We start from the raw sequence: 130,505 nt of genomic DNA, 5'->3' as shown, positions 1-130,505 counted from the left end.
GAAATAAAATTAGATAGAAAGGAGACATAAAGAAAATATCATTTTAACATTTTCCAGGCCTGCCATTCCCCAAATCATTCACTTTCTCAGGACTGTCACTCTCAGATATCTGGGAAATCTGAAACTCTATCTCATGTACTGTTAAAGAGACATACAGGCATATTTAAAAAAAAAAAAAACTGCAATTTAGGGGACTTTCAAATATTATTTACTGGATTGGATCATGGAGACCCCATTTAAAACTAAGGCTCCTCAGAATGTGCAGAAGACCAGAAAATGTCTTAAGATCACTAGACTAATGTCATCCTCTTATACCTTCCCATATTACCCCTTGTGGAGTGTCCTTTAAAAGAAGAGTCAGGAAGACAAAAACGTGCCTCTCAAATCTCCAGATGTCCCACATTCTCCTTTGAATGTCTATTCTTTGCTTTAAACCAACAAACAAACAAAAACAAAAGTCTTCTGTCTCTGCCAACATGTGCTGAAATTTTTTTCTGTTGTATGTCAAGGACCCTGCTTGTCCTGAGTCGAGTTTTCCACTCTTGAGGAACTCCCTTGGGACTCTCTTCCAGTGATATTTTTTTCTCTAGTGACAGAACTATTGCCATGAGCAGTGTTGCAGATTATTTCCGAATCTCTTTATTTATGCTCCTTTTCCATTTGTACCTCCTGAATATATGCACTTGTGTCCTATCTTGTTTCTGGGATGTGAGGACTGGCATGTACACCTATTCCATTTAAAGTAGATGCCACAAAGTTTGTGAGGTTAGGACAGTGAACCCTCCCGTAGTGACTGGTTCTTACTGGACCTTACTGACATTACACTTTGCTAGTGACTTTAAGGATCTGATTACACTTTCAGGGATGGTCACGTGCATTTTCTGATACATGGAGAATGAATTGCTTGGTTTTTGAAGACAGAACTGATTTGGGGATTGTAAACTCTGCAATAAAAAACAACATTATGTTAAGTGAAATAAACCAGACACACAAAAACTAGTACCATGTTCCCTCTCATAGGTGGAATTAAAAAAAATAAATAAATCAACTTGAATGTAGAGTAATAACTAGTGGGTTGAGAATGAGGTAGATGAAGGAACCTGGATTTGATCAACTCATGCTGTATTTGTATTGAAATATCACGCTGAATACCATTCATATGTACAATGAATACATGCTAGTTAAATTTTTTTTAATTAAAAAAAGGAAGAAACTGTAACATTTATTGCAGGTTCTCAGTTGCCCTGAAGCTGGATAGCATGGTTTGCCAATGAGAAAGGGGAAGAGAGAAATTCAAATGAAATTTCTTTTACAGAGGCTCCAGGTGGGCAACTTTAGTTTTGCTTTGTAACACACTTGAGAAAAGTTGATTTATGCTGAAACTTCCTGGATTCAATCACTCCATCTTCCATTCTATTTTTCAATATTAAAATTTTCTCCTGAAATGTAGATCATGTAATATTTAAGGGCTACAGAATTCAAAACAAGTCATAAGTGACGTTAGCAAGGTCCAGCTTACAATCAATATTCATCCAGTTTCCTGTGTATATTCCTCCCACTCCCCAAACTAACTATCCAGACTTGGTGCTTATCATTCCTGTGTATGTGTGTGAGTGTGTGTGTGTGTGCACATGTGCATGCATGCTCCTTAAGCAGTAGAATATCCTATTGTATGAATATGTCCCAATTTATATGTCCATCTCCTTTGGACAGTTTGTTCCAGATTTATATTTTGCTTTACAGGTGTGCGGCTGTGACAGTTCTTGTGTCTGTATTTGAGTGCAATTGCAGGATCAGCGTGAGGTAGGATAAAAGAAATGTTGTAAGAAAGGAGACAAAAGGAAGCTGTAACTTTCATCTGTGAATCCTGTGTTAAAATTTCTCATTCCAGCCCCCTTCACTGCCAGATCACTTTTTATCCCAGACTTGTTACTCCCAAATGTCTGAAAAATCTACAAATCTTAAAGATACTTAATTCCACTCATTAATAAAAATTGCCCTGTGCACTGTTAATCAGCCCATGTAATGTACTAGCACATGTTTTTAAAATAGATCAAGTTAAGTTTTCACCAGGACAAAGGTCTTAATACTCACACCCTGAGTCTGAGAGGTGGACCTCAAACCCAGGGTGTGAGTATCCCTGACATCATCGCAAGAACATCAGAGGAACTTCAGGACAGGTCAAAGTGAGGCACAGATTAAATATATTGCGGGAAAGAAAGGCATGCACACTCTGAGAGACAGGATAGAGTGTGGACATCAGAGAGGAACAGGCCAGTTCCATCTCAGCTGAGCATATTTATACACATAAGATCAATATTAAGGGACAAGAGCTAAGAGTGTGCTTCTCGTTCTCCTTTGTGTTGGTATCTGGGTGTATTGACAATTACCAGGACAGAAGGGGTCATTTCCTGACATGATGTTATCAGGATGGGGGTCATTTACTGATATGTTGATTATTAGTAGGAGGGGGGTCATTTTCTTCTTTGTTTTCTACATGTTCTGCTTTGTGAAAACAGTGCTACATTAGTGTACCTGTGGAAAAGTCCAATGATTGATTTAATTGTGCTGTTTGTGATCAAGATATGTAAAAGTAACTGTCAGATCTGGAGTTTAAATAGTGGTTACTCCTGTATTGACCCTCATGTCTCCTTTCTACCTATTTTTATGTCTTCTATCCTACCTCAAAAAAAAGATACAGGAAGGAGAGGGTCATCATTATACAAAATACGTGTATGAAGATGTGGAAAAAAAAAAGAGATACAGTATTTTAAGAAATCTATAATACAGGGTACATTCCAAATATTACCTACCTGTTGACCTGGTAGAGGAGACATTGACTTAAATATCCTGAGAGTCACCAGACTACCATAAACCATCTTATGATCACCAGAAGGGTGTCATCTCCAAGTACGTTCCCATGCTTACCCTTCACAAGGTTTCCTTTAAAAAGAGGAGCCCATGCCTGGTGTGGTCATGCATGCCTGTAACCCCAGAAGCTTCGGAGGCGGAGGCAGGAGGATAGCAAGTTCAAAGTCAGCCTCAGCAACTTAGTGAGGCCCTAAGCAACTCAGTGAGACCCTGTCTAAAATAAAAAAATAAAAAAGGGCTAGGGATATGACTCAGTGGTTAAGTGCCCCTGGGTTCAACAACAACAACAACAACAAAAAACCTTAGACCCTAAAAATGCATGTCACTCTCAAGGTCACTCACAATCCCTTGAATGTGTACTCCTTGCTTTCCTGAATAAATCACTGCTTGTGCCTCTACACATCTTGAAAAGTCTTGTCTGCAATATATGTCAAGGACCCATCTGCGGTGCCCACTCTGGGACCTTCTCAGACTCCCTCTCATGACAATTGAACAGAGGCATCTTCAACTACGTTAACAAATTCCTATTTTTTTCCACAGTCGTATTCTTTAGAGAAGAAGAGTTTCATTTCTTCATATTCTTGACAATATTTGGTAGTGTCCCCATAGTAAATATTGCAAGTTTTGCCAGTCTGGTGGTATAAAACCTATCTTGTGATTTTTTTTCCACTTCCTAATTACTAGGAAAGAGGAACATCTTTGCTTATGTTATCAACCATTCATATTATATCCTCCATGTGAAATCCCTTTTATGTTTCTCCCTTAACCCACTTTTCTGCATGCCTTCATGTCACCTATCTGCAGGGAACCCATTCAATTCTACCTCTAAAATCTCATGTGTTTGCCTTCACAGGGAGGCACATATGTCTCACTGTATTCTCCCAGCAACACCCCTTATCTCCACTTTGATCATTGTAAGATCTCCATCAAGCTTTGTCAGACCTGAAAGAGATGTTTGACAGGCATTGATATTTTATCCTGGTGCCCCCAACTCCACTTACCTCATTCTTTCCCATTTTGGCAGTCTGAATATTCTTAGCCAGTCCTTTAAAAGCTCCATTCACTAGGTGGGTAACTGACATTTTCTATGGATTTATGTGTTTATAATTCAAATCAACTCCCTCTAGAGATTCATTCTCTCCTTTTAAGAGCTAGCAAAAGCAGGTCATCTGTGTGTGTTGGAGGTGTTGAGGGATTCTGATTGGCTGACTTTTACGTTCAAACATATTTAATCCTCAGTCCAGTACATGATGCATATTCAGAAGATATTTTTAGTAAATATTTCATATAAAATTACATTTTACCTGATGCATAGTGCCTTTTATTTGTTCTGACTAAACATCTGATGATTTTTCATTGGGTATAATTTGCAACTACAGTTTCCTAGTAAGCACGTAGTAGAACTTTGTTCACAAGCACTGATCAAATGGCCCAAAATCCAACGTTTGGGGCCCCACCAAAGTCCTTCCATTTTTATATGTCCTGTCTCTGAAATTGGGTAAACATAGCAGCAATTTCATGGTAGACTTTTATTATTGGAATGAAATGAACTTCCAGAGATAGAAGACGCAGTGGGAGATGCAAGGATGGTGCTAAGAGCAGCTGGTTTTCTGCAGGCCTGAGCCTAACCCCACCCTCCCACACATCCACTGACTCCTCAGAGCTGAGTACAGTTCCCACTGTGTGCCAGATGATGTGCTAAGTGCTGGAAACAGCTGGAGAAGAGCTCTCTTGGAGCTGCAAATCATTCCTTTGTCTAGTCATGAAGAAAGTTTGAAAAGATGATTTTAGACGGATGAGAACCATGTAAGATATCAGATAGGAGCAAAGACAAGCAGCCACCAAGTAGGTATCTGGGGGAAGAGCTCTCCCCATAGAAGGAACAAGCCAGTACTACATCGATAAAGGAGGAAAAAGAGTTTGGGAATTTCCAAATAAGAGAGAACTGAACCAGTATGACCAGCTTACAGCAAATGGGTGGTGGGGGACCAAAAATGTAGTCATGGATATAGACAGATGCTAGATAATACAGAGGCGGGTAGCCAACATAAAAAAAAAAAAAACTGGGGTTTTATTCTAAGTAAAATTAAAAGCTATTAGGAGATTTAAAGCAGAAAAAGATTAATCTTCTGTATATTTTTAAATGTTATTGTTACCACTAGACCCCACCAAAATGGCTAAAATTAGAAAGATTGAGGACCCCAAGTGTTGGTGAGGATGTGGAACAACTCACTGTCCACCACTGGCTGAGCATGAATGGGCACAACCACTTAGGAAAACCATGTGGTAAACTCGGCTGCAGCTAACTTGGCAAATCCACTTGGGGGGCTACCCCAAATGAGAACCCCTACAGATGGTCACCAAAAGAGGTAGTTGCCAGCATGTTCTTAGCCTCAGTATTTAAGAGAGTCAGAAACAAGTACTCAAATGTCCATGGATAATAGAAGGGATAAAACAGATGTGTAGAGTCACACAATGGGATAGTATCCAGGCATGAGGAACGTGCTAACACAGACAACAATAAATGAATCTCACAAATATAATAGCTAGCAAAAGGAAATAGAGAAAAGGGAGATCATCGTACCTAATTCCATAAGTAAAATATTAATCTCATACAGTCAGCTCACAGAGGAGTTACCACACCAAGTTCCTGACAGACTTCCTCTCCTGCATCTTTTACTGCCTCTGAACTCACAACAGTTCCCAGTGAACTTGCTTCTCTGTGCCTGACATTCTCCTAACCAATAGCCTCCAATAGTGCCCACACACCTACTCCAAAGGATATGTCCAAAATACTTTGGTCAGGGATTTAAGATCTTTTATAATAACAACTTTCTCTTCACCCTTTGGTTTGGCACATGGTTAGCACTAATAAAGGGATTAAATGTAAGCTTGAGAGCAAACATGTTTCCCCCTTGGAATTTGGGGAAGGTCATGGGGTCGGTTTTAAGAAACACAAGAATTCAGAAACAAGTAAGTAGAATGAGGGATATCATTTAACAATGAAAAGTGCTGACAAAACAAAGAAACAAGCAAAAATGATGGCCTCCATCCATAGCCTTAAGGCAAATGAGAAGCCAGGGCTGGCTCAAAATAATAGGATAACCAAACAAGATGGCTGAGGAGAGAAAGTGGAGCTGTGGGCAGGCAGAATGAACCACACAGGCAAATGAGAAGTGGATTCCCACATGAGCTGGGAAACATGAAATGCCCTCTCACTAACAAAGTCTGAGGAATCTATGCCCAGGACGGTTAAATTAAGAAAAAAACAGTGAACACCATGGGAATGGTTATCAGTGAAGCCCTTCCCAGACCCGGAAGCAAAACCCACTTAGGCTCACTTCCAAGTCAAATGTTCTAAGACAAGGCAGGTGTGGTAGTGCACTCCTGTAATCCCAGAGGCTCAGGAGACTGAGGCAGGAGGATATAGCAAGCTCAAAGCCAGCCTCGGCAAGGAGAGGCACTAAGCAATTCAGTGAAACCTTGTCTCTAAATAAAATACAAATAGAGCTGGGGATGTGGCTCAGTGGTTGAGTGCCCCTGAGTTCAATCCCACCCACCCCCCCCCCCCGCAAAAAAAAAAAAAAGTTCTAAAAAAGTTCTAAGATGGATAAACTTCATAGACTTTCCCTTTGTGATTAAATTAACTTCCCAATTGGTTAAGCACAGCACCAGAGAAGTCAACAGGATCACAAGAGCCCAGATTCAGGAGATACCGGTTCAACTGGTCTAACGGCTGCAAATTTTAGAGACTGCTGAGTTAGAGACTGGGGTTCAGATTTAAAGTAAACATACAGGATTTATGTACCTGAATCAGCCAACTCAACTCAGGAGAACCCCGAGCAACACGTATTAAGATGAGCAAGTTTTGGCTTTACTCATAACCACCTATTTTCTGTAATTCTTACTCTCCATAATGTTCACACACACACACACACACACACACACACACACACACACAGGCACTGGCTTTCATACTTTGTTTATAAAATAAATGTTATTACATCCCATACAATTCCCTTTCATGTGTTTCCCCCAGGTACATTTTTAAGTGCACTCTTTTTTTATTTTATGAATTCTTGCTATTGTAGTGGTGCATTTGTTTTATTTTATTTTAGTAAAAGAAGAACTTTTCATTTTATCTCTACTCATCCAATGGTAAAATTAAGGAAATATATTTTGGGATTCTATCCCAGGTACTGGATGGAGATTTTCTACATAGTAACACCTTATAAAACAGGAAGTACACTTTTACAGATGAAAAAAAACTGGATTCAAAGCAATTGAGGGAATGAGGTGGGAAGGTAGACCTCCTATAGGATGACAGGAGAAGGGTCTCAGGATGGGAGGAGGGGAAGAGAACATCATGCCATTTTGCAAGGAGACATCAGGTCCGGAGGACATCCTCTTACTTGCTGCCCCTGACAGCTCCAACTGCAAAGGCTCCTTAACACCTGCTACTGTTCCTGGCAGCTTCAACCATGATATCTCTTTCTTAGGGATTCCTACCCCTAGCAAAAGCTAACCAACAAATCTACCCTTTTCTGTAGCACTCTCTCTTCTCCAAAAGATGTCCCAAAACACAAGATTGGACCCATCCTCTTAATTGTGTAAATAAAGTATTAAGATTATGCACTTCTGATTGGCTTATTGAACCCAGAGCCTAAAGAGCTTGATAGGTCCAAGCTGGCATTCCTCATTAAAATAGTTCCCACCAATCACCTGTGCTCAGCCATCAGGTATGCCTTTAAAACTCCCTAGACAACAGACACTCCTTGGTGTCCTCCTCTTGGGACCCCTCCCTCTCCAGGAGCTCTGCTGTCTTCCTTCCTTCCTTCCTTCCTTCCTTCCTTCCTTCCTTCCTTCCTTCCTTCCTTCCTTTCTTTCTTTCTTTTTAATCTATTACTCTGATAAATCCTTTTACTTTGCTCTCACCCTTGTGTCCCTGGATTTCGTTCTTTCAAATTCGTGAGACAAAGAACCCTAACCTGACATCCACACTCCGTGTTACACAATTAGGTGCTTTGCCCTAGTTTCAAAATTGAGACAGTTCAGGAATTTATAATTCATGTCTCTTTCATCAGATGGGATTCCTTTCAAGAAATAATTCAGAAAGAGAATAAAATTATAGCTTTTGCAGGTAAATGGAGAGAGTTGGAGAATATCCTGCTAAGTGGAGTAAGCCAATCCCCAAACCCCAAAGGCCGAATGTTCTCTCTGATAAGTGGATGCTGATCCATAATGGGGGAGGGGTGTGGGAAGAATGGAGGAACTTTGGATTGTGGAAATGGAGGGGAAGTGGGGAGGGGGCATAGGGGTAGGTAATGGTGGAATGAGATGGACATCATTACCCTGGGTACATGTATGATTGCACAAATGGTGTGATTCTTCTACATCATGTACAACCAGAGAAATGAAGAGCTGTGCTCCATTTGTGTACAATGAAACGAAATGCATTCTGCTGTCATGTATAACTGATTAGAAAAAAAATTTTAATATAAAAAATACATCTGGAAAGGTGAACACCATAGAATTAGCAATGGATGTGTCAGTGCACGGGGTTATGGACCTTTTCACTATTGTTATTATTTTATAATTTATCTATAATGATTATGCACTGTGCTCATACCATAAAATAATTTAATATTAAAGTAATAATTTTTTTAAAAAAGAATGAATGAATTCTGGAAGATTTCCCCTAGTGCCTCACCGCCCCCCCCACCAAAAGCTATTTTCCATTTACTCACAAAAAAATTATCTGATAAAGAAAGGGGAAAATATGACTCTTTAAATGATTGTTAGTTTTTTCCTAAAAGTTTGCTAAAAAACATCAACTGGTTAAAGAACAAAAAATGATGGAAAGCTCTCTGAATTATATTGGTGAGAAATTCAGGATAGGCAAACTTACCAGATATCTGCTTCCTCAATTTTTATAAGTTTCTGCATTGTTGATTTTTATTGAGGGATTTATTGAAACATCACTCAGAAGTATGTTAAATCTGTTTTTATTTAGACCACTAAATATCCTTTCACATTTGGGGCTGTGGTCTGGGCAGGGCTCCAGATCTCAGCGTTGCAAAATAATTCAATGTGTCCTTTGTCCTTATTTTTAGTACCTCTTAGGGTCCATTGCCACATCTTGTTTATAAATCCTTTCTATCCATCCTGTTGGCAGATTCTAATAGGATTAAAGAGAACCAAGTTAATTCATAGAATAGCTACTAAAAAAGCCACCATTTCCTAAGGTCCTACTTTATGCTAGGCACTGTGCCTCTTGTAATCCACTTAATCTTTCAATCCTTATGCAACTCTATGAATTAGGAATTATAACCATTTTATAGGCAAAGAAACAGGGTTCATATAGTTTATCTAAGGCTTCACACCAGGTAGATGGAGGTAGCTTTCCAGTGGAGTCCGAGACTCTAGGTCCACCTGGCACCTTCCATTTCCCCCAGGTACTGACAGAACCACCTGCTCATTGGAAGTGCAGGGAAGTTTAAGAACAGGGAGGTGCTGACCACCAGATGTGAATGAGCTCTAATCATCAGAGTTTATAAGCTTCAGCAAGCACATGCATTTTGGACACCTAGCTAGGCAATTTTTTCCAACTCCTGTGTCAAAGAATATAAATAGAGACCTTGTGTAAAATGTTAAAACGTTCATGCAAATGTTGCCATTATCAATTTTTGGATAAGCAAAAGTTTAATAATAAGACTCATATTTTAATCTACTTTAGAAGTAAGCAAACTGAGTACAAATGAGGCTACACAATGCAGCAGAGGTCAGGGCTCAATGTATGGCCAGTGACATCTGAACTCCATTCCCCTTCTCGTGGCCCACCACCCCCAGAAGGTCTTTCTGAAGAAGGCGTGCTCACTCTACATCAGGCCTGGGAGTGTGCAGGTACGCTGTGGAAAGGGCAGGCAGAGAAACAGATTTTCAATAATATTCAGTACAAAGTTTAACAATTTTATTGGAAAACAAGTACAGTCTATTGATCAATGATGCACACTGTACACAAACTTGATGTTTTAAGATATAAAAATACTTGGCATCTGCTGCAGAATTATACAAACAATTTACAAAAAAAAAACCCTTCATTAACCAGCACAAACATAATTTATCAAAAATGTCATTAAAAATGGCTCAATACCTTGGCTTTCATTGCAAGTAAAATTAAAAAGAAAGGGGAGGGAAAATATGGATTCTGCTAAATCAGTTTTAACCTCTGGTAATTAAATATTTTGTTGCATTTACAAACTTTTCTTCAGCACTCAGACTGACTTAAAAGCATACCATTGAAAAGTGCAGTAACATTTAACTAATGGGGGAAGCATGAAAAGAAGATCTTTAAAAAGTGTTTGATGGAGAAGACAACAATCCAAGGGCAGGTCACAGGGATCAGGAATGTGGCTAAAGTCTAAGTACTAAGCTACTTGTAATTCTTGGCTGTCTCCCCCCTTACCCCCTGCTTTATGGCCAATTCTACGTTTCAGAACTGGCTTGCTTTCTTGGCACGATATATGCTAGATGATAGATAAAAATCATCAGCAGAACTTCTAAAGTATCTAGCAGACCTTGGGAGTCATGACACCTCTCTACCTCATGAGACATCCTGCTCTCTGTGTGCAGCCAAAGAAGCAGAGCCCAATTCTTTTAAAACATCAGTTCCCAAGCAGTACTATTATTCAGTGCTATGGATCAGACCCAGGAGAATACAGGTAGAAAAGGAAGAGTCAAAATATTAAACTCTGGTTTTGTCTAGCTCTGACTGCTTCAGGGGAAAAATATCCTTCCAAATAAGTGTTTGTCTTCACCCAAAATAATTAGGTAGTCAAAGAATATGAAAAAAAGAAGACCTGCCCTTGTTCATTCAACTTTGAAAACCATGTGTGTGTCAGGTGAACTTGGCTTTGTGATTTTCCAGAGTTGCTCTAATTATCATAAGAACTGTGAGCAAATTTTGAAACATTTTTTCTGTGCAAAAAAAAAAACCAAACCATTCTTTGCTTTCATTTTTACTTGGCTGAGAAATGCTGACCTTTAAGGAAAGAACATATGGAAATAAAAATATTGTGCATACAACCTAAACATAATTTTTATAAATTCCAACACTGAAAATCATCAAATTTGTTTGTGATGTAAAAACACTCCTGGACTCAGTAGTCTCCTATAAAGCAATCCGTGATGGGTGAACAGTTAATGACTTGAAATCAAGCATTCGAACATTGGACTGGAAGCCAGGAAAATACAGGTTCAAGTTCCAGATCCAATAGAATTAAGAGAGTAATTTTAAAAAGAGTCATTTTCTCTCTACATAAAATTAGAATAATTGCAAAAATTAGGTACAATTACCCAAAAACATTTTTTTAAAAAAATAAAGCACTATACAAATGTATTTCCCATGTGCAAATTGCTTATGGAAGGTAGCAAGGGACAGAGAGAGACATATGGTCTCTCCTCAGCACAGATTCCGGCGAGGGGAGCCACTTTGTAAGGGGACCAGCAGCAGGCAGCACTAGCTAACTGACTGGAGGGACAGACGGAGTTGTAAGGGTGGCAGTGTCTTAGGGGAAGGCTCCCAGGAACCAGAGTGCTGAAGTCAACTCTGACTTTGGAGAGCTGGTCAGCTGGAGAAAACGCAAGAAGGACTTCCAGTGAGGGGAGGAGAAAATTCAGCAAACATGGAGGCGCCGGAGCCGGTGCAGAGGCCCAGGAGGCTAACCTGGGACTCACATCACAGGGCGGTGAGGGGACGGCTTTGAAAACAGGCTGGGAGACTCCGTGGGGTGCCCAGCACAGCTGTCTTTCCAAAGGAGCAATGAGCCAAGTAAAGTGAAGAGGAATGTGGAAGTTCAGGTCAGTCATTCCAGGGAGGAAAGTGTCAAGAGTGGTGGAAGAGGTGGGTCAATTCCTGCTTCTGTTGCTTTTATGAGTCTTTGTCTTCTAAAGAAAGCTAAGGGGATTTCACAGCCTTGGAATCCTGGAGAACCCCCTTTTTCATTTTAACGATACCTCTCTCAAGGTCCATAAAATGCAGTCTGGTCTTTGGAAAGTGACAACTCATTGTGGATGTGCATGGAAAATGCAAGCCGTGTAAAGTTCTCCAAGAAGACATCTACCTTCCTCTGTGCGGTGTCAGGCACACGTCATCTGCAGTGCTGCCCAGAAGAGACTCTCCGGGGCCAGTGATCCTGCAGCGTCCCCAGAGATGGCCAAAGCCCCACCAGCAGTCTGTGGATAACTTAACAAAATTGTCTCTAGATGGTGAACATTCCTTTCATGTTTTTTTTTCTTTTTTCTTCTTCCAACTCACTGTCTCAGTGCCTTTTTCTCAGAAGTTCAACATTCAGAGAGGGCCTGTATAAAGGCTTTCCCAAGCCCTCTAATCTGAGTTGCCCTGGCCTGCCATTGTCACCAAGTCCTGCTCCCTTAACTGTGTGATTCCAGGTGACTTCGGAGATTAGGTCAGCAGGAGGCTCAACACCCTAAGACTGCATGCACCCAAAAACTTCTTGGCCAAGCTTCTCCATGCTACCCGAGAGGCAGGTGAACCTCCCTTTGATGCTTCTCCTTAGAGTCTGACTCTTGGGCCGTGGACAATAACCGGTGTTTGGATGAAGGAGATCGCCGCTGGGCTGGCATATGGTACCGGACCTGTTTCCAGAACCTGGTCTTTAGAGACTGAGGTCCCTCTCTGAAGTCCCCTGACCAGCAGATAGCCCCATGTTTCTGCTTAATGAATTTAATGGATTCTGGCATTTTCTCATAGTCTTGGATTTTTTCCAGCTCAAGCAGGACAATTTTAATCCCCTCCTGGATGAGAGCATTATATATCACTATTTGCTCTTCAGATGAATGGCCCAGCCAGCTGAAGTCTGACATGTCTGTCACCAAAATGATGATCAGTCTTCTGCTTTTCTTGATGTTTGCATTAGTGACCTCAATAGCATCTAAAAAACATGAAGCACAGTACAGACAGTCAAATTACTATTTATAATCATTTTCTCTGGAAGCAAAACCGTACAAGTTTCTTCCCACTCCGTCCCTATAGCTCCTAAAGTTTTTTTTTCTTGCCTTACTTAAGATTAGAAGTCTTTCCCATTTTATATACTCACTTATAAACTGGCCTACAAAACTTGAATATTCACTGAGAACTCAGAAAACTTTAAGTCAAAATTTTAAAAGTTTCTGGTTAAATCATTTGATCTACACCACTCCTGTATTATTATATCCGTTGTAAAATTAACTACGAGGTCTAATTAATCAATGTGTTTTCTAAAACAATAAAAATCAATTAATTATTGATCTAATAAACTCTGGGAGAAGTGAATACATTTAATAAATGTGAAAAATCACCATCATACATGTCTGAAGAGATTCTTAAAATTGTAATATAGGTTCTCCTGTGTTGAGACCTCTAGAAAGATGGATCCCAGATTTAGCAACTAGTTTCACAACAGTCAACCTTTTATTCTTTTGCATTATATACATACCTTCTCCAACATAATCATCCCTTCCATAAATAAACAGTTTATATCCCAACTGTTTTTCCAAGACCTCAGGCAACACTTTAAACACAAAAATATCTGAGTTCGAGGTGGACCCTTCCCCAAAGGTCTTTGGATAGAGGATATATGCATCGTAGATCTTTCCATCTGAGGCTAAAGGAAAAATGAAGAAATGCAGTGCATTTAGAACCAATACTTTTTTAAGTATTCATCTCTTAGGAGTTTCCGATTCATTGTGCTTTACTACAAAACTGTTCTTATATTGCATTTATTGGCCAATTTTTGTACATTTGGTATAGAAATATTCACAGCTCCTTGTTTTTATATTCTTTCCCAAATGTCTCATCCCAGAATTCTATCTATTCTTAATTTTATATATTATATATATTATTATAGTATTTTATATGTTATATATATTATTGTAGTATTTTTTGCAAGTCTCTCTGATTTGTGAAAATCTAGTCATTTCTTTCTTTTCGAAGTGAATTTTGAAGTGAGGTACGTCCTACACAGCATAAAGCACGTCACTGACTGAATTTATTGACAGATGCTCTCGATACCTACTTATCCCATCATATAAATACTAAAGGAATAACTAAAGTGATAAGGCATTCAGCCTAGTCAAGAATTATCCATAAGAATAACTACTATTCTTGTACATGCTACCACATATCATTTTGAACCTTCAGTGAAATTCCTATTAGTCATCTTCTACCTCTCCTAACTATGTCCTCTTCAATGAGAAAATACTTCAAAGAATGCAAAAAATTATACCTTTGGGGGGAAGAAAATCAGAGCAGGAATCCCTGTACCAAAGCACAATATCAACCTTGAAGATTTTATAGATGAAAACAGAGCATGTAATTATAATTGTTAATGTAACAAATATTCCAATCAAGAGCTTCTGGAAATCAGGCACTACAGTAGAAAAGAGGAGGGGGAAAAGTATTAGAACCAAAAAGAATTAAACATTTGGGCATAACAAATCAAACATTTTCATTGTAGCAAAAGCATATTTGGGATTGTCTTTGTATTGGGGTAGTATTAACTCATTCATTGTTATCACTAAAAATGAATACTATGCAAAGAAATGTGACATGGAAACTACCTAACACTAAGGTTCATTCTATTAAGTTTCCAGGTAAATAGCATAATATACAATGACAGAAGAAAAATAGAACAGAGTACTTTATAGCTTTATAAAGAGAATCACTCAAACAGCCTATAAAAGGTCCCTGAAATACAAAGTCAGCTTTGGAAAAGCCAAAAGCTGGGAGGAAAAAAAAAGGAGGTTTATGGAGTCTTTTCACATTTCTACATTCTCCTGGCCTTGTTCTAATTACTCATCCAATGATTACAGAAGAGGAGTGAGAGATGGGGAGAACACTGAAGAATCAAAATTTAAAAACTAAAAGAAGAAAGTGCCTTCATTGTGGGAACCCAGAAAAGAGATCTTAAAGTTATAAGAAAATCCTCTAAAAGAGTATCTAAAAGTTATATTATTTTACTTTTCCAAGTTAGATCTTTGATCCATCTGGAATTGATTTTGGTACAAAGTAGAAATCAAGATATAGCATTTTCCAGGTTAAGGTCCCAATTGACCCAGTGGATAGTTCACATTTCTAGTCCTCCTTAATGTAACTTCATACAAGATCATGATGTCTGTTGTCCAGATTTGTCATCTGTATTTAAGACCATCTTTATTATTCTTTATTTTTAAATAATTAAATCTAAAACATAACTCTGCATATAGCAATTTTTTTTATTTGTGGATGGACACAATACCTTTATTTTATTTATTTATTTTATGTGGTGCTGATGATTGAACTCAGTGCCTCACACATGCTAAGGCAAGTGCTCTATCACTGAGCCACAACCCCAGCCCCCATCTTTATTATTCTTGGTCATTTACACTTTCATATGACTTTTAGACTAAATCCATCTGTCACCATAACACAAACACTAACTTAACTTATGCAAATACTGCTGAAATTTTGATTGGAATGATTTTTAATCTATAAGTTCATTTTGGGAGAAACAATATCATTATAGCATTGAGTCTTTCAATCTATGAACATTGTATATCCTTACATCTATCTGATCCCTGATAAATCTCAATGATATGTTTTAAAATTGTTTCACAGAGGACTTGAATAGTTTTTGCTATGTTTATTCTTAAGTATTTGATTATTTTTTTTTGAAACTACTATAAAGGTTATCTTTTAAATTTGGTTTAACTTTGCATGTTGTTTGTATTTAGACATACACTGAAATCATACTAAACTCATCTGCTTCGGCAGAGAACTGGATTAAGGGCAGGAGTCAGACCAGAAAACCTTCCTATAAGAACAGATAGCTCAGCTGAGAAATAAAGAGGAAGAAGTTGCTCAGCTGAAGAGAAGATGAAGATAGTTCCAGGCAGGGGAAAACAGCATTGGAAACTCAAGGTCTTAGATTTTTATGAGAACAGAAGCAACAAAAGATCGCATTTCAAATAAATAAGTTTGTTGTTTACCTGGAAGGGTTAATTGTATGTATGCTGAGTATATATTAGATTTACTGTTGACCAAACAGGTAAATGGATATAGATAAAATTGACTTTTGACTTTTGAAATATTAAGCGTTATAATGTGTATAGTTTTTCTATTGGCTGAAGGACTGTTCACCCTGTTCAAGAGAGAGGATAAATAAAATTGTGTAAATAAATTGTACCAACTACACATAAGGATGCATGTCTGGTTTATTTCTTTATTTGTCACATAAACTGCAGCTGAAATAATTACCAACCACTGACTCAGCAGACTGCTGGCCATACCCGTGTGAGACTCAGTAACAAAACAAAGACATCAAGTTAAAATTACCTGCTTCCAAAAGGAAAAATATAAGCTAAGCATTTTGGTATCCATGGGGCACAGGGAAGCATAAAACAAGAATAGTCTGTTCATTAAACAACACTCATCTGGGGCAGGTGATAAAGTGCTTCGAAGACAACGATCATGGAAGGGATGATGGGAAGCCAATAGAGACTTGGAAGTAGAGTATCTGCTTCTTGACTCCACTTAATTAGTCTTTTCTAAACTACTTAAAACAATAGGAACAGTAACTCAGGATACTTGCTTCTTTGGAATGTTGCAACATGTATAACTGAACTTAAGAGAAAGGCTTCTATGTCGTGCAGAGTTTACAACATAATGACATGTATTTTTTTTACCTTAAATGTACAAATCGTACAAATCTGTTTAGCTTACTTCGCGAAACTCAAAATGGGCAGCAAAGGATTAAGAACCATCAACTTCCAACTAATCTTCAATATTAGATTAAACTGTCAAGGTTATATATAAAAATACGACACAGACTTTAACATAACATCGATTGACACACTCACAATTCAAAGTCTTCCACCAGGATTGGATCATCAGGTGAAATCAGTGACCCATTCCACTTCCAGTAGACAAGGTCAGTGAAGTGGCCAGTGACATTACAGACCAATTGGACGTGGGATCCTGCAAAGCAATATATTATTAATCATCAGATGAAGTGGGTTTTGATCTATTTTAGCAAATGGCTATGGAACAAAAATTTTAAATGCTAGAAAAGCACAGAGGAAAATTGCCTTAAACTTACCACCCAGAGATACCCACGATTAATAACTCTGTGTGTCTCATTCCTTATCTTCTCTGTGCACATAAGTAATTTTTAAAAATGAGACTTTATTGTCCACTATTTTGTAATTATTGTGGACTGGGAATTTCAGGCTCCATGATTAGTCCTCCAAAATAGACTGTTTTGTGGCTGCTTAGGATTTAATACTATAAATAGCCTCTAACAATTTCCTATTGCTCAACACAATTTGTTTCTAACTTTTCATTAATATGATTATTATTCCAGAGAATATCCTTGTTTATATATCAGTGTTTGTACATATCCTGAAATATTACCCTGAATAAAAATAAGGAAGTAGAATTGAATTAAAGGGCCAGACTTCTTCTCTCCAGGGAGTCTGCACCCATTTGCTTGCTCTCCCCAAACTCCCGGATAACATGTGGTCTTGCTTAGTCATTACCAACGGAGAGAAGGAGGAAAATAAATGCACTTAAGTTAAATTTTCATTTGCATTTGGGTTTTCTTTCCTTCCCACACCCCCGCCTTTCTTCTCTTTGTGGTGCTGAGGATCAAACCCAAGACATGTTAAACAAGTACTCTACCACTGAGCAACATACACCCCCAGCCCACCTGCATTTCTTGAACTCATGGTGAATTAACATTTTTCATAAGCTTAGTATTTCGTGGATTCTTTTAAGAACTGTTCCTTCTGCATACCAACCATTTTTAAATTATTACTATTTTTACTGGTATATTAAAATTTTATGTAATTGGGAGATTCATTATACTGTATCTGTATGTGCACATAATTTGATCCATCTCATTCCCTATGAAGACCCCATCCCCATTATAAATTCCTTCCCTTCCTCTCCGCATGGTCCACTTGTACTACCAACCATTGTTTAATCTCATGTTCACATTACGGATGTGCAGGTTCTCTGTATTCACTGAGGATTTTTAACTTTTTAAAATGCACACAAAATGTTTTAAGTAGTTTTCTAAGTTGGTTGCTTCCACATTATTATTGCTTATGGGAATTCTTTGATGTAGATCTCTTTATTTTTCATTTGGTCAAAATAGTTTAAAAAAAATTTTTATCTGGTTTCACTATAGTTTTTCTAAAAGTCCTCTCTAGCCAGGCTTCAGGGCACACACCTGTAATCTAGCAACTGGGGAAGCTAAGACAGGAGGATCACAAATTTGAGGCCAGACTGGGTAACTTAGCAAGACCCCATCTCAAAATAAAAAATAAAAAGGACTGTGGATGTAGCTCAGTGGTAGAGCACTTCTGGGTTTAATCTCCAGTGCTTGAATAAATAAATATTTTTAAATAAGAAGGTGCTTTCTACCAACAAATCAGGAAAATATCCATGTACATTTTTTTAGGTATATAAGATTTCCTTGTTATTGTTTTATTTTTATTCTTTGATCTATCTTGAATACAATTTCCTATAGCTTGAGGGAGAGTTTTTCACTTAATGTTTTTATCCAAATACTGTTCATCATTCCAGAAAGACCCATGAATGATAACAATTTTCCTCCTCACTATTTCACAAGGCTGCCTTTATCATAAAATAAATACTCATTTAGTTTGAACTTTCTCAATTAATCTGAATGGGTGCCATCATGCCAACATTACCACATTCTTTTAATTAATGAAGTTTTAAAGCAAAGGCTAATATCATTTTTTAGTATTTGCTTCTTACCAATATTATCTTAATACCCTAGTGAATTTTAGAATATATGAAAATTTTTAAGTCCACTCACATTTTTTAATATTTCTCCATTAAATCTATAATGAATCTCTCCATTAAATCTGAATGAATTTTCATTTACAATTTCTAGTTTCTCATATAGGAAAAACAGACTTGTCTATATTACAATTTTCCTCAATCAGTGTTTCTTAATATGGTTTTCATTTTGCCCATATATATATATATATATATATATATGTAATTTGTTTCCTTCTTTGTAAATTTTTAAGTCCCTCTACATCTCTCTCCTTCCCACTCTCCCTCCCCCTGCAGTGGGGGATGCTGACTGGGATCAAATCCAGAGCCTCCTGAATGCTAGGCAAGCGCTCTACTACTAAGTTACAGCCCCAGGCATCCCTTCTAGAATTCTAATAGATATACAGTCTATCTGTTGATGGAGATTTTTTCACTCCTAAGAGTCAATTTCCCCCTCTGAAGACCCCACCCCCATCATAAATTCTCAGTTTTTCTGAGCTTTATATTTTGAGGTTTTTATTCCTCCCTTATAAACATCACACATTTTGAAAACATTTTAAAATATATTTTTACAGACATTTGGTATTAAAATGGAATCTCTTTTCCCATTACATTTTCTAGCTGGTTATTGCTAAATAAGTCTAATATTTTAAATTGGTGAGTTTATCATGTCTAATGAATAAAATATTAATTATAATTAAATTTTCCCAGTCATTCTCTTGGGATTTGCAGATAGATGATTATGTGATCTCAAATTAATAATTTAAAAAATCTTTTTTTTTTCCCCTTATAGTAAGCATCTCTTGGTTTCTTCTTCAATCACATATTTGGTACTTTAGAACTATGTTAAATCATGCTGATTAGGCAGGCATCTTTGTCTTTCTGTTGGCTTCAGTAAAAATGTCTACAGTGCTTTGCATTAAGAATGTTGGGAACCGCTGGGCACAGTGGTGCAGGCCTATAATCCCAGCATCTGGGGAGGCTGAGCAGGAGGCTCTTGAGTTCAAAGCCAGCCTCAGCAAAAGCGAGGCACTAAGCAACTCAATGAGACCCTGTCTCTAAATAAAATATAAAATAGGGCTGGGATGGGGTTCAGTGGCCAAGTATCCTGAGTTCAATCCTCGGTACCAAAAAAAAAAAAAAAAAAAAATGTTGGTAACCACTGATTCACGTTGATTATATTTATTAAGTTAAGGAAATATTCCCCAAATCTTATTTTTAAAGTCATTTTATTAGGAATTGGTATGAATCTTATCAATGGCTGTTTTATATCTGTCAGAATATTCCTATGACTGGGTAAAATGTGCCTCTGATACAACATGATATATTAAAATAAGTATCTCCTAAAATGAAGCTACTTTTGGATCAGTGCAATCTAGACTTCAGAGCTCTCCATTTTACAGGTCTAGGGCATACTTTCTCAGCATGACTATGGCCAACAGAGCCAAAGGAGTTCTTGGAGAGGGGAGCAAGAAAATCTGAGGTGTATGTTCTGTCACCCTACAAGGGCCATAGCACACCAACAGACAAGCAAAGCCGCCTAAACAGAGAAAGGGATGGGGGCGGGGTGGTTAGGCCCTGAAGGAGAATAATTTAAAGGAAATTTGAAGGATGGGAAAAACCACACAAATTCTATTTGCCTATATTTAGAGTACTGTCATCTCTGCATCTTTGTTGATATCTAAGAATGTCTTTCTATTACTTTCCACTAAGAATTTTGACAAACTTGGCAAAGCACAAAATTCACAGGTTCCAAACTCCTAATTTGTGAACAACTGTTCATGGCCTTCCTGCAGTTTCCCTAGGAAGAGAACTGATCCTCTGAGACAAGAACCTGTTTTTGTGTCTGGACTACAACAACAGAAGTCCCTGATTATTATTAATGCCTTGAAATAAGGCAAATGTGGCAGGGGAACTAGTTTTTAATGTAACTGAATTAAGTAATTGGCTTAATTCTATACGTACACAGCCACATGTAGCTTTATTCTTGATATTAAAAAAAAAAGGTCCATTAACTTGCAAAAGTATTTTTTTCTTGAATAACGATCATCTTTTTGACCTGGAGTCTTACCCTTCTGCCTAAAACTTAGCTCTGGTGATAAATCCTGTGCCAGGTGGATGGATGATGACAGTTCTTGTTCCTAATTTGAACTTCGCCTCTGCCTGGGTTTCATGAGAAAGGAGAGCTGTGCCAACCAGACGTGGCTAGGTTTTTTGCCATAAGAATCAAAAAACAAACAAAAATAGAAGGACACCTTGGGATATAACTCGTGCCACTTTTCATCTGAGTTCGCAGGAATGATTCTGGCACATCCGACCAGGGCCTACTCACCCAGCTCCACTTCCAGGGTCCCGTTTGCTGGACTTTCAATCACAGGACTGTCGGGTTTGATTTCCTCTGAAAGAAAAAATACCCACAGGGCTTCTCAGTCTCTTATACATGAGAATCACAAGTAATGACAACACTTGGCTAAACATACTAAACAGATACCAGGCCAGACGGTGAATAGACAGCAGGAGACAGGAGGTGACCGGGGAGGCAGGGAGCCCACAGAGGCTGCGGCTACCTGAGCATCCTCACCAAACTGGACCCTGCCAACCCATACACTCAAGACAACGCTCTCTTAGAGCAAATCAGGAAAGGCGAGGAGAGTGCCAGGCCTACTTGTATTTAGTAACACTGCTAACACTGACAGTGCTGTGCTTATGGGTGCATATGGTTATTGACAGATGCCAAGCACTTTGGTGCAATTTATTAAAACAGGCAGAAAGTTGTCAAGAGCCTCAGAAATTGATCTAAGCCTTCTTTACAGTCAGATCGATTGGCTTTCAGAGTTGATCTGTGGCCGAGAGAAAAATGATCAGAAATGATGAACTCGAATTTCCAGTAATCCACTGCAGGACAGAATAATGTCTATTGCTTGTTGGTTGGCTTCCTAATCTATTCTTTTTTTTTTTTTTTTTTTTTTTTTTTTAAAGAGAGAGTGAGAAAGGAGAGAGAGAGAGAGAGAGAGAGAGAGAGAGAGAGAGAGAGAAAGAGAATTTTTAATATTTATTTTTTAGTTCTCGGCGGACACAACATCTTTGTTGGTATGTGGTGCTGAGGATCGAACCCGGGCCGCACGCATGCCAGGCGAGCGCGCTACCGCTGAGCCACATCTCCAGCCCCCTAATCTATTCTTAAAACAGTTCCTGGCACACAACGCATATTCAAAAAATATGTTTTATGAATGAAAAACATTCAGCCTCATTGGGTTGCGTCTGGAGGAAAAATAAAATATTTACTCATCGGGGTAAAGTATATTATTTCTACAAATGGGATCAGACAAGGAGACAGAAGAGTATTTAAGACACACTGGATCTATTTTTAAAAATTCCTAGTGCCCGTTCTCCCCGGTTTGGTTGCTGTGTAAGGAGACCAGAGCTACACAAGAATCAGGAAGGCTGTTGAAAACCCAGAAATGTGGTTGTGATACAAAGACCACTGAAAATTAGGATTTCGGTGATGCTTGTGGGAATTAATTGTTATTCAATATCATTAATCTTTGAAAAATTAATTATCATAGAAAAATGTTGCTGTGTGTTGAGTGATCAGACAGTCTCAACTTACACCTGTTATTCCAATATAATAGACACCCTTTAACTTGCAAAACTTCCAGTTAGATTAACTGTTCTATTCTTCAAGCCAACATTTACAGAAAGCCTGAGTGTCCTGCCCATTTTTAGGTAATCTATAGAAGTACATTTTGCTTCATTTTGTTGTCAAATAACTTACTGTGAAACACGGTCAATACAGAACTGAAAGCCCAAAGAAAATTAAGAACAATCACAATTAGCTGCACACCTGTTTTGCCCTTCACAACCGCTTGGCCTCAGACACATGAACACAAGCTGCACATCCTCAAATCCAAGCTTCCCAATGACCTTGGGAGGTGGCATCATGTTACAAAAGAGGAAACAGCCTTAGAGAGGGCAAATGACTGGGCTGACACAGAACGCACAGGAGGAGGTCCTGGGAGTATGACTTATCCCAAGGCTCATCTGTGGCCATTATTCTTGTTGAGAGACACTCAGAGACTCCTCAAGGGCAGGCTCTCAGCCAGGGGAGCCCCAGAGCTCTCCCAAGAACATCTTTAGCCATGTCAAGCAATAAGGCTCCTAGGTGAGTTGGAAAGTTTAGCATATAACATCTCTGTTTAATTATCACTGCATCTAAAATGAAAATGAAAAATGTTTCCATTACATATTCAGGAACAAAAAGCTAAACTAAAGCCAGGGGACCTTTGTGGAATCATCTTAGATTCTCTTAGATTTAGTTCCTCTACAGACAACGAAAGTAATGTTCAAGTCATGGTGTCTGGGCTGGAGTTATGACTCACCTAGAGTAATAAAGTCTATTGCCCGGGTAATATGATATGGCTTTCCCAAGTACATGTAGGATGCATGACAAGTGTACTTCCCTCTATGGCCCTCTGTGACATTCATCACAAGAAGCGTATTTGTGACTCCAACGAAGTATACGTTGTCAAGAATCAGGGGTTTGCAATCCTAGACAAGAGGGAGAAAAGAAGCATTGAAAATTAACTAGTTACTTTGCCCAATATACCTAAAAAATTTTTCTTTTTGCAAAAATCATTAAATTTTTTATGTCGGAGCCTTGTGCTACAAACACAAGTGAAGGGCAAATTAATTAAGCAAGAAAAACGTGTTTGAGGAAAGAATGTGAACACTGTAATTTCTTATCAATGCTGTGCTCTCTTTCTTCACTGATACTATTTTGCTTTTCCTAACCTCTAAAAGATGATTTCCCATTAAGTTCTACCAGATGAGGTAGGTTAAAAGTGCCAAAATATGATATGAAATGCTAGTCAAGCCACTTTTCTAACAGTTACAGAAACTATCAAGTTATTTAAGGACCACTTAGTTTTAAATAAAACATGGAGTAATCTATAATAGATAGTTATCTTTTAAACACCTCACTTTATAATCAGTCTTGTCCTTAAACAGGTTTCATTTATCCTGTTACTTTTTTCAACTATATCTTATTAAATAAATACAATGATAAGTAAGATTTTAGTTAAGCTTCAAATTAAATGAACGCAATCTTATGATTCTTTTTAGATTCCCTATTAACCTTCACAACGACAGAACACAATCTAGAAATGGAAAAAGTACGTTGCAGATTCATTTTGTGTCCAACACATAAAAATATTTCATCTCCTAAATAAGTAAAATGCCATATTTAAAATAAGATTACCTTATACCATTTTACTGTGGGAAACTCATTATTTTCATCCTTAAAAAAATCCAAATGAGGGCACACAAGTCTTCCATCTCCGGCAATGCGTAATTTCTGTGTGAATATAGCTTCTGCATTGTAACACAAGTTAGGTTCGTTTTCCACAAACTTGGCAGTTATTTTAATTTTAAGGCAGAAAGTTGAATTTCTAAAATAAAGTGAAATAGGGAAATTAAAAATTATTTAGAGATTTTTCTGTCCTCAACTATTGTAGGTACTTGGAACACGTTTGTAACAGAGGACTCTCTTACCTTACTGAACAGTAGTAATGTCCTGAATCCTCTACCTTAGCGGGGACAAGCCAGAGTTTATCCTTGTCTTGATGAATCCTGGAGTCTTGCTCCTTTGATACAGGTGTCTTGCTGTCATTTTTATACCAAATCACCGAGCCTATGTTTTCATTTGGGTTAAGTGGACAGGCACGAACATCAATTTCATTTGCAGATGAAACTAAAATGACTGATTCTTCACGTATCTTACATTCATCTTTGAAAGGGAGAAAGGGGAAGCAACTTCCATTAGAAATTTTTCCAATGTTTCTTAATGTGATAGACACACATAAACACAACAATCATCGAATACACTGATTCATACTACATATAAAAGTTTTCCAATCTTATGCTGAAGAGCATCATCTTGGGAGCCTGGAAGACTTACATTCAGTTCTATCTGTGTCTCTTATTACCTGCGTACTGTACCCTTGGGCACATTACCTAACCTCTCTTACTCCTTCTTTGTTCATATAAGAAACAGGAATAATGTAGGAGAGGAGACAGCCACTTCAGAATAACATGAAACAACGAGGACTGGATTCACCTTCCCAACTGAACAACTAAAAAATGAACAAAGTTTATAAAACGCACTGTTCAAGGCCCCGAGAAGGAAGGAATAAAGCACAGAGATCTCAGGAAAATTGAAATAAAGGAAGGGAGCAATTATCCAAAGTTAACTGTCCAAATTACTGCCTGGCTATGACACTGCAAAGAGGAAACACAGGCAAAGTCCAGTGTCTCTCTGAGTGGAAGAGATGGGGTTGGGAATCTGTGTAACTTCAGAGTTTGCAGCTCAAAGTGCCCACGTGGTTATGGTGGCACACATAGAGAGTGTTTGCAGATCCCCAGATAGTCCCCTGGAGTTTTTAGCTAAGTATAAATCAGTATAAAAATCAGTTTTTTTTTTTTTTTAAAGAGCCAGATCTAGAGTCAAAATGCCAAAAGAATAAGAAGGAGCACACTTACAGCCCTCAGGGGAAACCTCATTCATCATGGGGCAGCAAGTAGAATGCCCAGAAGCTTCTGACTCACTAGTTGGGGAAAATTAGGATTCAAATATATACTCTTCTGATTCTCATGAAGCTTAAAGCAAGACCTGAAAGTATAAAACCACTTCCAAATAACCGTCCTGCGGCAGAACAAAGATCATGAACATTTTTATAAACAGAAAAACAGATATAACATGGTAAAATCTACAATGTCTGGAAAGGTTGTGGAGAAAAAAGAACACTTTTACATCGTTGGTGGAACTACACATTAGTGCAACTGCTCTGGAAATCAGTATGGAGTCTCCTCAAAAGACAAGGCACGGAACCACCATATGACCCAGGTATACCCCTCCTTGGTATTTATCTTAAAGAATTAAAGTCATTTTGCATAGTGATCCATGCATACCCAGGTTCATAGCAGCACAATTCACAACTGACAAACTATGGAATCAGCCTAGGTATCCATTGATGGATGAATGGATAAAGAAAAATGTGGTGTATAGACAGAATGAAATTTTATTTAGCCATAAAGAAAATAAAATTATGTCATTTGCAGGAAAACAGATAGTACTAAAGATAACCATGTTAAGTGAAATAAGTCAAACTCAGAAGGATAAAAGTCTTATGCTTTCTCTCATGCAGAAACTAGAAAGGAATAAAGGAAAACAAAGGTGGGGGATGGATCTCATGAAAATCAAAGGGAGTTCAGTAGAGGAAAAGGACCAAGAGGGGAAAAATGCTAGGGAGTGATACTGCCCAAATTATATTGTTATATTATGTGCATATAGGAATACGTAACAACAAATCCCAACAATATGTTTTAAAAAACTGTTAGGCATGCAATGAAGTGATAACATGCAATCACGGGGAAGGGAAAAAAATCAACCAACCAAAACTGACCCAGAAATAACAGAGATGATAGACTTAATATTGACAGGATCTGAAATAGGTATTTCTCCTGAACTCCATGTGTCCGAGATGGTAGAGGAAAGACAAACCATACCGAGTAAAGACGCAGAAGAGGTTAAAAACACTTTTACAGATGGAAAAATATAATATTGAGTTAAAAAATTCACTGGCTGGGTGTATAGTAGCTTTGACATTGTAGAAAAAAAGATTAATAAGTAATGCTATGTCTTGTAATACTGAAAGACACAGCATTACAAACTATCCAAAGTTAATCACAGATGGAAAAATAATAGAACAAAACAGATGTGGCATTAGTTAGCTTAGGACGACATCAATATGTGTAATATGAATTGCTGAAGAAAAGAAGTAGGCAAAACAAAAATATTTGAAGATGAATTTTTTTCAAGATATTAATGAAAATAATGAACTCACAGCCCCCCAAATCATAATAAATCTCATACAATGGAAACATGAAGAAAACTACAGCAAACACCTAACAACCACATTGCTAAAAACCAGCAACAAAGAGAAAATCTTTCAAGTATCCAGAAAAAGGGGATGTGATTATTACAGGTGAACAAAGAAATACACTGCAGCTTTCTTTCCAGAAACAATTCAAGTCAGAGATAGAAGAACAATATCCTTCCAGCGATGAAAGACAAGTAGACTTCTGAACCCATTGAAAATGTCTTTCAAAATTAAGGAAAAATATTTTTTTTTCAGATTTTTTAAAGCTGTAAGAAGTAATTACCAGTAGACCTATACTATAAGATATACCTTCAGAAAGAAAAGAAATATTATCATAAAAACCAATCTTCACAAAGGAATAAATAGCATCAGAAATGTTAACTATATTATAAAATAATTAACTTCATTATAAAACAATTTCCCTATTATTCTAATCTCTTTAAAGAGAACTGAATCCTTAAATTAAAAAATAATGTCCTAGGAGGTCTACACCATATAGAGGAATAAGATATATGGAAATAAGAGGGCAAAATACAAGCAAGGATGTATAGCATTAAGGATCTTATATTTCACAAATTGTACAGAATCACTTGAAAGTTAACAGTAATAATTTAAAAGATGGATACCTAAGGCTTAGAGCAGTTATTTAAAAACCATATAACAAAGAGTTGTGATTAATTAACCAACACAGATCAAATAAGGTAAAAGGCAGCAGAAAGAGGAATAACACAATTGATGGGAGAAATGAGAAAATAGAAAAATCCTAAAATTAAACCCAAGTATACTAATAATCACAGTAGTCTGAAGACTCCAGTTGAAAGGTAGAGATGGCCAAGCTGAAAAAAGAAATAGAAAACTATATGGTGTATAACACACACACACACACACACATTCTCATACACCATTTTACTACAAGGACAAAAGTAGGTTAAAAATAAAAAATATATGCCACATTGACACTAATCAATAGCAAGCTTGATTTAACTAGCTTGGTTTACCCATTTCACAATGTATACATATTCCAAGACACTACATTGGACACCATAAACTCATACGACTTTTGTCAACTACGCTGCAGTAAAAAATAAAAACAATAAATAAATAGCTTGAATGGCATGATCAAAGTAGACTTGTATAGTATAGAACATTAGCAGGGAGAAAAGATAATTTCCCATTAATAAATATTTATGCATCTATTAACAGTGCTTCAAAATACATGAAACAAAAGCAAATGCCCGATGTGGTGGTGCATGCCTATAATCCCAATGGCTCAGGAGGCTGAGGCAGGAGGACCATGAGTTCAAAGCCAACCTCAGCAAAAGCAGACACTAAGCAACTCAGTGAGACCCTAACTCTAAATAAAATACAAAATAGGGCTGGGGATAGTGGTCTGAGTTCAACCCCCAGAACTCCCCACCCCTCCCCCCAAAAGGCAAATAGAACTGTAAGAACTAGAGAAACCAACAATTTTAATTAGAGATCTCAATATCCACTCAGAAGATTGGACATAACTGACAATGATGTGGAAGATTTGAAAAACACCATCAGTCAATTTGACATGATCGATATTTACAGAAAATTCTACCCAACAACAGCGAAATATTCACTCTAAAGACACATAAAACACCCACTAACATATATTATATTCTTCCTCATAACCCAGGACTCAATATATTTGAAAGAATTCAAATTAAACAAAGCATATTCTCTTGTGATAATGAAATTAAGTTAAAAGTCAATAACAGAGATATCTAGGAAATCCTCATGGATTTGAAAACTAACACTCTTCCAAATAACCCATAAGTCAAAAAAAAATTAAAAGGAAGATTAGAAAGTATTCATGCCTGAATGATGTATGCAAAACCCAGTAGGCCAGTACTGTGGCATTCAATGAAAGCAGTGTTTAGAGAGAAACTGAGAGCAATAAATTCAACATATTAAAAAAAACTCAAATTGATGACTTCATATTCTATTTAAAAAACTAGAAAAGGAACAAACTGAAGTAAGCTGTGAGCAGTCTCCAAGTCTGAGTCTTAATTCAGCAGATGACTGATTGAAGACACAGAGAGGCTAATGCTATTGAAAGAAGCTGTTATTGCTGACATTCCAGAGAAGGGGCATCCATATCACAGGAGACTGGAGGAAGAATAACCAGGTTTAGTTAAGGGGCAGAGCAGGAGGAAGGGAAGAGCCTAGGCCAAAGCCATTGTTTAAGTTCCTACAGGAAAGTCAAGGCAGGGCAACCAGTTTAGGGCTGGTCAATTTCCATAGTAGGGGCTGTCCCTAGCTGCCAGGTACCTGGTCCTGGGTTGATTTATGGCAGTGGCAATATTGGCTTGCTGTGTGAGAGTTGGATAATGAATTGGATGGGGGCCCAACCCTGGATCCGGCAGTCTTCCCATGCAAAGCAGCTCCGGCCAAGCTGTCCACAACCCTGTGTTAGTCACCTTTCCATCACTGTGACCAAAATACCTGACAAAAACAACTCAGAGCCCAAAAAATTATTGGGGGCTCACAGTTTCAGAGGCTCCATCCATGCCTGGCAGATTCCATCACCCTGCCCAGGGTGAGGTAGAACATCATGGCAGAGCAGGATGGTGGAGGAAAGCTCAGCTCATGGTAGCCAGGAAGAAAGAAGAAAGAGCAAAGAGCCAAGGACAAAATATAATCCCCAAGGTCACACTCCCCAGTGAATTATTTCTTCTAATCATTCTCCACTCACTTATAGTCACCACCCAGTAATTCCTCAAAATTATTAATTTTTCAAATTCATCAAACCATGGATTAGATTATAGCTCTCATAATCTAATTGTTTCACCTATGAACATTTGTGCATTGCCTAATATGAACCTTTTGGGAGACACCCCATATCCAAACCAGAGCAAACCCCTAGGAACTACCTGTCCCTGGGATATATATAGGTATATAGAGAAGAAAGGAAGTTTAGTAGGGTAAAGCAGAAAGAATAGGGGGAGGGAGGAGGGAAGGAAAAGGGGGAAAGGAAAGGAGATTGAAATAAAATTCCTTGCATGTATGATTTTGTCAAAATAAACTCAAATACTATCTATAATTATAATATTATAATATTCAAAAGGAAAAAATGATAAAAAAGACATCAGTTCTCTGAAAATTTATTTATATTCAATCCTAATCAGAATCGGATCAGAGTTTTTCATACAAATTGATAAATATATTCTAAGATTCATACGGAATAGCCAAAACAACTTTGATTTAAAAAAAAAAGAAGTTGGAGTTACATTGCCTTAAAATCAAGTTATACTTAATATAATAAAGATATAGCAATAAAGATCTCTATTTTGTTCCAGCAATCTATTCATCTTTATGCTAATATTATTAATTAATAGGGTAATATTAGCATAAAGATGAATAGATTGCTGGAACAAAATAGAGATCCTGGATGTAATTCACACAAATATATTTAATCAATTTTTGACAAAAGTGCAAAATTAACGCAGTGGAAAAAGAAAAGTCTTTTTAACAAATTATACATCCTTGTGCAAAGAAAAATATTTAAAAGAACTTCAGAGACAGAACTCCAAAATGCAGAGTAAGAGTCTCCAATCATTCCTCCATAAAAACAACAAAAGGATTGACTTTTAATGAAAAGCTTGCAACTATCAGAATATTTATTTAAGAAAAGAAAATCTGCTGAACCAAGGTAGAATGGTAAGGCTTCTGGCTTTGTAAACTACACCACTCCCAATCCCCTCTATCGGGCCACGAAAACCAGAATCTTGGCAAACACAGCAGCTATGAAAAGAGTAGACTTTCAAGAACAGATCAGGTGTGTAGGTCCTCAGAAAGTCCTAAGGAGCACTGCCCCTCTTTGACCTGACTGGCAGTCCCTGGAAGTCACATTATAGAGGAGGGCTGTGACTGACCTGACTCGGAACTCCACAGGAAATGCCCTACACCCAGGGTGTCTGTTGAACAAACTCAGGGCCAATTGTTCAATATGATGGCAGCTTAAGGCCAGTTAGGACAAAGAAGATCCATAGTCCACAGGGGCTTTGGAAAGCTCTGACACCTTCCTAGGGAATCAAGAAGAGTGCTCACGTAGGTAGGGCTGTTCACATGCCCAGGAGAGGTACCAGTCTCTTACATCCAGATAACTCAGAGATCAGACATCAGCAGGCATTGAAGGCTAAGACAGAGTGGTAAGGCATACCCAAATCTTAGAACCCCTTGGCAAAGGGTATAAAATTTATCAAGTCAAGGAATTTAAAGAAAGGCCAATCATTAGCTGACCCTTAAATTAAAGAAGTAATGACTACAGTGGTCACTTACTGCAGGAAGTACGGATTTTGCAAGGTTAACCCACAAGGATGAACTGAAAGATATTTACACCTAGGTACATCATAGTCCAATTGTAGAAAGACAAAAATAGAAAGTCTTGAAGGTGATAAGAGAGAAATGCCTCATTACATACAAGGGATTTTCAATAAGATCAACAATGGGCTCTTAGAACCCACAGAAGCCAGGAGGCTGCTGGATAACATATTAAGACATGTCATCCAGTTAAAAATAATATGACTGTCAATCAAAAATTCTATATCTGGAGAAACCATCCTTCAAAAATGATGGTGAAATTAATACATTTACAAATAAACTAAAACTAAGAAAATCCATCATAAGCATACCTACCCTGAAAAAATAAAGTGCATAAGACTTCAAGCTGAAAATAAAAGAACCCAGATGATAAATAGAATCCACATTAAAAAAAAAGAAAAAAAATACCAGTAACTACAGAGGTAAATCTAAAACTACATAGATAAAATTTTTAAAAATACATAGGTAGTTTGGGCATGTAGTTTCTCTTTTTTCCCATATAATTTTTAACTGCATGAAACAATAATTACAAATCAATAAAAAGGAATCATAGGCTTAAATGTAAAACTTAAAACTATTAAACATCTAGAAGAAAATTTTATGCCCTAGGATTAGGCAAAGATCTTTTTATATGCAATACCAAAAGCACAATTTATACAAGGAAATAAAAGGCAAATTAGACTTCAACAAAATTGAGAATTCTATTATTTGAAAGATACCATAAGCAAATGAAAAGATAGACAGGAAGAAAATATTTACAAACCACATATATGATAAAGGCCTTGTATTCCGAATATTTAAAGATTTCTCAAAACCCAATATGAGAAGACAAGTAATTAGAAAAAAACGGGGCTAGGGATATAGCTCAGTTAGTAGAGGGCTTGCCTCGCATGCACAAGGCCCTGGTTCAATCCCCAGTACCACCAAAAAAAAAAAAAAAAAAAAAAAAAAATGGGTAGGTGATTTGGAAATTTCACCAAAAAAGATAAATGTATGACAAATACTCACATGAAATGAAACTCAACATCATTAGCAAAATTCAAGTTAAAACCATGATCAGATATCATCTATCAGATTGGAATGAAGAAAGATTGGTGATAGCAAGTGATGGGGAAGACGTGGGGGAACTGGGACTTCCGTGCATTGCTGATGAGGATGTAAGATGGTACAAGTTTAGGAGACTCTGAAATTTTCTTAAAAAATTAAATGTGCATCCCCTAAATGATCTAGCCATTCTATTCCTATTTACCCCCAAATTATGAGAGCATATGTCTCATTCAAAAACCTGTACATCAATGTTTATAAATCCTTTATTTTTAATTCTCAAAAACCAGAAATAGGGCCAGGGTTTTAGCTCAGTGATAAAGCATTTGCTTAGGACACCAAAGTCTTCGTTTTAATCACCAGCACAGCGAGAAAAAAAAAAACAAACAAACTAGAAACAGCCAGAATATCCATCAACATGTCAGCAGATAAACAAATTATATTTACATAATAGAATACTACTATGTAGGAAAATAATCAACTATTAATATGTTCAACAACAGGAAAGAGATCAGATTCCCTCCCTCTCAAAGGAGCATATACCATATAATACCGTTTATTCAAAATTATAGAGAACACGAACTAATTGCTAGCCACAGGAAGCAGATCAGCAGATGCTTAGGGATGAGGAAGGAGATGGGGATGGATTGACGGAAAGGAGGGATTCTGAGGGATGGAAACTAGAAAGTGATGGCAGTGTTTATTATCTCCATTGTGATCATGGCTTCAGAACTGTCTATGCATGTCAACATTCAAATTATGCACTCCAGCTATGTAAGGTTTATTGAATATTGATTATATTCCAATCAATATTTTAAATATTTTAAAAAATTTTTTAAATATTTAAACATTTTAATCTTTTAAAAATATGCCTGGAATAAAAGTGGCTAGGAACTTAGCATGGCCCCAGCACAGAGGGAGGACTCCTAGCTAGGAGGAGCAGCTGTAGCAGCAACCACTGTGTCTCCTCAGTTAGACCCACGTTTCCATTGTGTGAGATTTGTCCCACTCCACCAGCACCCTTCCAACCAAAGCCACCCGTGACTTTGAAGTTGCTGAACCAAATACACGACTCTCCCACACCGTCCCACTTGACAAATCTTCAACTGACAGGTACACCCTCTGGTTCTGTCATCCTGAAGTATTTTCTTGACTTGACTCTCAGGATACTCATCTGTTTCTCCTTCCATATTTCAGGGCCTTCCTCTTCCTCCTCCCCCTCCTCCCATTCCTCCTCCTCCTCCTCTTCCTCTTTTCTTTCTTCTCTTTCTCCTCTCCGTCTCCTTCTTCTTCTCCTCTTTCTTCAAGGTGCTGGGGATCCAACCCCAGGCCTCACTCATGCTAGGCAAGCACTTTGCCATGGAGCCACCGCCCCGGCCCTCAGCTCACCAGTCTTTGCATGGCCTTCAAGTCCAGTCCTTGAAGTTGTCATCTTTCCTAAACACACTCGATGACCATGTTCAGCTCATGGTTCTCAGCTCACCTGCTGCCGAGTCATCCAATTTTACATCCCAACTCAGACCTCTCTCTCAAGCTCTGCAGTGCTTTGTCAATGTCACCATTTAGACCATTTAGACATCCAAGGGACGGCTAAACTTCCCATGCCCAGAGTGACCGTTCCCCTCCGTATCAGTGACAGTTCCACCTTGGTTAATTCAGGCCAAAACCCTTGGAGTTGTCCTTGATTCTTCCCCTCACACCTCACAATCGATCCATCTGAAAACCCCTGTTGGGTCTAGATTCAAAGTCTATTTGAAATGTGGCTCCTCCTCACTCCTTGCCACTTACAGATAAGCCTCATCATTTCCTGCCTGGAGTCCAGTCACCAACTAACTTGCCTGTATTATCAAAATGGCTTCTCAATTGGCATCTCTATTTCTGCCTTTGCCTCCTTAGGATTTGTTCTCAAAATAGGAGCCAAAAAGAGCCCATTAAAATATAAGTCAGATCCCCTCTCCGGTTTCAAACAAAAAAAAAAACCCTGCAGTCTTTTCATCTCAGTCAGATGACAAGCCAAGATCCTTAGATCTTGCAAGGTTCTATACAAACAAACCTCTACCATCTCCCCTTTATCTAAATAACAACACCTCTGATGACTTCCCTTCTGCCACTATGCTCCAGCCAGACTGGTATTTTAGCTTCTAGAATATGCCAGGCACTCAGCCTCAGGGTCTTTGCACGTGCAGTTCAGGATACTTCCACCCCTCCTCCACATAGCTTTCTCCTTCCCCTCCTTCAGGTTTAAATCAAAAGTCAACTTCTCGGTAAGGCCTTTTCTGACCACACTATCAAAAAATTTAACCTTCTGCCCACTCCAATCCCCAAACTATACACCCTGCTTTCCTATTTTGTTCCTCCCTACCCTTGTCACCAAATGACACACTGTATATTTATTTATCTAATGTATTCTCTCCCCTACAGGAATGCAAACTCCCTGCAGGCAGATACTTCTGTCTGGAACATTCACTGCTGCGTCCCCAGCACCTAGTACCTGGCATATGGAAGGGGCCCAAGAAACTCACATAAGGGATGGAGAAGGGAAAAGAGAAAATGAAGGAATAAAAAAAAAATAATATCTTCTGAAGGATTGTAGTAGAAAAGCTCTTAAAGACTGCATAACCCCTCCTCCAAAGACAACCAAGATTTCACTCCAACCAGCGAGACCCAGATTTGAGCTCTTGCCCCTTGACCCTGGGTTATTAACCTCCTTAGGCCTCGGTTTCCCAATTGTGAGTGACAGAAAAAGTGGTGAAGTATCTGAAGGAAATTTCCAGCTACACAGATCCCTGACCAGGACAGTCCCCGGAGACAACAGAAACCGATGAGAAAAAAAAAAAATGACTATTAGAGAAGGTTCTTGGTGTCTTCTAAATCAGTTTTTCTTAGTAGACAAGAACACAAGGACGTGTTTAACTTACCAGCTTCTAAAGAAATCAGTAGAACTGTGAGACAAACAGTTCTGAGTATCACTTTCATATTCTCCTGGAAAAATGGAAGAATGGAAAAAAAAGACAAAAAAACATTACTATTCCAGCAAGTCTCTAAATGCACTGATGCCCCACCTGTCCCTGGCCCCAATCCCACCAATGGATATGTTCCTACGTCACTGATGTTACCATGTCGGGCTTCTGGTTAGAAAATGGGAGTGGGGAAAGATTTGACAGAACTGGAAGCAAACTTGATAATTTAATATTTAAAAATTTTCCATCATCTGCTCCAGTAGACATTTCTAGTCTTGTATCCCCCTTGCCTTCCCCCCAGATCTAATCTATATCAAAGTAGACTACAATCAGCTCTCCATATCCACAGGCTCCACATCTGCCGATCTAAAATACTTAGGGGGAAAAAAGTGCATCTGTACTGAACATTTACAGACTTTGTCCTTGTTATTATTCCCTTAACAATACAGTAGCATAACTATTTACATGGCATTTACATTGCATTCAGTGTTATAAGTAATCTAGAGATTTTTTTGAACATATGGGAGGATGTGCATAGGTCATATGGAAATACTACACCGTTTTATTAAAAAGATGTGAATATGTAAGTATTTTGATGTCGGGGAGTGTTCTGGAACCAAGACCTCTTCCAGGTTGCTTCCACTTGTAAAGGTCCATTCCCCACCTGGAATGTATCCCCCTGCCAGGACCCACTTGCAAAAGTCTTTCCATACTTCTACGTCAGCACAAAGGTCATGCCTTGCTTTCATCATGCAAGAGATCAAATTGTTTCTACAATATAACATAATGCAGAACAGCACTGAAAAGACTAATAATATATTAAGATGAGGTTGGTTCTTGTGGTCGGATTTCTTCTTCTCTGAGACTTTTTAAACTTTCCAAAAAATGTATAAATGAGCTTATACAAATGTTTTCACAAAAGTAAAAAGAAAAAAAAAAACCCACAGCCCCTCCACATCAACACAGCATGAGCTACAACAGATTCTGGTCAGCAATTGGGCTACACAATAAACTGAGATTCTGTTCATTTATTATTAATGGAAAAAGACTTTGTCCACTTCCAAGGAGGGAAGTGTAACTGACTAAGTGCTTGCTTAAGATAGCAAGTCAGGAAGGAGAATGCACTCATTGCAGAACAGTCACTAAAATAACATCAAGTGAATTTGAAAGAGAAAAACAAACATTTCCCACTTGCCTACCCTTTTAACCCTCCCAAGCCCTAAATAATGCCTCTTTTTCTCTCTGAATGTTCCTATTTAACACTCCTGAACAGGGACCTTATGGTGACATGCAGTAAGTTCCAGGCTTGTATCTCCAGCTAGCTTTTGCACAAATCCTCTCAGGGCCCATGAGTACCTCAGACTCCATAGGCTCCCCAAGTGAAACTCATTCTTATCCCAGCAAAAGTTCCGTCCCCAGGGCTCCCCCCACAGGCACACCACAGCTCCAAACCTACGTGGGTGTGCACCCAAAGGAGACCACGGATCAGTGAACCTGAGGCTGCCACCACTCCACCCACCCTCTCCCCGAGCCTAACCATTCTGTCTCTGCAGACCACCAAGCCCACCCAGGTCGCTCCTGACCATTGCTGGTGGCACAGTAGCTCAAGCCATCTCCAGTCCTCGTCTGGAGTCATTAGGGCAACAGGCTTCAAATCTGTCTCTCTGCCTAGGGACTGACATCTGCCAATCAATCCAGAAAGCCTACCAACTATGGGTCACCAAATGGTCTGTTCAAAACACCTTCCCTGGCTCTCGGGTGTGCCCAGAAGGCCACGCCCCTAGCAAAGCCCAGGGGTGCTTCATGCCAGGCTCTGACTTAGGTCTCCACACGCCCCATATCCCCTGGAAACACGGAGAACTTCAGCTGTGGCCTCACCAAGCGCGCCAGCCTCTTACTCTTTGCCACCACTGTTCCCTCTGTCCCTGTCTTGGCCCCTTCCCACTCCATCAGCCTCCCACACCCCAAACGGCTACTGAGTCTGAGCTTCTCCTGGGTCCTTCAGTGGACCTGAGCCTGGCTTCCTCCTCTGGGTCACCCCAGCAACTCTTGCCTCTGTCCTGGCTCTCAGCACTTTCCTGCAGTCATCCTGGCAAGGGAAAACCCACGTGGGCAGGAGCCAAGGCCTGTTCATCTCTGCCCGCTCAGCATCTAGCACTGTGCTTGAAACCCCGCCACCCCTAATAATGTCTCACGGAATGAACAACAAAAACAAACAAACAAAAAGCCCATACAAAATAAATAGCTATCCCCTCCATTAAATATCAGGGGAGACCATGTAGTTCTATGCTTTGAAAAAAAAAAAAAATCTGCCTCTTTTTTTTTTTTTTTTTAACAGTACTAGGGACTGAACCCTGGGGTGCTTCACCACTGAACTATAATCGCAGCCCTTTTCATTCATTCATTCATTTTTATTTTGAGGCAGGCTCTTGCTAAATTGCCAAGACTGACCCTGAACATGCAATCCTCCTGCCTTGGCCTCCAAAGTCAGTCATGGAATTATAGACCTGTGCTCGGCTCAAGGTGCCTATCTTCTTATTTGTAGCTGTAAGTAAGTAAATACACAGGTACAAAATATTTTAAGATGATTCTCCTTGAGACTTAACACCAGCAATCTTTGGAATGTTAACTAGAAAGTGTTCTCTTTAAGAAGCTCAATTAAAAGTTACAAAAATCCTACAAGATTTTCTCAGCATGCAAGACACACCTATTCAGATTCTCGTCACTTTACTCCCAGTACCAGGATGATGATCCTGAAGTCTGGCTCAAGCCTTGAAAACCAGTCTCAGACTAGTTAAACTGCATTCCTTAAATATCATGCGCTTCTGACACTTTATTCGAGTAAATTGGCCTTATCCCAAATTGGTCTAGATTAATGGTCTTATTGCCATATATACTTGAAACTCTATTCAGGTTATGAAATAAGGTAGAAGGTTTTGGAGCCTGGTAGCCTGGCTTTGGGCCTTTCTCCGGGACTGTATGGATGTGTGTGTTAAGTCCTCACAGTAGGAACAAAGAGCAGAAAGTTACCAGGAACTGGTAAGTTTCCTGCTTACCAGTTCTGGGCATCACTGCCACTCACATTAGTTGATCAATGACAAAAGAGGGCATTATGAAATCATCTGAGCACAGCAGCTGGTGGTTCACGGAGGCACAAGATCAGGCTTGTCTGATTTTTAGGCAGGCAGAAGATGCCAAAGTGTCTTTAGAGAGAGCGTGTCTAAGGTGTAATTCCAGATGGATCATAGACAAACAACCCTGATGATGGTGTCCACCCCTGGGCAGTGTGATCTTGGACGTGACTCCTTCCTGGACCTCACTTTCCTCATCTGGCACAGGTGGGCACTGTGGCAGATGACATCAGTCATTCCCTACTCAAACAGTCTATAAAACAGGGGCTCCAGGCTTGACTTCTGCCCCCAAACTGGAATAAAGAAAGAGGTGGGAGTCACCCCCTTCCCCTCACCAGGAGCCGTCCAGAATCCACATCAGTCCCTAGGACCCAGGGGTCAACGGGTCAGCACTGAGCCTAGAGATGGGCAGTAAAGGTCACATGACCAAGGGGAGTGAGAGCATCATAGAGGGACTCATCCAGATGTGTTCCCAATAAAAGTCAACACAAGCCCCACGGGGTGGAACACGCCTGTCATCCCGGCATCTCGGGAGGCTGAGGCAGGAGGATGGTGAGTTCAAAGCCAGCCTCAGCAAAAGAGAGGCGCTTAGCAACTCAGTGAAACCATCCCTCTAAATAAAATACAAAATGGGGCTGGGGATGGGGCTCAGTGGTCGAGTGGCACTGAGTTCAATCCCTGGTAATACCCCCCACCCCCCAAAAAATCAACACAAACCCCATGATACCCTCAGACAACACAGAAATTCCAAGGTAGAGCTGACATGGACTGGCTTCCTAGTGCCAGTAGTTGAGAGGCTGTTTAAGCCGGGGATTCCCAAACACAAGGGCACCATGGATAGAAGTTCAGCCTCCATGCCTCAGTGCCCCCAAGTGACAAAGTGAGGCTGATGACAGTATTTGTCATTGATGGTTGCTATGAGGATGAAATGAGTCGCCACACTGAAAGGGCTCAGATCCAACAGTATCGGCCAAGGTCCCTCTGATGTTAGTTATTCTGAATCGCATGGCCAGTCAGTAGACAAAGGCAGGTGTTGGGGAAATGTTGTTGGTTATCCATTCATTTCTCTATTTAGTTGCTGCCCCACTGAGCAATTATATCACGACTATCTTCATGCCTGGGTCCACATGGGATGGTGCCAAGAGGTGCGACCGGAGTGTCCCAAAGTGCCCCAACATGAAGGGTGTGCCGAGGAGCTGGACGGTCATTTGAAGACGGCAGAAAATCACTTCATGATTTTATATCATGCAGTGGGCTGTGGCTAGGTTTTCTTTTTGGAAATCTTGGCACCCGGACGGAATATAACCTAGTGACAAGAGTGGGGACAGGCTACCATGAAGGTCCAGATGAGAGATGAGAGAGCAGGCCATCCAGCAGGGAAAGATGTGTGCCTGGGGACAGGGGTGGGGATGGCAGGCTGACTGGGGGCCAAGGAGGGCTGCCCAAGTTAGGAGGACAGGCTCAGGGACCCACAGACAGCTCAGAGGAGATCAGAGGGTGTCACTGGTGCTAACCAGGCCTAGATCTCCTGGGACAAGGCCAGCAGTGTTGTCTCTAGCCAAAATCAAAACTTCAAACATAGCCAGGTACGATCCCAGTTACTCAGAAGGCTGAGGCAGGAGGAATCCAAGTTCAAGGCCAACCTGGGTAACTCAGTGAGACTCTGCCTCAAAATGAAATTTTTTAATGTCTAGGGATGTAGCTCAGCAATAGAGCACTTGCCTAATCCACATGAGCACCTGAGTCTATCCCCAGTCCTGAAAAAAGAAAGAAGAAGAAGGAGAAGAAGGAAAAGAAGAAGAAGAAGAGGAGGAGGAGGAGGAGGAGGAGGAGGAGGAGGAGGAGGAAGAGGAGGAGGAAGAGGGGGAGGAAGAGGGGGAAGAAGAGGAGGAAGAAGAAGAGGAGGAGGAGGAGAGAAGAATTTGGGTGTAAAGTGAAAGAAAAGTGAAAAATGGACAGGAAGGCCTGGAATGTTCTAGAATTGAGGAGAGCTCTGTTCCCACATTGGGAATCATCATTTTAGAGTTCACAGCTGCAGTGGGGCTTGGGTGACCAGAAAACATGAGCAGGCAGTGGCTCTCAACTGAGTCACAGACTCCTTCAAATATCTGATAAAATCTTCCTCTTACCTGCCCTGTCCCTTCCCTCCCTGTCTCTCGGGACCACTGTCTTGCTCTTTCTTCTCTGAAATCAACTCTTTTAGCTTCTATATCTGAGTGAGATCATGCAGTGTGTGTCTTTCTGTACCCAGCTGTTTTCACTGAATTTCATGACCTCCAGGCCCACCCAAATTTTAGGACCTCCTAAATACATACAAACATTCAAATGCCAGTTACAAAGTCAAACTAAATCTGATAGCACCACAGAGCTTCTCCCAAAGAAAAGTGGGCCAAGAAATAGAAAATATGTTTGCTTAGAGTACAAGTCATGTCAGGGTCACCTTGAGCTGAGGGGGGAGGGCTTCAATAATTTATGAGGAAAAGCAGGGGGATCCCGGGGGGACGCAGCCCTGTTACCTGGGAGAAGGCCTTTTCCTGTGGGAAGTGGTCCGGCTGCTCAGGAGGGAGCCACCATCTTTAGGGGACGTGTCCACCTGGGGAAGAAAGAGGACAGGAGTGAAGTTTGAATCTAGAGGCCTGAGGGACCCACAGCTGCCGCCAGGACCCCAACAGAGGTGGGAAAGGCTTCTGTGCCCACAAAAACGAGCTGAATGTTTAAAAGGTCTGTGTCCCACAGCCCTGAGGACGGAACCCTTTTAGGAAATGAAGTCACAGGTGTGGGGAACACAGAGGGTCTTACAACCCCGAAGAACTATTTTTGATGAGACCCACGCACTTTGCCAGACATGGATGCAGAAATGAATCAAATGTCCTCTGGGGTGAGTGTCAGAGCTCGCTACCAGGCCTCAGGCCTGGCCTTTTGAGACCAGCACACTCGTTTTCCAAGTCCTTGATCTTCCTTATATCAAGTGTATCAGTAGACCTGCACCCCATATTGCCTCATTTAAAATAACTTCATAAAAGCTGATTTAGATCGCCCTGCTGTCCGGTCCTATGGATTACCTCACCATCATTCCCTTGTGTTTTCTTTTGATATTTTGGAGACTGATTTTTTTTTCATGTCTGAGTCATTTCCTTGGGCCCCTAACAAACTTGTGAGGCCACATAGACCTTTTAATATCCATCCAAAAAGCAGCCTGACAAATTCAATGCTAAGCACTTTGCTGAGACTAGACACACACTAAATCCCAACCGATTGTTCCTGTTACCCTTCAGAGACAGTAGGTACATCGCATTAAGCCATCAGAACCTCAGTGGCTCATGAGCATGAATCCTATCACAGGGAAGACTCCCTGAAATTCCTGTTCCCAGCCCTAGGACAGAGTCTTCCCAACTCCAGATGGTGCCCCAGACACCTCTGCAGCTGAGGGAATTATATAAAGTCACAAGGGAATTAAAGATTGGGGGAGAAGAGAAGGCTGACGAGGGATGAATTTATTTGGCAGGTTCAAGAAAACTCGTACAGAGAGGCTGACTCCCCACATTCCAAGCCTGCTTCACTTTTCTTCTTCATTTTGGACCCAGAAACTTCCTTTAAGAATTTTTATACTCACTATCGCCAACTGCTTACCCACTACTGAGCCATGCACACCCGCCCTCCGTGTTTATTACTCCTCTGAAATGCACTGCCCAAACCTCCAGCCCTCCCAGTTTCTCCATGCCAAGGACCCTAGGACAGAGCCTTCCCCGTCTCCAGGTGGTGCCCCAGACACCTCTCTGCTGCAGCTGAGGGAATTATACAGAAATTGAGTTTCCATCTAACTGGATGTCCCTGTGCATCTGACGCACTCCCAACCTCCATCCTCTGGATCCTGGGATGAGGTCGACACTCTGCCCCGCCCACTCTCCCATGGTCATCTTCCAGTTTGTTCTGTTCCTTTTCAGCTCTCGTCCTAGCTCTGGTCCGAGCCCTGTCACAGTGCCCTCTAGGATGTCTCCATTCAGTCCTCCTCGTCCAGTCCAGTGGCATCTGGGACTTCCAACCGACTCAAAGCTCATTCTAAGAAGCAAACAAAGATCTGGGAGGAGGGTCCCATCACACTTGCATCTGGTAGGAGCTCAGTAAACACTTATGGAAGAAAGGAAGGAGGGAAGGAAGGAAGCCACCCGACCCACCCGCCATCTTTGTATGGGACACATGGGGACGGAAACTTGGCCTAGAGTCCAGGAAAGCAAGCAAAGAAAATGGGTACTGAGTACGGGTTGGAGAATAGAAATGGCACTGGGGCCGCTGGGGTCTAGAGAGAGACCAGAAATCACACAGGAAAAGGCAGAATTCTTCTTAAGGAGTGAGATAAAGGGCTCACGCCCAGATGACTGGCAAAAGAATGGGTGATGAGAACGACTCTGAGGAGAGAGCTGGAGGCCAAGAACTAACTCTTCCTTTCGTTCATTCATTCTTTGACACTTTGATACTGGGGATGGAACTCAGGGGCGCTTTACCACTGAGCTACCTCCCCAGTCTTTCTTATTTTTCTTAATTTGAAAGAGGGTCTCACCCAGTTGCTTCTGACCTCACTCAATTGCTAAGGTTGGCCTCGAATTTTGGATCCACTGGCCTCAGCTTCTTGAGTCACTGGGATTACAGACATGTGCCCCCAGGCCCGGCTGGAAAACTGTCAATAGGCAAAGAAACGCTGGGTAAACAAGACCTCCTTATTCAGGGGCAACTGATCCATATCCATCGTAAAAGCGGTTTACGGTAAAATGCAAAATATATCTTCAGAAAACACCAGCGATAAATACAAAGTCGCAGATTTAGTCCACTGTGTTATTTTTCAAATTGAATTTACCACACAAAATAAAATAACCCAGGACAGGAAAGAGATTCAGTCACCCAATAAGTCAATACACCATAATGTCCTGCGTACAAGGTCTATGACACAGATGACATGACTGGACTGGAGACTAACCTCTGCACAGCAGCTTTTAGCAAGGTCGGGGGAGGGGGACGCCAAGACACTGATGGCCAGCCCCCTGGGGCCTTAGGTACCCAGAAGCCCACAGCTAGTGAAAGGTTAATAAAATAGGTACTTGTCACTCTGTTTTTCTATATGCTTAACAGAACACTGTTGAAATCTTGTTCCCAGGATGTGTTGTCCCCAACTGTGAACTGTTTGCTAATCTTGTTCCCAGGATGTGCTGTCCCCAACTGCCAAACTGCAGGATGCACTCCCTCACTCGGTTGCAGGCAAACTGCTCACTCGCCCTGACCCATCAATGAACTTCCCTCCCTGCCCTCTCCAAGAAAAGTATATAAGCTCTGCTCAAGCAGTTCTCAGGGCTCTATCTCTCTTTGCTATAGAGAGCTCGGGCCCCAGCATGCTGGTCTCCAAATAAACCCACCCTTCTGCTGTTGCATAAGAGAGTCTCTTGTGGTCTCTTACTCCGACGTTTCGCCGGACCCTTACATTTGGTGCATTGGCCGGGAATTGCGCATCGCCGGACAGGGAGACCTCAACAAGACTCCTTTAGGGGGGTAAGTAAGGCACCTTATCTTCTTCTTCTTCTTCTCCTCCTCCTCCTTCTTCTCCTTCTTGTTTTTCCTTTGCGATCGCTCAGAGTCTGGTTTTGGGCTGGAGAGCGTGAGCTCTCAGGGCCTTCTGGTTTTGGGCTAGAGAGCGTGAGCTCTCAGGGCCTTCTGGTTTTGGGCTGGAGAACGTGAGCTCTCAGAGCCTTCTGGTTTTTCTGGTTTTCTGGTTTTGGGTTGGCAGAGTGTGGTTGTCAGCGGAGAGCGTGAGCTCCCCTGGCGGTGGTGGATAGACGTGTCCCTGAAGCCACAGACCACGTCTCCTCAAGGGACGCTTTGGGAGACTCTGGGGGGGACGGAAGTGCCCCCATCTGGGAGGGACAAGGTGCCCTCATCTGTATTCTGCTGCCAACCCGTCTGGTCTTGCCGGCATCTATTCTTTCTCTCAGGTTGAATTCACTGTCTGTTTTAATCTTTGCCTCTAAACTTGTGTTACACGTTTATTGTTTAGTGTGTGTCCGTGTTAGTGTCACGTTTGTATTGTCCCTGTCTTTGTTCAAGTAACTTTCATTATGGGACAGAGTCATTCACTGGACTGAAGTCCGCATAAGGGCTCAGAATCTTTCTTTTTCAGTAAAACACCGGACCTGGCAGACTCTCTGTGCCACAGAATGGCCCGCTTTTGGAGTTGGATGGCCTCCAGAAGGATCTTTCTACTACCCACTAATTTGAAAAGTCAGAAATATTGTCTTTGTCTTTCAGCCGGGGCCACATAGCCATCCAGATCAACAGCCGTATATCTTAACTTGGTAGGACCTTTGTGAATCTCCTCCTCCACCCTTTGTTCTCCCTGAGTCTCAAGATTTGACTCTGCTGGACTCTCCTCCCTTTCCTTATCCCCTGCCTTCGTTCCCCAACCCCCAACACCCTCTAAGTGATTCCCCTGATGCTGACTCAGATTCTCCACCATTGAAGGAGGTTAAACAAGCCCAGCACCCTCCAGATGACTTCCCTGAGGCACACATAGCCCCTCCTCCCCTGGAGGAAGCTGGCCCGGATAAAGGAACTTGCCGGCAGCAAATGATTAAAAACCCTGAAGCCCCCGTGATACTTCCCCTCCGTCCTCATGGGCCAATGATAGAGGATGACCATGGTGGAGAAATGCAAGTCTACCAGTATTGGCCTTTCTCCTCTTCAGATCTATATAACTAGAAAAATAACAATCCCCCTTTTTCCGAGGACCCCACCCGGCTCACAGGTCTGATCGAGTCATTGATGTTTTCACACCAGCCTACTTGGGATGACTGCCAACAACTCTTAGGCACTCTCTTCATGACAGAGGAGTGAGAGAGAGTCCTCCTGGAAGCAAGAAAAAATATCCTCGGACCAGATGGGCGACCGACACAACTTCCCAACATAATCGAAGCTGACTTCGATTATGACCCCAACACCTTTGAAAGTAGGGAGCATCTGTCCACTTATTGCCGGGCTCTAATAGTGGGTCTCCAAGCAGCTGCTAGATGGCCAACTAATTTGACCAAGGTAAGAGAGATTATTCAAGGGCCTAATGAATCACCCTCTATGTTTCTAGAGAGAATTATGGAGGCATACAGGAGATATACTCCTTTTGATCCTCAGGCAGAGGATCAAAAGGCATCTGTCACGATGGCCTTTAATGGGCAAGCTGCCCTGGATATTAAAAAAAGGTTATAACTCTTAGATGGATTACAAGATATGACTTTAAGAGATTTAGTCAGAGAAGCTGAGAAGGTATACTATAAGAGAGAAACTGAGGAAGAGAAGTGAGCAAAGGGAGGATGAAAGAAACAAAAGACAGACTGAGGCATTGAATAAGGTCCTGGTTACAACAACAAATAGGCCAGAAGTTAGGAGACAGGGAGACAGAAAGGGATACCTGGGCCCATGCCAAAAGCCACATCTGGCCTCAGATCAATGTGCCTACTGTAGAGAAAAAGGACACTGGGTCAAAGAGTGACCTAGAGAGAAACAGCCACGCCAACCAGCCATTCTAACTTTGGAGGATGACTAGGAAAGTCAAGGCTCGGATCCCCTCCCCGAGCTCAGGGTAACTTTTGAAGTGGAGGGGACCCCAATAAACTTTGAAGTGGATACAGGGGCAATATACTCAGCCCTTAAGGCCCCATTGGGCCCTCTATCAACTAAAAGGTCTCTAATTCAAGGGGCTAACAGCAGTAAATATCAGGCTTGGACAACTAAGAGGACCATGGACCTGGGAAAAGGAAAAATCCATCACTCCTTCCTAGTGATCCCAGAATGCCCAGCCCCATTGATGGGCAAAGATCTGCTCACCAAATTCCGGGCCAGAATAACTTTTAACCCTGAAGGCCCCCAAATGAAATTTCTAAATCCTTCAGTAAAAACTCCTATAGTCATGGCTTTAACTATGTCAATAAAAAATGAACATCAACTCTTCACACCCCCCCAAGACTGATCAAACAGGCAAGCTATCCCAGAAATGGATAACAGATTACCCAGATGCCGGGGCAGAAACTGCTGGGTTAGGCCTCGCCGTAAAACAACCTCCAATAATGGTGGAGTTAAAAACCTCAGCCTCCCCAATTAATATTAAACAATATCCTCTGAGCAAAGAAGCTAAAGATGGGATAAGGTCCCATATTCAGAAATATCTGGCCTTAGGGGTCCTAAGGCCCTGTCAATCGGCCTGGAACACTCCCCTGTTACCAGTAAAAAGCCAGGAACTGGGGACTATCGCCCTGTTCAAGACCTAAGAGAGATCAACAACAGAGTGCAGGACATTCACCCCACAGTACCTAATCCGTACAATCTGCTTAGCACCCTGAACCCTGAACAAAAATGGTATACTGTCCTGGGCTTAAAAGATGCTTTCTTTTGCTTGCCTCTGCATAAAGATAGTCAATTGCTGTTTGCTTTCAAATGGGTAAACCCAGAAACTGGAACGACTGATCAACTAACTTGGACCAGACTCCCACAGGGATTCAAAAACTCCCCCACTCTCTTTGATGAAGCCCTCCACAGAGATCTCAACAACTTCAGAACTACGCACCCCGAAGTCACCCTGCTTCAATATATGGATGACCTACTACTGGCAGCCGATACCAAGGAAAACTGTGAGTCTGGGACCCAAGCACTATTATCCGAGCTTGCTCAACTCAGGTATAGAGCTTCTGCCAAAAAGGCCCAAATTTGCCAGCAAGAAGTAATCTTTCTGGACTATTCCCTTAGGGGCAATAAATGATGGCTCACTAAGCCCAGAAAACAAACCGTTGTGCAGATACCACCCCCATCTAACAAGAGGGCAAATGAAGAAGCTAAATTGGCAGCCCTAAACAGAGTAACCATGTTAACACTTTCCATACGGAGGAAATATGAGTCAGAAAATTTAACTACATCAGAGCACCCCGAAAACTTAACATCTGAGGACACTGACACTGAACTCCTTGACAACACTGAACCCAACTTGCAATTTCAGAAAGCCCTACACTACGTTAAAAATGTACATCAACTCACTCACCTTGGTTCAAAGAAACTGCAGGCATTCCTAAAAGATCAAGAACAGAGTTTTCCACTAACCGGCTCACAGCAAAAGGAAAAAACTGAACGGGTAATAAAAGTCTGTCGGGTCTATCAATTGGTTAATGCTTACCCCTCCAAGCTTCCTATAGGAAGGCATCTTCGAGGAACCAGACCAGGACAATTCTGGGAAGTGGACTTTACTGAAATTAAGCCAGCAAGGTATGGACTTAAATATCTCCTAATCTTTGTAGATACATTTTCAGGATGGATTGAAGCCTTCCCCGCAAAAAAGAAACGGCACAAATGGTGGTCAAAAAGATCCTAGAAGATATTTTTCCAAGATACAGCCTGTCTAAGGTAATAGGGTCTGATAATGGACCGGCGTTCGTGGCCCAGGTAAGTCAGGGGTTAACCAGGACCCTGGGGATTAATTGGAGGTTACATTGCACTTATAGACCCCAGAGCTCAGGACAGGTAGAAAAAATAAATAGAACCATTAAAGAGACCTTGACAAAATTAAGCTTGGAGACCGGCATAAAAGATTGGACTATGCTCCTGCCTTATGCACTGTTTCGTGCAAGAAAAATGCCCTCTGTTTCTTTGTGTAACCTCACCCCCTATGAAATTCTCTATGGTGCCCCTCCTCCAATAAGGGACCTGACCCCAACTCTAAGACCTAACGATTCTTTTCACACCCCCTTGCTTGACAGACTTAAAACTTTTGAAAAAACTCAGTGATGCCTATGGAAACAGCTGGCCACTGCCTACCAACTTGGGAATGAAGGAACTCCACACCGATATCAAGTGGGAAACTTCATCTATGTAAGACGACATCAGGTGTCATCCCTAGAACCCCACTGGAAAAGACCATACCAGGTGCTACTTATAACACCTAAAGAGGTAAAGGTAAATGGAATCACTTCCTGGATCCATGCCTCTCATCTCAAGCCTGCGCCTTGTCCAGATTCTGGTTGGAAATTGAAAAAGACTGGTAACCCTCTCAAATTGCGTATTCGCCGTGTGGATAAGGCTATAGACTCTCCCCTTGACCACCAGTGGTCCTAACCCTCATCAGCCCGTACAACAGTGATGGCTAATCTCAAATCATGTCAGCTGGCTATAGGTCTTTCCTATTGAGATATCCCTGATGAAAAAGATCCCACTAAAATTCCATTAAATCCCTTCCATACCAGATAATAGAAACAAACATTATGGATGTAAAGACACTCGAGCCAGATGTAGGTTGGTTAACCTAGATTACTATGTTTGCTTGGCGGACTATCAAAGCCACAAACAGTCACAGCTATGTTGGGGAAAAACCGACTTCTTCTGTAAGTCATAAGGATGTAAACATACAGGGGCTACCTGATGGAACCCAAACCTCCGCCGGTTCTCAGACCATTGCCCCTTGCTGAAGTAACAGGTACTGAGGTATCTCTCCACCCATTCACTCCTCTCTTCTCCTGTCAATGTCCACACCGGGTCCCACCAGGTCCTCCTACCAGCTAACCCAAAGCTCCAACCAGCTGAGGAGAGCCCTCAGACCCCTATCCGAGATGTAATGAAAATGGCCTTTAAAGTTGCTTTGTCATCACTGAAAACAGGTTACTAAAAAATTTAAAGTCCCTCACAGGCTTTTTGGGATACTCACCCCAGTCTTCCCCTCTGCTCTACCTGTTCTACTACTCGAGTTTTTGTTGCTAGGAAAATCCCAAACCCCTTTCCCATTATTCTTTTACATCTCTCCTTCCTCATTCTCAGATCCATGGAGCTGCTCTCAGCACCGCCTTCCCCGTCCTCCCCCTCTGTACCAGGCCCACAAAACTGACCTTCTTCAGAAGTCTTCACTATGGCTGACTTTAGAACTTTCAGCAAAAAAATCCCTATAAAAGAGTTCAGTATTGATAAACTTCCTCTTTTCATATTGCCCTGTTCTACTTGGCCACTGACTGAAAAAATCAGCACTCCTAAGCTAGACACCCCCTTACTAGTTTTTCACAAAATATATAAACAAGGCCTCTGGCCTTGAACTGGGACTTCACAGAGATGGCTACATTTCTAAGATAAAAAAGTTATCAATTGGGCTCCATGGTAACAGCTGGCAAGGAAAAAAAAAAAGCTCTCCCCCTCCCAGGTGTCCTTGAAAAGTTAACTTGCCCAGAACAGAGAAAAAAAAAAAAAAACAGAAACAAAAACTGCTTTTTGTAAACTTCTGCAGACTGGAAACTTCTGAGCCCCTTCCCTTACATGTTGAGTACAAAATTCTAAAACTACCTAAACTTGGGTTTCAAGAGATTAATTGATTACAACAGAAGCAATGCCCTCTGAATCCGGTTGCAACCAAATAAGACTGTTTCCCTGTCTTCAGTGCTATCTTAGGTGCCTTGCCTTGCCCGTCCCTGCAACAGTATAATTCTATATACTTAAACATTATTTATGTTTTCATAAAATGGTCAACAGATGTGATTAATTATGTAATGGTGCAGATGTTTCCCAGAGTGCTCTATCATGACGCAGGTTCATTTAAAGATCAAATAAGGGGACATACAACCTGGTTCCGCTGGGAACCTGTAGCCCTCACTCTAGCCATCTTATTAGGAATGGGAATTGCTGTAGGGGTGGGCACAAGGACTACTGCCCTGGTCCGTGGGACGCAACAAATGACCCAATTAGAAACAGCAATGGACCAAAACTTAAAGATATTAGAAACCTCCATCACAGCTTTACAGGAATCTTTAACCTCTCTCTCTGAAGCTGTTTTACAGAACAGGCGAGGGTTGAAACTCCTCTTCATGAGAGAAGAGGGCCTTTATGCTACATTAAGGAAAAAATGTTGTTTTTATGTCGACCATACTGGAATTGTAAAAAAATCTATGAGTAAACTAAGAAGACGCCTTGAAGAACGTCAGAGAGAAAAAAAAAAAAAAACCAAAAAGGGTGGTATGAGTCTTGGTTCACACAGTCCCCCTAGTTAACTACGCTTTTATCAGCCTTGGCCGGTCCTCTAATAATTCTTATATTGTTGCTAACATTAGGACCCTGTTTGATCAACCGTGTAGTTTCCTTTCTCCAAGCCCAAAATTGGACAAGTCAAACTTATGGTAATCAGACAACAATATACCCCACTAGCAGACACAGAATGTGACACCCCCCAATGATCACTTTTATGATTAAAAGTAGCCAGAAAAAGAAGTGGGGAATGAAAGGTTAATAAAATAGGTACTTGTCACTCTGTTTTTCTATATGCTTAACAGAACACTGTTGAAATCTTGTTCCCAGGATGTGTTGTCCCCAACTGTGAACTGTTTGCTAATCTTGTTCCCAGGATGTGCTGTCCCCAACTGCCAAACTGCAGGATGCACTCCCTCACTCGGTTGCAGGCAAACTGCTCACTCGCCCTGACCCATCAATGAACTTCCCTCCCTGCCCTCTCCAAGAAAAGTATATAAGCTCTGCTCAAGCAGTTCTCAGGGCTCTATCTCTCTTTGCTATAGAGAGCTCGGGCCCCAGCATGCTGGTCTCCAAATAAACCCACCCTTCTGCTGTTGCATAAGAGAGTCTCTTGTGGTCTCTTACTCCGACGTTTCGCCGGACCCTTACACTAGTCACCCTCCACCCCAAGCAGCCTTGTTGGTTCACACACAAGAAAGCCAACAGACAAGTCTGGTTCCCATTGTTCTTTGCTGACTATCCCACATCTGGGAACATCAGGGTATCACATGATGCAGTGGCACATGGTACACACAAAGCTATTGGGCATTAAAGAGAAAATACACATTTGAGGCATAAAGCAATTTCCTCCTTGCTATGGTTCCAATATGGTCTGTCCGCTCTGAAACTCATGTTGAAATTTGATGGCCACTGTGGCAATACAGAGGGACGATCCTTTACAAGATGTTAAGAGATCAATGCTGCTCTCCTAAGACTGGGTTAATTCCCACAGGAGGAAGTGAAGTCCTCTTTCTGGGGGAACTGGATTAGCTGCCCTGAGAGCAGGTTATTATAAAGCAAGGTCCTCCACCATGTCTTATCTCCTCTACATGCAGTCTCCTGAATTTCCACTTCTCTGCTGTTCCGAGGCATGATAAGGCCCTCACCAGATGCAGCCACCTGATCTTGGACTTCCAGCCTCCAGAACTGTAAGTTAAATAAATTTCTAATGTTTATAAACTACCCAGTCTCAGGGACTCTGTTATAGCAACTTAAAACAGACCAAGATACCACTAGCTTCAGGATGAGAAACTGAAAACATAAAACATGAAAGCATACAAAACTAGAAATCAAGTATAAGAATTAAAAATGAACAACCTATTGGGCCTCCCCCAAAACTTCCCTTCCAGGAAGAACTGACTCCATCCAACACTTTCTGTCCCTCTGCAAAAAGCTCCTTCACCAGTGTAGGCACAGAAAAAGTGACAAGTGGGGACAGAGGAGCTGTCACAAGACCCCAAGCCGGTGTCTTTCATGGGCATAGGACCCAGTGTAGGGGGAAGGGGCATTTTTCCCAAGTTTGTGTGGGTGGCCACATTGGATCCATTAAACACCTTCTTATTCCTGAGGAATTTCCCATACTCTTGCGGAATTCCTTTCTTATTCCGGAGGAATTCCCCCACATTGTGAGTCTGCCTTCTAGAACAGAAGTCAGGCACCAGTGAGGTGCTACACATCAGACCTACCACCCATGATGTGAAGCCACGTGGAGGGTGATGTCAGACCTGCTGAGGGGACACAAAGCATGGATCCCCTGCTGGAAGCCTGGCACAGAGGCACCCGGTGCTCCGTGTCCAAGCACTGGCTGAGCTCATGCTGTATCGAGCTACTTCCTCTCCTTCCTTCTTCCCCTCTCGTGAGGGGCCCTGAGCATGCACACAAGTAGACATGCCAGTCTGCACGTCTGAGTCCTTTCTCCACACAGCCCTGCTTAGCCACTCTGCAAATCAGTCCGATGCACTGGCAGTGGAGTCCATGGAGATCACCTGGAAAGAGACCTGTATAGCTCTGGAACTGGAATCCAGCTTGTTTGAGGAGAGAATTTCAGGGGTCACAGCTACTTGAAGCTTGTTCAAGAGGGTTTGCTGGTGGGTCCAGATTCCCAGTAAGCACATCTTGCCCTATCAGACTCCTCACCATGCCAAGGGACATACTTGTTGAGTTGCATAGCAGAGCCTTCCCAAGTACAGGGCCTATCTCTAATTTAAATCTCAACATAAACCCAGGAAGAGTGAGTAGACAGCAAGAGGTAACTTTCTCCTCCCCAGGATCTGAAGTAGGCAATCCCCAAATATGAAATTTATAAGAAAATCTTAACCATACTTAGTCCATTTTCTGAGACAACAACTGAATATCTGAAACTGAGTAATTCATAATGAACATAAATTTATTTGGCTCATGGTTCAGGAGGCTGAGAAGAAAGAGTAAGAGCATGGTGCCAGCATTTACTAGGGAACTTTGTGCTATGTCATCCCATGGTAGAAGGTGCAAAGGCAAGAGGGTAGGAGTGAGCAAGCAAGCAGGAGAGGCTAAATTCATTTCCATCACAAATCCTCTCCTGCAATAGTGAACTCACTTCCTGGATAATGACATTATCATTCCTGAGAGCAGAGCCCTGGGACCTAATCCTTCCCCTTAGACTTCACCTCCCTACACTGTTGCATTGTGCATTAAGTTTCCAACAGGTGAACTTTAGGGACACATTGAAACATAGCACAAACTTTCCACATTGCCATCTCATTCCAGTGTACACTTCTACCTTTCCATAAATACATATTCAGCATCATTTAATACAACCTCTCAGTCCAAACATTAATGGTATGTATAGACTTGGTATAGTGGAGAAATATTCAGAGAATGAGGTTGCAACTAATTTGGCCATACCTCAGAAGTGACTGAGAGTGAGTCATATTCTTTAGCTTATGAAATGTCATAAGCTACATGTTCTGTTGAAAGTCACTGGAAATGCAAGGGAATGAATTATTGTTCTAAAACTAAATCCATAACTATGACATTTTACTGTTACACCTTTGTTTTGGATTCATATTCAACAGTCTTCAACATTGGAGACCAAAAATGTTCATTTGAAAGATAGAGCTAAAAGGAACATACAAAGCCACAAACCATCTATCTGTAGATGTTAGAATTTGATACTTACACAGGCCCCTGATTCTTAAACCAGAATCCACATATTGCAAGGAGGATCTACAGACAGCCAGGAATCCAGTCTACTCTCCTGGACATCACTTTTACTTAAAGAGTTCTGGGGAGAGTTATTATTTTTATATTAGAACAAACATGGCTATACTGTAAAGTGGGAAGAAAAAGGCTTTAAAATCTGCCCAGGATAAAACAAGAGGCATCAAAAAAAATATCCCCCAAGCTGAGCCACTTTGGAGTACTAGGTAAAGCATATATATGCTTTTCACTTCTCAGAGTGAGTCCTTGGATGGTAAAATGTAAGTGGTGCTATGCTAAATCAATGCCCAGTCATCTCTACACCATCCCATAGAAACAGAAGCATCAGGGCCCTTTGAACTCATACCCAGTGGACAAGACAGACAGAGTAACCTAACTCCAACTACCAACAAGTCCACCGCGTGACCAGACTCAGAATGGAGAAGGAGGAGGTGGGAATGACCAGGGAAAAGTCTGAGGACCACCGTGGTGTGCTGCAAGCATAACGGGACCATTTCCACTCTGGACAGTAGCACACATTGTCATTCACAGACATTCCAAAACTCCAGTTGCACTTTCAATAGGATAGGCACAAGAATCAGTTGTACAAAATCTCGTGAGCAAACAAAACCACTTCAACAAGAGGGAAAAAAGAACTCATTTGCTATCTCAGAAAGCCCAAGATTCACCCAGATTGGTGATCTTCCTATCAGCAGATGAATCCAAAAGCCTAGCTGATTTGGCTTATTAACCCATACAAATAGAAAAAGAAGAAAAAAAAAATTTCTATCATCAAGGATGCATCAAATAAGAAGATAATGTAAAAAATGCCAAAATGGTTTCAGGAGTTGCTAAGAAATCTAATATCAGCTATCACAAGTCTCAGAACCACAAGACTTGCGGTTTCAATGGAGGCACATGGGTTTTAACGGCAAATGGGAAAAATGAGGCACAAGATGCCACACACAAGAATGGGCCAGACCCTTCCAGGCAGGCACAAACAAGCTCCGATTCTCAAATTGGGATCTGCAGAGTCCCGGAGGACCCAGCATTCCCCACAGCAATGTCCACATTGTTTTCCATTGTATGATTTTTCCATTGAGGGTAAGATATACGTATAGTGAGACACACACGCCTTGTGTGTACAATTGCATAAACCAGACAACTGTATGCACCTGGGATACTCCACCAAGACAGACCGCTGCTGCCGCCACCCTCCAGGGTTCTCTCCTGCACCTTCAGAGTCGTGGCCCACGCACGCGGCTCCCACCATTCTGATTTCTATCACCGCTACCTTCCATCCTTTAATAATGACCCTAAGTGCATCCTGGAAGGCTCACTTCTACCCTACTCACCAGTGCCCTGCTTCTTCAGGACCCATGTTTCTTACCACCAAGTCATGCAGGGAAGCACCCATTCCCAACAGGGCAGGCATGACCCCCAGGGGGGCATTTCAGAAACTGTGGGGAAGGGGATACTTTGGGGGATCACAGTACATTTGGTGAGTGTTGGGGGCCATGGATGCTAGACATCTAGATTAGCACAAGGCAGTCTGCTCACAGAAGCCTTGTTTCCAAGTCCCACATGACACAGATGTCCCACAGACATCCATGCCAACTCTTACCGTCTAGCTCACAAATCAATCCATATTTATATAAAATGTCTACTGTTGTGTTCTATCATCAAGGATGCATCAAATAAGAAGATAACATAAAAATTGCCGAAGGGTTCTCAGGAGTTGCTAAGAAATCTGATATCAGCTATCACAGAGTCTCAAAACCATGAGACTGGTGATTTCAACTAAGGCTGGTGGGGTTTAACAGCAAAAGGGGAAAATGAGGCACACAAGACATGGTTACTGTCACAAGATGCCACAAACAAGAATGGGTCAGATCCTTCCAGGCTAAAACAAGCTTTGATTTTCAAGTTGGGGTCTGCAGAGTCCCAGACCCCAGATCCTGTTGGCATAATTTCCATACCTACTAAATTTTTTAGGAATGCCACTACTGTGAAGTTAAGAAAAGACTGACCTTTGACTACCATTCAGACCTCGACCAAGGTCATCACCTCATCACTTCCAAGGACTCTGAGCTGTCCCATGCTACCACAGAGTGAGTCTGCATAAAGCACTGGGGAACCTCACTAGTTTCTCGTTAGGCTCAGTCCAAGCATCTACAGGCTGAAATACATACTTTTAATGCAAATTGCTTTTATTTCTTCTTTACATGTAGGTATTTATCCATTTTTAAAAATTACAGTAGAGGGAATTTTTACATATCATTTCACAATTGTTAATGGGTGTTAAAAATACGTGCATTAAGAGGAGGGTGTTGGGTTTTCAATGAGGTAAGAAACACTGACGGGAAGTGACAACATCTGTCACTTAACTCTTGTGCAGGAGGCATTACTGTACTTCTAGGTGTCCAGAAGTTCCTCAATTTGGAAAGCCAGATGAGCAGAGACCAGGCTGGACAGACCCTCCCCATTAACACCCAGCCAAATCATGATTATGGAACTGAGCTTTCCAGGCAGGCCATTTCAAGAGGTGGCCTGACAGACATTACTGCATGTATGTATGTGAGTGTAGGACCAATGTGATTCTACAATATGTACACTCAGAAAAATGAGAAATTATATCCATCTATGTATGATACATCAAAGTATATAAGTGCATTCTACTGTCATGTATAATTAAAACAAATTTTTAAAATAAATAAATAAAGATACTATGTGTTTAAAAAAAAAAAAAGATGGCCTGAAATTTGCTCTTCTCACCTCTTTAATGAAGATCTTCAAGAAAAAGTTTCTACTTGACTTTGTATCAAGAATGTTTTTATTTCTCCCAAACATTTTCCGTTTATCTTGAAAACACTGACAGCTGAGACCTTCCAAATTCCTACTGCCTGCAAGAAAGCATATTTACCTCCTCAATCTTTTCTACGTATGAGAAGAACCTGCAGGGTTTCCAAAATACCAGTGCCTGACGCAGCCTGATGCAGATCCTGCTTGGCTTCCAATCCTGCATGTCGAGGAGTGTCTCTGGCAATACTGAGGTAGGAACATGCAGAACTGAGACACAGACTTACCTTGCCAGCCCCGCTTGGAATACTTTACATGCAACTAAGTCAGCAAGGTGTGCATGTTACATTTCTAGCCTGATTTCAGGCTCCACTTCATCTCCACTCTTGTTTTTCTTTCATCCTATTTTTAATCTGTGGCATCTTGTAAATCCTTCCTAAAACAGGTGGAGATGGAAAAGTGTCCCCATTACTCTGCCACCTGTGTGCCTAGGGTGGAATATGCATGAAGAGGAGACAGCACAGAATTCAAAGGTATGCTGGTGAGCAGAGATCTTGAAGAAGCCCAGCCCCTTTCAACACTCAATGAGATCACTTGGTGCCAGGGTCCCACTGCATGCTCCCAGGTGCTGGGTGTGCCCAGGAGACCGCCGCAGCATGTTCTGTGGTCATGACAGGCACTCAGAGAACAAAGCTGCTGGTGCTGCAGATCCTCATGCCACTCCACCAGCCCACCTGATAACCACAAAGAGGAAAACGCAAACTAAGCACCAGCTCTGTGGAGCTGGGACACAGCCAGTGAGACAAAGGTGCCCCTGATGACTTCTCCCCTTTGAAGTGGGGCAAGTTCATAATGGACCCTTGTGTTGCTTAAGATGATGAGGATCTCTACGATTCCCCATCCCTGGTGCTATGTAGTTTCCCTGCAGTGATAAGTACTTCCCCTTTGTCAAATGAGATCTTCCCTCTACGGAGTCTTGGTTGCAGGTGACAGACACATATCTACCTCCTACAGATATTTTCCAATGGCGTGTTTTCATCTGTCCTAGTCCACATACACAAGCAAACCATGGGATACATGTTGGCACCATTTTTGTTCCCTAGGGAACCACAGAGCTCTATCTGCAATCACCTCCTCACCCTCTGGCTGGAGATGCTGAATAGTGTCCCCTGCGTAGTCCAGGTACCCAAACTCTGGGTAGAGAAGATTTCAAAGAACCCCTTTCTGAAGAGAGACTCTGGATGTCCTATTAGTTGCCAGGAGGACATACATCCACCAGAGGACAGGAATTTTCATTTATTCTTTTCCTTGTTTTAGTCCCAGAACTTGCTACAGTGCCTGACATAAAGAGGCATTCAATAAACATTTGTTGGATGTGAACTGGTGTTTTTCCAATGGTGAAGAATTTGCTCAAAGGTGTTATAAGTTTCAGAACCCTAAAGAACATCTTGATGCCATATTACGATACACAGGGCACAGAGAAGCCCATTAGAAATGATTAGTTTGGTCCTGCCCTGCCAAGGTCACATCAGAATTCAGGTCAAACACCCTTTCTCGAACTGCACGGCAACCTAGGAAGCAGTGACCATGGGGAGTTTTCCCTTCCAGTGAAGCAGAATGACAGCTCAAAGAGACTAAGTCGGGGTCCCCTCCCTTCCCCATCAAATCCACCCCAAAGGCACTATGTTTCTGCTTAGCCCAAAAGTTGGCACAGGGTCTGAATACAGAATGATGTAAATGGCATATTAAATAGGATACTAATAAGTTAGAGTGACTGAAAAGAGATGGCAATAGCTACTTAGTACATTCCGTGGGAAGAGATAACAAATGTCCCCAGCACCACCCTGACTTTCCCTAACTCATAGTCACAGAGTCCCATTTTACACAGAAGCCCAGTACTAAGCCAGTTCCCAGACATCACATCTCAATGATGGATGAACCTCAGCTCCCCTTTTCTCTATACCACCAGTGGTCCAGTGCATGGGATCCCTTCTTAGTTCCTAGGATGTGGAGATAAAACCACAGGAATGCGCCCATCTGATGAGCACCCCAGGCCCCCAGGAAAACACTGAGACACGTCCATGCCACGAGTTCATGTTCCTCCTCAGTAGCCTCTCTCCCTCCTGGCAGTACAGAGGAGAAAGCCCTGGCAGGCAGGGACTGCTAGGGGCCCGCAGAGGGTAACACAGAAGACACAGGAGTTTGAAGACCACAGATGGTAGGCTCCTTCAGGATGCCAGAGCCCCAACAAGTTAATCACCTTTCTAAGCTTCTGCTTTCTCCGCTGTAAAACAAGGGTGATCGTCCAACCTTCTCTACAAAACTACTGGGAGGATAAAAGGGCAGTAATATAAAGGCCATATAAACTCTGAAGTGCTAGGCACACTTGTTATAAACAATGAGTGTCTGCTTACCGTCTACTTCTTTGTAGCTACCTTGCCCAGGATCATCTTTTATCTGGGGAGGACAAGTTGCCCCACCCCATGCATTTAGAGCATTCACCCCTTATCTTGCTCACTAACTGACGTCTGATCCTAAACCCCTCCTCCAACACCAGTTGAACTTGACCAGATCACAACACCTGGAAGCAATTTACAAATCCCCACCTAAAACAAACTTCAAGAAGGATCCGTGGGTTCCCAAAAGCATTCGAATTTACTCCTGCTTCACACAGGAAACACACACACACACACACACACACACACACACACTTAACCATCATCACCTTCTTACACAACAGACTTTCACAACCAAGGTAAGAACACCAGTGTCAAGGCTACTGTCCCTGCCACCCCGATCTACCCCCAGGGCTCTCCTGGTCTCTCCTACCTGGGCCTGCCGCCTGCCTGGTGCTGGGATCGCAGTCGTGGGTGGGATCCGGCCGAGCCCAGCTAAATCAGAGCCCTGGGAGCCGCGCGAGGGGTGCTCCGGGGCGCGGACGCTTGGCGGTCACATTCCTGCCGCTCGGGGGGCGCACGGGGCAGGCCGGCGCCTCCACCGCCCCAGCCCGGCCGCGCTCCGGCTCCTCCCGGCCGCCGCTGCGAGTGGGCTCCGGGCGCTGGGCGAGAGCTCCGCCCGTCCTCCCGGCCTGGAACCGCGGGCGCGGCTCCAACTCCAGCCCAGCGGTCGCGGGGGCGTGGAGCGGGCGGAGACTTCTCGGTCGCAACCCGGGCGGCTTCTAGTCTTGGGGAGCAGCCGAGGCTGGACAGCCCTTTCCGCACGTTCCCCGGCCCTGGGATTCCCTGGTGGTCCCCGCGCCCCCGCCGGGGTTCCGCGGGTGCCAGGGCCTTGGAGAGCTGCGGCGCACTCCCAAACCTCCGCCCTGTTCCTGGATGGCCACGGGCAGGGGGTCCCACAGAATTAAAATCGACAACTTACCTAGCCATGGTGACCACACTCTGCCACCAATGAGAACTGAGCTAGCGACCGGTTGATCCCGAGGCCGACGCTCACGTTTCAGCGCTCCGCGTGGCTTCGGAGTCTGGAACCTGGTCAGGTTTCTGGGACTGGTTCTGTGAACTCGGGAGTAGTCACCGCATTTTTGGATCGCGGTTGCCCTTTCTGTGAAAAGGGATCCTAACACCTTGTGGAGTGGTTGGAGAGATGAAATGGGCTAATACCTAGAAAGCAGTGCCAGGCACAAAATCGAAAATACGCCAGCGCTATCTGCTGGCTTTATGGTTATTGTTAGGAACCCTATGATCTAGCTCTGATCTAGATGCCAGAATGAGTACTCTTCTAAACGTCACGCTCCCACCAGCTCACTTTGCAAAGGAGAATTCACACCGAGAAACGGCAAGAAGCCTTTCAGGACTGCGTGGGGGAGGGGAGCTCACTTGGGGAGCTGGGACAGTGCCTAGCCCATCAGTGCGGGAGCCTGAAACCTGCTCAACTTCCATTCTGCATGCCTCCAGCAAGTGTCTGGACCCTCCAGCTTCTCTCCAGGTCTTCCGGGTCTTCACGGACCACTCTCCCATGAGACTGTTCAGTAAATGATCCCTTCCTTCCTTCCATACACACCACCCTTTCCTGCCTCCTTTCCAAACAGAACAGGTTCTTGTTTCCCTGGGTCATCTCTTGACATACTCCTTCAGGAACCCAAGAATTGGACATAAGGAAACTTGCAGCCATAATTCATCATGAAAGCTGGCATGATGCCAATTGCTCATTTCTTTTTCTATTCCCATAAGTTTAGATGACTCCTTTTTCTGGAAAAAAAAAAAAAAGCAGGCTAAAATCTGGTAGTGACATAGTATCATGAAAATCCACTAATTGTCCCATTCCTCAGTATTCATCTAAATAGAGATGGTTCTCACATTCTTCACTGCACTCAGACCAAGCAGATCTGATACCTTCATGCCTACATCAGTCATGTCAGAATTTCTGGGGCTGAGGTCTTAAGGGTCGGTGTTTTTAAAGCTTCCTGGTGATTCCATTGTGCTGTCAGGGTTCCTTTCAGCTCCCACAGTGATTCCGGTACACTGAACAGTCCATCTTGATTGGCACGTCAACAGGCATGGTCACATGGTTTGATAGATGAAAACTAAAGTAGGTAGGCTTGATGCCGCAAACCAACCCAGAAGCCCTAGGTTGGTAAACATGAACTTCCCTTACCATTTATGTAGTGAAAGACTTTTTATAAAAATCAATTTACAAGTAGAAAGTGAAATTAATTAGTGTAGTAATCTAAAAATAAAAATTACATTTCTGCCAGGTACGGTGATGCCCTCCTGTAATCCTGGCAACTCAGGAGACTGAGGCAGAAGGATCGCAAGTGCAAGGCTAGCCTCAGCAATTCAGTGAGGCTTTAAGTAACTTAGTGAGACCGTGTCTCAAAAAATAAAAAGGCTAGGGATATAGCTCAGTAGCTGAGCACCCCCTTGGTTCAATCCCCAGTCCCCAAGGACAAAAAAAAAAAAAAGAACTAAAAATAAAAATTATACTTTTTATTTGTTTTTAAGCTAGGATCTTGCTATGATGCCCAGGCTACCATTGAACTCCTGGGCTCAAGGAACAAGTGTTCCTCCTACCTCAGCCTCTCCAGTATCTGGGATGACAGGCACATGCCATTGCACCTGGATTTCCTTTTTATCAGGGTTGACCCCTCCCTTCCCCAAATATCCTGCTAGACATTCAGGCCTCTATACCCAGGTGGGACTCCTAGGTACCCACTCCAGTGACAGGATTTGAAGACCTCCCTTTCTCACCTTATAATGTTGAAGGTCTCATCTGGGATCTTGAAGCCACCTCCTCCTTCACAGAGCCACACCAGGCCCTGTCCCTGTCCTTCCCTTTGTTTCCTTTCCCAGACACCTGGTACAGGCACACGCCTCACTCCACCTCTGACCTGGAGTCCCGCAGAAGGGTCACCATCACCCCAGTTTCACTCTCGCGGTGCTCTCAGCTCCACACATTGTTCTGACACCTCGATATGCCACCTTGCTTAAGACAGACCTCATCCCCTGAGGATTTTCAGCCCCTCTCCCACCTGTCAGGCTGTTGGGTCCTCAGCACCTCTGTGGGAGGAGTCTCTAATAATACACCTGAAACAAAATCACACTGCCCAGTGCCACAGGATCTGATGCCTAGCAGCAGAGCGACCTGGGCCCAGGGGCAGGCTGCCCCACCAAGTCCAGGGCATCCCAGAGTGAAATAGCCAAGAGTCACCAAACCCTCCAAGGGGGGTTATGAAGGGCCAAGAGGATCAACCTCTGGAAGAATTCTTGCACTGGAGACAGTCAGGACAAACATGATCTCAGCTGAAGTTTATGAGACCACAGGGTACCCTGCACACCTGAATTCCTCCCCACAGACCAAGAAAACCCCTTAATCACCTCTATCTCCCTCATCCTCACCACCCTCAAAGATAGGAGGCGAAAGAATTCTGAATAGAGTGTGTCATTACCCCCAAAGACACTGAGCAGAAATGAAACGACTCTGAATCAATGAGATTTTTTTGTTTCTGCCACCAGATGGAAATGGGAGATCATAAGCAAAGTGGACTTCAGTTGCAGATAAATAAAGAAAATTACATCACACAGGGCCTCTATGATTCTCAACTTGCTGCACCTATTTTTGCTATTTTGGGAGCTACCAGTAATCTCTCACAGAACCACAATGCAGATCTAAAACCGCTGTCCCAGATGGATTTCCTTCTACAGCCCAGTTTTTCTGCTTCTCTCACAGTTTCCATCCACTGACCTCCAAACCACTACTTTCTCACCGACATCTGTCATGACCTCCTCTCCCTACAACTTCTCAGTTTAATCAGTTCTTCGTGGGTTTCTACAATCATCTTTCTAATCATCATCCAAATTCCTCTGATTTTTAAGCCCTCCACCAAACAGAAAGCCACAAGTGGAACAGAGATGAGAGCAATCAGAAAGTGTGACATATGCCATGAGACCATCGAGGCCATGGGTCGTTTCTTAACCTCCTTTACAGGAGGAGGAAAAAAAGATGGCAGGGACGGACAGACCAGCTTTTTTGTTCTACTTCAGCTTTAATCTTGCTCAATTAAGGCAAGTGACTAAAAAAGGGGTTTTGCACCCATTTTGCATCCCATATGAACACAGAAACAACACAGAGGCCGTAGACTTGGTAAATTCTTCTACACCTAGCAGAACCAGATTGTGGCCTCCCTATCTCTTATGCCAGCTGCCTTCTATTTGATGATTGCTGTAACATATAAAACTTAAAGCACCAATAACAGAACCGTCAATTGCTACCCCAAACAGCCCTTATCAGCTTTTCCTGTGCTATCCAAGATAGCTATTGAAACTTTTTTGCTTGGACATATTCCAGACCTCTAATAAGAGCATCACTCTCCTTAAATCCATTAAATTTTTATTTTGAGACAGGGTCTCACTAGATTGTTTACAGCCTCACTAAGTCGCTGAGACTGGTTTCGAAACTATGATTCTCCTGCCTTGGCCGCTGGTATTATAAACATGCACCACCAAACCCAGCAAATCCATTTAAATTTAATACTCCTTTCCTTGTAATTCTAGATAGTCTTACCATCTTTGGGCCTCTGCAATTTTCTGTAGGTGGTCTCTAAGTTTTATCACAAGCACCTTCCCAAATCTAGACCTTCATATTGAAGCCTCTCAACTCTTTGATCCTTTCTGAATATTTGTGCATTTATTTTCTCTAAATGATTTTCCTTTAATATGATCACTATAGTAAATTAAGGAAATTTCTGCTGAATTTAGAGATGCCATATTTAGTTGTTCCTCCTTCAATCTAGTTGTTCCTCCTTCAAGTCTAATTTTCCTCCCTTGAGCCTGGGCTGGTTTTAGTGATTTGATTAACCAATTGCAACCAATAGAAGGAGATGAAATGAACTTTCTGGCACTTTTGAACCCAACCATAAAAATTTCTCAGGTCCTTCCTGGGCCTCTTGAAATACTCACCCTCAGTCTCCAGAGTTGCCAGGTAAAGATTATTATCCTTAGACTGCCAAACTATTAGAAAGCCCAAGTTACATGGAGGGCATGTGCAGGTGCTCCAGTGTACAGCCCCAGTTGTCAGCGAGAATCAAATGTAACCATGGGAGAGCACCATCTTGGATGTCAGGCCAATCAACCCCAGCCTGCAGATATCTGAATACATCCACCTGAGAGGCCCCAAATGCAAACCATGCCACTGAGCTTCATCAGCCCACAAAATCATGAGAGATAATAATACATTACTATGTGGTCTAGAGCAGAGGCTGGCATGATCCTTGGAAGACGCCAAGGCCTCAAGATGTCTTGAGTCCTCCTGGGTGACCACAGTGGAAGCCCATAATCTCAATGCCTTATTAATATAAATGACTCAGGATCCAGATTGGACCAGATTTGGGGCAAGAGACCCAAACAGACCTCTGAGTGGGCTCTCAGGAAGGAGCTAAAAGGATCCCATCTCTTGTTCCTCTAGATCTATGCCAGCCAATTCATGTAATCTCTAGAGACATGTAGCTATTTAAATGATTTTAAATTAAATAAAATTAAAAATTCAGTTCCTCAGTGGTCCCAGCCATATTGAAATATTTAAGAGCTCAGCAGTCACATTGCTAGTGGCTACCATATTGGACAGAGCAGACCCATAGGACACGCCATTGCTGCAAAACATTTTGTTGGATATTGCTGCCTAAAGCCTGACAATTCAGGGCCTAGAACAAAGATCCTTCTCTGAAAAGACAGTCTTCATCCAAAACCAACAATCTGTTTATTTTAAATCTCTACCGGAACAAGAATCTTCATCACTCCCTTCCTCCTTCCTTTCAATCAACCATGTCAGCATCCCATTCCTTTTCCATGGCTCATCTAAATCCTATCTGCTCACACAATCCCTCTACATTTTAGGTACATTGTATGTTATTACAATTACGTTCTATTAATTAATATAAATTTTGTAAATTTATTAATATATTATTTATATAAAATAAAAAATTTATTTGTCAGTAAAAATAAATGCAAAGTCTTCAGAGAGAGGAACCTCTGTATTTGCAGAGGATGGAGAATCTGTCTATCTCCTGTCCCTAGATGCTCAGGCACAACTAGGTAAAGAGCCAGCAGGTTAGAAGTAGTCAATTTACCAGCTAAAGAGGAGAGTGTAAAGCATTTTTTTATTATTATAAATGTTACCCCAAATGTCCTCACAGTGATTTTTAATAGGGGCAACACTGTGGTTGCCAGCCACAGGGTCAGGAAATCTGCAAAAGAACACTTATTACCCTTCAATTAAAAATAACAGACCACAGGTGGAAGATATAATTGGGTCAGCAAATAAAATTCTAAAATCTTACAGTGCTCTACATTTTTGCATTCCTTTTTGTAATTTTTTAAGAAAAAAAAATCATTTATGGTGCCTTGCCCTTTGGTATATTGCCTATGTGTTTGTCAGATCACTTGATGATTTTTCAACTAATTCTGGGCATGAAAGTAATGGCACAAAGAAACAGTGTCTAAGAGAGCAGATGCATACTCAGGACCTCAGCTTCCTAAGAGCACCAAGAACCAGGCCCAGCATGGAAAGGCCTGAATGAGAAGAAAGCTACAAGTCTCCTGGAATGAGAGTGTTTTGCTATGCTAAGTAAAAGTAGGAAATTTCAGGATAAAAATGGCAACCAAGAAGGTATGGAGTGCATTTTTTGCTTTCTTAACCGTGTGTGTGAAATTAGTACTGGAGGTGTCTGGAAAAATCTGTAAAAGCCAGTTATTTGAGAAAGACTCTGAAACAGACTCCACAGAGTGAGCAACCTAAGCTGGAGGGTGAACAGGAAATAGAGGACACCAACAAGGATAGGGCCAAGCCCACTGTGGGCACAGAGGCAGAAGAGTCTTGGCCATCGCCAGCACCTCATGCACAGTTCTTGCAAATCTTTGACAGATTTACTCTACGTTTCTCAAACTGATGTCCATGTAGAAGAGTATACATACACACCCAGAACCCGTTCAGTCACACAGTTTTTTTGTTTTTGTTTTTGCTTTTTTTAATTTCAGTTCCTCAGTGTCCATTGTCCCTCTATAGATGTACAACTGATTTTGTATATTGTTCATGTAACCTGAAAAAGTCACTTATTAGTTCTGGTAACAATTTTATAGATTCTATGAGATTTTCTACATAGAACACCATGTTGCTTGCAAATAAAGAGAATTTTCTTACATTTCTTTTTCTTGGATTTTTTTTCATGAACTCAATCCTTTAGAACAATGTTGAAAAGAAGTGAGGAAGTAGCTACTTGCATTGTCCCTGATCATAGAAGAACAACATCCATTGAGTATAATATTTACTGTAGGACTTTCTTAGATACCCTCTATCTGTTGGAAAAGACTTTCTCTTCCTAATTGGCTGAGAGTTTGCATCAAGAATAGGATGTAGGATTTTGTCAAATGCTTTTTCTGCATTTATTATTATATGGTATTTTTTTGTTTTAATAATATGGTGAATTATAATTATTAATTTTCTAATACTAAGCCAATCTTGCAATTGGAGAGAAAAGCCTACTTTGCCATGATATATTTGCCTTTTTATGTATTATTGGATTTTATTTGCTAGTATTTTGTTTAGCATTTTCATGTCCATTTGCAGAGTTGCAATATCAGTTCTACCCAAACTTTTCTAATAAAATCTTCTCAATTCATGAGTTCTTCCAAACTCGGTGAGGTAGCAGTATCCCTAGATTTCCAAAACGACACAAGACACTAAAAGCAAAGTCTAGACCCATAGTCCTGACTTAGGAATATTGTTCATGTTTATAAAACACAAAAACATAACCCAGAATTCGTCAATGGTATCCAAGATCAGGCTTTCTGAGGAGGGATGAATGATGGTAGGTTAGAACAGCCTGAGGGCAGCTGGGTCCTAGAGACAGACCATTTAGGAAGGGAAAGGAAAGAAGAGTTGTGAAGGAAGAAAGAAGAAAGAAAAAAACAGTAGGAGAAAGGAAGGGAGGGAGACATTTGAAGGCCAAAAAACTCAATCATTCTCTTAGTTTATTCAAAAACTAAGATTCTGGGCTGAGGTTGTGGCTCAGCAATAGAGTGATTGCTGTGCACTTACAAGACCTGGGTTTGATCCTCCGCACCACATAAAAATAAATAAGTGACATGAAGATATTTAAAAAAAAAAAAACAACTAAGATTCTGTTTTTTGAATCTTCCTTCAAAAACTCAAGATTTTCGAAGGAAGAACCAATCATTGGCATTTGTTATTGATTGAACAAAGGCATCAGAAGGGAAACGTTGAGAAGGAATTCTAATAATGCTCAAAAAAATTATTAAAGTTTGCAGCACTATTCATATGTCATATGAACATATATAAAATCAACCTACGTGTTCATCGACAGATAAATCAATACATAACATGGGGTATTTATACACAATGAAATATTATTCAATCATAGAAAGGATGGAATTCTGTCATTTGCAGCAACATGGATGGAACTGGGGGATATTATGTTACATGGATTAAGTCAGGGAGAGAAAGAGATGTTGCCACATGTTCTCATGTATATGTGAAAGCCAAAGATCTGATTACCTAGAAGCAGGTAAGGGGAAAGGAACAGGTACAGGAAGAGGAGTGTTAAGGTACAAGGGTATGGCTGGGTAGGAAAGGGACTTCCAATGCCATATAACACAGTAGGGTAAGTAGGGTTGGTAACAGTTAACAGTTTATTTCAAAATAACCAGTAGAGATCTGGAACATTCCCAACACAAAGAAATTATATCTCTCTGAGGTGAGAGACACACCAATTACCCTGATAGGATCATTACACATTCTATACATGTATTAAAATATCACACATTACCCCACAAATATAAACATTATATGTCAATTCAAAATAAAAATATTAAAAAATATATTAAAGAGAGGGCTGGGATTGTGGCTCCACAGTAGAGCATCGCCTAGCACATGCAAGACACTGGGTTCTATCCTCAGAACCACATAAAAATAAATAAGTAAAATAAAGCCTAAGATAAATGTTTTAAAAATATATTAAAGAGAAAAAGATACTCTATGCTATGGTTCTTGAAGGTCCCTGAGACCCTTTCAGAGGTTCCTCAAGGTCACAACTACTTTCATCATCATTCGAAGACGATATGCATCTTTGTCATACAGATTCTCTCACAAGTATACAGTGGAGCTTTCCAGAGGCCCCATGATGTATAAAACCTCAAAGATGGAATGTAGAAGCAGATAATGATAATTCAACTGGCTTCTGCCCAGCTAAATATGAGAGAAACTTCCAGAACAATGTAAACCATGTAAAACGATGCCACTCTGCTCATTTGTGTTTGTTTTAAAAATATAATTATTTTATAAAAAGTAGGTTTTTTTATGAACAGCTAATGAGTTTATTGATTTTTAAATGATCCAGAAAAATTTAGTTCTTCAATTTCTCATTTTTTAATTTTTACTGAGGTGAATATCTATAGCATTAACCATGTAGACAAAAGCTCTTTGATATTTTCAATAATTTTTAAAAGTAGAAAATGTCCTTAGACCAAAATTTTGAGAATTTCTGCTTGCTTAAGGCTTTTGCAGCTCTGTAGAGACTGCAAAAACAGAAAGAATCTTCCTAGGGAAAAAGGACAAAGGACGAGCCAAGAGGTCAGGAGGGAGAGCCACCCCCACACCAGTCTCTTCACCTGCTCCCCAGACTTTGAAATTATACTCCCCAAGAGCCTCACGCAGAAAGGACTGGGCCCTACACAATCACTGAGATTATAACTGCCCTGAAGCGCCCCAAGGGCACATGAAATCACCAGGTTTACTTGACGACAGCTATCTGAACTGCCCCCTGTCCTGTGCCCAGTAATCAATCCTGAGTGTCGAGATGAACTGTGCCTTTGACGTGATGGAGCCTGAGTTAGATACTTGAATAGGCCATCGCACCTGATGCTCAGCACACCGTGAAGGGTATCACTACCCTTCACCCAGCAAGGTGAAGGACCTCACCCAAGAACTGCACAAAAAATGAGTGCAAAACTGAATTGAATTCCCCTCACTCTCCAACGCTGATGGTCCTTCCCATTCCCACTGCTGCCCATACTGTTCCACCATCGACCACTTGTCAAGTAAAAACACCTTATAATAGGTACCAGCTGGAGGTCTGCTTTCCACCACTAGAAGGAGCACAGCAGGGTGTTACTAGCATAGATGACAAAGGCCAGCTGACCCTGTTTATATCCCAGCTCTACCATCATGCATCTAGGGGCCCTGGGCAAGTCACTTAGTTCCGTGGTGTTTTAGTTTCCTCAGTGGTAAACCATACAACAGTCATGTGCCACCTAATGACATTACAGTCAACAATGGGCCACATATACAATGGTGCTTCCAGGAAATTACCTCACCTAGGGACATGTAGCATCTTAGTTTGTGTGCGTCCACCCCACGATGCTCACACAATACGAAGTTACCTCAGGATGCATTTCTCAGAACATGTCCCCATCGTTAAAAAAAAGGCACAACTTGGGTTGTTGTGAGGACTGAAGAAGTTGATTCATAAAAAGCCTTTAACTGAGGCATAGTCAGCGGTAGAGAAAACAATGATCTGCCACACATTAATTACATCAGGGTAATTTATTCAGGCCTTTTGAATCAATGAAATAATCATACCTGCCCAGTTAACCCAGAGTTACCGAGAAAATTATAGAAAGTTAGCACACTTGAAAATACTTTTCGCTAAATGTTATGCGAATAAGTAAATATGACTAGAGTTGTATTAGGCATAAACTCATGGAAATGAGGTCATTTTGGAGTAGAGAGTTTTCTGGTAAAGTGTGGCTGAAAGAGTATACCACTCACCACAGCCGACAAATTCCTCATTCCAAAAACACCAACCAAAACCACACTAAAAAAGCAGGGTATTTCCATACAAACACTAAGTTCTCAAGTAACCAAGTTCGAAATGCATAAATAACTTGATCTCTGTGTGACAAAACAGCGAAATAGTCAAATATTCTGAAGAACTATCAGGAACTGAAATCTAAACAGTACTTGGAGATAATAAAAAAGACTTTAAGGAAAACACAAAGGTCACCTTGCAATGAGAAGTTTCACAACATGCTTTACGTAAACTCAGTAATTACTGTTTTGCCAAAGCGGTTCTGTTTCTCTCCATTTTTCATTGTTAAAAAGTTTTGTCCAAACTTGAATCATTTCCTGTCTTAACAACAGCAATATGTCTTTCTCTTTCCTCCTAGACGACTAAAGTTCAAACACTACTGCCAAGGAATTTTCTTCTCCTGTTGCCAAATGCATATCCAAGTCATTAGCTGTTGCTGTTAGATGTCGAACGCATGCACAAACTCTGTGTGTGGTATGTGTGTGTGTGTGTGTGTGTGTGTGTGTTCCTGCTAGCACACATACCCCTCTCCCTTATCTGAAGTCCTTACTGGTGTTTCATGATACATGTTACTGTCTAATTTACACATATTATTATTAATATTATTAGTTCCTTTTTCTTTTTTTTTTTATATCAGGGATTGAACCCAGAAGTGCTTAACCACTAAGCAACATCCCCAGCCCTTTTTATTTTTTATATTGAGACAGGTTCTCACTAAGTTGCTTAGGGCCTCACTAAGTTGCTGAGGCTGGCTTTAAACTTGTAATCCTCCTGCCTCAGCCTCCTGAACTGCTGGGATTATAGGTGAATGCCGCCAGGATCCAGCTATTGTTAATTCTTCATATAATTTATTAGCTGCTGATCCCCATTGGAATATAATCTCCATGAGGGTAGGGCTCTGGTCTGTTTTTATATTCATTGTTTGATATCATTGTTTTAAAATAAAGTCCGGCAGGTGGACATGCACTTTAAATATTATTGAATGGATGAATGAATCACTCCACTCTGCCCACTAAAAGTCCACATGGTGGGTTGCAGTATTTTCCAGTCCCTTCCATTTATTAATATTTTCTGTTCTCATCCCCAGCTCTTCTCCAACCCATGACGTTTCTCCCACCATCTTTATTTCCTCCCACCGTGTGTCCCTGAATATGCAGGTGTTGACCTTAAGATGCTCTGGATCCCGCTGAAGGCAGCGGGAGAACCCACTCAGCCAAGGGGAACTCCAGAGATTAAGACCTGGAGCAAAGTGTTTCTCATCCTTAACACAGTGGGGACCTGAACGACAGCGAGCAGCGCAGAGGATGGAGAAGGCTCAAGTCTGCATCACCCGCCCAGGGTTTCTCTGGCTGCCACATCCAAGGGTCCACACAGGTTGCGCAGGATCCTAGAGCACCTCCTCCTGTGCTTACCTGTCTTCTAGACTGGAAAGTGAATCTCTGCAAGGGCCAGGAAGAGAACTGACACTATGGACACTGTGCACCGAAACACAGCTCCTCAGACTCTAGCTGGACAGCCACTTGACCCAAGATCACGTAAAGGGCCATGATGAATCAGAGGGATGCATTAGCTCCATGGGCCCCACAACTGGCCAGGCAGCAGGGTCTTCTGGACACTAAAACCCTACCTGGGAAGAATCTCTAAAGACAGTGCCTGGGAAGCCCGTTTAAAGAGCTACCAACACTTCCTCAGACCAACAAGGCAAGAAGATCCCTAGGGTCTTTCTATTCCTGCAACTGTGAGATGTAATGGGTCCCTATGGGATGGCATGCCCAAACCAGTTGCAAATATAGCCAAGGAATATTTCTGGTGGTCTGTATTTAGTCAAGAATTTGGGGCTACAAGAAATTCTGCAATACACAGAAAAGCACTGTAGAATAAACTGTCCCCCATCCTACACATTTTTCAAATATCTTCCCTGACCTAAATATAGATGTAATCAGAACCTGGAACCAAACTCTTGTCATGTAAAGTTTTTTGTATGATTTTAGTGGGTAGCAAAGTTTCCAGAAATGCAGTTATTATGTAAATCAAAGGGAAGTTGAGCTTAATTTTTTCTGGAAATTTATAAAAGATTTTTCACCACAGGAGAAAATCCTATTACTGATGTCAGTGTCACCCAGGATATTTGAAGGTCCTATGAGGCATAACATTTCCCCATCATTTGTAACCACAGAATTACAGACTTCTCTGTGCAGCTGCAAACATCTGACAGCTTCTCTGTCCCTCCTGGTCCAGCCACATGCGCTCCTGTGAACAAGTAAGAACTTCTATTTCTTCTTTACGTGACAGTTAGGGTAATTAAACTTTTTAAGGTCATGTATAGGTGTGTACCAATGAATTTTATTTTAACATAGTAAAGGGGAGGTTATAAAATATTTATCAAGAAAAAGAGCATGTGCTGGGCGGTGTGACTCAGTGGTAGAGTGCTTGGCTACGTGAGTGAAGCCCTGGGTTCAACCCCAGCACCAAGAAGGGAGGGAGGGAGGAGGAGAAGAGAGGAGGGGGAAGAAAGAAAGAGAAAGAGAGAAAGAAAGGGGGAAGGAGAGGAACCGCTGGGAAGGGGGGTAGCACTAGGTTTGAAGTTAAGAATCCCGGAATCAAATCTTCTGACTTGCCCCTCGGCACTGATTGAAGAGGAAGGCACTGTTCTCTCTGCCTCCTCTTGATCGTCTACTTGTTCACCATGGCCCTTCCTAGGTGTTTTAACCTATGCCAACCATCTTCCTGGGAGACCCACTTCTGATCTCAAGTCTTGTTGAATCCCCAGCACCACAAAGGTCTTCTTTCACGAAGGGGCCTTGGGAGATCCCCTGTTACAGACCTGTGCTTGTCTTTGCTCAGCTCTTCTGTGAAGCACAGACAACTAGAACTTTCTCCTTAGTTTTTACTAATGTGAGCTCTGCTTTGCGATATCACACCCAAGACCACGAGGAGGACCTGACCCAGGTGACACCTCCAATAGTAAGTGTCACAACAGGGCCAGAACGGCTTAACATCCCGGGGCTCCTTTCTCCTTCTTCAGTCACCCCTCTTCTTCCCACCGCCTCTCCCACGTGCCACGGTGTGCATTCTGACGGCTGAGTGTGACATCGTTTTGAGCATGTGACTGTCTGTGACCCGAGACAGAAGCTCTTCCCTCCCCTCCTTGGAGAAGCAATAAGGTTACCAAGGGAATCAAGAGAGATGTCCAAAGAGGAGATATGGCTTGTGCCAAACTAAATCCAAGCTAAGAGTTGTTCTTGAGACAGGGATGGCGAAGGGATTTGTAGAGTCAACCCTCTGGTGTGATTTTCCTACCAAAACATTCTACAGAGAAAAGACACCACATGGCCAGCAGATGGGTGGGAGTACAGGAAGGGTCTCTGGCCATCAGGGCAGAGGGAGCCACAAGGGGGGGCCGCTCTGCCACCTCCTGCCCTGTCTTATCTACTCTTTCCTGCCTCCAGAAGAGTGGAGGCCGCCTCTGGGCACTCACTTGGGCAATCTCACCCAACAGACCCCTTTTTATCTCCTTCCTCCTACTCCCATCCTCCCTTTTTTCCTCTCCCTCCTATTTCCGTCTCCCTTGGCAGTATCTTCCAAACCACACGCCTTTCCATCACCCAAGAAAGAGGCACTCCACAGATCTCCATCTTATCATCCACATTTTTGGTAAATTTTATTTTGATTTACCCAAATTTGTTTTGAGCATGAAACTCTGGTAATGCTTCATTCCATCATAGCTCAATGTGTTTATAAGAAAATTCAGCTTGCTTCTCAAAGTGGGCTTCATAACACGTTTCCAAATAAGACACAGACAGGTTTCACCTGTAATAAGGATGGCACCAAATGGGTGCATCCATGGCTAAGGGTGTGATATGTCATCCATTGAATCCATACTCATTGGAGAAACAGAGGATTAAACTGCATTTAGACTTCCTCTGTTTATAGATGCCTGTGGATAGGTGCCTACTCTGCTAATATCATACCTCTTTTTTATGGGAAAGTAAACCCATCTCCCTGACCCTCACCTCCAGCCTACAGATGTAGACTTGAAATACACCTTTGGATAAGATCGACTGGGCCAGGAATATTCACTAGACTTAAAGCTAAAGCATTCTCATTCCCTCTCCTGGGAATTTTACATCAACACTTAAAAGCAAAGTGCTAACTCCCATGTGTTGCAGATGGAGTCAAACAAAATATTGTTCAGCTTGGAAGAAGCAGAAGAGACCATTTTCCTCCAAAGAAAATCAGGTTTTGGAGAGAGAGGAAAGCAAGAAGAGATGCCGCCCTGGCGGGTCGCAGCCCTTTAGCCCCCCTGCACCCTTGCTCTCGCATTCCAAGAGGCATATTGAATAGGGACTCTGATACATTCCTCGGACAAAGCTAGCCTGTGCCTGATCCTGGCACTGTAATTGCAAAGCGTCACATAGTGAGACCCAGCTCTGGCGGAGGCCGGGTGCTGCTCCTGGAGCTGACAGAGCTGCCTCCAGAAGGGCAGAGAAGCGACCTAATCTCTGGGCCCAAGGATGGGGATATGGAGGCAGTGAAAGGACCAGCAGAGACCTAGAGGGAACAGGAGGATGGAGTCTGGGGTCTCCCTCCTGTGGGCCCTGGTGAAGTCTGTGGCTGTCAGCACAGGGCAGCCTGGTGAGACCTTTTACACCACACACAGTCACAGCGCAGGACACAGCAGTGACCCAAAGGAGACATCACCATGGATCTAGAAGGATGAGGCATCCCACCCGGGGCCAATTTCACCATCGCTGCAGGACAACCGATGGATAATAAGGCCAGAGAGGAGAAACGGGAAAAAACCTGGAAAGCTGTTGGCCAAGATTCATTCAGATTTAAAGGACACTGGGACCCAGATCATAAAACTTTCTTTTGAGCCAAACATTCTGGAACTCACTTATTCTTAATCTTTAAACAAATTATATTAACGAGTGAACAAATAGAAATTTTACTGTGCACATACTAAAGTAGATTGTGTTCCAGGTACATGAGGCGTATCTGAAAACAGATGAAAGGCTACTTTCTGTGGGGTGGCGGCAAACAATAAAAGATCAACACAACAAATAGGGAGTTAGGGATGAAGTAGGTGAGAAGGTGGATGTGGGAGAAAATCAGTCTGCCGCAGGAAGGCTGAGCTGGAGAGCCCCACACGGCATGGCAGAGCTGCCTCCTGGTAATACCAAAGCACAGAAAAATGGATGAATATAGGCCCACCCTTGAGTGAGCTCCTAGTCATGTCTATGCCAGGTACTTGGCAGTCACACAACACACACAATAATATGACCCACTCACATACAACAGACATGCTATACATGCTATACAAACACATCCAACAATATAACACACATTCACTCAATAGACACACACTACACACTTTACACACACTAAATACATTACACACACTTACACGGCATATAAAAGACACAATAGGCACTCACAACATGCTCATGCCACATATACACTAGTTCAACATACCACAAACTCAGCTCGTACACAAACACACATGCAACACAACATACATAAAACACATAACACAGTGCACGCAACACACATACTCCCAAAGCACAACACTCACAAGCAAACAATATACACTCACATTACACAAACGTAAGAAACGCACACCGTGCACATTCATACAACATGAAAAATACATACAACAAACATAACACCGACACACATATGGCACACACGTACTCACACAGCATTGGTGTCAAGGCTGAAGTACATTCACTGCCAACACCCCCGACAGATGTGGGCTGGCCTGGCAATGAGCACTGGCGGTTAATTCTACAGGGCAGCAGATTAGACTTCCATACCTCAGGGGAGGCTTTGGGATGGAACCACTTTAGGGTGACATCATTTGTCCACACAAGTTGCAGAGTTCTGACAGGGGCTAATGACATAAGATTGATTTGCAGAGTAGAACAGTGGTGGCGTGGTCTGGGCAGAGGCAGGAGAACAGGTGCAAATTTGCAGTTGTGCAATGAGTGAGTTCTGGGGACCTAATGAACAGCAATGGCAGCTACATGAGCCATCTGGTATTGTACACTTGCCATTCGCTAAGAGAACTGGTCTCAAGGATTCTCACCATAAGAGAGAGAGAGAGAGAGAGAGAGAGAGAGAGAGAGAGAGAGAGAGAGAGAGAGAGAGAGAGAGAAAAGGGCAACTATTTGAGGTGGCAACAGTGTCAACTAGCTCAGGTGAGGTGCTCATTTCACAGTGCACACGTACCTGCAATCATGCTGAACGCCTTAAATAGACACAAGCTTTATTTGTCAATCATACCTCAATAAAGTTGGGAAATAAAATGAAATAAAATCTACCTCTGCGGCCAGCTGCTATCGGTCTGGACTTTTGTAATTTCCGTGAAAGCTCTTCAGACTAAATCCTTCCTTACCAGGCTGAGAAAGCCACCTGGCACCAGGTGCACATCTTTCCCAACGTGTGGCACTTAAATGAATATTAAATTACCTTCTAAGACTGTCACTGTGGTCTCAGTTCATGCAGTTAATCTCATGCAATTAAGTTTAAAGCAATAATCTACCGACTGCTCAAAATTTATTTTCTAATTCTCAGCAGACCAAAGGAAGTGCAATCTTTTTTTCCATACTAAATTTCCCAACCTCAAAAGTCAACACAATATATTTTGGTAGGGAAAACCTTCCATAGACAAAAAGATGTTTTTGAAGCATGTGAGGAGCTTATGTTTTAAAGAGGTGTGCTTGCATCATTGAAAGAAAAGCACTACCCCACTTCAATGTTAACATTTTTACCATATGTATGCCACCCATATATATTTTCTTTGCTCCTTGTAGAGTTGTATGAGCATTTTGAGCAATGTAAAAATATCTGTAAAAAAAAAGATCTAAAAACCAAGTATTTTTTTTCTTCTCTGTATTCATGTCCAACACACTTCTATGACCAGATGAATGGATGTGTTTTTCCACCACCAAGCAATTCTCTGACACCAAGTGGGTGTCCCACAATTCAACTGTGACAGTAACTGGTATTAGGACAGACCCCACAAGGTTAAGGGCTCAGTCCCACAAGACTGGCCCCCACTGAGAATACCAACAACAAGGGTAGGTTGTCACCTGTACTTCTGACCACTAGAATCAGGTTCCTATAACCCCCTTCTCCCATTCAATAATTTGCTAAGACAGCTGCAGAACCCAGGGAGGGAAACAACTTTGCCCACTTGCTATATAATAAGGGAGATGATGATGATGGACGAACAACCAAAAGAAAGACCCAAAGCATCCATGTCTGCTCCTGGTACTCTGCCCCACAACGCGGTCAGCAAATCAACAACTCTCCAAACCCTACAGTTTGGGGATTTCTATAGAGCCTTCTTCATATGGGCATGATCAGTGATTAACTCAGTCTTCAGCCCTTCTCCCCTATCAGGAAGACTGGGGCGGGGGTTGGTGTTTGCAGGACCTACAGTTCCAAGCTTCTCATCACAGCCTGAACTTCCCGGTGACCAGTTTGCACGGAGGAGTGCAGCCAGGGTCGCCTCTTTACAACAAAGACACTCCTATCTATCTCCCAGAAGACTGAGGGATGGGGAGCTCCATGCTAGGAAATGGGGCCAGAGACCAAATATATCTTTTTATGTCACTGTGTCTATTTTTCTGTCACCTTCTGCATGCCAGAGGACGGATTTGGGTGGAAAACTCCCAGGAGGTAGCAGCTCTGGTACTCTCCCAAGGTCTTCCTAAGAGAAAGCCATTTTTGAAACTCAAGTGCTGGGAACACAGGACAGAGTCAGTGCTTTCCGCCCGGCTGTGTTCCCACACACGCAAACATCATTTCTGAGAAACCCATTTTGCACATCCTTAAGGAGACCTCAAACAGCACAATCATTGCAGAGTGGTGTCCAGTGCTGCTCTTTCCAGAGGGACCTTATCAGCCTCAGTCCCCTCGTCTGCTCATGGGGATGATAAAGCCCACCCTTGGGATGACAAAAATATAGATAAAGTGCGTATTGTGGTAATGGGCACCCTAGAGGGGCTTGTTGTCGTTATTATTCTGTGACCCCAAAGAGAGGCAGAGAAGCTACTACCATTTCAAGTACATAATACACAGAGTGAGGATGTCTTCTCATTCCAAACCAGACACGTGGTTTGATAAGAAAAAAACGTAACGGGACAGCATGGCTCATATTTCAAGCCAAGACATTAAAACTAAAACTTTCCTGGGGCAGAGTGGGGGATGAAGACTAAGACCTTTCAATATTTTATTTTCTTACTTAGTCATGTGTCTGAGATTTATATGTAATGAGGCATCTTTTAAATGTGATTGTTTTTTTTTTCTTCCCTGCTGATATGAGATTCTTTCCAACTTAGCCAAGCACGTCACAAGGGAATTGTGAATTAATATGAGAACACTAGGAAGTGAAACTAAGAAACTATCCACATGAAAATTTTATCTAGCAAAATATGAGCCTTGTCATAAAGGAAACTCTAGGAAAGGACCCAATTGTAGAAAGTTGGCCAACAAGATTACACCCATTTCCCCCAATGGAAAGAAAAGCAAATCAAGAGGGAAAGAGGTTTTTCAGGACTACCATATTTTTTTTTCTTTTTCCTATCCACTAATATTTCAAAACAGCACAAAACATGCAACAAATACCTTTTGATGACTTAAAAATCAGACTTCGACAGGGTGATCTCAGCTATAGGAAAGTCCATGTCCCTCAACTTCTCTTCTAGGCTGAATCACCAGCAGTGTTCACAGGCTTCCTTACAAACAAGATTCTCACAATACATTGCATTTAGATGAATGAAATCAGTCCAAAAAACGCCATTTACAGAAATCGTGGCTGTTTTTGCCCAAATCTGGTTGACCCTTATACTTTATCTTGGAAGTATGAAAAATAAATAATAAACAAACAGCAATTGCCATATGTACTATGAAGAGTCAAAGTGGACCCAAATTGCTAAGTCCATGCTGTGCTTACATGGAAAATCTTAACAAACTTTTGCTTTCTGTCGTCAGGGTTTTGCTGTTACTCCTTTTGACACCAAGATTATGTGGGGGCAAAAGAAAAGCCCTTCAACTTCTCTTGCAGGTGGGTGACTAAGGAGGGATCAAGAAAGTGTTAAAGTTAGAGAGAAGGAGAGATGAATGAGGGCAAAGGATTAGAGGGAATCTGATTTGCCCGGATGCAGTTCGCCCACCTCTTCCAGGCAGAGCAGAAGATGTGCACCTGGGTAACTACCTTGACTTCTTTTTCACGTAATTAAATTGGACAAAGGAACCAACACCCCCCCCCCCCCCGTCTTAATAATCCAAATTAGCTGCATAAATTGTGCTGAGCAAACTCTTTACTTGTCCTTTGCCTCAACCTCAGAAGTTAAAGCCTGCCACCTGGGGTTCCCCATTGGCTCCCCAGTAAAGCGGAGCCCGCTCACTGGTTTCAACTCTCCTCTCCCTCACTGGACCAGTCTCTCTCCTGGCAGTCCTTCCAAGCTTTCCCCGTCTCTAGCTTTTTCCCTGCCTCTGGTCAGACTACCATCCTTCTTTCTCTTCTAGCTCAAGCCCTCCCGTGGCCCTCTTCCCTCTTCAACACCATTCATATAGGGTACCACTTTTTGCTGAGGATGATTCGAGTTTCCAAGCCCTTCCACCAGCAGAAACTAGCAACTCTCTTTCCCTCCTCTGAAACACTGCAACTTTCATCTCCCCCATCTGATGGCACTTGGCAACCCCTATTTTGTACTGCTTGAGTTCTTCTCTCCCTGGCTACTGAAGATGGTTAAAGATTCTGCTCTATCTGGCTCTATCTGATTGACTGTAGCTTGAACACAGCAGTTGTTTAAATATTTGCCCAATGAATGAAAACAGCTACATTTACATTTCTTAAGCCCCACCAGGTGCCTTGGAAAATGGAGGTAGAGGGCCTTTAATAACTTCCAGGGACAAGGTTTTCTGAGAAATGACCCTACATGCCCCAAGCAGGTGGGATCTGGCAATCTCTCTGAACAAGCTTGATTCAGCCAGCTTCTTGTTTACTTGGGTAATTTATTGACTTGACGGCTGAATACTTCCTGGGTCAGTGGTTCTCACCCACATTATGCGGTATTAGCCACACAGTGTAATCATCAGGAGAGTTTTGAAAACCAGGGCTATATGCGGATCCACCCTATCAGAACCTCAGGGTTCTGAACTCAGGCCTCGGTGTTGTCAAGATTCCCCAGGTAATTCTACTATGCAGCCAGGGTTGAAAACTACCACCTATAAAATAGAGACTTAATTCTTTTCAGGAGAATCTGACCCTATTTGCAGGCAGCAATGCCCATTTTCTATGCATTCTTGGCAGACAAAGCAAGGCCTGAAGTAAATTTGGCTTCAGGGACTGGTTCACACCCACCAGATTTCCCTAAAACAACAATTTGTGGTATGGACATCAGCTGCAGTCTAAAGGAAGTGCCTGTCTCTGCCCCAAAGCCCCAGTGTTATTCAATGTCCTGTGAACCTGGTTTTCTATACACTCTGCCACATTACCTTACCAAATTTTTGACTGTGGAAAAAGTTTAGAATTCTGATCTCGCAGTTACATAAATCTCAGAGTTTGAGGTTGATGATCTATTCAAGTATGGTGAGTGATGCGGAATGTAATTTCCCACATTATTACAATAGCAAAAATGTAACCTCTCTTTTTCCCTCTGAGTCAGCTCCAAGAACCACGAGGCTAATGTAGAGAAAGACTTAAGCCCTGAAGACAATTCATTAAAAAAGGTAGTTATGTCAAGTTCACATGAGATTTTTTAAAGTAAGTTTCAATATACACACCATCACGGCCTGCTAATAGTCATGTATTTTCCCTCTCAGGAAGAAATCCTGTGAACTTTTGCATATGGTTTTATAGACTGTAACAGAAAGATGATGCAATTTGTAAAACCAGGTTTTTCCCACCTGCTTCCAGAAGAGTCTGTTTCAACTACTCCAAAGAAATAACTACCGACTTCCTATGACACTTGAATGTGCACGTCAATGCCATATCGATTTCATTTGTACTTGTTTTAATTTTCAAATACTCTCTACCTGATCATTTTGTAGGCTTAAAAAAAATCAAGCTTGCATAAAATGCCTCTTCTTAAAACTAACTCACAGATGGGTGCAGTGGCATATACCTGTAATCCCAGTGCCTTGGGAGGCTGAGACAGAGGATCACAAGTTCAAAACCAGCCTCAGCAACTTAGTGAGGCCTTAAGCAACATAGCAAGACCCTGTCTCCAAATAAAAAATAAACAGACTGAGGATATAGCTCAGTGGTTAAGTGCCCCTGGGTTCACTTCCCAGTACCAAAAAATTTTTTAAACTAGCTTACAGATAACGTGGGCCAATTTAGATGATCTCTTGGAGGTGGTGGAAGGAATTGAGAGTCTCAGGCTTGATGTGAAGGAATTCCAAAAAACTCAGGACCCATACATTCAACTTCAAACAGTCCCTAGTTTACAATGATTCAATTTATGTGTGTGTACGTGTGTGTGCGTGTGTGCACATGCAAACATATGTGTGTGTGTTTTATTTTACAATGACACAAAAGGTGATACCCATTCAGTGGTATCACTAGGGAATGTGAATTTGCATCTTTTCCTGGGCTAATGATATGCAGTGTGACACTCTCTTGATGCCGGGTGGTGGCAGTGAGCTGCAGCTCCCACACAGCCCCACAATCACCAGGGAGAGCAACCAACGCTCCACAGTGTGCTGTGCTGCTCAGTGTTGGTGCTCATAAGAGGACCACATGCATTTTTAGGATAGTTGCAACTTACAATGGGTTTCTCAGAGCATAACCCGGTTGTAAGTTGAGAAGCATCCAGACCTCTTACAAGCATTGTTCCATAAACCAGTGTTTTCCTAACTCGGGTCATCTTGTCATTTCAACACGATGACACGGAAAGAGGTTTGAGAGTCCGAGGGACTCACATTCAAATCCCAAGTCTGCTATTCATTTGCTGCAACCTGAAGAAACTCAGCTACTCAGCCTTTCTTTGGGACAAGTTGGTGATAATTATAAAACCTGGGTGGGAAATGTCCGTAAAGCTCTCGGACAGAGCAGGGAGGAGACTGAAGACTACTGATTCTTGTTTGTTCTGGAACTGCCACGTGAGCTGCCTTCCTTGCCAAGGAGGCTGAATGCTGTGGGTACAGCCCCCAAGACAGGGTGGCCGCAAATCACTGGTATGGCTTCACATCAGCCTCGAACAGAGCCCGAGAGAGGTAGGGGCCAGAAAATAAAATCACAGGCAAGAAAATGCCTAACAGTAGTTCTCCCAGGACTTCCAGTCAAGCTCTACCCTCTCACTAACTCCGGGAATAGAATTAGGGAAGCCACATCAATCTCTGGGGGCATAATTACGGCTTGGGGATATGTTGGTTTTGTGGCTGATGTTAGACGGTTATTGGTTGTGAATGTCTGAGCGACTCCAGCCATCAAAAGCAACACTGCGCCTCAGAAAAGAAGGAAACCAGTGTTGAGAGGTTCGGCATCTTTACGAAAAAGACAGAGGACAGCTCATAAGAGTGTTCACGTCCAATAATTTCCCCTTGACGAATAAAAGAAGGCAAACATCCACAAAAGACATCCATGTGCCAACACAAATGCGCTAGTTCTATAGCAATGTCATCATTCATTTGTTCCTTCATTCTGGGAGCTTTATAAAATTCTGCTAAAATCCTACTGAAAGTGTGATCTTTAAAGCCAACTGTGCTGCTCTCCTAGACTGATCAGACAGCATCTTAGCCCGCTCAGGTTTCTGTAACAAGTTGGACTGGATGGTTTGAATGACAGACATTAATTCCTCATAGTTCTGGAGGCTGGGTGGACAAGATCAAGATGTCAGCATATACCCAGTGTCGGGTGAGGGCCCACTTCCTGCTTTGCAGAGAGCTGATTTCTCGTTGTATCCCTACAGGGCCAGAAGAAATCAAGCTAGCTCTCTGTCCCCTTCTTATAATGGGGTTGATCCCATCCGAGAGGGCTTTGCCCTCACAACCTAATTACTGCCAGAAGAAACTTCACATTGGGATGAGGGAGTCAACCTATGGATTTGGGGGGCACACATTCAAACATCCAGGGCAAACAGAGAGAAAAACCCCAAACCTAAAACTCTCTGATTCCTAAAATATTTTTCTCAATTATCATCGCAGGCATATTTCAAGTTTTATAAATATGTTTCTGGACTTCTTTTTTGAAATTACAGTCTGCCCTCTGCATCTGAAATTTCACATCTATGGAGTCAGCCAATTGTGGACTGAAAATATACAAAAGAAATAAAGAATGTGTGTCTGTACTGAACATGTACAGAATTTTTTTTCAATCCCTACTCCTGAAACAATATAGCATAACAACTATGTGTGAAGCATTTACATTGCATTCGTTATTATGCAGAGTAATCTAGAGATGAATTAAAGTATACAGAGGACGGTGCACAGGTTCTATGCAAGTACTACACTATTATGCATCAAACTTGAACATCCTCAGATTTGGGTGTCCACAGAAGATTCTGGAAGCAATGCCCTCCAGATAATGAGAAACAACTACATTCCTTTTGCAGCCTTGTTTACCCAGCAAGTTCACTGGACAACCTGTACCATGTTGAGTCTGATTGGGGCAATTCAGACTGAGCCATTCACCTGTGGAGTCACTTCTCAGAGGCAGAACCTGCTCTCTTGTCCCTGGTTCAGGAGGTGAAGCTCACTGAGTTGTAAGCTGACCTTGCAGCCTACGGCTGTCTCCCGATCCCCAATCCCTGAAGGACTCCCCAACACCAACCAGCCCACCCCCACCAGCAGAAGATTTACCAGTAGCTCACACAGAAAGCCAAAGTTCTCGTGTAGAAGCCCAAGGTAGGTGGGCCCTCCACTCACCCACTCCCTGCTTTCTTTTTTTATTGTGGACATTTAATTTCATCTCACAACTGAACTACAAGCTTCTCTGAGTTTTCTAGATCTTTGTGTTTTCTTTTCTACCCCCTCTTCCACTCACCATCACCAGCATCTAGAACGATGCTCAGCAGAGGTTGGACACAGTAATCATTGGGCAAATCAGTGAGGGTTGGGGATGTAGCTCAGTGGTAGAACACTTGCCTAGCATGTGCAAAGCCGTGGGTTCAAGCCCCAGAATTAAAAAAAAAAAAAAGAAAAAAGAAAAATCTACTTAGTATTATATGAAATAATGAATGAAGAGATCTTTGCAAATGGAGTTTTATTTCTGGGAGAGGTAGAATGTACTTTTATAAAACGGCTCCACGGCCCTATGGAGGTAAAGCTTTTGTCACTTGTCTCACAATGAGCACAGGGCTGGGTGCCAGCCCTACACCCAGCATGTCATGCCTGTCATGATCTCTTTATGGCAAACACAACAAATCAAATGTGCTCAAGCATAGGAACCATGCCTCCCTGATATCATCCAGGTGGGCAATTACAGGCTCCGGTTGTATCTTCCTAGCCTAGGACTGAAGTCTCCCCAAAACTTTCAATAAAATTCTACCTCCTACCTTGGTCTGAAATGCCCACCATGATCCGGCCTCCACCTCTGCCTCCAGCTCACCTCCAGGATCCCTTCCTCTCCCTCCACCAGCCATAAAGAGACCATTCTGCTTCTCACCCAAGTGTCAGGCTGCTGCGTCCTCCGCCCTCTGCCTCCTGGATCCTTCTCGTGTTTCGGACCTCATTCTTTCCCCCAAGGAACCCTAATCACCAGAGCAAGGTGGATCTCGGCCCATTAGTCGCTATCTCAGTGGCCTGTCTCTTTCCTGGTGCTTTTCACAATGTGTGCCAACTTGTACAGCTGCCTGACAGTAGCCAGATCCCCCTCACCCACCAGGGCATCCCAACTGCAAATTTATGTTTGTATTCACATGGCTAGACAGACATACAGCAAGGCTAAGAAAATATTTGTTGAATTAGTAAATGATGATCAGAAATGGGCTTAAGCCAAGTGAATGGGTGCCCAACCTCAGCCATGATATGAAAGGAGAAATTTAAAAGCACACCAAGATCACCTCTTTCTCCTTCAGCACTACCAGAATTTAATAATAACTCCCCTGACATCATACAACATCGACAAGCACATATTTCTCAAACATCCCTGGTGAGAGTGTTCATTGGTATAAGCTGGTTAGAAAGGGATTGGGAAATCTTGACAGACGTCAAAATCACAAATGTACTGCATGAATATGTCACAATAAATCCTACTATTATATATAATCACAATGCATCAATAAAAACATTTTTAAAAATCACAAATACACATAACCTATGCGCAACTACACTTTCAGAAGCTTAGCCAACAGATATACATTCTTGCACTTTTGCAAAATGACATGGGCAGGCTGTTACTCATGGCAACACTGGCTATAACATCAAGACTGCAAGCAACTTAGATGTCCAGCAAGAGGTTAAAAATACAGTACATCAGATGCAGAAATGGAACAAAGTGCAGAGCAGTACCCACCACTAGTGAGAGAGAGGGAAAGAAATACAAGAAACTCTTAGTTGCTTCCAGTGAAGAAGAGGGAGAGAGGAGGCTGGGGAAAGGGAAGAGAGGGAGCCTTCACTGAGTAGCTTTTTCAAATGTGTTATCTATGCAAAAGGAACTCAATCATGCATCTACTCCAAAAATTTAAGAATTCCAAAATCTTATGGAAATTTTTAACCAAAAGATAAGTAAAATTCCATTTTTGATTACATTCATATCCCCATTTTACAACTGAAACAACTAAGCAAAGAGAAGATAGGTAAGTTGCCCAGGAGAAAACGAAGCTGGCCTCCACTCCCAAGCCAGCATCCACCATATTCACCCTACCTTCCTCTGAGACATTCTCTACACTTTCTTGGTAAAGATTGGGGGCTCAGTGGATGGGAAGTATAAGGAAAGCGTTTCCACATATTTTAAACATCATCATATCTGGGTTGACAAGGTAAATTGGATGGTCCTGCCAGGGAGGATTGGGTCTGACCATTTTGCACTGACTCATGTAGATTCAACGAATTTAAGTTGAGCTCTCCCTAACCTCCAAGTGAAAGGGTGACTTGCCTGAGTCCCCAGGCTCAGAACTCCAAATGCAGCAGAATTGGACTCTTAGCATCTTTTGGATGGAAGAACCAAGGGCATCAGCAATCACTCAGTTGTCCAAGCCAGTGTGGCATCTGGACTTAAAAGCTAAATGAAGTTGGTGGGAATCGATGGATATTTTTTCACTAGCTGCCATTTTGGACATCTGGGCATGGCTGGCCCTAGATCTGGAATATGACTGAACTTCTCAGGATCTCAGCATGTTTGCCCCTAGATGATCGTGAAACCAGTTGACTATCCTTTATCTGAATGCGTGGGACCAAAACTGTTTCAGATTTTGAATTTTTTTTTTTTTTTTTTTTTTAGATCTTGGAACATTTGCACATACACGAGTTATCTTAGGATGGGATCCAAGTCTAAATACAAAATTCATCTATGTTACATCTATACACATTATCTGATACAATATTTTTAATAATTTTGTGCATGAAACAAAGTTTCACAGTGTGGGATTTTCTACTTGTGGCATTGTGTTTGTGATCAAAAAGTTTCAAATTTTGGATTTTTGGATTAATGATGCTCAACTTGTACCAACCTGGCAAGGTTGTAAGAAAGATGTGAGATAATATATATCAAAAACCAAGAACAGTTAATGTCCCTTAAGGGAGACTCAATAGTGGAACTGTAGACCCAAGTCAGCAGCCCAGACATCAGCAGTAGCACTGAACCACATGTCATTTTCTCCAAAGTTCAGCTTGGCCTACCTTCACAGGCCCCTCAGCTCCACAGTGAGACTCTGCACTCCGACTCCAGCTCTGTACTCACTACTCAAGTGACTTCAAGCAAATCACTTCTCGGGTGCCTCCCTTTTCTAATCTGCAGCATAAGATCATAATAATGAATACTTTGTATGTTAATGTGAAGTACTTAGAGCCGGGTCTCACATATAATAATACCCCATTAAGTATTAGCTATTACTATTATTCAGAACCAAGTTTGAACCATTCCTAAATGTCAGTTTGGCCCTGATTTTTATTTACCATAAGGTCAGAGTAAAAATCTTGGTCCCTCTTTCCTTAAAGACTTTCACATTCTCACCACCTCCAGGAGACTGGTCCTTGGCTCTCCCTTTTGCCAGAACTACCCTTGTCTTACCTTCATTTGCTTCATAAAACTCATTCAGAGCTTTTAAGAATTTACCCCTTAGAAACTGAAATCCACCTAAACTAAACTAAAACAATCCACTTGCCCTTAAAAAGCTCCATTTGGGTTGATTTTTAAAATCTTCTGTGATTCCTGTTTGGGAATGTTCCTCTTCTGCAGAATTGGGTAAACATATTTTGTATTTCCCTTATATTGACTCATTCACCAAGAGTTTACTGAACTCTCACAGCGAAGGGCCCCACACCCACCCCTGAGGAGGAAAAACCCATGAAACCTGTCCCTGTTCCTCAGAGCTGTCAGAACAGGGACCAGGGTAATGCCCAGGAATGACCACAACGCAGCGTGAAGAATGTGGCCCATGGTCCTGGACTCAAGTGGAATAAGTAACTAGCAAATCAGAAACCATTTTTAATCTAAAGTATTCCATGTGCTACTGGAACATACCAAACGCTGGCTGCTGAATCTAAAACCAAGAAGCATGTTGTCACTCAGGAGTGCACAAACACACAAACGCACACATTCATAAACACACACCCGCACATGTGTAAACACACCCCCAAGCAGACACACACATTTTCCAAGTTTAGAATTAGAAGACATCATCAAAGTTTTGGTGTGCTGCTCTTCAGAAACTATATATATTACAGAAAGTAAGACATAGATAAATTATAAGACTTGAGCATTTGCGATCTAAACATGAAAAGAACAAAATGCTCCAAAATCTGATATTTTTTGAGCACTGATGTAATAAAAAAAAATGTTTGAAATTTTGGAGCATCTTGGATTTGGGATTTTCAGATTAGGGATATTCAACCATGTACATGAAAAAAATCTGAAAAACTCTGAAATAAATCTGAAACATTTCAGATCCCAAGCATTTTGGATAGGGATACTCCGCATGTAGTAATAACGACAATAATGATAAAATCACTTTGCAATTGCATTTTTTTCCATTAATAGAAAAAAGTCCTCTATCCTGCTGCTCTATATTCTCAGGGCATGGATAGAACAGTCCTTGTCTCTAACTTTTTTTCCTTTCCTTTTCTTTCTTTCTTTCCTTCTTTTTTTTAAGAGACAGGGGAGGTATCATTATGCTGCCCAAGCTGATCTCAAACTCCCTGGCTCAAGCCGTGCTCTAGCCTCAGCTCCCGAGTAGCTGGGACTATAGGCATGAGCCTCTGCATGGAACTTCTCTAAACGTTACAACTAAAAAAAGAGGAAAAAAATCATAAAAGTGAGGCTTACCCCAGGTGGTTCATCAGAACAAAATCAGAGCAAAAGCCTCTGCTTCACCACTCTGAGCACACTTTCTGAGAGACATCAAATGAGGCCACAGACCTCAGAAATTAGGTTGACACAAGTTACGATAAAAGGTGAAGGCTTCGGCGATGAGTAACCAAGAAGTAAGAAACCAAACCCAAGGGACAAAAGAGGAAGCCAGGAGGTTTTACTAAGGGTTTCTTAAAGTAAACTAGGACAACAAAAATAGCTTTTGCCAGTTATTTCAGGTTAGAACAAGTTGTTTTTTAAAATGGTAAAACCCAATGCTGATAAACATACTAGAAAATGGAATTCAGACATTGATGATGGGCATATCAATTAACAGCACATTCCCAGGATTAATCTAGAAGTTGAGTTCCAGGGCTTTGAAAATTCTCATGTCCTTTGACCCTGCAATTTTACCTCTAGAAATTTATCCCCAGGGAATACTCATAAAGCGATAATAATCAAATATCTGTCAAATAATTCAATAAATTATCTATGCAATCTAATTTAAAAGCAGTGGTAAATGGAAATTTATTGGCACAGCAAGATGCTCACAATATATTGCTTATATTACAACTAAAATATATTGCTGAGAGGTAAACGTATGTAACAAAACAGTGTGCACAGGACAAGTATATTTCTTCAAGATGTGAATACATTCAGAGAAAAAGATACCCACCAAAATGTTAGTACAGGTTCAGTATCTCTTATCCAATGCTTGGCCAGAAGTGTTTCAGATTTCAGAGTTTTGTAGATTTTGGAATCGATTTTCCTAATTAAGCATTTCTGATCCCAAAATCTGAAATGCTCTAAAATCCAATTTGGACTATTTTGGACTTCAGATTTTCCGATTACCGTTGATCAGTGTGTAGAATTTCTCTCATAGTGATATGTTGCTATTTTTTTTATCTTTTTAAATTGTCTAAATGTATTCTTTTTTAAAATTTTATTATTTTGACCATGAGCATGTGATATTGGTGTAGATTTTTGAAGGGCAGATTTTAAAAGTGGGTCTCCACCATTCCTTGACCTGGCTGTCAAGTTTTTCTTCTGAGTAAACTAACTGGGCTTGTGCAAATAGGGCTCATGGGTTCAAAGATTAGCTGCATGTTGTACTGGGAAGGTCAAGTTCATCTCAGAAAGCATTCCTGCGTCATTCTGGACAATCACATCTTCTTTCTTCCAACAGATCAACCCATTTATGATGAACAGAAATCCCAGGCACTGGACACACCACCACTGTTCCCCAGTTGTTCTTAGTGAATGTTTGACTCTCCACACCTGTCGGCCACCGGCTGCTCCTTTTAGAGCATCCTTCTCCACCATCCTTCAATTCACACTCTCACAAACACAGTGCGAAAGTAGCATTTTGCCCAAGAGCAGCAGAGAGATATAAACTGAATTGAAGTGAGTGGCATGGATAGAACCTCATTCTGTCCTCTTATTTCCTTCCCTTAATCTGTCCTGTTCTGTCTCATTTTCTGATTCTTTCCCACAACAACACACCGTTGTTGGGAATCATAGGGGTGAAGATGCCCAATAAGAAAGGCAGTTTCTAATCCCCTCTCAGAGGGCACAGTCTTCTCTACAGGTCTATGTGTAACCTTTGCAAAGCTCCCTACAATAAGTCATCCTGTGCTTTTTGTGTTACATTTTAAGCCCTTATCAAAGGAATCATGTACAAGTCTTGCCAGCACAATGCATTGTGACATCATCATCATCATTATATTCTGAGAATTGAATGCAGGAGCACTTTCACTACTGAGCTGCATCCCTGATCCTTTTTATTTTTTGATTTTGAGACAGAGTCTCGCTAAATTGCAGAGGCTGGCCTTGAACATGTGATACTTCTGCCTCAGCCTCCTGAGTCACTGGGATCACAGTGCATTATAACCGTGAAGTCTATTAAGCCTCCAGCAAAATTTTGAGTGAGATAATGCCCCTTTAAAACTGTAGATGCTCAACAGATAGTGATATATCTTAATTCTAACATCCACACCAGCATTATAAAAGGATCTTATTTAAAATGCCCATCATTTATAATCCTCTAGACTTCCTAAAGTCACATAACTTTATGGCTTATCAGTAGTATACTGTCATTAGTAAATCTGCCATTAAATAAAGCATAGGTGATCATAAGTGATCCCTTAATATGGCTCATACAGACACCTGAAGGTTTAATGTGCCTACAGAGCCACACCTAACTCCAAGAAACTCCCCCCTACCACCAACAGAAAAAAAAAAAAAAACCTAACGGGCAATTAATCATCTTACCGTTTCTGTTCATCGTTGGGGCATTTGGAAATGGCTGGCCTCGTAGGAAGCGGCTGCTCTCAGGATAATTCAGCAAGTTTTCTTCCCCCAAATGAAGCCTGCGGGTTGACGCTGGTTATTAAAAACAAAAGCACATTCTGAAGTCAGCCCTGGAGAGCTTTCCTAATGCTTTTCTCCCCCTTTCCCAAGGAGCCCTGAGTTAGGGTCTGTGTCACATGAGAATGACACCTCAGATCTCGTCAGACACCCCAGAGAAAGTGGGCTCCTGGTGACGCCTGTGTCAGGGACTCTGAAGGCTTTAATCCTTCGGCAGTGACACATCTGGGGAGCTATGAACAGGAAATCCAGACCTGGGCAGCCAGCCAGAATCGTTCAGCAAACGTGCCAAGCCCTTACGAAACACCAGTACCCTCACTGCACATTAACCTCCACTGTTTCACAAGGCTGTTGTCTCTCTCCTCACGACCTTGCCTTAAACCTGACATCAGGGTCCTGACCACTCGGGGCCAGGCCTGGAGTCTTGTCTCCTTCACTCTCAGCCTCGGTGAGCAATTGCACTGAGGAACGCCCCCATTCGGTTCTTCTCACGTTCCAGACATCCAACCTCTGCTTAATGGTGCCCACCACCCTGTCGCCTGCCCTGAGAACACTGGAAGTCTCTCTTCTCTGCATCCTGGACGCGAGACAGCCCTCCAACACTCCTCGGCTCAGGACTGATGCTCCAGAGCAGCAAGTAGAGCAGGCAGGGCATGGGGAGACGGGAGCCATAGCCAGATTGATCTGCACTCGGGAGGCTAAGCTGGCAGGGTACATCCTCGTGTCCTACAGCCCATCATGTGCCCGGCATTGCTATGAGTGTTCTCAGTGTAATGCAGAGTCCAATCTGTCTTGGTACTAGCCAAAAACCTCAGCGCAGGGAGGAAGTCAGTCAAATCGCCTATTCCAGCACTCAAAGCCCCCATTTGCTGGTCTCAAATGTCCACTACTGCTTCCATTGCCCTTTCCCAGAAACCTTTGCACTGACTCTAGAAACATCATTTACACCTTCAGTCCTACTGTCACCTCTGCAGCTCCTATTCTGCCATTTTCTTCCTTACCCAGTGGAATGTGAACCTACCGAGTGCACCTCCCACCACCTCTTTTCCCCTCTTCCCATTTTCTGGTCTTCGCCCCTGTTCTCTCAAGCACACCTCCACTGCTCCTGGGGTGGTTCCTCCTGCTCTGAACCCATGCCTTCTCTCGGTGCTATTAACAGGGATAGCAAGTGATCCATGCCAGGACCTCTTCTAGGAAATTCAAATTATTTGATCCCATTCTACAGATGAGGAAACCAGTCAAGTACCCGTCTCTAGATCCCTTAGCCAGGCAGGGATGGAGCCCAGGTGGAGTTCAGTCCAGTGCTGCTCTTCAAGTCTTACCTGAGATTCAGCACAATTTATTTGGGAACAGGGCTTATCTGCTCAGGAACTGTGCAATTTCCTAGCAGTCAGTCTCAACACTTCTTGGTACCTTTCCCAGAGGACAGCCCATTCTAGGCAATGACCAAGCAGCTATGATTAATTGGTAGATTAATTACCTCTTATTGAGAGCACAAATGTTCCAATGTAGCCATGGACAGGGATGGTAACAACCTTAATAAGTACAATGGTCCTGAAGTTCAAGGCAATATTCCCAAAGAGGTTTTGCTGACAGTTCTAACCTACCTCTAATGTGGACGTTCAAGTCTAAGCCATCTGGTGAATCAACAGACGGCTGAAGACATAAACACATTGAGACACCTGACGTGTCTCTCAGAGGTCAGGTGGAAATTTCCACCTGCCTCCAAGGTGGAATCTTGGGAGGGACAGGCTCCACCCCAACCCCAAGGGCAGCCCCTCTGGTCTGAGCCAACTTGGGTAAACCTCCCTTCTGTCCAAAAACAAGAGACAGGCTTGCCCAGGGCAAAGCTCATCAGCACACAGAGTGCTCCTGACCGTGTCCGTGGGTTCAGGGCTCCTGTTGGACAGTGGTGGGGAGCTAACCTCTAAAGAGGACAGCTGTGGACACCCTTCTTAAGACAAAAAGGGAAACAGCTTGAGGAATAAGTCCATGCACAGGGAAGGGCTTCTAGAGAAGTACAGGGAAAGTGCTAGAAACTAATCCAACGCATATCATCTCTGGGCTGCTCAGGGATGGATGCCAATAGATCCTCTTTGGTTTTGGATTGGTTTGTTTTGTTTTTTAAGTCAGGTCATTTGAGTCAGGTTTTCAATCATCTGCAACCGAAGTGTCCTGGCACCCTCAGCAGAGATTCAGAGCAGCCGAGGACGCTGAGGGAGGGACACTGTGCAGGAAAGAGTAGGACCTACTTCTTTGCCTCTGGCTCCCGGTACCTCCTCTTCCTCACCCTGCTCCTCCCAGTCCTCCTGAGCCGCCTTCTTCCTCTTCAACTCCCTCCCTCTCTTTTGATTCCCCTCCCCTCCCTTTTCCTCTCCCTGCTCCTCCTCCTCTGCCTTCCTCTCCCTCCTTCTTCCCCCTCCAATCCCTCCTCCTGCTCCTCTTCGTACTTTTTTCTCCTTTTTTGATGTTTCCTCCCATTAAGAAAGAAAAGCAGCAGAGCGGCTCAGAGCAGATGAGAAGAGGCCAGCAAGGAGAAGCTGTCACACTGGTGGTTTGCAGCTTTGTGACAATGCCTCCTAGTGAGTCCCCGGTCACCGGAATACTCTCAGCAACAAGCCGTGTGTCTTCCCTGACGGCTGACCCACAGCAGACGGTGCTAAAGGCTGAATTCATTCCAGAGATGCCTCTGGCTTCCCAAGGGTTGCAAGGCCCCCGAAGAGTCACAGAGATCTGGAAGCCCAGCCTTTGGTTCCAACAAGCTTACGTCTAGTCAACAGTGGCCTGGACACAGCCCACCACAGGCACTGGCCTCCTCAAGTAGAACTTTGTCACCCCCATTTTTCTTAAGCCATTATCTTTACTGAACAGTGAAAGGGAAAGATTTCATATCAAGGATTTTTGTGGTCCTCTTTTCTGCTCCATATGCTTTTTTCTCTCTCTCTCCTTCCCACTTCTCCACAAAGAGAAAAATGTCAGGAATCTGCGCACTTTCGTTAATAGGTGTGACACACACATATGCATGCGTGCATACACACTCTCTCCTGCCTGAGTTTTCTCAGCACTCTCTTCCCCTACAGAGTTCAGGGGAAACAAAGAGTCATCGTTGGCAACAAAAATTCAATACTAGAAGTTAATGGAAAATCTCCAAACCTCCAGGGTCCCTTATGAGTGCTACAGGATAGAATTCACTGAGCCACGCCCAGAGCTTTTAATATTAAACTATCAAGAGACAACATCATAACACAATTTCATTGGTAAACGTGATCTGTAAAGAACTCCAGAACGTGTGTACTCATACACGAAAGGTCAGCGGTAACTCATCTATTTTCCTGGGAAAGTTTTCACATTCAGAACTGATCTGCATTTAAGAAGGTGTTTAATGTAATTAAAATGCATGTGTTTCCTACGTATCACAACGGGGGAGAAAGCAGACTGAAGACACACGGACAGTCCAGCTGCGCACGTGTGTGTGAGCGTGTGTGTACGTGTGTGCACGTGTATGTGTGGGAGTGCCAGCGTGCATGCCCTGAATCTAGTCTTGGCTCTCCCTTTAAAATGCTACGGGTCATCCAGAAAGGGCCGTCAGCCTGTTTTACGAGGTCCGGCAATTCTGTAATTAAATCAGGCAGTCTCTAAAAGGCCTTCCAGCGACACATTCTATTAGTGTAACCCTTGTCCCTGTACACAGAACAGTCATCACACTGTGCCCGATGGCCGCCTCGTAACCTTGGCGGTCAGCCTGGAGAATCAGGCTCGATTGCCTGCCTGCTGATTTCACTCCTGTTCCAGGCAATGACACATGAGCCATTCAGACCATCCTGTGACTCCCACTCCACCAAACTACACCGTGTCCCCCAGTTTCTGACCGGAGGATGCACCCTCATCCTCCATTCTTTCAGACAGACAGATTCCACGTCCATTTCTGGGTCTGAGGGGGGTTTCAATCACAGAGGGTCCAGTCTTTCCGTGCTTCCTGAAGCCACAATTGCCAAGGAAAAGCACAAATTCACTAAACCAGCCAAGTCTGGTGAAGCTCATTCAATCTTTTGTCCGACGGGGAGATTGGGCAGAACGCTGTAAAGCTTGGTGAATCAGGACTTCCTGAAAGCACTTGAAAATTCCCGTCTTGTGAGAAAAATGGACCATGTGCTTAGCCGAGTTAGATACACATGCAGCCTCCGGTGTTCTGTGATAAATGGTCGGTTGGAAGAGCGGGTTCTAGTGGAAGAGCTCAGGCTGGGTGCTGGATGGCATCCTGCTTCCTCCATGTGCAGCTGACCGCTCCTCTCAGGAAAGAGGCAGCCAGGTGGGTGTGGACAGGGTCCTGGTCATCCTTTGGCTGTAGAATCCACAGCAGAGGGATGCAAGAGAGGAGAGATAGCAGGAAGGAAGAAATACATTTAAAAAATTTTTTCAAGGTTCTATGATTCTGATGTGATTTGTTTGATCTTGAGATATTCTTTTCTACATTCAAAGGGACATGAATGGGATGGGGCAGGAAGCTGGAAGTATAGATCAGGTTCCTACAGCATAAGGGCAGAGCTAGGAAGTTCACCACATCCTGGAGGACCTGGAGTAAAATGGACTGTGAATTCCTTGAGTAAGAGAATCAGAATCCCAAATCCATTCTAATGGAACCATGAGCCAAATGTAACAAATGGAATTTAACATAAATCTAAAATCCTATTTTTACTTTCTAAACCTAATTCCATAAATACAGGCTAGGGCATCCATAAAAGCAAAAATACAGATAGAAAAACAAACAAAAGAAACAAATGCTGGGATCTTGATTAACTAAGCCACTATGGATGACATGTGCTTAGCTGCCTTTCTGAAAATGTGACTTCTAATACAACAGAGAGTGGTCACTGTAGGGTTCAGGGTGGTACTTTCCAAGGATTTTCCCATCATGGCACTCAGAAAGAGCCACAGCAAGGGCTTCTTGTTGCCAGAGTAGAGCAGCAGGCTCTCCCCCTGCCCCCAGCCAGTGGACCGAGAGGATTGCTATCTGCACACCTGGGAGCCATCCAGCCATGCTTGGGGTCAAGTTGCCCTACCTCAGAGATGCAACTGGAAAAACTGGGTAGAAAGTTCAAGAGACAAGCATAAACAAGACCCTTTTAACAACAGAGTTTGGTAATGAAATGGGCCAAACCTAAAGATGGTATTTTCCCCATCTTTGAAGCATTCCAACCATGACCACTTGGATGGGCATGACAATCTAATGGAATTGCTTCCTCTGGCCTCTCTGATTTGGGGGACTCGGTTTGGGGGCTCTATGGTTTTGTTTCACTCTCCTAATAAATCCATGTGCTAGCCAGGCAAAGAATTTTCTCATCGTTCACATTTTGATATAAGAAACTGAAGTTAGTAAGGTCAAATCCAAGGCCAAACTTTAGCTCTACAGACTTGGATTTCTTTTCCTCTCAGTCTTTCATGGTGTATTTCTGTAAACTTTGGATGCTGTGTTCGTCAACTTTTTTGTCACTGTGACCAATATACCTGACAAAAATAAATCAGACCAGGTAAGGATTATTTTGAGCTGACAGTTTCAGAGGTTTAGTCCCCAGTGGATGGAGTCCTCTGCTCTGGGCCCATGTTGAGGCAGAACATCATGTCAGTGGGGCATGGTGGACGGGGAACGCTGCTCTGTTCACCGTGTCCAGGAAGCAGAGAAGGACAAGGGGAAGGGACCAGGGGGAAAAGGAAACCTTCCAGGACATGTCCTCAGTGACCCAGCCATGCCTCAGCAGCCCACAGTCACCATTCCGTCCTGTCACACTAGGATGACTGATTAGGTCACATCTCTGTGGCCCAGTCATCCCTCCTCTGAACATTCCTGCATGAACACGGGAGCTTTGGAGGGACCCCTCATAGCCCGAAACACAGCAGATGCCATTTTTCAGTTCTGTCAGTGAATAGGGAAGTTATGCTTTTTAATAAGGGAAGAAGATATATGACTTGTATTCTTAGGTTTCAAGCTCAAACATGAGTCACAGTCCAATAAAAGTGTCTAATTTATCCTTAGATGAAATTGCATTGTCTACAGCCGCTTTCCGACCTAGTTGACTGGCACCAATAAATTTATAGGAAGATTCAACACTTCTGATTAATACAGATTTTAAAAGTACCTTTGTTTAAAAAATAAATGACACAGAAGATATGGGGGCAAAAAGGCAATAAAGAGGAGATTTTAAAAACACTCAAGATCTTGCCACCTAATTCCCATTGGTATTAGCATTCTGGAATATTTCCATCTCTTCTTTAAACATAAGTCATTGTAACCTTTCTTGGCTTCACATGTCACAAGTAGTTCTTTCATAATCATCATTTTTAGTGCATGCATTATACAATTAAATGGGGATCCCATAAACTGCAGCTTACTTGAAAACCCCTGATTGCTGATTGTCACTAGAGCCTCAACACCAAGAACCAGGCAAGAGGCCACTCTCCACGGTCACTCTCAAGTTCCCTGGATATTGCTGCAGCTGCTGTGAGTTCCTATTCCAGCAAATTACCCTTCTTTGAAGTCTTAACTCTCTTTATGACTTTCATTTTACATTTAAAAAGGAAAACAAGAGCCAGACGCAGTGGTGCATGCCTATAATCTCAGCTACAGAGATTGGCTGAGGCAGGAGGATTGCAAACTGGATTGCCAGCCTGGGCAATTTAGGGAGTCCTCTCTCAAAACAAAACAAACTAACAAATGTATATATATATAAAAGGCTGGAGATGTTGTTCAGGGATAGAGGATCTTGGATACAATCCCCAGTACGAAAAAAGGCAGTGGGTGAGTTTTCTATCCACGTATTAAATTTCAAAAGTCTGGAAGGAGAAACGCCTCTAGAGTTCTCACAGTGGTTGAATGGGGAGGAATGCAGGGTTGCTTTCTTTTTTCTTTTCTGCATGCTGTGGATATTTTGCTCAAAGTATGCATTACTTCTAATGAAATTCTTTTTAAAAACCTATGAAATTCAAGTCTCTGTCATTACAAGTTGAACAGTGAGGAGCTCCTGTCTCTTCTGTGGTTGATATGCTCGAAGCTACATATACCATGGCACCCAATCCAAAGAAATCAATAGAAATGTTGTAGCCTTACTTTCTTAATTTTAAGAGGCATTATCATCAGTTGTCTGGGGGAGGTTGGAGAGTGCAAAGTAAGAAATTTTCCATGTTTAGTGTTCTCATAAATGAAGATTTTGTGAGCAAAAAGAATCCTCTTATGTGCGTATATGGATAACAATAAATCCTGCCTTTATGTCCAACTATAATGCACCATTAAATTATGAAAAAAAAATGTTCAGCTTACTGCAAACACAGTTTCAGTATAGAGAGATCACGAAAATAAAAAGTTCTTTTAGAATCTGCTTTTAAACAAAAATCCTTAGTGGTTAGCGAAGGGCTTTGTGAGTCTGTGTGTTTATTCTGCTACTTACTCAGTTTCAAACGCTGTTCTTCTCTGGTAACAAATAGTTCTTAAAATATCACGGTGTCATTTTCTCCATCCTGTTTTCTAAGGGGATGCTGTTTCCTTCAGTAAATCTGACTTCAAATGATTCTTCTGGATTCTCTTCAAACTGCCTCTCTAAGAAATTCCAAGACTCCTTCTGTCTAAAGGATAGTCTACCCTACGCATCACCAAGAAAGAACTTTTACCTGGAGTGAGAAATTGGATCAGTAGTGGCACACACCTGTCATCCCAGTGGCTCTGGAGGCTAAGGAAGGAGGATCATGAGTTCAAAGCCAGCCTTAGCCACTTAGTGAAACCCTGTCTCTAAATAAAATACACACACAAAAAAGGGCTATGGATGTGGCTCAGTAGTCAAGTGCCCCTGGTACCAAGAAAAAAAGAAAAGAAAAAAAGAAAGAAATTGGGTCAGTAGACCTCCACAGGTCTCCTTTTCCCACGCCTCACCACACTGTTCTATAAAGCAAGGCAAGAAGTAAGATGATACACACAAGTTTCTGAGCTAAAAAGTAGCTGCAGGCCAGATGTTATGGTTCAATGACTTCTGTGGTCTCTGCTTAGCCCTCGAAATTCAGTCTACCACGTAGCAGCGGGGCGGCCCTCAGCAATTTCTTACCCTCTCTGGATCTTAGGCTTCCGTCTTGGCAAAACAGATTTGTGTGCATTTCACTGGGTTATGGAAATTTTTAAGTGAGATAATACATGCAGAGCACTTAGAAACTTAGCACGGCATCTGACATGTATGGTGAACATCTGTTGTTATCCGTAACTTCCTCTGTTCTTTTTAAAAAGTAAAGCACTAGATAATAAATAAATAAAAGCATTCTGCGACCACATTAAACCAAATGTTCCTGTGGGAGGGAGTGTTTGGCTCAGTGTACACTCTCCTCTGGTTTCCTTTGCCCTCTCTGGATTTCTTCTCTTGTTTTCTGAGCGTGCTTTCTCCTCCTGCTTCCAGTCACCGGGACTCCTTGAGACTCCACACAGCTGCCCCGACCCTGCTCTGCTCTTAGTGATTGACCTGCCTCTTGATTCAATCACCCTCTGCTGGGAGGGTGAGAATTTAGACTGTCAGAGCTGAGGACAGTTGTGCCCTAGCTGCTCACCTGGCACTCATGGATTGCAAATTTGGGTCAGATGCCCCATTAGGCCCTAGAACACAGCCCTAAAAACCTAGCAGTGGAAGCCCACAGGATGTCAGCACAGGGAGTGTGAGAGGTGTGCCCGGTGATGACAGAGGTGGGGGATCCCCACAAAACCAGCCAGGCTAAGCTGCCCTCCCTTCCCCACCAACTGCCTCCACACCCCACCTCCCTTGTAACTCTGCTCACCAGGCACAACTGGCGCCCCCTTAGCCCCTTGTCCTCCTCCTGGTCTGCACACTCACTGTGACTCCTTTTACTTATTTCTTTATAGTTGATTTCTTTATATAGAGTATTTGCCCAATAAGCTTGATCTTATCTTCGAATCTTTCTTCTAGAATAGTGAGAAGAAAAAGACACTTTGTTTACACGCTTCGTATGTTATAGGGTAGACCATTTAAATAATCTAGTAATGCATAAGCAAATATTCGGTGTGTTTAATGGTTTATATGAAAACCCCGTGACCTGGGATTTCCATCAAATAAACGAGGGAGCTCTCCTGCCAATAGACCTAGGACAAAGTTTGAAGCCACACAGGATGAAAAAGTAGGTTAAGCCGGGTGCAATGGCACACACCTGTAATCCCAGCAGCTCAGGAGTCTGAGGCAGGAGGATCCCAAATTCGAGGTTAGCCTCAGCAATGTAGCAAGGTCTTAAGCAACTTAGCAAGGCCCTGTCCCAAAATAAAAAATAAAAAGGGTTGGGGATGTTGCTCAGTGGTTAAGCACCTCTGAGTTCAATTCCTGGTACCAGGAAAAAAAAAAAAAAAGATTAAAAGCAAATCACAGGGAGAACTTGGAAAGGATTAAAACCTTCAATAAAGTATGGACTTAAAAAAAAAACAGCAGAACATAACAGAGAAAAAATGATCATTGGTATCAGATACAGGTCCTATTTTGTCCCTATGTGCTGTTGATAAGGAAATCCACCTTGACAGGGGTCCAGATCCTGATTTTACATGTTTGTACAATCTGAAAAGCCAGAAACCCAGCTAAAGTAACCCTACAGCGTTGGTAGAAGAGGGTGTACATATTACTCAGAACACTCAGACTGCCACTCAAATGATTTTTGTTAATATGTTTCCGATAAACATGACTTTACAGTTAAAACCCAAGGAGGTAGGGGGAGGACAAAAAACAAAGAAAACCAGGCTGATTTAAAGTTGTTGTTTTTTTTAATTCTAATTTGTTACATATGACAGCAGAATGCATTACAGTATTTCATATCTCTGGTTGTATGCAAAATAGAGTCACACCATTTGTGTCTTCATACATGTATTTAGAGTAACGATGTCCATCTCATTGAACTGTCTTTTCTACCCCCATGCCCCTTCCCTTCCCTTCCCTTCCCTCCCCTTTGCTCTATCTAGAGTTTGTCTAATCTTCCCATGCCCCCCGACAACCCCACTATGAATCAGCCTCCTCATAACAGAGAAAACATTCAGCATTTGATTTTTGGGATTGACTAACTTCACTTAGCATTATCTTCTCCAACTCCATCCATTTACCTGCAAATGCCATGATTTTATTCTCTTTTAATGCTGACTAGTATTCCATTGTGTATATATACCACATTTTCTTTATCCATTCAACAACTGATGGGCATCTAGATTGGTTGCACAGTTTAGCTATTGTGAATTGTGCTGCTATAAACATTGATGTGGCTGTGTCCCTATAGTATGCTGTTTTTAAGTCCTTTGGTATAGACTGAGGAGAGGGATAGCTGGGTCAAATGATGGTTCCCTTCCAAGTTTTCCAAGGAATCTCCATACTGCTTTCCATATTGGCTGCACCAATTTGCAGTCCCACCAGCAATGTATGAGTGTGCCTTTTTCACCCACATCCTCGCCAACACCTATTGTTGTTCATATTCATAATAAAAATACAAACTGACTGGAGTGAATATGAAATCTGACTGGAGTGAATATGAAATCTTAGAGCAGTTTTGATTTGCATTTCTCTAATTTCTAAAGATGTTTAGCATCTTTTCATATATTTGTTGCTTGATTATATATCATCTTCTGAGAAGTGTCTGTTCAGGTCCTTGACCCATTTATTGATTGTTTTTTTTTTTTTTTGGTGTTAAGATTTTTGAGTTCTTTATATATCCTAGAGATTAGTGCTCTATCTGATGTGCATGTGGTAAAAATTTGCTCCCAAAATACAGGCTCTCTATTCACCTCACTGATTGTTTCTTTTGCTGAGAAGAAGCTTTTTTAGTTTGAATCCATCCCCTTTATTGATTCTTGATTTTAACTCTTGTGCAATAGAGTCTTATTAAGGAAGTCAGGTCCTAATCCGCCGACATGATGGAAATCTGGGCCTACTTTTTCTTCTATTAGGCGCAGTGTCTCTGGTTTTATCCCTAGGTCCTTGATCTATTTTGAGTTGAGTTTTGTGCATGGTGAGAGATAGGGGTCTAATTTCATTTTGTTGCATATGGATTTCCAGTTTTCCCAGCACCATTTGTTAAAGAGGCTATCTTTTCTCCAGTGCATGTTTTTGGCATCTTTGTCTAATATAAGATAATTGTAATTTTGTGGGTTAGTCTCTGTGTCCTCTATTCTGTACCATTGGTCTACCAGTCTATGTTGGTGCCAATTCCATGCAGTTTTTTTTACTATTGCTCTGTAGTATAGTTTAAGGTCTGGTATAGTGATGCACCTGCTTCTCTCTTCTTGCTAAGGATTGCTTTAGCTATTCTGGATCTTTTATTTTTCCAGATGAATTTCACTTCTTTTTCTATTTCTATGAGGAATGCCATTGGGATTTTGATTGGAATTGCATTAAATCTGTATAGTGCTTTTGGTAGTATGGTAATTTTGACAATATTAATCTGCCTATCCAAGAACAAGGTAGATCTTTCCACCTTCCAAGGTCTTCTTTAATTTCTTTCTTTAGCATTCTGAAATTTTCATTATAGAAGTCTTTCACCTCTTTCGTTGATTCCCAAGTTTTTTTGTTTGTTTGTTTGCTTATTTGCTTGTTTTTGAGATTATTGTAAATGGGGTAGTTTTCCTTGTTTCCCTTTCTGTGGATTTGTCACTGATATACAGAAATGCCTTTGATTTATGGGTGTTGATTTTGTATCCTGCTACTTTGCTGAATTCGTTTACTAGTTCTAGAAGTTTTCTGGTGGAATTTTTTGGGTCTTCTAGATATAGAATCATGTCATCAGCAAATAGTGCTAATTTGAGTTCTTCTTTTCCTATCTGTATTCCTTTAATTTCTTTCATCTAAGTGCTCTGGCTAGTGTTTCAAGAACTATGTTAAATAGAAGTGTGAAAGAGGACATCCCTGTCTTATTCCAGATTTTTGAGGGAACACTTTCAATTTTTCTCCATTTAGAATAATGTTGGGCTGAGGTTAACTTTTACAATGTTGAGATATGTTCCTGTTATCCCTACTTTTTCTAGTGTTTTTAACATGAAGGGGTGCTGTGTTTTACTAAATGCTTTTTCTTCATCTATTGAGATGATCATATAATTCTTATTTTTAAGTCTATTGATTTGATGAATTACATTTATTGATTTTCATTTGTTGAACCAATCTTGTATCCATAGGATGAATCCCACTTGATTATGGCTCACTATCTTTTTACTATCTTTTTGTATTGGATTTGCCAGACTTTTATTGAGAATTTTTGTGTCTGTGTTCATTAGAGATATTGAAATCAATGAAACTGAAACAAAAGAAACAATTGAAATTGGTCTGATGTTTTCTTTCTTTGATGTATCTTTGCCTGGTTTTGGAATCAGGGTGATACTGGCCTCATAGAATGAGTTTGGAAGTGCTCCCTCTTTTTCTATTTTACAAAATAATTTTAAGATTATTGATATTAGTTCTTCTTTAAAGGTCTTGTAGAATTTGGCTGAGAATCCATTGAATACTGGGCTTTTCTTGGTTGGTAGGCTTCTGATGGCATCTTCTATTTCATCACTTGATGTTGGTCTGCTTAAATTGTGTATATCATTTTGATTCAATTTGGGCAAATCATATGACTCTAGAAATTTGCCAATGCCTTAGATATTTTCTATTTTATTGAAAGAGTACAAGTTTTCAAAACAATTTCTAATTACCTTTTGTATTTCTGTAGTGTCTTTTGTGATATTTCCTTTTACATCATGCATGTTAGTAATTTGAGTTTTCTCTCTCCTTCTCTTCATTAGCATGGTTAAGGGTTTGTCAATTTCATTTATTTTTTTCAAAGAACCAACTTTTTGTCATGTCTATTTTTTCAATTGTTTCTTTTGTTTCAATTTCATTGATTTCAGCTCTGATTTTAATTATTTTCTGTCTTTTATTAATTTTAGTGTTGATTTGTTCTTCTTTTTCTAGGGCTTTGAGATATAGTATTAGGTCATTTATTTGACTTTTTCTTCTTTTAAGGAATGAACTTTGTGCAATGTACTTTCCTCTTAGTACTGCCTTCATAGTGTCCCAGAAATTTTGATATGATGTATCTGTGTTCTCATTTACCTCTAAGAATTTTTTAATCTCTTCCTTGATGTCTTTTGCAACCCATTATTCATTCAGTAGCATATTATTTAGTCTCCGGGTGTTAGAGTAGCTTTTATTTTTTATTTTAGCATTGATTTCTCATTTAATTCCATTATAATCTGATAGAATACAGAGTAGTATCTCTACTTTTTTGTGTTTATTAAGAGTTGCTTTGTGGCACAATATATGGTCTATTTTAGAGAAGAATCATTTGCTGCTGGGAAGAAAGTATATTCACTCGTTGAAGGATGAAATATTCTTTATATGTCAGTTAACTCAAAGTTATTGATTATATTATTGAGTTCTATAGTTTAGCTTTTGTTTGGAAGATCCAGCCAGTGGTGAATGAGGCATGTTAAAGTCACCCATGATTATTGTGTTGCGATCTATTTGACTCTTGAACTTGAGAAGAGTTTGTTTGATGAACGTAGATGCTCCATTGTTTAGGGCATATATATTTATGACTGTTATGTCTTGTTGGTGTACGGTTCCCTTGAGCAGTATGAAATGTCCTTCTTTATCCCTTTTAATTAACTTTGGCTTGAAGTCTACTTTATTTGATATAAGGATGGAAACTCCTGCTTGCTTCCGCAGTCCATATGAGTGTTATGATTTTTCCCAACCTTTCACTTTCAGTCTGTGGATATCCTATGAGATGAGTCTCTTGGAGGCAGGATATTGTTGGCTTTTTTTTTGTGTGTGTGTGGATCCAATTTGCTAGTCTATGTCTTTTGATTGGAGAGTTTAGGCCATTAACATTCAGCATTATTATTGAGACATGATTTGTATTCCCAGACATTTTTGTTTATTTTTGGTATTTAACTTGTCTTGGTTTCTCCTTTGATTAGTTTTTCTTTTAATGTAATACCTCCATTTGCTGATTTTCATCGTGGTTTTTCATTTCCTCTTCATGGAATATTTTACCGAGGATGTTCTGTAGTGCAGGCTTTTTAGTTGTCAATTCTTTTAACCTTTGTTTATCATGGAAGGTTTTTATTTCATCATCAAATCTAAAGCTTAATTTTGCTGGTTATAAAATTCTTGGTTGGCATCTATTTTCTTTCAGAGCTTGGTATTTGTCATCCCAGGATCTCCTGGCTTTGAGGGTCTGGGTTGAAAAATCTGCTGAGATACAAATTGGTCTCCCCCTATGTGTGATCGATCTCTTGTGGCCTTTAAGATTCTATCCTAAAACAACAAAAAATAAGTAAAAAGTGAAAAGTGAAGAAATCAAGGACTCTAATTCCACTATGCTGGACAGAACTGCTCAGTGAGCACATCTGTGTTTGCTGTCTGTGTCCCAGCTGGTTTTCTTTTCATTTCCTATTGGGCTATGAACTGAGTGTGGGAGTATGGGCCCTGGGCTATCAAGGATCCCCATCTTGAGGATTTCCAACTGATTCTTCTTCAGGACCTCTATATCCTTATTGAAGTGATGTTTTACTTCTGGTATTTTCTCTCCGATTTCACTTCTTACATCCTCTTTTACCTCATCGAGCAGTTTAACCATACACTTTTTGAATTCCATCTCTGACATTTCCTCCCCTGTGATGTTGATGAAATCTGTTGTTGAGGTCTTTCCTATTGTTTGGGATGGTTTGTTCCCAGCTATTTTATATTGTTTATCTTCCTTTTTATTGTGTGGCTCACCGAGTTGATGGTGAGGGTTTAAGACTTCCCAACTCCCCTTTCTGGGAGATTGGTGTGGGTGGGCCGGGCTGCAGGCCAGGTGGTCAAGCTGCTGGCTGGGTCAGGCAGGCCTGGCTGTGAAATGGTGGGCCAGGCAGGCTGGTCTGTGGCTGGTTGGCAAAGTGGCTGGTTATGTCCTGTGGGCCTGGCTGGCCTGGGCCAGGTGGATCAGGGCTGGGCAGGCCTGGCAGCAGAGTGGTGGCCTGGAAGGCCGCTATGTACCAGAGGTGAACAGCAGGCCTAGTAGACAGGGCAGTGGGCCAAGGGCTCAGAGGACCGGGGGGTCCAGGGGTTCCAGGGGGGTTGTGAACTGGTGCCAGATCCAGCAGGCACCAGGGACAAAGAACCCAGGAGTTGCTGGACTGGGAAAGGCTCCTGGGACTGGGCTTGTGCTGGGACCTGGCAGCTGCTAGTGGGTACCAGACCAGGCAGTCTGGTCGGCCGGGCAAGTTGAGAGCCAGGAGCTCTCACACCTACCCTTCCACCTGCCTGACCCACTGTAGCTGGCCTAGTTAGTCCCTGAAAGCTGCAGAACTCACAGGGCTGGAGAGAACTAGATTCTCTCCAGCCTCTCCAACCTGTGTCCCCCTGGGGTGAAATACTCTCAGTTTCTAATTTCCCATGAGTTTATTAGGCCCAGTTAAGTCTTGCTGCATTTGTATAGGTTTACACAGACCCACCCACAAACTCACAGATCTGAGTTTCAAGTTCCCATTGGCTCCACTGCACTGCAGTCTCAAGATGGCGCATGGACAGGCTCTCAGTGGATTGATAGAGTCCGTTTAATGAGTTAAACAGTTTCTCCTTCAGCTAGGGCAGACTGCCCTTCCAGCCTGTGGATTTTTCACTCTCAGCCTCGAGGAGAAGTAGTATTCTTGCTGCTTGAGTTCTGGGTAGCTGAGCTAGGAGAAATGCTGCCTCACTAATCCACCATCTTGCTCCTCTCCCATACATCACATACAGGCCCTGTTTTATCACTACAGTGTGATTAAGTTAGAAAGAAATCAGTAACAAAGACATGTATCTAGAAAGTAAGCAAACATTTCTACCCAACCCAAGGGCAATAATGGCAATGAGAAGACACTTGGAATGAAACACCAATTTTTAAAAACTATGTATCAAAACTAATAGTCCATGAGGAGGAGGTTTATGGCCTTGAGTGAATATATTAGAAACGAAAGGTAAAAATTAATAAATTCAGCACTCTACTTAAGAGGTTAATGCAGAACAATTCAAAGAAAGGAAAGGAAGAAAATGATAGATGTGAAAACAAAACAAAACAAAAAATAAGACTTGGAAAGGAAACATAAAGTCTACCAGATAAACAATGTACCAAAAGTGACTCATAAAGCTGAGAGGCCCCAGGAAATAATGATAAAAGAAAAAAAAATCATAAAATACTAAGAGTGAAAGGACTGTGGATATGGCAGAAGTTAAAGGTAAAGAAATACCAAGAACCACTTTGAGCCAATAATTTTGAAAATTCAAGCCTAAGGAACAAGTTCCAAGAAAAACATAATGTATCCCAAGTGCCTAAAGAAAAAAATAGAAGATCTGGGTTGCCTGATTTAATCCATATTACCAACCATTTTTACAAAGAAAATGCTTTTCATAAATTATATTTTGAGTGAGTTCTGCCAATATTAAAGCAATAGGTAATCCCAATCTAATACAAATTCTTTTAGAGGATAAAAATTTTAAAAGAGGGGCTGAGGTTGTGGCTCAGTGGTAGAGCTTTTGCCTTGCATGTGTAAGGCACTGGGTTTGATCCTCAACATCAAATAAATAAATAAATAAATGGTATTGTGTTGTGTACAACTAAAAAAAAATTTTTTTTTAATTTTAAAGAAACATATTTCACATATTGTATGAAGCTGAAATAACACTAAAATTTTAAAAATCCAACATAAGAAAATAAAATTTTATTTTACAACCTAGAGATACAAATCCTAAAATAAAACAAAATTATCAATGTTTAACCAGTGGGGATTTTAAAAAGAAATGAGAAACCATGACCTTTGTGGAATTATCCCAGTAACATATAGATAATTAAATTTCAGGAAATCTATTAATATTATTTGCATATTGGTAGGTAAGTAAAAATGAAATTAATAGACCCAAAAAATAGCTTTTTATGATACCCAGTATTCATTTTTTATTCTGGGTGCTTCCTTGGTAAATCAGGAAGAAACTTTATTTATATATATATTTATTTATGAATGTTACCAGGGATTGAACCCAGGGGTACTCAACCACTGAGCCATATCCCTAACCCTTTTTATTTTTTATTTTGAAACAGGGTGTAAGTTGCTAAGTCTGACTTTGTACTTGTGATCCTCCTGCTTCAGCCTCCTGAGCTGCTAGGATTACCAGCTGGCTGAAGAGATCATTCTTGACCTGATAAAGAATGTCCACCAGAAACCTACAAGTAAATGTCAGATCCTTAAAACAGTAGTTCTCTCTAAATCATCAGCAAGACAAGAATGATCATCCAATTTTCTCTTGAATGCTTTGCTGAAGATGTTAGCCAAGGCAGTAATATAATAAAATAAACAAAAGCAAAGAGTACTATAATAAAATGACCAAAGTTGTCATTATTTGATGATAATATGACTTGTCTGAATAGCTACTGATCAAAAATTAGAATTATTGGGGGTCAAGTATGAGAATTAATAGAGAATCTAGCAAAATTAGTAAATGCAAACTTACTATTCAAAAACAAACTATTTCTACACATGCAAAAATTATGACATGGGAATAAGTCTAGAAAAATATAGACACCTTTGTAAGAGAAAAATCATAAAACTTTGATTTAAAAACCTTAAAAACATCTAAGTAGACAAAGCAATAGCAATCAGAAAGTTTCCCATCCTCTTCAATAGAGACTAAATAGACAATAAATTTAATAACATAATCTTATAGGAGTATTTTTATGGATATATACAGGCTGATTTTATAAATGAAAGTGATGGGGCCAAAAATACTTTTAAAAATATTGAAAAAGAAAATTAGATGGGAGACTTGCACAAGCAGATAGAAAAACTATTGTAAAGCTATACTAATACGAAGTACGGTTACAAAAACATGCAAATAGACCAAGAACAGCATAGGGATTCCATGAAGATGTTCATACTTAATTGATGTGGCTGAGACAATAAGTGCTCATTAAATATACATATGTATATTTACTACCCTCCCTTGCAGTATGGTTGGACCAGGTAACGACCCTCAGCAAGTGGCTGTAAGCAGAAGGTCCTGGTTCACTATGGTTCCAGTCAGATAAGAGCAAAACCAAGTTCTCCATCATCCTTGCTTTTCCATCATGTGGGAAGCTGGCAGGAAAAGACTCTGAGGTGGTAGGACCTCATAAGGGAAGCAGTGTGGATCCCTGAGAGAGGTGCCAGTAGAAGAAAGCCACTGACATCAGACTTAGCAAGGATGGGAAAGAAGTGTTCGCTGCTCTATGTCCTAGGGTTAAGGTTCTGTTAATGCACTGGAGTGTTTCCTATCCTGACAAATGGCAGAGGTGGCCATGCAGCCTGCTCACTAAAGATTTCTCAAGACAATTGGTAAGGTCCATGCTGAGCCAGCAGAATTGGGGCCATGTGGAAGAAAGAAAAAAATAAGTCCCTTTCAAATGGACCTCAGACCAGGCAAAACTTCCCATCTTTTAAAATAAAATGAAAAAGAATATTTAGAATAAAATAATATGGATACCCAAAAGAAGTCATAAAAATACTCAAAGGCCTTTAAAAGCTCTGATGATTAATCATTTTGCCTACATTGCAACTGAGAATTTCTCCTCACTAAAAGACATCATTAAACAAGTGAGAGGTATTTGTAACACAATTACAGAGAATTGGTATCCAATGCATGTAAGGATCTCCTAGGGTCGGTCAGGAAGAAAGTGGCAAACAAATCTTAAATGGACGATGAAGATAAAGGAGACATTCTACAGAAGAGAAAACTTGTAAGGGAAATAAAGTAATGAAAACTTTCTTAACTTAAAAAACCAGGAAAATTAGAAGCACAAATAAGATACTATTTTACATTTGCTTTATGGACAAAAGAATTTAAAGTCTAATAAACCAGACGTTGGCAACAAATAGAAACTCCTCTTGATATGATATACATCTTTATAACCTCTTTTGGAAAACAATTTGAACATGCCTATCCTGAAATTCAACTTAGGAATAACACTATTTTAGTTAGCTTTGTCACTGCTGGGACTAAAAGACCCAATCAGAACAAGTGTAAAGGAGAAAAAGTTTATTTGAGGGCTCACAGTTTCAGAGGTCTCAGTCCTTAAAGTCTGGCTCCAGTCCTCAGGGCTCCAGGTGAGTCTAAACACCATGGTGGACGGGTGTGGCAGAGGAAGCAGCTCACGTGGTGACCAGGAAGCAGAGACAGAGAGATCTCCCCTGGCCAGATACAAAAATATACCCCAAAGCCTTGCCCCAGTTCCCACCTCCTCCCCTACACCCTACCACATCAGTTACCACTCAGTTAATCCCTATCAGAGGATTAACGACTGGGTTAAGACTCTCACGACCCAATCATTTCTCCTCTGAACCTTCTTGCATTGTCTCACACGTGAGCTTTTGGGGGGACACCACATCTCAACCAAAACAATCACACCAACACATGCTGCGAGAAAAGTACAAGAAGGCTCCAGGAAGCATTTTGCATAATATGTTTGCATAATAGCAAAAATCCAATAAGATCCCCAAAGCCCATTTATAGGAAAATGAATAATTATATGTTCACACCATTGAACGTGACACCACAGTAAACACCAAATACAGCTACATGTATCATTCGAATATAACTTAAAAATAAATTGTAAGATGAAAATTGCAATGTAACATAGAATTTTTATAAAATTAAAAACAAATAAAATAATGCACTTTGGATATGCAAACATAAATGCCAATACTATAGAAATACTGAAATGCAGGAGAACAGTTCTCTCTTGGGGGAACAGGGAGGTGGGATAAAGGGTGTGCAGAAAAACCTTTAAGGTGTTAATGTTCTATTTCTCAAATTAATTAGCAAACACATTGGTGCATTTTTTTAACTTAAGGTCTTATCCATTACATTTCTTTTGTGTTAAATTTCAAACATTCCTTCATTTAAAATTTAAAAAAAAAAACTTATCCTCTTGTTTTTAAAGAAAATATTTTGTAGCAAAATGTCATCAGGTTAAGACAGAATTTATTTAAAAAAGGAGGTGGGGAAGGCTTTCCCCCAATGGATAACTGGTTTCTTTTTCTGCATTCTTTATCATCACCACAAGGGCTTTTACCACACACAAGAATCGGGTGTTTAGTCTTTTTCCCATCATTATCCCCCCAAAAAATTATATGTGTGTGATTCAGGGGAAAAGACTGTTCCATGATGTGGCAATAAGAATAAGCACTGTGTTGGGGCGGGGGCTTAAAGGTCAAGAGTTAAACTGCCCAGAAACAGCTGTGGGATGCCTGTGTTTTGCCATAGGCAAAATCTATGAAACCATCCCCACAGCCGAGATGGGGCACATGTGTCCTCCACACAGACATTTTCTCACCCTTTTTTGCAATTCACCCTTCCTGTTCCCCACATCCACCCCAGGCCAGCCCTCTTCTGCTTCCCTGATACCATGGACTGGTTTGCATTTCCTAGATTTCTGTGAAGAGTTGTACTAATACGTCTAGGTACATACACACGTATATACTGGATGTACACAGGATACATGTGGGTGGTGTGGAATATGGATCAAAGTTTTCATATGTGTTTTATTTTGCATATAAATATCCAATCATTTCAGCATCATTGTTGAAAAGACCTACCCTGTCTCCACGACCTTTTGAAATCTTGTTGGACATCAGTTGTCCATATGCATGTGCCTTGATTTCTAGAATCTTCTTGCTGCTCTTTTGATTCTCTTTGTCTGTCTTTATACCAATACCATATTGTCCTGATTACAGTAGATTTCTGATAAGCCTTAAAAACAGGCAATTCATAATGTGGCAATAAGAAAAATTGCTGATGAGGGGAAGGGGAGGTCAGGTTTGAAGGCTAAGCTCTTGGAAAACAGCTGCTTTTCATCCACTCCATCCCCAAGCTCATGTGAATATGTGTATGCTTGTGTTCCAGGGCATCAGAAAACTGACTGCTATGACTTTGCTAAATATTTGCCCTCTAAAATATTCTCATATGCACCATCACTGTTAAGCCTTAATAAATGTTTCTTTGAAACTCAGTTGAGTATGAAAATATTATCAACCTCATCTCTGTGTTAATTACATATCAGTATCTCTTCAGAGACCTGCATTCAGGTGGCAAAGTCAATGTCATTCCTGAACAGCATTGCATGCCGACATTTCCTGGATTCAATGCCTACTAATAAGGAATTTTCTAAAGATTTGGTTGAGAAATCAGTAAATGGGTTTTCTAGGTAACTACCTGGCATGTGGATCAATTGCTCTTGTTACAGAACATGCATAATTAGCCTGGTTTTCCAAAAAGGTCCTTTGCTAGCTTTCTCAATAAGGTTAGATTGTCATTTTCTTTCTGTCCCTTAAAATGACTACTTCTTTCTTTCCAGGTGATTTTCCACCTCTTCCTTATCTCCTTTACCACCTTCAGCCGCCACCTGCCTTGGGGAGTTTGGCTGTCAGGAACCTATATCTCCACAAAAGTTTTACACTGAGACATTTGAATCAAAGACAAGATCATTAGATCAACTTTTATTATCTTTTAATCAACAAAAAAGGAAACCAATTACTATTTGCTCTCTCATTTCAAAACTGCTCATAGCACCTTCAAGTCCCAAGGTCATGGAGAGATCTGAATGTTGTTTGTTACTTAGGTGTAGAGTCATCTCCTTTTCTGAACTCAAAGTCTTCTTCTCTAAGTGCATTTTAGCAAAATTTCACCTGGATCCTGAATGAACTCTATTGACAGATCTGCCTATTCTTGCTGGAAAAAAAATACAATTGTAGCCAAGAAACAGGAGAAAGAAATATTTCTAGTGTTCTACCTCTCAGGCACCTAGCGTTGACTTCATCCTTCTTTTGTGACCCCTTACGCAACCTTCTTTGCCAGACCTATTTAGCAAAAGTAGCATTTTTAGAGGAATTAGTACAATAACATCCTTCTTTGTGCTCTCTTCTGAGTTCACACAGTATGCAAAGCACAATCTTCAATATTATCTTTAAGGCCAAAGTGTTATTTAACTTATGAATGAAGAGATTAATAAAGAAGAACAAAAAGAAGTTTGTTTTAAAGAGCACTTAAGAAACAGAGTTTTCTATAATCAGTCAGGAAATGAATATTAAAATATGGTCATCAAGAATCTCTGCTTCTGGGCTGGGGTTGTGGCCCAGTGGTAGAGCGCTGGCCTCACACGTTCGAGACCCTGGGTTCGATCCTCAGCACCACATAAAAATAAATGAATAAAATAAGGATATTGTGTCCAACTACAACTAAAAAATAAATATTAAAAAAAAAAACAAAGATCCATTGACAACTAAAAATATTTTTAAAAAAGAATCTCTGCTTCTGGAGAGGACATAATAGGTAAAGGTTATAGGAGATCTTACCACAAACATTGAACAAACAGGAATAAATTTAAGAAGTTGCATTTTAGAAAGCAGTAGAGAGCTGGTGAGAAGGAAAAGGAACAAAAGAGGAAATAGGGAATAGGAAAGCACGGTTTTCAGAGAACAGAGAGTGACCAGAATGTGAGCTGGGGACTGTCAGCCTTTTCTTTTCCCCTCTGAAGGCACTTAAAGTTCTGACTGCAAGATAAGGGCTGGACTCTGTCTGGATCTCTCCTGAGGAGAGGAATCAGCAGAGCTATGGGGCTACACTGACAAAGCAGAAACTTCAGGAATCTTAAATAGATGATCAATTTGCAAGTGCGACATTGCTGCGTTCTGAGGTAGTGCAGGTAGCTGGAGAAGGAAGCAGTGCAGGTAGCTGCTTTTAAAATGCAGAGTAAAATCTGCTGAACTCATAAAATAATTATCCAAACCCTCTAGAAGGGGAGGCCCTGCCTCAGCACAGAGCTGCCTTCCGTAGTGCAGTGCCTGTGCCACCTAGGTGGAACAGAACACCCAAGAGGCGGGCCAGGAATCTCTGGAAGGTAGAACTAGTTCTCCAGCAATTTTTCAGAACTAAGGCAACAGAGACTCACAGGGGTCTCCATGAAAAGCCCAGAAATGGAGCAGGGCAGGGTCTAACGTAAAACTGAAAACCCTGAGTGACTTGAGTTTGCCAATACCCCACTCCATCTGCTGGACATCAAGAGCTGAAGCTTTGGTGGTCTTCTTATGACGCTCATCTGGCCAAATTAAAAACTTACTGGGGAGACAGAAAAATACAAACAGTCATCAGGAGGGGGAAAGCAGACAGTGGAAACACCTAGGAAAAAGCTGGCAATAGAAGCACCCTCCAGAAGATGGAGAAAAACACAAACTAAGTCGGTAAAAGGATAAAGAATGTCAACAAGGAATTGGAATCTATAAAAAGGGATCCCATAGAACTGAAAAACAGAGCATCTGAAACAAAAATTCAATTGTTGGATTAACAGCTGATAGAATGCATCAGGGCACGGGATTAGCGAATGGGGAAGTAACTGGAAAAAACATCAAAGCTAATGCCTGGAGAGAAAGAGAACCATAGAAAAGAGCATGCAGGCACGGGAGCCAACTATTCTAACCTAGGTATAATTAATCTTAGGAGAAGACAGAGCAAGACAGGAATAATATTTGAAGAGATAATGGCCAAAATTTTTCCAGAAGGAACGAACCACATTTTCATGATGCTCAGCAAGCCCCACGTGGACCGGAAAGTAACAGGGGATCTGACGCATCTGTTTGTTTTGCAATAGCTCAAAGGAGAACCTTTATGAGGATTTATGTTCCTGTGATGACAGGTGGTGGCGGTAGTGGAGGAGAAAGAGAGGACAAAGGGCTAGAAGATCAAATTTTTTTAAAAAAATGCATAAACCAAAGGTAACTACAAGTAGACACATCATAATAAAGCTGTTGAGAATCAAAAGTTATCCTTTAAAAGCAGCCAGAGAAAAAGGCATATGACCTTCAGATGAAGAGTTACTGTTATCTCAACAGGAAACTAGAAAACAATGAAGTGATGCAGTTAAAGTGTGAAGGAAAAATAATTACAAAGCTAGAATTTTACACCATGCAAACATGTTCTTCAAAAATGCAAGGGACTGCGAGCGGGTGCAGAGGTTGGGATATAACAAGAAATCCAAGCAGCCATTATCAATATATTAAAAGAAATAAAGACATATGTTCAAATAATTTTTAAGACATATGTTCAAATAATTTTTAAAGATACTGATGCATAAACAGTATCTTGACAGAGAAATGGAAGTTATATGACGTAAAGAACAGCCAGAAAAAAATTAACTGAGATTTAAAAATTTACCAGGTAGCCCCAGAGCAGATTAGTAATGAGAAAAGAAAGAACAGGAGTGCTTTAAGATAGATTAGTAGAAATTATACATTGGAAGAACACAGAGAATAAAAGATTGTAGAAAAATAAACAGCGCTCCAGGAACCTGTAGAATAATATTAAATTACATATATATATGTAATTTAATATTAATAATATATGTATATATGTAATTTAATATTATTAATATATATGTAATTTAATATTGAATATATATATATATGTATGTATATTTATTTTATTTTTTTTTAAAGAGAGAGAGAATTTTTTTAATATCTATTTTTTAGTATTTGGCAGACACAGCATCTTTGTATGTGGTGCTGAGGATCGAACCCTGGCCGCACCAATACCAGGCGAGCGCGCTACCGCTTGAGCCACATCCCCAGCCCATATGTATGTATATTTAAGCACCTAAAGAAAAATGAAACTATCAACTAAGAATTCTCCTTCCAGTGAAAACACCCTTCAAAAATAAATGCCATTATTTATAAATGACGTGATTGTATTTCAGGAATATTCAAAAGCACCTAAAATTAATAGAATTAATAAACAAATTTAGCAAGGTCACTGGATAAAACATAAATCAATGGAATCAGTTTTATCTCTGTCAACAAACCAGCAGTATAGGCAAACCCTGGCGATATTGTGAGTTCAGTTCCAGACTACCATAATAAAATGAAAATCAAAAATAAAGACAGTCACACTATTTTTTTTTTTTTGGTATCCCAGTGCATCTAAAGTTATGTTTAGACTATTTTGTAGTCTATTCAGTATGCAAATCATTATGTCTTTTAAAAGGTGCCTACTTTAACTTTAAAACACTTTGTGGTTTAAAAAAATGCTAATGGTCATCTGAGACTTCAGCAAGTCTTAACCTTTTTGCTGGTGGAGGGTCTTGCTTCAATATCAATGGTTGCTGACTAATCAGGATAGTGATTATCAGCACCTCACATTTGCTAGGCAAGCGCTCTACCACTGAGCTACAACCCCAGGCCCTGTGTCAATTTCTTAAGACAACAATTAAGTTTACTGCATCAGATAACTCCTCCTTTCATGAGACATTTCTTGGTAGTTTGTGATATTATCTAATAGAATTTTATCACCATAGAATTTCTTTCAAAACTGGAATCAGTCCTTCAAATCCTGACGTTACTTTATCACCTAGGTTTATTTAACTTTCAGAATCTCTGTTTTCTTTCAATAATGTTCACAACTTCTTCACCAGGAGTACATTCCATCTCAAGAAATCACATTCTTTGCCCATCTATAAGAAGCAACTTCTCATCTGTTAAAATTTTTTCATGTGGGGCTGGGGTTATAGCTCAGCAGTGCTTGCCTTGCACATGTGAGGCACTGAGTTTGATCCTCAGCATCACATTAAAAATAAAAATAAAATAAAGATATTGTGTCCATCTTTTTTAAATTTTTTATTTATTTTTTATATATGACAGTAGAATGCATTACAGTTTATATTACAAGTATAGAGCACATTTTTTCATATTTCTGGTTGTATACAAAGTATATTCGTATATGAAGACATTTCGTGTCTTCATACATGTACTTTGGGTAATGATGTTCATCACATTCCACCATCATTTCTAACCCTATGCCTTCTCCCTCCCCCTTCCGTCCCTCTGTCCTATCTAAAGATCATCTATTCCTCCCATGCTCCCCTTCCCTACACTACTATGAATCAGACTCCTTATATCAGAGAAAACATTTGGCATTTGTTTTTTGGGATTGGCTGACTTCACTTAGCATCATCTTCTCCAACACCATCCATTTACCTGCAAATGCCATGATTTTATTCTCTTTTATTGCTGAGTAATATTCCATTGTGTATATATGCTACATTTTTTTTACTCATCTACTGAAGGGCATATAGGTTGGTTCCACAGTTTAGCTATTGTGAATTGTGCTGCTATAAACATTGATGTGACTGTGTCCCTTTAATATGCTGTTTTTAAGTCCTTTGGATATAGTCCGAGGAGAGGGATAGCTGGGTCAAATGGTGGTTCCATTCCCAGTTTTCCAAGGAATCTCCACACTGCTTTCCATATTGGCTGCACCAATTTGCAGTCCCACCAGCAATGTATGAGTATGCCTTTTCTCCCACATCCTCGCCAATACTTGTTGTTTGTCTTCATAATAGCTGCTATTCTGATAGGAGTAAGATGAAATCTTAGAGTGGTTTTGATTTGTATTTCTCTAATTGCTAGAGATGATGAACATTTTTTCATATATTTATTGATCCATTGTATATCGTCTTCTGTTCAGGTCCATTTATTGATTGGGTTATTTGGTTTTTTAGTGTTTGGCTTTTTGAGTTCTTTATATACCCTAGAAATCAGTGCTTTATCTGATGTGTGATTTATTTTTTTCATTAAAAATAAATTAATTAAATAAAGATATTGTGTCCATCTTAAAAAATATCTTTAATTTTTTTATCATGAAATGGTAGCAATTCAGTTACATCTTTAGGCTCCTAATTCTAATTCTAGTTCTCTTGTCATTTCCACTATATCTATCATTACTTCCTCCACTAAGTTGTGGGTCCCACAAAGGAATGCATGAAGTCAGCTTCTTACAAACTCCTGCTAATGTTGATAGTTTGATTTCCTCACATGAATAACAATATTTTTTAGAGAGAGAGAGAGAGAATTTTTAATATTTATTTTTTAGTTCTCGGCAGACACAACATCTTTGTTGGTATGTGGTGCTGAGGATTGAACCCGGGCCGCACGCATGCCAGGTGAGCGCACTACCGCTTGAGCCACATCCCCAGCCCCAAATAACAATATTTTTAATGGCATATAGAATAGTGAATCGTTTTCCAGAGGTTTTCAGCTTTGAAGATTCCACAAGAAGAATCTTATCTATTACCTTAAAAAATGTATTTCTTAAATATCAGACATGAGATTAATGCTCTATCTGAGGTGCAGGTGGCAGGGATTTTCTCCCATTCTGTAGGGTCTCCCTTCACGTTCTTCATTGTTTCCTTTGCTGTGAAGAAGCTTTTTAAAGTTTACAAAAAACTTAACATCAAAAACTCCCAAACAATTCACAGAAGAACAGACAATTCACAGAAGAAATATGATCAGTCAACAAATATACAAAAAAATGTTCAACATCACTAGCAATTAGAGCAATGCAAATTAAAACTACACTCAGATTTCATCTCACTCCAGTCAGAATGGCAATTATAAAGAATACAAGTAACAATAAATGTTGGCGAGGATGTGGGGAAAAAGGTACACTCATACATTGCTGGTGGGACTGCAAATTGGCACAACCATTCTGGAAAGCAGTATGGAGATTCCTCCGAACACTTGGAATGGAACCACCATTTGACCCAGTTATTCTATTCCTTGCTTTATAATCAAAGGACCTAAAATTAGCATACTCTCCTGTCTCAGCCACATCAATGTTTAGAGAAGCTCAATTCACAATAGCTAATCTATAAAATCAACCTAGTTGCCCTTTAACAGAAGAATGAATAAAGAAAATGAGGTACAATAGAATAATATTAAGCCATAAAGAAGAATGGAATTATGGTATTTGCCAGTAAAGGGATGGAACTGGAAACTATTGTGCTAAGCAAAATAAGCCAATCCCAAAAAAACAAAGCTAAATGTTCTCTTTGATATGCAGATGCTGACTCACAATGGGAGAGGGGGTCATGGGATTGGATTGGAGAGAATAGGGGTAAGTGAGGCAGATGGGAATAGGAAAGACAGTAGAATGAATCAGACATAAATTTCCTGTGTTTTATATATGAATACACAACCAGTGTAACTCCACATCATGTACCACCACAAAAATGGAAATTTATATTCCATGTACGTATGCTATGTTAAAATACAGTTTACTGTCATGTATAACTAAAAAAGAACAAATAAAACATTAAAGTTCTGGTAAAATAAATAAATAGGTATGTATGTCTCAGTCTTGAAAGTAGAAATTACTTCTTGATCCATGAATGTCGTGTTAACAAGAATAAACAAAACATTAATCTCATGTTCCACCTGGTTGAGTAGGCACGTTGTTAACAAGTAACCAGTCGATCTCAATAGTGGGCTCAAAGTAGTCAATAAACCAGACTAGAAACAGACACACTATCATCCAGACTTCATTGTTCCATTTATAAAGCACAGGCAGAGTAGATTAGAAAAATTCTTACAGGGGCTAGGATGTGGGGATTGGTGATTAAACACCAGTTTTAATTGAAAGTCACCAGTTGCTTTAGGCCCCCAGAAGAGCCATCCTGTACACTGGAGCTAGGCATTTGCCTGGCTTCTCTAGCTATGAGGGTCTTCAATGTCATCTCGTTTCAAGAAAAAAAACCTGTCTTATCCACACTGAAAATCGATTGTTTAGTGAAGCCAGCTGCATTGGTAATCTTAGCCAGACCTTCTGGAAAATTCCCTGCAGCTTCCACATCAGCACTTCTGCTTCACCCTGCACCTGGGCATTATGTAGCCAGCTGCCTTTCTTAAATCTCATGAAACGATCTCTGCTAGCTTCAGACCTTTCTTCTGCAGCTTCCTCACCTCTCTTTGCTTTCATGAAATTAAAGAGTGTCGGGCCTTGCTCTGCCTTCGGCTTTGACTTAAGGGAAGTGTTGTGGCTGGTTTCATCTTCTACCCAGACCACTAGACTTTTTCCATATCACTTTCTTACATTTGGGTTTCACTGGGGTAGCACTTTTCATTTCCTTCGAGAACTTTCCTTTGCATTTCACAACTTGACTAGGTGTTTGGCACAAGGTTAGGTCTAGCTTTGGTCTGTCTTGGTTTTGACATGTCTTTCTCACTGAGATTAATTGTTTCTAGCTTTTGATTCAAAGTGAAAGATGTGCAACTCTCCCTTTCACTGGAACACTTAGACACCAGGTAAATTGCTTAATTTCAATATCGATATGACCCGGGGAATAGACAGGCCCAAGGAAAAGAAGAATGATGGGAAAATCGCTAGTTGGCAGAGCCTTCAGAACACACACATTTATGGATTCAGTTCTCAGTCTTATATGGGTGAGGCTCATCGTGCCCCCAAACAATTGCAATAGTAACAACAAAGATCACTGATAGCAGATATAATAATACAAAAATTTGACAGACATGAAGGGAGAAGATACTGTTGGGAAAATGGCAACACATGGTTACCACAAACCTTCAGTTTGAAAAAAAAAATGTTATATCTGTGAAGCTATGAAGGGAAGTGCAAAAAAAAAAAAAAAGTATACCTGTAAATAAAATTTGAAAGATGGCATCAGGTGCAATCTCATTAAAAGCATCTAAAAGTGAATCTAATGAAAAATATGCAAGTTCTCTACACTGAAAAATCATGGAAATTACCAAAAGAAATGCAAAGAGTGTCTATATAAGTACAGATCTATATCCTCTCCAATAAGTGAGAGGATCCATGTTGCAAAGATGTCAATTCTTTCCAATCTGATTTATAAATCCATTGCAATCTGAATCACAATCACTGTAGGTTTTTTATGGCAACTGTCAAATGATTTTAAAATTCATATTGAAATATAAAGTGCAAAGAGTAGCCCAGGCCATCTTGAAGAAGAAAGAAGCCAAAGATCTTCCCCTACCAGATATCAAGTCTTATTTTAAGGTCACAATAACTAGAATAGCATGGTATCAAGGCAAATTTAGACAATCTGATCAACAGACTAGCATAGACCCAAAAGTAAATGAAAAAGAGAAAATACCAAATGCTGATAAAGACTTCTGGCAACTAGCACTCTCAAATGTTCCTGATGGGAGTACATATTCATAAGCCCACTTTGAGAAACGTAGCAACATCTTCCACCAAAGAATGTATATGTTTCCTGTGACTCACCAGTTTCACACCCAGATGTATGACCCTAGAAAATGTAAAAGTACTCACTGAATAACATGTACAAGAATATCTCTAGCAGCTCTATGTTTGTTAGCTCCAAACTAGCCCAATCAGCAGCACAATGGACAACAAATTAAGGCACATTCACAAAATTTGAGTTTGTGAAAAGTTGTTGATCTGTCCATGGTGATCCCTTTTTCTGTATGTGTGTATTTTGTACTTCCTTTAATTTGTAAAAAATTGTTATATGTAAGACTGGTTAGATTATATAGGGTGATAAAATTATATAGTCTTTGAGAACGATTTTCATCTAGCATCTGCACTAATCCATTGCTTCAGATTAACCTCTAATGTTACAGGGTTTTGAACTGTCTGCATGGATTTCAGTTAATGATTATGTCACATCAAACTATCAGTCCCGCCTTTTAGAAAATGATCTTGTGTGGTACTAAAAGAATCATGCATTCATTATTTGGCTGCATCTCCATGTTTAAGACAATGTCTCATTCTCTAGAATTCCTGGAAATCAAGGAGGAAATGCACACAAAACACATCAATCGGCTGTGTTCAATTTAATTTGGCTTCATTTTAATGGGTTTCCAGGGTCAGGGTTTTCACATGGCCTTTCTCATCGGAGCCTCCTATTTCAGCTGCTCTCTCTCAGTTTGGCCAACAAGGAAACTGAAATTCAGAGTCTCCGTGAGGCCTCAGCCAGGCCACAGAACTAAGTGGCAGGGTCAAAACAAAAATTAGTATTTGGCCAAACAAAGTACAATTTGATATTTCCAATTTTATAAAGCATCAGCATGCCGTTGTTTTGGAATAGCCAGTAGCTATAGTTATAGGTACTTGAAGAAACTGCTTAAAAGCATCACCACCAAGCATGAATCTATTGAGCTGTGGGGACCAGGGTAGGCAGAAGGTGGAGGAGCCCTTATCTGCTGGAGTCAAGACTAGCTCAGATATCATCTTTGGCCACTCAGGCTTTCCAACTTTTATAAAAAAAAAAAAAAAAACTAGGAGGATCATACACGGGAGAGTGATATTATCTCACTCAAACTAACCATTAGGGAGAAGATGGCTACCCAGAAAGGAATAAAAGTTCTACTCTAGACATGGTGGGCACGAGTCACCAGCGAGTGATATCCATCTTGCATTTTCTTTCCAACCACCCACCCAAAGTGTCTTCTGCCGTGTGGAAATGAGTCAGGGCATGAAACTTACTTTCCCTAGACAGCAAAAGAACTCTTCAGAGACTGGAGCAGGGCAAGATGTCCTCGGGAAGCCAGTCTGTAGGTCCTCTTCAAAGCCACGTCAGAAGCCGGCCCTCCCAAAGCTGGCGGTCCCTTGGAGTGGCCCCTGAGATCCTCAGGACCGGGAGCCCTGATGCTTCTGACGTCATTCCTGCTCACACAGAGAATCACTGACGTCCAAAGCCCCAATTTTCAGGATGATTCCTGAGAGGAAGTTACTGCCCCTGCATGAAGCTCTGGTTTGATGACAGGGTTAGTTGTTAGAGAACACTAACAGGCTCCAAGAGTCACTCACTGGTCAGTCAGGCACTGACCAAAGAACCATCTTCAACACCTGCCACCCCTAGATACTCCCTGTGCAGACAGCCCTGCTAACAGCATGCTGGCTTGAAGCGTTAAAATAAGACACAATTCCAAAAGGAATGAGAGGACTCTCTGCCAGCAGGGGTTCTTTTTGGTTAAATAGGAAGATGCTGTGGTTGGGACAAGGCTGGAGTGTGTTCCCCAAGGGCTCACAGTTTGGAACCTCTGTTCCCAGTGTGGCTCTCAGTGGTGGGAGGCAGAGATGGAGCCAGTTGGGAGGTGATGAGGTCACCAGGGACACTGCCTTTGGAAGAAATTAATGTAGTTATTTGGGGACCCTAGCTAGTTCTCACAAGAAGATGGTTATAAAAGAGAAAGACTGGCCCTGTGCACACCCTGGCTGCCTACCTCACCCCATGTGGTCTCTCTCACACATGCTCCTGCTGCCCAGATGCCATCTGTCACAATGTAACACAGCCCAGGTGGGGGATGGGGCTCACCAGAACTGAACTTTCCAAAATTGTGAGCAAAACAGACCTCTTTTCTCTATAAGTCATCCAACCTTAGACATTTTGTTAGAGAAACAACAACCACCAAAAGAAATAGACTAATATACTGTGTTCTCACCTACCTCACGTTGAGCGTCTGGGATTATCACGACGACACCATTCCTGAGAAACTACTTTTACTTGACTCTGATTCCAATTTCTTTTTGGTGGGGGGAGAGGTACCGGGAATCAACTTCAGAAGTGCTTTACCATTGAGCTACACCCCAATCCTTTTTAGTTTTTTGTTTTGTAAAAGGGTCTTGGCTAAGTTGCTTAGGGCCTCACTAAATTGCTCAGGCTAGCCTTGAACTTGAGATCCTCCAGCCTCAGCCACTGGGATTACAGGTGTGCACCACCGGTGCCCAACCAATTCCAAATTTTCTATGTCGAGGAAATTAAAGATGTTAAAAAATGAAAAGCAAACAAGGGTCAAGTGTCCTGCTTCAATATAAAACATCCCGAGATGCACTCCACATTTTTGGCTTTAAGACCAACAAGACACTCATATCTGAAAAGATATCATTAAAAAAAATCCCCTTGTGTTTTTTCCAGCAAAGTGGACTACATGGAAAAATTCTAGAAATGACATTTCAATTAAAGGAGTGAATTTAAAATCTAACAAAAGCAATGTATAAGAAGAGAAACAAAGACAAGATGGGTGTAAGCCAAGGAGAAATCTGAAGAAGGAAAAGGAGGAAGACGTGAAGGAAATCTATGAGTGGAGGCTCCTCTCTTCTGCTTTGGAAAACCCAGAGGTGGGATCCAGGAATCTGCACCCTCCAGATGATTCTTAGGCAGGCTGAAGATGGAGAAATACTGAACTGAAACATTCCGTGACCCATGCTGTAAGGTCTTTAAAGACAGAAAAAAAAATGTGTTTTCTCTCTTTTGTGCACTTTCAAAGTATCCCAGGCAAATGAGTCGTTAATAACAATGAATGAGCTGGGGCTGGTGGTGCTCGCCTGTAATCCCAGCAGCTGGGGGGCTGGGGTGGGGGGGGTGCTGAGACAGGAGGATCTCGAGTTCAAAGCCTCCAGAAAAGTGAGGCGCTAAGCAACTCAGTGAAGATCCTGTCTGTAAATAAAATACAAAGGTGAGGGGTTGCTGGGGATGGGGCTCAGCGGCCCAGTGCCCCTAAGATCAATGCCTGATACCCCCCCCAAAAAAAAAGTAAAAAAGAAAGAAAAAAAATGAATGAATGGGTAGTTTATATTATACAGCTACTGAGATCATCAGAGAGGAAGCCGCTATAACTGCTCCTGGCTAGTGAACCCCCTATCCTTTACCAACCGGAGGCCATTACAATTTCCAGGGTAGACAGTATTTGGCAGCACAAAGGTTTCTGCATGCTCCCGGATACACACAGGAGAAGCCAGCTGCCCTCCGTGCCCCCCTGACCCTGGGCTTCTACAAAGGGGTGGGAAGTCCACTAGACTTCTTCTTGGCAGGAAGCCGGGTTACTCACGGACAAGTGAGGTGCTTCCCAAACCCCTGGCCCAAGAACAGGGAGGGAGCTGTTATTTCCTGTTAATCCTCAGACTTAATTCTATGATGAAAACTTGATTATTTGCAGGAAAATGCCATTGTTTTAGCCAGACTGGGTGATGCTCGGGTGTGTTGCAGGTCGAAGATTCTATCTGGGGGTCTCCAGAGAGAGAGAGAGAGAGGTTAAGGGCATTGAGCAGGGTTCAAATACTCCCACCCCAGCCGGTTTCAACTAGCTCAGCGCGTTTCTACAGAACCTTATAACATCTCTACATTTAGAAATAGATGTCCTACACATTCTTATTTCTTAAAAAATTGTTTAGTTGCAGACGAACACAATATCTTTATTTTTATAGGGTGCTCAGGATTGAACCCAGTGCCTCAAACTTGGTCTTTTGGGACTGGCTTCTTTCACTTAGCAAAATGATTCAGTGCTACATTCTTTTTCAATATTCGGTTGTGTGACTGTACCATGTGTCGATCATTCATTCATCAGTAAGTGGGCATTTGGGTGGTTTCCTCTTTTAAGATATTATGAGTAATATTGCTATGAACATTGGTGTATAGGTTGTTAGTTACATTGGGCATATTCCTAGGAACAGAATTGCTGAGCCATTGAACTTTTCAAGGAAATTTTAAACTGTTTTACAAAGTGACTGTACCATTTTATATTCCTGCCAGCAATGAATGAGCATTCCAATTTCTCTACAGCCTTACTAACATTATTATTTTTTGTCTTTTAAATTGTAGTCATTCTAATGGATGCAAGGTGACACCTCTTCATGTCTTGATTTGCATTCTCTTAATGACTAACAATTTTGAGCGTCTTTTCATGTGCTTATTGGCCATTGGAAATGTTTTTGGGAAAATGTCTATTGAAACCTTGTGCCTACTTTCTAATTAGGTGGTCTTTTATAATTCCTGTAGAAGAGATTTTCCTGTATCATTTATATAAGTCTATTATATATATATAAATATATATATATGTATATAATTTACAAATATATTCATGTTATGAGTTTTTTCACCTTCTTAAGAATGTGCTTTAAAACAGAAAAGCTTTAAATTTTGATGCAGTATAATTTTCTATTTTTATTTTATTGCTTAGGCTTTTAGTGTGATATTTAAAAAACTATTACCTAATCCTGTGGTAGTAGGAGCAAATATGACTCCATTTTGTTTTATGACTTCATCCTGTGAAACAACCATGCCAAGTAGAAGAGTCATGACTGGGGCAAGATGTTCTTTTCCTTTTGCTATAGAAACTTTTAAGAACACGGAACTACCTAATGGGGTATTGTTTCTGTAACTAGTGTCACGGGGCTCTGTTTCTGTAACTGGGGTGACTGGGCTCACTGTGATGGGTTAGGCTTCCCTCCGCTTGACTGCACTATCCCGATTCTGTAACCTGGCTGGCTTGCATTGGCTGGACCCCCTGAACATCCCTTTTGCGGTTTTCAGGCTTATAAGGAGTGCCCTTGCAATTGTTGGGGGCTGATCAGGGGAACAGCTTTATGTTCTGGTCAGCTGCCACCGGTGTGCTTCAATAAAGGCTTGATTCGATGATGCGTGAGTGGTCTGGAAGTCAGTTTATGAAACCCTGGGACGAAGCTTTAACTATAACAATCACAAAGATAGATTGATACCTACGTTTCCTTTCAAGAGTTTTATGCTTATACATTTATGTGTACAATGACTTTTGAATTGATTTTTGTACCTGGTAGAAGGTAGAAGCACCAATTCTCTCCTTGCATGTAGAAATGTCCCAGCACCATTTGTTGACAAACAGTTCTTTCTCATTGAATTATTCTGATATCCTTGTTTAAAATTAATTAATCATAAGTCTGATTCTGTTTTCAAGTGATTTCTATGTTTATGATACAGAAACACTACACCGTCTTGAAACAGTGCTGCTCTGTGATAAGTTTCAAATTGAAAGGTGTGAGTCATTGAACTTTGTTCTTGTTGAGTTGCTCAGATATTCAGATCCCTTGCATTCCCTTCATGGATTTTACAATCAGCTTGTCAATTTCTGCAACCATGGCAACTTGTACTTTCACAGGGATTGTGATAATCTGCAAATCAGTTTGAGGATCATTGCTGCCTTTAAAAAAAAAAAAAAGTCCTTCTTAACCCAACCATGGAATATTTTTCAATTTGCTTAGATCTTCTTTAATTTTTCTCTATAGTGTTTCATAATTTTAATAGTTATGTTTTTAATTCTCTTGTCAAGTATATTGCTAAGTATTTTTTGATGCTGTTATGAACAGAATTGTTTCCTTCATTTCACTTAGTCTTATTTTAATGTATAAAAATACAGTTGATTCTCGCTTATTGATCTTGTGTCTTGCAACCTTCCTGAGCTTGTTTATTAGTTCTATTAGTTCTTTGTGGACTCCTTAGAATTTTCTATATACAAGACTGGGTCAGCTGGGGAGTTGTCACAGATGCTCATCAATAGATTGAAAGCTCTGTTCTCTCCCTCATCTGCTGATGGTTCTTTTCACCATGAAAGGGGGATGGTGCTTTGTCTGCATCTATTGAGAAGACCACTTGGTACCTGCTCTTTATTTCATTTATTAATATGTTGTATTACGCCAGTTGGTTTGTGGATATTGGAACAAGCTTGTGTTTTTAGAACAACTCCCATTTGGTCAAAGTTTATATTCCTTTTTGATGCTGCTGTATTTGGCTTACTAGTATTTTCCTGAGGATTTTGTGTCTGTTTTTGTAAAGGATATTGGTCTTCATTTGACTTCTCATTGATGTCTTTGGTTTTGGTGTCAGAGCAATAATGCCATCACAGAATGACTTGGCAAATGTTCCCTCCTCTTCTGCTCTTTGGGAGAGTCTTTTGAAGGATTAGTGTCAATTCTTTAAATGTTTGGTGCAATTCTCTAGGAGCATTCTCTGGGCCTAAGCTTTTTTTCATGAGAAGTTTTGGACTGCTAATTCAATTTATTAATTACTTTAATGATATTCTGGAATCCATTTCGGCTAATGACATTCCAGGAACTTGTCTCTTTCATGAAGGCTATTTAACTTGCTAGTGTACAGTTTAGTTGTTGTTATTTTATTGTTGTTGTTGTTTTTGTTTGTTTTATTTATTTTTTTTTAATGAGACATACATGTTTTATTTCTCTTGAGTAGATAGCTAAATTTAGAAGTATGGAATGTATGATAAATTTATGTTTAACTTTTGAAGAAACCACCCAATTATTTCCCAAGGTGGCTATTCTACTGTCAATCTGCATCAGGAGTGGATGAGAGTGCCAGTTTCTCCATACCCTCACCCACACTTGATACTCCCTTTCTTTTTGACCATGGTCATTCTAATGGAAATGAAGTAGTATCTCCTTATGGTTTAATTTGCATTTCTTTATTGACTCCTGATGTTGAGCATCTTTTCATGTGATTATTACCCATTTTTATACCTTCTTTAGTAAAATATCTAGATATTTTGCTCCTATTTATTTTCTTACTACTGATTTATATGTATATATAATTGTATGCTAGATATGATGTCATTTGTCAAATATATTCTGTGTAAATATTTTCTCTTTGTCTGTGTTGTCTTATCACCTTTTAAATGGTTCCTTTCTTAAGCACAAAACCTTTTCATTGTGATAAAGTCCAAAGTTTCAATCTTTTCTTTTAATGAATCATACTTCGGTGCTGTATCTAAGAACTCTTTGCCTATGTCAAGATTATGTTTTTATTGAGTATTTCATAGTTTATGATTCAGTTTGAGGGGTTCTGTGTGTTGTTTTATTTCTTGATCTGATGCTTTGAAGGCAACATATTCTAAATTCAACTTTTTGCAATCATTTGTTGAAAGACTAACCTTTCCCCCACTAAATTGACCTGACTCTCAAATATGCTTGATTGATCTATCTGTCTGTCCTTATACCATTACCACACTGCTTTGATTACTGTGTCGCAAGTTTTGAAATTGGGAAGTGTTAGTCCTTCAACTTTGTTCTTTTTCAAAATTATTTTGGCTACTCTGGATATTGCATTTATAAATTTTAGAGTCAGCTTGTCAATTTCCACGAAAATCCCTGTTGGTGAGTTTGGTAAGAATTTCATTGAATTTTAAGATCCATGTAGAGACATTTGTCATCTTAACCATGCTGAATCTTCCAATCCATGAGCATTATTTCCTCAGATTTTTTTTCTAAATTGCCTCAGTAATGTTTTGGAGTTTTCAATCTTGCACATTTAGCATCCAATATATGCCTTGGTGCTTTATCCTTCTTGATACTATTTTTAATGGAATTATTTTAATTTCATTTTGTAGGGTTCATTGTTACTACACAAAAATATTTTTAAAATTTTTTGTTGTTGTTGTTGTTGATCCTTAATCCAACAATCTGGCTGAACTCACTTACTAGTTGTAGTAGTTTCTGAGGAGCCTGGCTCCAAGGTAAAATCCTCTGTGGGATCTTTTAGGCCTGACCAAGGCAATTTTTTGTTTGTTTTAATATTTTTTAGTTGTAGGTGGACGCAATGCCTTTATTTTTATTTATTTATTTTTATTTGGTGCCGAGGATCAAACCCAATGCCTCACTCACGCTGGGCGATGTGTTCACCACTGAGCCACAGTCCCAGCCCCTGGCGTGAAGTTTTTTATAGTATTCCCTTATAATTTGTTTTATTTTTTTAATGTTACCAGCAAAGCCTTCCCTTTCATTTTTTATTTATTTAAACTATTTTTCTTTCATACTTATCAATCTAGCTAACAGTTGGCAAATTTTGTATGTCATTTCAGAAAACCGACTTTAATTTTGTTAATTTTCTCTATCCCATTCTCCATTTTATCTATTTCTACACTAATCTTTTTTTTTAATGTAATTCCTTCTAATTTTTGATGGTTAGTTTTCTTTTTAATATCTTCTCAGGGTGTAAGAATTTGAGATCTTCTTATTTTGTTTTTGTTTTTTTTTTGTTTTATTGATTTTTTAAAAAATAAATGACAGTGGAATGCATTACAATTCTTATTACACATACACAGCACAATTTTTCATACCTCTGGTTGTATATAAAGTATGTTGACACCAATTTGTGTCTTCATGCATGTACTTTGGATAATGATGTCCATCACATTCCACCATCATTGCTAACCCCCTGCCCCCTCCCTTTCCCTCCCACCCCTCTGCCCTATCTAGAATTCATCTAATCCTCTCATGCTCCCTCTCCCTACCCCACTATGAGTCAGCCTCCTTATATCAGAGAAAATATTTGGCATTTGTTTTTTGGGGGGATTGGCTGACTTCACTTAGCATTATCTTCTCCAATGCCATCCATTTACCTGCAAATGCCATGATTTTATTCTCTTTTATTGCTGAGTAAAATTCCATTGTGTATATATGCCACATTTTTTGAGATCTGCTTTTTTAATACAGACATGTATATCTCTAAATTTCAGCACATGTACAGCTTTGCCTGCATCCAATAAATTTTATTGTTCTTTATTTTTTAATTTTAAAGAATTTTATAGTTTCTTTTATTTTTTGACTCTAGGTATTTGAAGTGTCATGGTTCGTATTCCTTTTTGATGCTGCTCTTTTTGACTTTCTAGTTTGGTTCCCATACTTTGTATGATTTCAATCTTTTTATATGCACTGAGCACTGTTCTATGACTTGATATGGCCTGTCCTGGAAAATGTTCCATGTGCAGATGAGAAGAATGTGCATTTTGCTGTTCCTGGGTGGATTGTGGAATATAGTTAGTTCTAACTCAACAAGATAAAATTCATGTCAATAAAAAAATCTCCAAGTATGCAAGAAGCAGGAAAATATGACCCACAATATAAAGGAAAATAATCCATTGAAGCTAATTCAGAAGTAACTCATATGGTATAATTAAAAAGTAAGAATGTCAAAACAGAATTATATTCTGTATGTTCAAGGTGCTAGAGAAAGTATCAAGCATGTTCTGTGCAAATATTTAAAAAAAAGATATTTTTAAATACCTAAAACAAACTTATTGAGGTGAAAATTGGCAGATCTGAGGGAGTTTTGAGGGAGTTGTCATTTTGTTTTACTTTTTGTGATACTTGGAATTGAACTGAGGGACACTGTACTACTGAGCTTCATCCCCAACCCTTTCTTTATTTTTTGTTTTGGCACAGGTCTTGCTAAGTGGCAGAAGCTAGCCTCAAACTTGGGCCCTTCTACATTAGTCTCCCTGGTCACTGAGATTACAGGTATGTGCCACCATACCCAGCCAGCTCTAAGATTTTTAAAAATATGTTAGGTGAAATGAGTAACATAAGAAACATTCTAAGACACAGCAATTAAAGGTATCAAAAATTAAATAGGAAAGGAAAAAAAGATGGGAAAAAATGAAGAGAGCATCAGTGAATTATGAAAGAATGTAAAGTAATTAAATACACATGCAATTAAAGTCTCTAAATCAGAGGAGTGAGGTAGAGGTGATAGAAAAAATATTTATAAAT

General features: G+C 41.0%; 1 protein-coding gene across 1 annotated transcript; it reads right to left on the bottom strand.

The window, feature by feature from the left end:
* Nucleotides 1-10,902: 10,902 nt before the first annotated feature.
* Nucleotides 10,903-90,543, bottom strand: Il1r1 (interleukin 1 receptor type 1). Its single transcript, XM_026408625.2, has 14 exons — nt 90,469-90,543; nt 90,241-90,351; nt 86,301-86,412; nt 40,654-40,730; nt 34,965-35,028; nt 24,266-24,500; nt 23,973-24,162; nt 23,095-23,263; nt 21,048-21,113; nt 16,768-16,885; nt 15,898-16,049; nt 14,157-14,300; nt 13,368-13,535; nt 10,903-12,824 (listed from the first exon to the last, which is right to left on the bottom strand). The coding sequence occupies exons 5-14, from the start codon at nt 35,020-35,022 to the stop codon at nt 12,406-12,408; spliced, it is 1,719 nt and encodes a 572-aa protein (XP_026264410.2). The 5' UTR covers nt 35,023-35,028; nt 40,654-40,730; nt 86,301-86,412; nt 90,241-90,351; nt 90,469-90,543; the 3' UTR covers nt 10,903-12,405.
* Between the last annotated feature and the right edge of the window lie 39,962 nt (nt 90,544-130,505).

The sequence above is a fragment of the Urocitellus parryii genome, chromosome 12, assembly GCF_045843805.1.
Source record: "Urocitellus parryii isolate mUroPar1 chromosome 12, mUroPar1.hap1, whole genome shotgun sequence".
Taxonomy (NCBI): Eukaryota; Metazoa; Chordata; class Mammalia; order Rodentia; family Sciuridae; genus Urocitellus; species Urocitellus parryii.
This window is presented reverse-complemented; position numbering and strand designations above follow the sequence as displayed.

Excerpts from the sequence above, each read along its gene's own strand:
- Il1r1 (XM_026408625.2), bottom strand. The coding sequence starts at position 35,022 with ATGAAAGTGATACTCAGAACTGTTTGTCTCACAGTTCTACTGATTTCT. Across the intron at positions 24,501-34,964 it reads ACTGATTTCTTTAGAAGCTG|ATGAATGTAAGATACGTGAA; the intron begins GTAAGTTAAACA and ends TCCCTTTCAAAG. Across the intron at positions 14,301-15,897 it reads CATACAATTAACCCTTCCAG|TGCCTGATTTCCAGAAGCTC; the intron begins GTAAACAACAAA and ends TTTCTACTGTAG.